The sequence below is a fragment of the Nelumbo nucifera genome, chromosome 5 (assembly GCF_055504915.1).
Source record: "Nelumbo nucifera cultivar China Antique chromosome 5, China Antique-T2T, whole genome shotgun sequence".
Classification (NCBI taxonomy): Eukaryota; Viridiplantae; Streptophyta; class Magnoliopsida; order Proteales; family Nelumbonaceae; genus Nelumbo; species Nelumbo nucifera.
Genome location: NC_142653.1, coordinates 78,716,475 through 78,860,653, shown reverse-complemented (window position 1 = coordinate 78,860,653; position 144,179 = coordinate 78,716,475). Strand labels below are relative to the sequence as shown.

At 41.0% G+C, this 144,179-nt stretch overlaps 6 protein-coding genes across 12 annotated transcripts; 1 reads left to right on the top strand and 5 right to left on the bottom strand.

The window, feature by feature from the left end:
• Window positions 1–5,816: 5,816 nt before the first annotated feature.
• Window positions 5,817–6,908, bottom strand: LOC148791919 (uncharacterized). Its single transcript, XM_088888329.1, has 2 exons — window positions 6,645–6,908; window positions 5,817–6,542 (listed from the first exon to the last, which is right to left on the bottom strand). The coding sequence occupies exons 1-2, from the start codon at window positions 6,906–6,908 to the stop codon at window positions 5,817–5,819; spliced, it is 990 nt and encodes a 329-aa protein (XP_088744455.1).
• Window positions 6,909–14,572: 7,664 nt separating this feature from the next.
• Window positions 14,573–17,410, bottom strand: LOC104593888 (Polyketide cyclase/dehydrase and lipid transport superfamily protein). Its single transcript, XM_010253954.3, has 5 exons — window positions 16,256–17,410; window positions 15,908–16,163; window positions 15,179–15,337; window positions 14,892–15,038; window positions 14,573–14,772 (listed from the first exon to the last, which is right to left on the bottom strand). Exons 1-5 carry the CDS (start codon window positions 16,294–16,296, stop codon window positions 14,653–14,655), a joined length of 723 nt encoding a protein of 240 aa, XP_010252256.1. The 5' UTR covers window positions 16,297–17,410; the 3' UTR covers window positions 14,573–14,652.
• A 148-nt stretch (window positions 17,411–17,558) lies between these two features.
• LOC104593889 (NAD(P)-binding Rossmann-fold superfamily protein) lies at window positions 17,559–34,009 on the bottom strand. Its single transcript, XM_010253955.3, has 3 exons — window positions 33,339–34,009; window positions 23,460–23,809; window positions 17,559–17,926 (listed from the first exon to the last, which is right to left on the bottom strand). The coding sequence occupies exons 1-3, from the start codon at window positions 33,825–33,827 to the stop codon at window positions 17,782–17,784; spliced, it is 984 nt and encodes a 327-aa protein (XP_010252257.1). The 5' UTR covers window positions 33,828–34,009; the 3' UTR covers window positions 17,559–17,781.
• An 8,155-nt stretch (window positions 34,010–42,164) lies between these two features.
• LOC148791918 (uncharacterized) lies at window positions 42,165–42,743 on the bottom strand. The gene has a single exon (XM_088888328.1). It carries the CDS (start codon window positions 42,741–42,743, stop codon window positions 42,165–42,167), a length of 579 nt encoding a protein of 192 aa, XP_088744454.1.
• A 618-nt stretch (window positions 42,744–43,361) lies between these two features.
• LOC104594015 (uncharacterized) lies at window positions 43,362–44,186 on the bottom strand. The gene has a single exon (XM_010254133.1). The coding sequence runs from the start codon at window positions 44,184–44,186 to the stop codon at window positions 43,362–43,364; it is 825 nt and encodes a 274-aa protein (XP_010252435.1).
• Window positions 44,187–48,043: 3,857 nt separating this feature from the next.
• On the top strand, window positions 48,044–135,760 carry LOC104593890 (yacP-like NYN domain protein). 7 transcript variants are annotated; one of them, XM_019197160.2, is made up of 11 exons: window positions 49,014–49,429; window positions 49,696–50,030; window positions 59,560–59,657; window positions 59,727–59,851; window positions 59,966–60,126; window positions 71,915–71,984; window positions 94,517–94,571; window positions 110,569–110,652; window positions 111,317–111,355; window positions 129,896–129,942; window positions 135,416–135,760. In XM_019197160.2, exons 3-11 carry the CDS (start codon window positions 59,613–59,615, stop codon window positions 135,522–135,524), a joined length of 735 nt encoding a protein of 244 aa, XP_019052705.1. In that variant the 5' UTR covers window positions 49,014–49,429; window positions 49,696–50,030; window positions 59,560–59,612; the 3' UTR covers window positions 135,525–135,760. The 7 variants fall into 7 exon arrangements, with proteins under 7 accessions (XP_010252259.1, XP_088743972.1, XP_088743974.1 ...); XM_010253958.3 differs by having other exon boundaries at window positions 49,016–49,429; window positions 49,881–50,030; window positions 59,586–59,657; XM_088887847.1 differs by having other exon boundaries at window positions 49,016–49,429; window positions 59,586–59,657.
• Window positions 135,761–144,179: the final 8,419 nt, after the last annotated feature.

Genomic DNA, 144,179 nt, shown 5'->3' with positions numbered 1-144,179 from the left:
GAACAGAAAACAATGGTTCTTTCCCGTGATTATCTCTCCTTTACACCCCAATGTTTTGGTCATTGGTTCTCGGATCAAACAGTCCAACCATCGGGTTCAATGTCGGATCAGACATTTTTGGGACCTAAAACCGAATCCAAGTTCATGACCGATTCTCAAGTCAATCGATCCAATCATCTAATCATTCCGTCCAGTCTGGTTTTCAAATGCTTTGCATTAAATTCTTCATTTGTAAAAGGGAAAATTCTTGATCAGTACCCTGTATTTTGGCTCGAGTGATAATTTGGTCCACAGACTTTAAAATGCGACAATCCAGTACCCGAACTTTCAAAATGTGACAATTCAGTATCCGAACTTTCAAAATGTGACAATTCAGTATCCGAACTTTCAAAATGTGACAATTCAGTACCTGCCATTAACCAGTCCATTAATCAGCCGTTAAGTTACATTTGAAAACTCAAAAATACCCTACGAGTGCCATCAAATTCTCTTTATCAACCATCCAAACGTTGACAAAAAACTGAATAGTCCCAAATCCTAGCCTCTTCTATTCAAAAAAATTGGTGACTGTTTAGAAGAATCTAGAATTTGCGACTGTTCATTTTATTGTCAATGTTTGGGGGGTTGATAAAGAGAATTAGATGCCAATCTAAGGGTGATGAGGGCGGATTTGGCCCTCCAATGACATTGTGACACCTGGCACCTCATGCTAACTAAGTGCAGCCCCTTGACAGCTAGACAGCTCGAGCTCGCCACAAGCAGCTCGCCATCATGCATCACTTCACAGGCAGCTTGCCACTAGGTAGCTCGCCACCATGTAGCACTTCACAGGCAGCTCGCCACAGGTAGCCCACCATCTTGTAGCCTGGCAACTCAGAACAACTAGGTGACACCCGGGACCACTTTGGCAACAACTTGCCTTTGCTAAGATGATGGTGTCCCACAGGCACGACTTGGCATAGGCGTGACCTAGTGGCCTAGCTCTGGCCGGACCTAGCGGCCGGGCACAGGCACGAGCTGGCAGCCTGGCCTTGACACGAGCTGGCAGCCTGGCCTTGGGACAAGTTGGCAGCCTGGCCTTGACACGAGCTGGCAGCCTAGCCTTGGCACGAGCTGACAGTCTGACCCTGGCGTGACCTGGCCCTGGCACGAGCTGGCGGCCTGGCCCAGGCACCAACCTGGTGGCCTAACATAGGCGCCAACCTGACAACCTTGAGGAGCTCACCACTGTACCCTGCATTTTACGGGATTGTGACTTGTAATGGCTATATTAACTCACCCACTCCCTGGTTCTGACGAGAAGGGATAGTTTTACCGTTTGAAGGCATTTCATCCACCTAATACACAAGCCAGTCCCATCACAGCTGGGATCCAGGAACTGCTCCACCTAACCCACAAGGACTCCAGTATATAAAGACCTCACCCCCCAGGGGCAAAGGTATGCGAAAAGAGGCTGAAGGAAGAGGTGGTAACCCCTACTCTCTAGCTCTCTCATGCTCTAATATCATCTTCAAGCTCTCTCTACTACTAGTGTGCTCTAACTTAGCCATCGGAGTATCCTCGCCAGGTGAGCCACCCCGGGATCTCTGACTCATCTCTTTCAAGAACCTAGTTCTCATCGTTGCTGGCAGCCAGATCATATCCAGCAGGGAGCAGCCGGATTACGCCACACCATTTGGCGCCGTCTATGGGAACACGCTACAAAAAGCTAAGTTCTCATCCCACAAAATCTAAGTTCTTATCTTACAAAAAGCTAAGTCCTCTTCTCCCAGAAAGCTAAGTCCTCACCTTTTTAGAAACTAAAGCTCCCACTTTATAGTTTCCTTTTTTTTATGAACTCAAAGAAACTGAAGCTCTCGCTTCATAGCTCTAAGGCGCCCCCCCCTCGGGCGACCTGGCAACCTGGCACATGTGCCGACCTAGCGCGACCTGGCACGGGCGCCGACATGGCGGCTTGACCCAGGCACAAACTTACGAACTAAAAAGGCACCAGCCTCAGAAACAAGTAAGCAAATTCTAGCTCTGAGACTGTGATCTCTAACTCGCGGTCTACTATGAGAGTACTAATTTAGCCATCGGAGTGACCTCGCTGGGTTAGCCACCCCGGGTCCTCTGATATTTAGTTCCTTGCAGGTCTCTAAGGAGCAACGAAATTCAGGAGTGAACTACGGGTCCCTCCCAAAGCCTAAGGGCCACAGAAAGACCCAGTCACCTCTCCGGCATGGGCAAAGTACAAGAGTGGACTACGAGTCCCTCCCAAAGCCTAAGGGCCACAATACTGCTGAAAGACCCAATCGCCTCTCCGGCATGGGCAAAGTACGAGAGTGGACTATGGGTCCCACCCAAAGCCTAAGGGCCACAATACTGTTGAAAGACCCACTCGCCTCTCCGACATGGGCAAAGTACAAGAGTGGACTACGGGTCCCTCCCAAAGCCTAAGGGCCACAATACTACTGAAAGACCCAGTCGCCTCTCCGACATGGGCAAAGTACAAGAGTGGACTACGGGTCCCTCCCAAAGCCTAAGGGCCACAATACTGCTGAAAGACCCAGCCGCCTCTACGGCATGGGCTAACACAAAAGAGCAGAAATTGATTAAGGGAAGTACTAATACTTGGAGAATAAACTAAATATCTTTTTATTGAAGCACACTCAAAATACATTAGACTGTTGAAATTTATAGATTTAAACATAACAACTTTTCCTAAAAACAATCAACTACTTAGCATAAAAATCTATCATAGCAGAGTAACTACTCTGTTATTTGACAGCTCATACTGACTTAGTCTATGCCTAAGAAATAGCAACAGAAACAGCTCATACTGACTTAGTCTATGCCTAAGAAATAGCAACAGAAATTTGACTAAGTAAGATGCACTAATTTGTAACACTCCCCCTTAGTGCATGCTTATGATCAACAACTCCAAGTGCAGCTCTAAAGTTTTCAAATTTTGCTTTTTCTAAAGCCTTTGTAAATATATCTGCCACTTGATTGTAATGGGGAATTCCTTGCAGCTCAATTTCTTGATTCAACACCTTTTAACGAACAAAGTGGTGATGGACTTTAATATGCTTTGTTCGCCCATGAAAAACTGGATTCGAAGCAAGTCTGATAGCACTCTCATTGTCACAATAGATTTGCACAGCATAATCAACCTTAGAGAAAATATCTTCCATCAAACACTTCAACCAAATGCATTCTTGTGCAGCCATTGTTGCAGCCATATATTCAGCTTCAGCACTAGACAAGGCAGCAGTTCATTGTTTCTTACTACACCATGAAACAACAGCTGAACCAAGACTGAAGCAATACCCTGAAGTTGAACGACGATCGACTGCATCACCTGCCCAATCTGCATCAGTGAATCCTCTTAAGACAAAGTCACCTCCTTTCTTGTACATAAGACCATAAGCAGGCGAGCCCTTTACATATCGCAAAATCCTTTTGGCAGCATCTAAATGATGAGTTCTTGGATTTTGCATAAACTGAGAAATAACACCTATAGAATATGAAATTTCTAGTCTTGTGATAGTTAAGTAGATTAAACTACCAACAAGTTGTCGAAAGCGTCTAGCATTCTTCAATAGCTCTCCTTCCTCTTTCTTGAGCTTGAGGTATGGCTCCATGGGAGTAGCCATTTCTCTTGACTCCCCCATTCCAAAATGCTCCAAGAGACTCTTTGCATATCATCTTTGAGATATAAAATATTCCTGATCTGATTTCTCCACTTCTAGCCCAAGAAAGCATCCAATCTCACCCAAATTTTTCATTTCAAATCGAGTTGACAAATTGTTCCTCAATTGAGAAATTTCAACTTCATCATCTCCGGTGATTATCATGTCATCCACGTATAGTAAAACCAGCAAATGCATCTTTGATTCTAATTTTACAAAAAAACTAGAATCTGAATTAGCAACTTTAAATCCACAAAAGATGAAGTATTGAGAAACTTTACCATACCAAGCACGTGGTGCTTGTTTAAGGCCATACAATGCCTTTTTCAACTGGCATACATGTTGAGGAAATTGCTTGGAGACGAATCCTTTGGGTTGTTCCATGAACACCTCACGGTCTAATTCACTATAAAGAAATGTGTTTTTTGCATCAAGTTGCCATAACCTCCAATTTCTAAAAGCAGCAAGTGAAACAATTGACCTCACAGTCACCATTTTTGCCACGGGACTGAAGGTCTCCTCATAATCCAACTCATAGCTTTGAAAAAAGCCACGAGCAACTAGACGAGCTTTGAATTTGTCAATTGTGCTATCTGGTTTCTTCTTCACCCGATAAACCCATTTGCAGGTGATCGGAGTGCAATTTTCTAGCTTAGGTACAAGCTCCCATGTCTCATTTTTCTTTAAGGCTCCAATTTCTTCTTGCATTGTCGCTTCCCATTCTGGGCAGCCTTTTGCTTCTTCATAACATGTTGGTTCTTCTTCTGTTAATGCTCCTATAAACAAGCAAGTTGTCACAGTACACTGATTGAGCTGCACATAATCTTTGAGGTAGGTTGGTTGTCTTTTCTCCCTTGTTGATCTTCTAGTTGCTTGCTCACCGTTGTTTGAACTTGAAGAAGCTGAAGACTCATCACTTCTTTGTTGATTAGGATCACCGTTATCAGATGTTTGTGTGTTAGTTTCAGGAAACAGCTCCATATTATCTTGATCATGATCAGAATCTATATTTTGAACAATTAATTTTTGAGCTGGATACCAAGATGACACCTCCTCAAATACGACATCTCTAGATGTGACAAATTTCTTCGTCATTGGATCCATGCACCTCCATCCTTTCCTGCATGAGTCATAGCCAACAAAAATACACTTCTTTGCTTTTGGATCAAGTTTGGTTTGGTTAGTTTTAGGAATATAAACATAACAAATAGAACCAAACACCCGAAAGTAATTTACATTTGGTTTCACATTACACATTATCTCAAATGGAGCCTTTTCTTTACCTGGCCAAGGAGGTAGCCTATTTATCACATGACATGCACATTGAACTGCTTCTGCCCAAAGCTCTCTAGGAAGATTTTTCTCATGTAGCCATGAAAGACTGATTGATGTAAGATGTGCCAACTTCCTTTCTACAACCCCATTTTGCTGAGGGGTGTTCGAACACGTCATTTGTCGTTGAATACCATTGCTGTCACAATATTGAAAGAAATCAGCTAACATGAATTCACCGCCATTATCGCTCCTCAAACATTTGATTTTCTGTCCAAATTCCTTTTCTACAGCCTTATTGAATTCAACAAACTTAGATAATGCTTCTCTCTTCACTTTTAAGAAATATATCCAGGTATACCTAGAATGATCGTCTACCAACACCATGACGAAAAGATAACCGCTGTAACTTGGTGTTCTAGTTGGCCCCATCAGATCAGTATGAACTAATTCAAACAAAGTGGATCTGCAATTTGACGAGCTTTTGAAAGGAAGTCGATGTGATTTTCCATATTGGCAGCCTTGACAAATCATATTTTCTTGTATATTTTGAAGATCTGGTATGCCATCTAACAACATCTACGAAGAAATTTGTTGCAGCATTTGATAACCTACATGTCCCAACCTAGCATGCCAGATTGCTGCACTATTAGCTTGGCTCGTCTTCTTCACATATGCCTCCCCCACCGACATGACAAATAAAGAGTCTTTCTTTTCACTAGAGAGAACAACATCAGCCCCAATATTTTTCACATTATCAAGTACTTTCACATTGTTTGGGCCAAACAAAACATATTTTCCATAATCAGTAATTTGAGAAACTGAAACTAAGTTTTTCTTCAAACCTGGTACATGGTAGACATCATTCAACTAAATACTTGCGTTATCGGCACCAATCTTCACAACACCTTCTTGTACCACCGGATAGGTTGAGTTGTCAGCTGTAACAATGACTCGTTCTCCATTATGTTTATGCAACTCTAAGAATAGTGAATCATTTCCGGTCACATGATGTGAGCAACCAGAATCAATGATCCATTCATCTTTGACGTAGTTGACTGCAGTTTTATTTGGTGCTGATTTGCGAGCAATGTTATTTCTTCCTTCAATCACCTCAGTAGTGAAGCATTGCTCCCAGTTGAGTTGGTCATCTTCATCTTCATCACAAGCAATATTTGCTTTGGAGAGCTTTACACGACAAATTCTCTTAATATGCCCAAGCTTCCCAAACCTGTAACACTTAAAAGATTTATTACCTTGTGGGCTATTTCCATTGCCCTTCTTCTCATTCATGCTGCCTTCAGAAAACTTTGCTTTGGAAAAGAGAACATCATCACGTTCTGAATTGAAATTCTTAGCCATTTGCTTAGCTAAGGCCTCCTGGTTAGAGAGCAAGCTCTCTAATTCTTCAACAGATGGTTGTTTTTCCCATCCTTGAATGGATGTAATGAAGGGCGTGTATTTCGTCTTCAATCCACGAATGAGAAACCGTCGTAGACGAGCATCACTAATCTTTTCTTTGGGATCTAGCTCAGAAATTTCAACGCAAATATTCTTGACGCGAAGGAAATATTCTGAGATTGACATACCTTCTTGCTTCAACATAGCCAACTCATTTTCCAAGAACTATAGTCTTGCTGTATTCTTCTTAGAGAACAGTCTCTCAAGAGTATCCCAAACTTCCTTTGGTGAACTAACATCACGAACATGATCAATGAACTCCTTGCTGATTGATGTTCTTAGAGCAAATAATGCCTTACCACATTTGATCTTCCATTTCCTTCGTGACTCAGCATTTTCAGGAGTGTCAGCTGGAATTTCATCAACACCGAAAACTAGTTCCCAAAGATCTTGACCTTGAAGAAAGGCCTCCATGCACATTCTCCAATACCTGTAGTTTGTGCCTACAAGTTTCTCCACACCATATTGTGTGTTAGAACTGCTTCCCCCATTGAATTCCATTTTGAGTTTCAATCTTCTCCAACAAGATGAACTTGATAGACAAGAAGAGTGAAATAAACAAGAATCTCAACGTGGCTCTGATACCATAACACAAAAGAGCATAAATTGATTAAGGGAAGTACTGATATTTGGAGAATAAACTGAATATCTTTTTATTGAAGCACACTCAAAATACATTAGACTGCTGAAATTTATAGATTTAAACATAACAACTTTTCCTTAAAACAATCAACTACTTAGCATAAAAATCTATTATAGCAGAGTAACTACTCTGTTATTTGATAGCTCATACTGACTTAGTCTATGCCTAAGAAATAGCAATAGAAACAGCTCATACTGACTTAGTCTATGCCTAAGAAATAGCAACAGAAGTTTGACTAAGTAAGATGCACTAATTTGTAACATGGGCAACACTACTGCTCAAGACCCAGTCGACCTGTCGACATGGGCAAAGTCAAGGAGAGTAGACTACAAGTCGCTCCTAGAATCTAAGGGCTAAAGTACCGAACTGGCAGAGACCTCGACGCCCCACGGGCAACTCACTTCCAAGCAGCTCCCAGAGCCTAAGAATCTGAATCAGCGCTTATGAGCTCGTCAAATTACAGGCCAAAAGGAGAAATCTACTCCCTTCGCCGAGTTACTTTCAGCTCGGAAGTGGGGGGCAAATGATGAGGGCGTATTTGGCCCTCCAATGACATTGTGACACCTGGCACCTCATGCCAACTAAGTGCAGCCCCTTGATAGCTAGATAGCTCGAGCTCGCCACAAGTAGCTCGCCATCATGTAGCACTTCACAGGCAACTCACCACTAGGCAGCTTGCCACCATGCAACACTTCCCAGGCAGCTTGCTGTTATGGTCCCGCACGTAAGATCCCGTCACGGGTCGGTCCACGGTGCGAAAGTCCTGCTTCCCCTTGCGCCTTCCCTTGCTTGTAGACCCGATTACGGAAACTGAATGGGTGATTTGTCCAAGAGACCACCCAAACTCTCCCTTGGGGTGATTTGTCCAAGAGACCACCCGAACTCTCCTCACTCTTTTCTTGGCTGAAAAACTGGATGCTTTATTTCAATTCGTGGCTCCTTAAATAGGAGCTTACAGAAGGAAATTCCTAATTAAACTCAAACTCCAACTTGAACTCAAACTCCTAATTACCTACTCCTATTGGTAACTCACTCTTACTTAAGATAAGATAAAGATGAGATTAAGATAAAGCTAAGGGATAAGGGATAAGATAAGGATAAGGTAAGCTGGCGGCGAGTTGGCTTGATGTATCCAGATAAGGGTGGGCCCACCCCTATGAGTTGTCGTGTGGGCCCCGCTCTACTGCTGCTGCTGGCTGCCGCGCGATGCGTGCGTGCAGATCGTACGCGCGCCTCAGGGTGCCGCTACCGTGCGCGCGCCTCATGGTGCTGCTACCATGCGGTACCGGGTGTGTGCGCGGTGCGTGCTGGCGTGTAGTGCGTGCAGTGCGCGCTGCTACCTGGCGGTGCGTGTTGCGCGCCATGGTGCCGCTGCCGTGCGGTGCCGGGCGTGTGCATGGTGCGTGCTAGTGTGCAGTGCGTGCGGTGCGCGCTGTTACCTGGCGGTGCGTGCTGCGCGCCGTGGTGCCAGGTGTGTGCATGGTGCGTGCTGCCGTGCGGTGTGCGCTGTTGTCTGGCGATGCGTGCTGCGCGCTATCGACAGTGCATGCTGCAGTGCTGCCAAGCGGTGCCCACTGTTGTGCGGCCTGTTGTCCGGGCTGCTGCCTATGACTGCGCCGCGGTGCCTTGCCGGATGGTGTGACCATAACATTACACCCCTCCCGGACTACGAGCTTGTCCTCAAGCTCGTGTCCTGGATACATGGCTTGGGATTCTGCGAATGGATCCAACGACTGCACACAATTTCTCAGTCCAGCAACAGTTTGAACAACAGGGACTGCCCCGTCTCTCCCTGCGTCACGCTGGATTATTTGGTGCCGATCCCAGCCACTTTCTTTTGTTTCCCGCTCCCAGGCATAGCCATGGCTTATAGTGACTACACGCTCTGCTGCACTCAGGCCAGCCGCAAGGACATTGAAGTGTTCCCTACCTCCTGGGTCATATAGTTTGAAATAGTTTTGTGGAAGGTCCACATAACAGAAATCACGTACTGGACCATGACCCCGTTGTGCTCTGTTGTGGATCATAAGAATGTTGTACCGGGTATGCTTACAGAAGAGGACCTCAAGAGTGTCCTTACCGAAGAGGACCATGCGTTTTAAAATATCCTCTCGGCCTTCCCCAAATATTTTTTCCTCAATATTACAAAACATAGGGCTGTCCATGAACACAAAATCTATGTCATCAATATAAGCTTGGAAAAAAATTACCTCTATATCCTGCCCCTCCACCTTACATCTCTTGCGCACTCCTATTTCTTGGATTTCTGTATAGTTACCATACGGTGGTGCCGCAACCATAACTTTATGTCCACACTGAGCCAAGGCCTTCGGCAAAGCCCCAGCAACATTGCCAAGCCCACCTGCCTTCGTCAAAGGAGCGCATTCAGTAGGTTCTACTATAATGTTCGTGTCATCGTCCCTGGCCAAAAGAGGAGACTTTACAGTTTCATCCTCCGTGCGCTCATCCTTGGAATTAACTACGGCTGTAGGGGCAGCGATCTGTTGTTCGCTGCATGCCTCTGCCCAGTCCGGACGGCGTCTGTTTGTGTTGGCGATTCCCTCCGGACTCATTTCTTTATTGGAGAGGAATGCTTCCAGCAGGCGTCGCATCTCCCGGACGTCTTCCCTGACTTCACGAACCTCCATGCTGGTTTCTGCAAGTTGGTGTTCCAGTTCGTAGACCTTGGAAGACAACTTCTCCATATCGCCCATGACGTTTGGCTCTGATACCAATATGTTATGGTCCCGCACGTAGGATCCCGTCACGGGTCGGTCCACGGTGCGAAAGCCCTGCTTCCCCTTGCGCCTTCCCTTGCTTGCAGACCCGATTACGGAAACTGAATGGGTGATTTGTCCAAGAGACCACCCGAACTCTCCTCACTCTTTTCTTGGCTGGAAAACTGGATGCTTTATTTCAATTCGTGGCTCCTTAAATAGGAGCTTACAGAAGGAAATTCCTAATTAAACTCAAACTCCAACTTGAACTCAAACTCCTAATTACCTATTCCTATTGGTAACTCACTCTTACTTAAGATAAGATAAAGATGAGATTAAGATAAAGCTAAGGGATAAGGGATAAGATAAGGATAAGGTAAGCTGGCGGCGAGTTGGCTTGATGTGTCCAGATAAGGGTGGGCCCACCCCTATGAGCTGTCGTGTGGGCCCCGCTCTACTGCTGCTACTGGCTGCCGCGCGATGCGTGCGCGCAGAGCGTACGCGCTGCCGTGCGTGCGCCTCATGGTGCTGCTACCGTGCGGTACCGGGTGTGTGCGCGGTGCGTGCTGGCGTGCAGTGCGTGCGGTGCGCGCTGCTACCTAGCGGTGCGTGCTGCGCGCCATGGTGCCGGGCGTGTGCATGGTGAGTGCTGGCGTGCAGTGCGTGCGGTGCGCGCTGCTACCTGGCGGTGCGTGCTGCGCGCCGTGGTGCCGCTGCCGTGCGGTGCCGAGTGTGTGCATGGTGCGTGCTGCCGTGCGGTGTGCGCTGCTGCCTGGCGATGCGTGCTGCGCGCTATCGGCGGTGCATGCTGCAGTGCTGCCAGGCGGTGCCCACTGTTGTGCGGCCTATTGTGCGGGCTGCTGCCTATGACTGCGCCGCGGTGCCTTGCCGGATGTTGTGACCATAACACTTGCCACAGGAAGCTCGCCACTAGGCAGCTCGCCACAGGCAGCTCGCCACAGGTACCCACCATCTTGTAGCCTGGCAACTCAGAACAACTAGGTGACACCCGGGACCACTTTGGCAACAACTTGCCTTTGCTAAGATGATGGTGTCCCACAGACACGACCTGGCACAGGCGCGGCCTGGCACAGGCACGAGCTGGTAGCCTGGCCTTGACACGAGCTGGCAGCCTGGCCTTGACATGAGCTGGCAGCCTGGCCTTGGCACAAGCTGGCAGCCTGACCCTGGCGCGACCTGGCCCTAGCACGAGCTGGCGGCTTGGCCCAGGCACCGACCTGGTGGCCTAACAAAGGCGCCAACCTGACAACCTCGAGGAGCTCACCACTGTACCCCGCATTTTACGGGATTGTGACTTGTAACGGCTATATTAGCTCACCCACTCCTCGTTCTGACGAGAAGGGACAGTTTTACCGTTTGATGGCATTTCATCCACCTAACACGCAAGCCAGTCCCATCACAGCTAGGATCCAGGAACTGCTCCACCTAACCCACGAGGACTTCAGTATATAAAGACCTCACCCCCCAGGGGCAAAGGTATGTGAAAAGAGGCTGAAGGAAGAGGTGGTAACCCCTGCTCTCTAGCTCTCTCATGCTCTAATATCATCTTCAAGCTCTCTCTACTACTACTGTGCTCTAACTTAGCCATCGGAGTATCCTCGCCGGGTAAGCCACCCCAAGATCTCTGACTCATCTCTTTTAGGAACCTAGTTCTCATCGTTGCTGGCAGCCAGATCATATCCAGCAAGGAGCAACCGGATTACGCCACATCAAAGGACATTTTGGACTTTTCAAATGTCACTTAACAGTTGATTAACATACTGGTTAACAGCAGGTACTGGATTGTCACATTTTGAAAATTCAGGTATTGAATTGTCACATTTTGAAAGTTTGAATATTGAATTGTCACATTTTAAAGTTCGGGGACCAAATTGTCACTCGAGCCATAATACAGGGTACTGATCGGGAATGAGGCCCATTAAGACTATATTTTACAGTGATACCTTAACCTTTGGTTTAATTCTAGGCTTCGGATACACAAGACCCATAATTGAGTCTAACCCCAAAACCTTGTTGTATCCCATGTTTTGGACATAATGACCTACCAAGGACTGCAAACCGATTGAATCAAATCAAATGATCTTGATGCCAAATTGATTTGTTAATATTAAGGCTGCCAACGGTATCTGATTGTTCAAATTTGAATTTGAATTCGATCCAATTAAAGGTAATCCAAATTCAATTTGTTTATATTTGAATCAGTACGGATTCACCCCATCCGATCTGATATAATCCAACTGAATTCGATTCCAACTGTTTAGTTGGGTGGAATTGGAATCTCGTTCACATTCTCGGTGGATTGACATTCTCCTATTTGAGGGAATGGTCATTCCCTCTTTCTCCCTTGGGAATGAAATCTCATTTCAATTGATTTCAATCTTCATTTCGATTCTTGTCTGAACCAAACAGACTATAGAAATAAACCATTTCGATTCCAATTCTGAGTGATTTTAATTCCAATTCCAAATCTGATTAAAAACCAAACGGATTCTAAATTTTGTATTTTACCAAATTGTCATAGGTTCAAATTTCATACAAATAATTTTCAATTCATTTTGTTTTTGAATTACAATGTCAAAGTCATTTAGCTCAATATATTAATAATATATAATATTTTATCATTTTCAGTTTGATTTGTTTATACATTTAATATCCTATTACAATCCAAATTTGATTTGAATCCAATATAAATCCATGGTAAGATCCCATACGGATTTGAATACAAATGAATCAATTTTGGATCTACCTATATCCTATTTAATTCGACCTGTTCGCTGCCCTAGTTAATATTCAGATTGAATATCATTTAAAGTTGAAGTAAAAATTTACAAAATCAAAATCAACTAAGATGACTTTGATGTTTCATGTCATGAATAAATTGCATTAATATCCTCCATGAAACTTTAACTTAATATAAAATATACAAAATTTAAAGGAATTTTAATAATATATAAAAGATAAATTGTATATAGATATAAGCATATTTTTAAACATTATTGGAGTGGATCCATATTTAATCCAATTATAAAGAGATAGAATGTAAATCACCGACTGGTTTGGATTTGGATTTGAATTGAAAAAGACCTTAGCCATCTGATTGTAATGCAATGGCAAGGAAAAGTACTTCTTTAGGTTCTCTTTGTTCTCTAGACTGCGTTTGGTTGCAATGCAAACGTAAATATGTACACTGCATATTTATCCTTTTTCGGTTCATGAATGCAAGCATGGTTCACATTTTAATTTATTTTTACTCTCGTCTTGTTTGTTTGAAATTTGTGCAAAATGTAGGCCCATCATTAAATGCTCCAACTATCTTATGCTCCAATGCCTTAACTTTGGTCAAAAAGTTAATTATCAAAACAACACAAAATTGTATACAAAAAATAAGTACAGTAATACTCTCTTTTCAGAGTACAAAAGTGTCGAAAAATACATTTTTGATCTGGCAATCATTACTTTTTTACATATCAAACAAACACTCGCAAACACGAATCAGGTACATAAATATCTCGTTCGGCGTTTGTATCGCAAACAAACGGAGCCCTACGAAAATTTTGAATAGAATATTTTAATTACTATTTCTACCTTTTTACAGCAAAAACTTTGTTTTCACCCTTCTAATTGTTTCTGATGCAAAAAGTGACAAGTTATAAGTCCATCTTTTACAAGCCAAGATAAAAGGAGTAGGGTTGTATCAGATCGGTAGTAACACCAAAACTTTTGTCAAATTTTTCTTGATAAATCTTGATTTCTCTTTTCATGACATTAAAAAGAATGGAATGGCGAAACATGATTTATACAGGGGACCCCATGTAACTGGGATAAGGCTTGTATGAGGATGATGATGACAAAATGTGACAAATAATGAAAATCAGAGAGAGAGAGAGATCTCTTAGCTGGTTTGAGCTGGTTTGGGCGTTTTCTATACGCCAAAAGGCTGGTTGGTCAAGTAGAACTTAATTTTTGTTCTCTCTCAAGGAAAAGAAAAAAGACCCAGTTATTCAGATTGGCAATAGACAATTTGACTCCCAAGGTCGAAATCAATTCGGTTCAACTGACACAATAATGGCCTCTTAAGACTTGACTAGTGGTCGTTGCATCCGCACTTGCCCCAACTGAGGGGTCATTTATACAGGCTCATGGAAACGCCAGGCTTGTCTTATCTTTCCTTAATGTTGTACTGGTTTATATAGCAGGGTCATCTCAAATTCAAATGGATGATGGGCCCATCCTACCATTCTTGAATTTACACTGAAAGTTTTAATGAATCAATACATGATTTAAAAAAAATATATTAAAAAACCATACTGATGAACTGAAAATTAACCAGTTGCAGATTGATGTAATTCAAAGGGGCAATATGCATAGATAGAAATTGTTTTAGGTTTCAAACTTTGAATCAGACCATTTATAGGAAATCATTCTAGATCTCCTGTCCACCAGAACTCTGCCCATATTTACCCACAACACACTATCCCCGTAAATTGAGATGAGATGTTCTCCATGTATAATACTGCAATGTTATATGGGTAAACGGGGCAGAGTTTGTGTGGGCAAGAAATCCGGACTCTATTTTATAACTGGTGTGGAGCCTTATTATTGGTTCCACAGCATATTGATTCAGTTAATCCCATCAATATGTACCAATACATTGGGATATGGTTGTAGGCCCATGATTGTGTACCGTATGTATATCTATCAATATATCCGTTTGAACCTTGTGAACAGCTTTATTCAAGGGACCAACTATGAGATACTAATTAAAACCATTTAGGAGAGAGAGAGAGAGTAAACTGTAAGTTATTACTATATATATTGTATATTTTATATACTGCTATTTCTTTAGAAACTTTTTAACAACCCATCAGATGCCACCATTAGTGGGACAAGCTTGCGCTAGTTTCTTAAGGTTGTCGATGATCATGACCAACTTGGTGTTAAGTCGATTCACAAAGCACTTGGGAAGCCAACCTGCTGGATCCAACTGGAAGCAAGAAAGAACCCAGAAAATAATTAAATGTATGGACCATATGGAGAGCAAGAGCCAACACATAAACAATTCACAGTTGTTCAATTAACAAATAAACGAACAAAAAAAATTACCTGAACCACGTAAGTTACCACACAAGAATCGTTTTCAAGCTTCTCTACAACCCATCCTGACTGAAGCAGCAGTCCTCGGATGGAATTATTTTGTTTTGGCTGCAACCCAGCAGCTATCTCTTTTGGCAGAGACGCAACAGCAACCACCTATACATATTATATGAACCCCATTAAAGCTGCTGTCGTAGTCTGAACTCTCAACTTACACTGCAGCCTAAGGAGTTGAAGAAATTAATTGACTGGAATTTAAGACTAAAAGGGTTCGTGTAAATTCTAGTTTTACATACCAAGGTTCCATCATCCATGGTCTCTCGTCGCTCATAGACGATGAATTCTCTGTTCTTAAATAGGGGTTTTGAGCTGTCTCCAAACCTTAGACGGATGATGCTCAGGTTTTCATCAAGATCTTTTATGTATTTGGCCTCCACCAGATCAGGGTCCCATTGCTGCAGCCTCAAAAAAAAACAATGAAAAAAAAGAACAAAAAGGAATTGGTATTAATATAGTGTGATCTATAATACATGAAGATTGATGAGCCATTAGTTGCAGGAAAAAAAAACATACAAAAAAAGAAATATGTGAAGCTGTACATGATGAAGAGCCAGTTCTTGCAGGAGAGAGAGAGAGAGAGAGAGAAGAAGAAGAAGAAGAAAAGTTATGGTTTTCCAGAAGTTGAGTCTTTCTAACAGACACCAGAAAGCAATGGTTTTTTAATTTCCATTTTTATATAAAACAAAAAACTGAAACAATTAAGTATTAAAAAAGAAAGTTGCCTTTTTATTAAGCAATGAAAAACTGGCCGGCCAAACCTTTTATGAACTCAATGAATCGGTGTGTTGTTGGAAATCTTGTGAAATGATAAATCAAAACTTTAGATAAAAGTTTTGCATGCAATGAGAAGTAGAAACAATTCATTCACAACTTTATCATTGGGTCTTCTCAGGGCTGAAGCTAGAAAATATAAAGATATATCCTGCTAACCAGCTGCAAGGCAAGGGGAGACTGATGAATCTCACCTTTGCTGCATCGATGGCATTGGCTACAGTGATAAATTGTTGTGGAGAGACTGATCTGAGAAGCCAACGGCTACGAAAGATGTGAAGAGAACCAGAGCGCCGCTTTGATATCTCCACACCGTTGTCAAGTGCTAGAACCTTCCAGCCATCATTGCCGTTTCCCACCCTGTTTGAGACTGACGCTGATAGCAGCTCCTGAATGCAGCTCTCACTCGCGAAATAGACGTATCTCCTCAGTGAATCTTCACTAATGGACCTTCACAGACTCAAAAACACAATCAACCAAACAACCCACTTAAAATTAAAAGGGAAAGAGTTCTTTGGGTTGTCAAATGAAATTATACTTACCAGGATCTAGTGCAAGCTGCTGCTGCTGAACCAGTACTCATCTCTCTCAGTACATGGATTAATGCTGTTGGGTAGTCTCTTCTGTCTTCTCTCTGGGTATGGATGAATGGAGAAAGATATAGAGAAAAGAGAGAAAGGAGGAGGGACGGAATGCAATACAACTTTAAGATTAGTTTGATATGTGGGTTAGAAAGAGAAGGAAAGGAAGAATAATATTATGAGGTGGTTGTGGTTGTGGTGATTGACGCACATGAAGTGGCAGAAGAAGTTGTATGATTTGGAACTGCACGTGCCTCTCTCTCTCTCTCTACCCACATACACACACATTCACGTATTCATATTAAAGAAAGATTCTTTCCTGGTAAAGGAGCAAAAGGGTTAAAGGATGGGGAAGCTCAAGCACATGGAGTGTTTGTTGGCATTGCAAGAGAGGGAAAGGCTAAAGAGGAAGGAAAGCTGAAATTTAACCAAAAGGGGGATTCCAATTCCCAACATATTTTTAAATGATTTCTATTTCTATGTATTATTACCTTCTCCATTGCCTGATGGGATTGTGGGTGGCAAGAATGTGAGAAGACCCTTCTCCTAGTACGAGTGTGGTGGAGTGAGGAGGAGAACCCCCTTGAGGCCTAATCACAGCACACGCAAAGCCAGCCAAGATGGGTCCCACCAAGAATGAAAATATCATGGTCCTCAAGCCTTTTATTCATCATCAATCCCCATCTCCACTTGATTAAAAAAATGTGTATGTGTATGGTTTATGATTCTCTTAATGAGGGAAAAGTACATTTCCATCTTGATAATGATGAAAAGAAAAATATGGGCATATACTTGAGACCATAGTGATATCTGCAGTCCTGCCTGGAACCTGTCCTCCTGTTTCTTGTTTGTTGGATGTAGCGTATTGAAGGACAACCACTCAACCAGGTTTCTAATTTCTTGCAGAAACCAACATCATCCATCTACCACACCATGACCGTGCCGCATCAAAGATCAAGGCAACTCCTTGCTAAAAGTTGGAAAGTAACAATAAAATATAAGAGAAAATGTGAGTCGCCTGTTCAGGAATCTGAATACAGACGGTCAATGTATGTATGCTTGATGGATAAGGGTGATTCCAGTAGCAGTTCTCCTTTATTAAATTGAAAATGGAAGGGGTAAACTTGAACTTGTTCAGAAAGCTGAATGCAGCACCGTCAAGATTGCTTGATGTATAAGGGAGATATCAGTAGCAGCTTTCCCTTATTAAAATTCATCAAGACACAGAGGCACATGAAAGTAATAGGTTAATTCCTCAAAGGTGTGGTGAAACAGTAACCCAAAATCCATTGGTTAAAGATGTGTAATCAAACGTTTATAACGAGTCAAGGACCACACTTCCTCAAAAGCTATTAAAAGAGAACCAAAACAAATGATTGACGACATAAGAATACTTTCCATTGAGGATAATTTTTCAAGTCATCATTAGCTAAAGAAAATATTTAATTGAAAGTATTGCAGTAAAAGGTCTACGATAATAGATTTTCCTATCTCAGGAAGCCTTTTGCTTTGAGGCTTTCAACCGTGTCTCGAATAGCATCTTCAATAGGTGTAAAGACCAGTCCTAACTCGATCAATCTCTTTGCTGCATCTTTGCATCCCATCATACCAGGATGGGTTTCCTCGGTAAACCTGTTTATTTCATGCATTAGGACCTCTCATTCATTTGAAACCAGATGAAAGATTTAATCGAAAAGGAAAAACAGGATAATAGACAAAAGGTTAAAAATTGTTTAGGGCAATTAGCATCAATCAAGGCCTTCAATGGAAAAGAAAGCCTAAAAGCAATATAAACCATAATGTTTCCTGAGAAAGAATAATAAAAACAATAAAGTATCCTAGTTGTTGGTTGTACCTTTCAGAAAGCATAGAGAAAGCAAAAGAAACGGAATTAATGATATCTTCAGTACCAAGTGACATCAGACCTACCAAAATGGACCATCAACTTTATATTCATGCTTGGGACCTTCAGTTTCCATAAGTGGAACCAAGAGTAATAACGTTATGGGAATTAAATAAATGGAACGGAAAAATGAGAATAGCATAGAATAGCTAAAGTTAGGAATCAAGGTTCTAGGAACCACAAAATGCCAAAGCCAGAGCAAGTACCCAATCTTATCAATTTCAACTAACTTTGTCAAATTCTGAGACCATTCTTATCAGAATTTGAGTTACAACCGAGAAAGAAAAGTAGGTTTGAGGCATATCGGCCTTACAAATTTAATCCTGCCAATAAATCTAAGAAACAATTCATGTGATTCAAAAATCAGTTATATGTTTAATCCCTTTCCCATATGTGTATCTGACAAAGACAGAAAGATCACCAAGCCCAGGACATATAGATAACATTTGAACTGAAAGTATGACCAATAAGACTCCAAGAGTGTCCAAATCAAAAGACATAACCATGGGACACCAGAAATTGACCACTAAGGCTTAAAGGAATCTCTTTCTCCAGTAACCATATTAACTGGCATACAGAAATCAGTGGGACCAAACTGAAGACAGGGGCTTGAGGACAGTTGATGGACCACAATGATAATGTTTAGCTCTCAACAAATGTGGACACAATCTAATAATAGCAAAATGGCTGAATTTACTGAACCAAATAGACAATGGGCCTACAGAAAAGCAAGAATACTTGCATCTGACATATAGTTTTCCTAGAACTAGGACAATAAGAAGATAGATGGAACTCCAACAAGTGAAGCTGCGGAGCTGCCACCTTTTTGAGGCAATCCACCACATTAACATCCACAAAGAAGATAAGACCATAGCTAGGCATTATGAATCTTCAAAAGCTGAAGAGAAGAATTAATTGCATGTGCACCTGTACAACAGTTCTCAATTATTGATTATTCTGCCACTATCCTATTGCTCCCACTATCATGTCTTAACCACCCCACCCCCAAAACACAACATGGAATAAGGAAAAGACAAAAACATTGAGGCATGATGCATAAATGTCATTCGAGGGATGCATCAATTTGATCATATCTTTGATTTTCTAGTACAGTAAACGATGACAAGGCCAGTCGGTGGTCAGATCATTAAAAAATAAATTGTCTGAGGAAGAGACAACAAAGCCATTATTTCCTCTTCACTCCTTAGGAATGAAGTCCATCTGAAAGCCTATTAGTTAAAGTTACATTATACTCATTAGGTGCAGCCAAAGAAGGAAAGGTGTTATTCAAGTTCAAGATGCTATTTCTTTGTCATGTAACAGGTAAGGAGGCCTGATGTTCAAGTATCAAGCCAAAATGGTGAAGTGGTAGAGCCGCTAGAGCAGGGTATTATGGGGGTGCAGTGGGGTGTGGCGGGAGTGCAATAAGGCACACAGTATGGTGCTCAAGTGGTGCAGTGAGGGTTTCAGTACCTTGGGGTGCTAGGTGGAGTGTAGGGGGAGCACTACAAGTGCTGTGGGAATGGGGTGGATATTGATGTGGGGAGATACAATGAGAGTGTTGATGAGGGTTTGGGTGCCCCAGGGTGCTAGGTGGGGGGGGGGGGGGGGTGCAAGGGGGTGATGGGGATGATGTGGAGATGCAATAGGGTGGAGTGGGGTTGCTTTGGGAAAAGATAAGAAAGAGAAACAGTGGGCCAATCATTTAATATGTACATTGTAATATACATGCAGGGCCAGGTTTTTGAGGCCTAAACTTGTAAGCACCAGGCAACATTATATGTGGGCTTGATGCAAGTCAAAGCCAAGCAGGACCTGGATGTAAAACTTATCTATGGGCCCAGAAGTTTCCAGTCTGGAAGACCAGAAAAAGCAGGCCAGGTTGGATTTGATCATCACTAGTCTCTGCCCCCTTTCTATCATTGTTCATGTAGAGTCAGAATGAAAAGGCAAATCTATCTTCTTTACTATGCCAGTTAAATATTATGCTGAGTAATTTTAGAATTTACTAACACTGAAAGCTTCATGGGATCTGTTAAATGTTCAAACAATTTAATTAAACATATAACGAGCTTTAGAAGTCCAACCAAGAGAATAGACTATTTTGAACAATTGGACCAGTTAACCAGGCAGATAAACTATGGGAGAACCTAGTTGTATTCTATTGTGTATATAGGCATGGACTCTTGACACTGACACTTGATCTCATAAAATGGAAGTCAAGATCTATTTTCTGCAGCCTCCAGGAACACTATACTAGATTGTAACAAGCCATGGGGACACTAGACTAGACTCTTGATGGATCAGATAATGATCCAGATGTGGTTGATTTTATTTCTTTTATTTGTGTTGTTGAAATCCTTTTCAACACCAGCCAGATATGAACTTCAATAACATGTCTCTTTATAAGAGTTGAGAGAACACTCTCACCTCATGTGTGCCCTCTTTGTCTTTAGAGTGGAGAGAGCACTAACCATCTCCTTCCATCATGCCACTTTGAAGCCATTTCCTTTCCATCTTTGGTGGAGAATGGAAAGCACCATTGAATGCCTTAAACCTATTCTCCACCAACATGCTGCTACACCACACAAAAAGACAAAAAAAAAAATCTTATGGCATTGTAAGGGATGCAATTTTATGGGGAATGTGGGGAGAAAGGAATGCCAGGATTCGTGGAGAGAGCATTAACCATCTCCTTCCATCATGTTCATGCCACTTTGAATCCATTTCCTTTCCATCTTTGGTGGAGAATGGAAAACACCATTGAATGCCTTAGACCTATGCTTCACCAACATGCTGCTACACCACACAAAAGGACAAAAAAAATCTTATGTCATTGTAAAAGGGCTGCAATTTTATGGGGAATATGGGGAGAAAGGAATGCTAGGATTAGTGAAGACAAAGAATTGGACGCCAACTAGTTCATTGACCTTTCAAAAGTGAGAATAGCCCATTGGGCATTAGCATTTGAGGAATTTAAAGGTGTTTTCACCGATGAGCTTTTGAGAAGTTGGCAGATAGTGGCAGCTCACCAGCCTAGAATCCATGACAGACTAGAGGAATGGAGAGCACCTAACGAGGGGAAGATAATATTAAATTTTGACGGCTGCAGTCTTGGTAACCCAGGGGCATCTAGCATTTGAGGCTTTATAAGAGATCATGGAGGTAACACTTTTCTCAGCTATTCAGGACCAATAGGGCACAAAAATTCTTTGAAGGCTGAGATTCTGGCAGTAAGAGAAGGATTAAAGCTAATGATCTCTCAAGGGTGGACAAGTTATCATTGAAGGGGATTGCAAAGTTCTTCCAAGTTAGATGAAGCAAGAAGACATTACTAGAGATACAGACCCTTAACTAGACAAGTGCAGAAACTAATTCACAATCTAAAGAGCGCATTCAGATGGGTCCATAAGTCTGAAAATGCTTTGTCTGGTTCTCTTGCCAAGTAGGGAGTAAACAGAGAACATTTTGTATGGAGAAAACCTATGAGGTGGATCTTGTTGTAAAGTCCTTTGTGAGACTATTTGATATTTTGTACCAACACATTGTATATCCTGTACTTATCCATGCTACCCAGCTCTTGGGAGTTTTTCAGATGAACAATTGCATGCTGTTACTTATCAATAAATAAATAAATTGGATTACAGATCTAGAACATTGTGATCTGATTAAGATCAGATTTGATGGTGCTACTATGTACACTAAGATGTGTACACATAACAAACATGTAATTATTAGTAAAATAGGTTCAAATAGTGTTTCTAACAAAAAAAAAAGTACAAGTTCAAGTGATGTGGGAGCTAAAATTGATTAAAAAAGTCACGGAAGTGATTGTACAGTTAAGTTTCAATCTTCCAGAAATTTACTATTCTTAGTAAAATGTGAAAATTACTATAAATAAGTTTTTGTTTTTTTATTTATAGTAAAATTACAATTATTTTCAGTAATATTGGTTTGATTTAGATTAAGTTAATGGTTCTTACTTGCTTTAAAGAGTTTATGTGAGATGAAAATTTCTGGGGTGTCAAGTAATCCTTTCCTTGATCATTTATTTGAGTTTATTTAGGAAAAATTATGTCTAGCCCTCATGGAGCTTTATAGACATATCTTAAGAGTTTACTTAAGAGATGGAATGAATATGAATTTGATTTGAAGTTCTGTATTCTTGTATCTTTCAAGGTGCACTATCCTCAATCTCTGTCTCCATTTCCCTCATTTTTTGTTCTGTGATAATGAACACCATGTGCTTCTCTGTGCTGTACCTAATGGCTTATATAGCTATTCCAAGTTGCACCTTCTGCTGCTAAAGGTTGCACTTATAACTAGTTTCCAGTTCTACCTAAACACCTTTAAAACTTCAGCTTTCTCATTCTAAACTACATCCGCCAATCTCTTCCCTAGACATATTATAACCATTCTAAGTTAATTCTCAAGCATTAACTAGAGTAGCCTATTTTCATTTATAATCTACATATTTCATCATTTCTCTTTCTTTAGTAACCATGTGTGTGTATCTGTGTTTTGATCAGTACTTTCTTTACTAACCATGTTTTTTTGGTAGTAGATAAAAATAAAATTTTGTTGAAGAGAGAGGAAAGCAAGAGAGTACAACAGATTACAATATAAGAAAAAGAAAAAAATAAAAGGTGATGAGAAATCACCAACATAGTAAAGACAGATTACTTCATTTTTACATCAAAACAGAACAAGCTACCCCGAGACCCTGCCCCATCCAACTGTTTCCCAAAAGTTTGTCTCAAAGGAGCTTCTTGAATCATCTCTGAATTCTGGTAAAATTAGAACCCAATCCATTAGTCTTGAACCAATCCACGCACAAGTCTTCATCCTGTTACATGCTTTTCCTTCAAAAATCCTTTTATTCCTCTCTTTCCATATTTCACTTGGTGAACCCAGCTCCAAAAAATTTTACCAACCATATTCGCCCCACTAAAACTGCTCCTAAGCACTTGGTGAACCCAGCTGGGACCAACATCGGATGATGGCCTTGTAAGAAACCTATATTAGACTGCTCCAAAGTCCCAAGCAATCTTGTCACGGTCTCTAATGCCCTTCATTATTTGACAACAAGTTTGATACATAAACATAAGCAATTTTCATGTATCAATCATTAATTAACAATTTGCAACAGCATATTGGTGAGAGTCTATCATGTTAATACTATATAAGATCCATCATCCATACAATAAATTAAAAGAGCCACTAAAGATAGTTTTTACTTTTTACAGAGCACATGCCATGTACCTGTCAATGGGAAAGTCAGGATAGATTTTGGAGACGGTTTCAGCAAAATCACGAAACTGATAGATTCCATTGGTGCACAGGTACCTTCCTGAAGAAGATGGGTTCTCAAAGAGCAGAACCTGTGCATTGGCCACGTCCTTCACATGTACTGCACCCAACCAGTGGTACTCCTGTGTTTCTTTTGATCCTTGCAAAAGCTGTTGCAATACAGCACAACTTGCATTCAAACTAGATTGTAGAAGTGGTCCCAAACACGTGGCTGGATGGATTGCCACCACGTCCATCCCATGCCTCGTTGCATAGTCCCAGGCTTCTTTCTCCGCCAATGTCTTTGACACCGGATACCATTTCTGTAATTCAAAACAGATCCCTACATTTTGAATTCAGTTCATTGCTAGGTACTGTACAATCACAATAAAAAATCATATTTTGGGTCTTAATATATCAAGTAAATATATCACTTTGTTCTAGGTTTATGTCCTTTTCACAAAACAATACAATGATTAGATGGTTAAAGATCATACATCTTTGCAGTTACAATATTTCCACTTTCAAAAAGAGGAAAAGCTTGCTTGGGGAATAATCCCTGTCATGATATATTGGAATATATCAGAGAGAATATAGGGGCAACCATGTTTTTCTAGGAAACAAAAGGCATGCCATATGTTTTTATTCAATTATGCTTCAATTTTCAAGTAATTAGAAGGATATAAGTCCATTGTCTTTTTCATTTAGTAAAGATACCATACTTCTTGGCAATGATTTGTCTTTTTTTTTTGAGAGAGAGAGAGAAAGTTGTAGACTTCTTCTAGCTATAACTTCTTATGATACCAAGATACATGCATAGCATACCAGTGTCAGATATCATACCAGATATTGCATGGATACTTTTAGATATAATTTATATCGTTACACTTCGAAAATATGTAAAATGGTATGTTTTAAAAAATAATACCATAAAAAGATTTGCACATATTAGAAACTTAATTATATTTGGCAAGATACAAGTCTTGAAAATGGCATTTAGCTTCACAAACTAGATAGAAACACACGACACAAAACATATTAAATGGGATACCCATATTTGTGTCCAGGATGCTAGGAAATGGAGAGTCATATCTCCATTCCCTGTATATGTCTGTGTCCATATCCGTATCTCGGCATCATAGATAGCTACCATGCACCTTTTCCTTTAAACTTTTTTATCAGAAAAAGGAGAATTTTATTTAATTAAGATAAACAGTTACATGATTTGAGCAAATACAAAGCAGACATTGTACCACAGAGGGTAACAATAAAGCCCGAAACAGCTACTGCTTATGAACTCCTGTTTGGCTAATGAATCATCCATCCCATTTTCAGTTCTCCTGATCCATGTGAACGAGGCATTGAGTTCCCTTGCTAGGCTTTCAATCTCCCTAAGAGGATGTCTATAAATCCAAGGCACATTACCCCTTGAATTGGTCCATGATATCACCATTTTTGAGTCCCCTTCCACCTCCAAGTTCTTAAGATCTGTTTGCTTGGCAAGTTTTAACCCCTGTAGCAGAGCCAAAAGTTCAGCCTTTAAAGAATCACCTTCCCCTAAAGGTCCTGAATACATAGCTAATACTTTGCTTTAGGAGTCTCTGATCACACCGCCAGTTCTTTTAATTTTTGTTTTGTTTTTCTTTTCTGCACAAATATTTTCTTAATTTGATCACCTCCTTAATCTTCTCAATAGAATAACTCTCCAACCCCCATCCCACCCAAAAAAAGAACAAAGAAAAGTAAATAATGATTAATCAAAGATTGGCTTAAGACAATTAGTAGTGTCCTGCTTTCTTGAGGACTATTTTTCCTAACCTGTTTGGTATTTTGCATTTGATTCCCCGTCTAAATCTGGAACTTCAATTTTGCCCCAAGTAAATGGTATATTAAATACCAGAACTACCATGCCATTTAATAGTATTATGATTAATACTTTTCTTAAATTTATCCTTTAAGTAAATAGCAAATTAATTTCTCTTATTTGTAAAATACTCACATTGTTAACAGGTGTATTATATGTACTGAACACAGGCTTAGTACCTGCAGGGGTATTTTCGTAATTCTGTATACATATTGTTATGTACGGCCAGAACAGTATAAATAGAAAGCTTCACTCAACTGAAGCTAAGTTTGGTTGAGGCCTTAACTCAGTTGCCTCTTATTCTTCTTCCTTTTCTCCTTCTTTCTTCTTTTCTCCTTCTTCTTTTCTTCTTCTTCTTGGTCTCCTGCTCAACATGGTATCAGAGCAGGTTCGTCCAGACCTAGAAAACAACTAGCTGAGGTCTCTCTCCTCTGCTGCAAAGGAGCTATAGTACTGATGCTCGAAGACAAGGAAGAGGAAGCTTTTCTAGTGCTGCGGTTAGTCTCCAGTGCCGAGTAGAGCTCTGCTACAAGTATGCTGACTGTTCAACTTCCTAGCACAGAAAAAGGGTTCAGCTACATGTATTTTTGCTGGTAACTGGGTTGCTTCGGCTAAGAGGACTGTAGAAATCCATCCCAGATGTTCGAAGGAAGGCTCTGACCTAAAGGGGAGTTCGAGTTCATGACTGAACTGCCTATTGCAATCTGACCTGAAGGGAAGTTCGAGTTCATGACTGATGACTGTGCTGCCTATGACTGAGATTTTTTTTTTCTCTCTTCCTGTTTATGGCTTCTTGCACGACTGTTAATGTTCCAGAATCTGAGTAGGGACTGTTCCCCTTCCACTGATTGTATGTTGCCCTAGTCTGCACTCTAAGGGGCTGTTGATGAACCCTAGAACTTGAGTGACTGTTCGGCTGCCGTGGAAAGTGGATATCAGCCGATTAGGTGTGGTGAATCACCACTCGTATTGCTGCTCCTACTGTGCCTTTTTTTTGGGGCTGAGAAGCTGTATCAAAGTTGTGAACTGTAGGTCTTTCAGACCTGGTTACACTGCATGTGCAGTTCGTATAGTGTTTTGTGGACTCCTACACAGTGTAGGTGATAAACCCTAGTACTGCAGTTGCAGTGTTTGTGCTTGGTTCTCTGTGGGGCCGAAAATCAACAAGTGTCTTGTTGTGGACTGTTGCAGCTCTGTAAGACTGTGCTTTGGTTTTGTGTATTTCTGAACTGAGAATCATGAGTAGTAAAGATTCAGCTACATCCGGAATCTCCACAATGCTGAATGGAATGAGTGGGAACAGTGATCTATCCTTCCCTATGGCTGTTGTTCCTCTTGACGGGTTAAACTACCTAGAGTGGTCAAGGGGGATCAAACTATACATAACTGCAAGGGGAAAAGTAGGCTACATAAATGGAAGAATCAAATAACCACCTTCTGGAAATGCAGAACATGATAAATGGGATCAGGAGAACAGTATGGTTATGTCATGGCTTTTGATCACCATGCAACCTCAAATAAGGAAGAACTTCATATGGGCTGAAACTGCAAATGAGATATGGGATCAGGCAAAGTCCACATATTCTGAACTCCGACACTATGCCAAAATTTATCAACTACAAGCAGCTTCATCTACTTGTAAACAGGGGGAGAGGAGTTTATCAGTTTATTACTCTGACCTGACAACTGTTTGGAAGGAGCTGGACCATTACTAGAACATTGAGTGGAAATGTGAGGAAGATGCAAAATTGTATAAGAAACTTGTCTCATAGCAAAGGGTGTTTGCCTTTTTACATGGTCTCAATCCTATCTATGAACCCATCAGAGTACAAATTCTAAGTTCTAAGGATCTTCCTTCAATTCAGGAGGTCTATGCTCTTGTCCAGTCCGAAGAGAGCAAAACGAACTTGATGAACAGCACCGGAGGGGATGCAATTGTGTTGGCGGCAAAGGGGGGTACCTCTACTAGTGGTGGACCTTCTTTCAAGAGAGGGGATCTCCAGAAGAAAGTAGAAGATAAGGAAAAATTGTGGTGCACTAATTGTCAGAAGCCCCGGCACACCAAAGATACTTGTTGGGATCTCCATGGGAAACTGAAGTGGGCTCAGGATTTACCTAAGAAGCAAGGATCAGATGGTATTAGAAGACCCGAGCAGCAAGGTACCAAGAAATACCACATGGCCAATATGGTTACTCGGGAGAATTAGCCCTCCACCTCCACTGTGACTCAACCACCACATGGCCAACATAACTACTCTGGATCCGACCCAAGAGAGGATATTGTCAACTCCTTCCGTGACCATTTGGAGCTTTATGGTAGAACAATTCGCCAGATGGATGCTCCTCCCACCACCTCTTTTGCATCCACATCAGGTAATCCTGCCACAGCTTTCCATGTTGCTTCTCACGACCTTGACTCTCCATGGATCATTGATTCTGGAGCATCAAAACACATGACTGGTATGTCCTCTTTCTTCCAAACTTATCACCCCCTTTCCGGAAGAGATAAAGTAAGACTAGCTGATGGATCATACTCTCCCATAACTGGTCAAGGAACTCTCTTTCTTCCCCTTGGCCTTACTCTTTCTAATGTTCTTCATGTTCCAAAATTTCCTATGAATTTGTTTTCAGTCAGTAGTGTTACAAATTCCTTAAACTGTTCCGTGACTTTTTTCCCTTCCTATTGTGTGATTCAGGATCTGGCCTCGGGGAGGACGATTGGTAGGGATCGTATGGTTGATGGACTCTACATGCTGGAGAATACAGCTGGCCTTCTTGTTACAGAGTCTATGAGTCAGTTCAGAAAGAGTAAAATGTATTTATGGCATTGTCGTTTGGGTCACTTGTCTTTTGAGTCGTTGAAAGTTGTTTTCCCAGAACTGTGTAAGTCTGTGTCTGTTTCCAATTTTTCTTGTCAAACGTGTCAATTAAGCAAGCATTGTAGAACTCAATTTCCTCAAAGAAATAGTAAATCTGAGTTTCCTTTTCACATTGTGCATTCGAATGTGTGGGGCCCTGTTACTTTACCTTCTGAGAGTGGCTACAAGTACTTTATTACCTTCATTGACGATTATTCCAGATACACTTGGGTATATCCAATGCGAACCCGTGAGGAAATACCAAAAATTATCCAAGATTTTCAGTGGATGGTCTTCACCCAATTTCAAACCGAAATTCAAATATTTCAATCAAACAATGCAAAAGAGTTTTTTCATAGTGACCTCACGGAGTTCTTTGCTTCACATGGCTCACTTCACCAGAGCTCTTGTGCCCGCACGCCACAACAAAATGGTGTGGCTGAACGGAAGAACCATCACCTTCTTGAAGTGGCACGAGGTTTACTATTCCACATGAATGTTCCCAAACATTTTCGGCTTGAGGTCGTCCTTTGTTCTACATACCTCATTAACCAAATGCCCTCTCATTGGTTAGAGTACAAAGCTCCACATCAGCCTCTCTTTCCTAAGGCCCCTCTTCTTTCTATTCCTCCCCGTGTTTTTGGTTGTCAGTGTTTTGTCCAAAACCTTTCCCCCACCCGGGGAAAATTGGACTCTCATGCTATCCCATGCATATTTCTTGGCTACTCATTCTCTCAAAAAGGGTATCGTTGCTTTGATCCTGTTTCACGGAAATTCTATGTCTCCATGGATGTTACCTTCTTTGAGGATGAGCCCTTCTTTCCTGTTTCTCCTCAGGGGGAGTGTAGGTATGAGGAGAAACTGGTTCAACTTCCTCCTCTTCCTACTCCTTCTCCTTCTCCCCTTCCTCCTTCTGATCCTCCACCTTTCCGTGTTTTTTCTCGTCGTCGTAAAGGCCAATCAGGTTCAAGAGCTGAGGAGAATCCAGAAGTCGTACCTCAAATGCCATCAGATTCCTTGGGGGAAGATCATACTCACTCAGGTAACTTGACTCCCAACCTCCCTATTGCTAATGATCTTGACCTTCCCATTGCCCACAAGAAAGGTGTTAGGTCGTGCACCACCAAATACCCCATTTCCAACTTTGTTTCCTATGAGAACATCTCACCTTCATTTCGTGCTTTTCTTACCTCCATTGACAGTATCCCTATTCCCAAGAATGTGGCAGAAGCTCTCTCAATACCAGAATGGATGAAGGCCATGAAGGAAGAAATTGATGCTCTTCATAAGAATGGCACATGGGAACTTGTTGATCTCCCTAAGGGAAAGGATCCAGTTGGATGTAAATGGGTGTTCACTGTTAAGCATGGGGCTGATGGAACCGTGGAGAGGTATAAAGCTTGTTTAGTGGCAAAGGGTTTCACTCAAGTATATGGGGTTGATTATGTAGAAACCTTCACACCTGTTGCCAAAATGAACTCTATTAGAGTCCTCTTCTCTCTTGCTGCCAATCTGAATTGGGATCTACATCAGCTCGACATCAAGAATGCCTTCTTGAATGGTGACCTTGAAGAGGAAGTTTATATGATTCAACCTCCCGGTTTTTTGGCTCAAGGAAGTGAACAAAGGTGTACAAGTTGAAGAAGTCTTTATATGGGCTGAAGCAATCACTAAGGGCTTGGTTCAGCAGATTTCATACTGCAGTCCAAAAGAGGGGATACAAGCAATGTCAGTCAGATCACACACTGTTTGTAAAAAGAGTAGAAGGTAAAATGGCTACCCTAATAGTATACGTGGATGACATAATTGTTACTGGTGACTGGAATGATGAAATTCAAAGTTTGAAGGGCTTCCTTGCCACTCAGTTTGAGGTGAAAGATCTAGGTCCCACCAAATACTTCCTTGGGATTGAGGTTGCCCGATCAAAAAGGGATATCTTCATCTCTCAAAGGAAATATGTCCTAGATTTGCTTAAGGACACTAGAAAGATTGGGGTTAAACCAACTGACTCTCCCATTGATCCCAACCACAAGTTAAGTGACAGTCAAGGTGGACCACTTAAAGATGTGAAGCAATTTCAAAAGCTTGTAGGGAGATTGTTGTACCTCTCTATGATTCGTCCAGACATAGCATATGCTGTTGGTGTCCTCAATCAATTCATGCATGCACCTAGGTCCACCCACCTTGAAGCAGCAGAGAGAGTACTACGGTATCTTAAGAAGTTCCCGGGTGCTAGTTTATTATTCCAGAAACATAGACACTTGAGGGTTGAAATTTACACAGATGCGGATTGGGCTGGATCTCAAAGTGATAGAAAGTCTACTAGTGGTTACTGCACCTTTGTAGGAGGGAACCTTGTTCATTGGAGGAGTAAGAAGCAAACCGTGGTAGCTAGATCCAGTGCTGAAGCTGAGTACTGTGCAATGGCACACGGAGTAGCCGAAGGTATGTGGATAAAAAATCTATTGGAATAGTTGGGCTTTCCAGTTGGTAAACCCATGACTCTACTCTGTGACAACAAGGCAGCTATCAGTATTGCTGCCAACCCGGGTACTACATGATAGAACAAAGCACATTGAAGTTGACAAGCATTTTATCAAAGAGAAAATCATCACAAGCGAAATATGCACTCCATACATCAGCTCTAAAAACCAACTTGCAGACTTATTTACAAAAGGGCTAAACTATTCCAAACATCAAGGTCTCTGTGACAAGTTGGGCATGATTGATATCTATGCCCCAACTTGAGGGGGAGTGTTAACAAGTGTATTATATGTACTGTACACAGGCTTAGTACCCGTAGGGGTATTTTCATAATTCTGTATATATATTGTTATGTACAGCCATAACAGTATAAATAGAAAGCTTCACTCGACTAAAGCTAAGTTTGGTTGAGGCCTTAACTCAGTTGCCTCTTATTCTTCTTCCTTTTCTCCTTCTTCTTTCTTCTTCTTTTCTCCTTCTTTTCTTCTTCTTCTTGGTCTCCTGCTCAACACACATCTTCCATTAGATGTTGCCACGTTGATACTGTTCAATGAGCTTTTGCATGGTTAGGCTCGAGTTTTGGGGCTTCAGACTAGGCCTGACCTAAATCAGGTTGGGCTTAGATTAAGACCCTGGGTAGCCTGAGATCGGCCCAACCCAAGTCAAGCCTACCCAATACTGCATGGTATACACATCTAAATATGTGTATATTGTGTTGTATATTTGTAACATATATTTGTATATATTACCTATTTGTACTACCTTATACACTCTAAACTTATTAGGTTATTTACTGTATGTATATGATTAGCTTAAACTCACACCCATGCACAAATAGGTGCAAACACACACATGTTATGCATTTTATTTATATAAAAACATTTTTTGTAATTATATATATAAACATTTTGTTTATACAAAAACATGTTATGTATAAAGGGAAAACTTATGATACCAGAAGAGCTTTGACCAATCAAGCCCCCAATGAATTTTGATAAATACAACCTGATTGGTTACCACTTTTATGATACCGGTTGATTGGTTACAAGTTTTTCCAGTATCATAGTTGAACCCATGTATAAAATATGTATATATGCATTCATTAACGATATGCATATTTTCAATCCATTCTACTCCCAAATTGGCCAACAAAGCCCAATAAAAGATGAATGTATAAAACATATTCAAAATTACCTTCAAACCTGACCAGCCTGCCTGAGTGTGGCCTGAGTTGTTGTAAGGTTATGGCCGGGTTGACCTGGGTTGGTAAACTTGAGCTTGACCTCAAGCTGACCCTACCTGCCCAAGTTGCACCCCTATCCTCCATTATGTGGCCTTCTACTAGTGGATAACTTTGATTTAGAAGCTAAATCTTCAATACAATAGTTTCTTTTTCTTTTTACAAAATTGAAAAGGTGATAAAGGGAGTACATGATGAAAGAAAAAAAGAAAGTAATATCATAAGCAATTTAAAATCCTTAAAACTAGAGAGCAATACTGATTACATAGATAACAACTACAGAATTAGAATTAGAATTTGAGCAAAAAAACTATAGAATTAGAATATCTAAAAAAGACTTTTCACTTAAATATATCATATTAAGGAAATTGTAACAAAAACAGAAAAGACATTTACAGTATAAACCATGGTACTATATATCCATATCACAACTTTTATTTTTGATAGACCATCTACAGCATAACTTACAAATCATAATTTCTTACATATAAGAGAGAAAAACACGATACAATGATTATGTAAACAGATATCTTCATGTTTTATTTTATTTATTTATTTGTTTTTTTTTTTTTTGGGGGGGGGGGGTATTGAAATAGATAACTTCAGGTTGGGTAGTGGTGGTTAACCCAACATAAAGGACTTAAGCATTCTGTTCATATAATTTTTTTCAATATTAATAAAGTTCCAACAGTTAACAATAAAAAATGATTATGCAAGCTTTCATATAGGATATCATTTTCAATTGAAGGCATTATCATAGATTGACTTCATCATATTATTAAACTGAACAACATTTTGTTATGTAAAATAATAAGAGAGAGAGAGAGAGAGAATAAAAGAAACCTAACCTTTCCTACTAAAAGTATGTAGCAATCATGCATACCTTTCCCAAACAAATTAAAGCAAAAGTTATGGGTGAGCTAATATATTTTATCTAATTGTAATTAGTCAAAATGAACATGATAAGTATAGAAGGAGATTCGGCTTACTGTTCAAGTTCAATATTGGAAATTAGAAGCTGTAAGTTGAAAGCCCTTCACATGAGGAGGTGCCCGTGCCTCTAATAACTAGACTCGTTTCAGATGTGATTTATGAAATTAAATCAACAGAGAAGCATCAGCAATGTGAATGGTCCCACGTTATTCAAAATCATAACAGACAGTGTTAGTATAGATCATCGTTTTATAGTCAACTGGATCGAATTATTCTGCCACATTACAGCCAGAATTCTGTAAAAACAAGAAAGCAATCAAAGCATTGAATTTGGGTTCTTCTAAAATGCGCATATGGCTGCAATTATGGATGTAGATAGCCCTCTGGCTTTAGATTTCAATCCAGTGCATTCATCACTTCCATTATATTCCACTAAAAAGAATTGAGAGAGAGAGAGAGAGAGAGAGAGAGACCTGGCGAGACTTGCAGTAATCGAGGTCGGTCCAGGAGGACTCGTCGAAGGGCTTGGTGCTGGGCCAGGAGGGATTGGGGACGATGGCGGAGATGGACGACGTGATGACCACTCGCCTCACCTTGAACTTCCTAGACGCCTCCAGAACGTTGAGGGTTCCCTGTACGGCCGGGCGCAGCAGCTCCAGCTCAGGGTTCTTGGGGTCCTCTAGGGTGCATGGTGAAGCCACATGGAAAACACCAGAGCAACCATCGACGGCCCTGGAAACAGCGTCAGCGTCGAGGATGTCGGCCTCGTAGATAGAAAGGCGGCCGTCGGTGGTGGCGCCGCCTGGGAAGGAACGGAGGTGGGAATCATCAGAGCCCGGGAAAATTGAGGCGTGGATGGCGTAGCCTTTGTCGAGTAGGGTCCGGACCAACCAGGAACCGATGAACCCATTGGCTCCTGTGACGCACACCACCTCCTTTGCCGCTGCTACTGATGCAGCCATTGTTGCTTATTCAATCTAGGATTAGAAACCGGGGAGAGATGTCAAGTCAATATCCTCTGTAACAATATTTCAAGAAATTGAGATAAGATTAATGCAAGGGGACTCTTCAAAACGAAACTGTACGTCCAAATTAATTAATCTTTGTATGGGAGCCACGTATGGCTGGTATCATAAAGTGGTGCCAAACGGTGGGGCAACAAACGGATAGGATCGAACTGGAGATTCTGGATCTCCTGCCCACGTCTACTGACAACACACTATTCAGTGTATTACGAACATCTCTCCCCGCTAATATTATATAGGAGGATGAAATGTTATGCATATGTAACTGCAAGCAGAATTTGTGTGGACAGGTCTAGACTTTCAATTGGACATAAAATACGGAGATATATGACACTTTACCATTCAGACTGCGTGAGTTATAGTTACAGTTACAGTTCAATTCAAACATTATTTTTGTTTGAGTTTACATGATGCTGCACAACACATCCCAACTGTGTATTAAGAACATCTCTTAATAACAAATAATACGGAGATATTCCATCTACATGGCCGCGTGGAGCTCTGATGTGATCTTGTTTTGTTCTCCCTTATTTCTGGTTAATTGACTTGAACATACCTGAGTTTTGTGAAAGGGATTAAATATACGTTGTGGATTGACCATTTGAGCCCATTCTATCAAAAAACGTTAAAAATCATAAATACGAGTTTATGTTACCTATTCAATTTTTTGGAAAACCCCATTTTATCCTTTTATGTCCTATTAATAACCAACATGTCTACAAACCGATTTGGATTGGAAAAAAAATAGAGATCCTATATGTTGTGTTTTTGGATATTATCTTATCATTATGGAAAATATTTCTAGATTGAGCTTTGGCTTTTGGAGAATTATCTGGTTTAAAATGAAAAACCATTGCGAAAAAAAAATAGATAGATATATAATTGAGAACATTTAGGAATTTTATAGAAAAAAGTATAATGATTTTTTAAGTAAATTACTGTAGAATTATTGTACCATTTATAACTGCAAGCATGGTATGAGAGTTTTATGTCCGTATGAGTTAGATGAATGCATTCTTCTTAAATCTCGACATGACAAGCCTAAGAACAATGGATGAAATTTTTTTGCATGCTCATATAAGGTATAAAGTAATATGTTCGTCATTGTTTTAATTACTTAATCAAGTTGTGTTTACATATAGATAACATTTTCTCCTATTCCCGATTAGTATCCTGTATTTTGGGCCTAGTGCCACTTTGGTACTTAAACTTTAAAATGCAATAAGTCAGTATCCAAACTTTCAAAGCGTGGCAGTCCAGTACCCATCGTTAACCAGACGTTAAGTGACATTTGAAAAAGACACAAATGCCCTTTGAGTGCCATCTAATTTTCTTTATCAACCATCCAAATGTTAACAAAAAATAACAGTCCCAAATCCTTGCATCTTCCATTCAAGAAAATTAGATGACAAAAAATTAACACCCCAATTTTCTTGAATGGGGGCTACTTAACACCCCAATTTGAAAATTAGATGGCAAGGATTTGGGACTGTTAACTTTTTATCAACGTTTAAATGGTTGATAAAGAAAATTAGATGACACTCGAAGGGCATTTGTGCCTTTTTCAAATGCTACTTAACGGCTGGTTAACAGTAAATTAACAGCAGGTACTGGACTGTCACGCTTTGAAAGTTCGGATACTGAATTGTCATATTTTAAAGTTCAGGGACCAAAATGGCTTCAGGCCCAAAGTACAGGGTACTAATTGGGAATTTTCCTATCTTTTTATTGTCCTATGAAAAGTCAAGATGGTGTAATCATTTCTTGTGGCAAGATCAGTTGAAGTTTTGCCTTTACAAAGTTGGTGTTTGTAGAGTATTTTTATCAAAGCGAGATGAATTCTATGGAAAATGCTTGGGTCTAATGCACTTATAAGATAATTTTGCATAAAAAACAATAGTTGTGCATTATATCAACTTGTTACCTAATTACTAATTTGTCATGTACTTTTACTCTAGAAAAAAGGTGGGTGATTTCAAGAGAAAGGTCAAGTAGGAAGCAATGGACCCTCGAAGAGACTTTAGAACATATTGAGAAAGTAGTGAAAATTGAGAAGGATGAATTAAATAGGATGCATGAGCTCATTTTAATTGTAATAAAAAATGCATGCATCAAAGATGAGTATTAAAGGGCCAAATTTATGTATTGGTGGAAGATGATGGGCTATCTAGGCTTTCCTTTGTTTTTCAGTTTCTATTGTTAACTTATTACTTGAATTCATCAATTCAGCTATGAAGTTTGAACTCAAAAAACAAACCATTGAAGGATAGATATTTGGGCTTACGTGACTTCTTTTTTTACCAGAACCCGAGTAACTGGTTGGGTTTTTCTCTCACGCCACACCTAAGCATCAATGAAGGATTTGGAGGAGACGAAGGGGTCTCCTCTCACTTACCTATTATGCCATTGCATTCCGATGGTTATCTATATGTCATGGATCCCTTCAGATGGTCACATGGAGGAAGTACTCATGAACAAGAGTCTTCTTTGGTGTCTGTCTCTTTCTTCTATCTTTCTCTTTTTCTCTGTTTTTATTTTCTATATAATTCTCAGTATCTACAAACTTCATCCTTGCCATTTTTCTTCATTCATTGATACGTTTTTATAGTTGTAGATCCATAGTTTCGGAACATATATTTTATTTATTTAACCATTGTTCTTTTTCCTTCAATCCACCTCCCCCCTCTTTCTTCTCTAGTATGTATTAGAGAGAGGTGAGGGACATAGAGGGGAAAAAATGAATAGAAAAAAAAAAGGAAATGACAGGAAGAAAGGTTGAAACTTATTAATTCAAATAATATTTAAATTAAAAAAATAGTATATTCAAAAATTGATGATCAATATATATATATATATAATATATATATATATACAAAAAAAAACTTCATACGAGGTCATTCACTAGTTCTCTAGTAAATTAGAAATAAGTTAGGAAATAAATAGGTGATGTTGCTCAATCTGAGGTGGTGCATGAACTAAGTAGAGCAACCAGATAGTCCTTGCTGACAGGGCAAGGCCGCGCTTCAAGACCTGTGATCAAGAAAGAAGTTAGAGGCCCGAGGAGTTATCCCCGGATAAGTACTCCGACGCTCAAGTCAGTAAGAGGTGGTGGTTGGTCGGGCCGAGCTATGAGGATGCTGATCCGAGCTAAGTAGCAGTACTAGTCTCAGAAGTTGGATCCCTTACCTCGAACATGGAGTGCATTTTTATAGCCGAAGATCCGTGTCCTGGCCGGATTGGGCTTTCGGGGTTGTCGGTATGAGGTTAGCCACCGAGGTACTCGGGATAGAGTCCCATTCCCTAGCAGAGTCAGCTTTCCTTACTCCTCCTTATCTGTAGTTGTGCTCATCCGCATGACATGTAGTTGACATGTAGTTGTGCTCATCCGAGCTAGGGTAACGTGGCAGGGCGATAGCTGGGCGGCCACGTGTCTCACAGGACCAGCTCAGCCATAACCCGAACACCATTCCCCCAGTTCTGAAGTCGAGGGATGAAGTAGTCCAATTTGTTCTTCAACTGAAGAACTTCAAGTTGATGTCTGGATGGGCATCTGGCCCTCTTGGTGTTCCTCGGTGACTGTCGCAATCTTGAGAACCGGACAATATGGGGAATGGCCGAGGAATCTTCCCATTGTCGGCTACAGAACTCTAAAAGCTCTGACTTCGGAATTCAAACCACTCCCTAGTCCTACAACTGAGGATGGGGAGTGTCTGGCCCGAAGTGTTGCGCGGTGGTGTAGCTTGGCAGAGAGCCAAGGTGTCGAACTGAGCTTCCAAGTCCGTCCTGGTGGGGTCGAGGAAGGGATGTGATTCCAAGTGGAAGTCGAGCTTTGGTGTCGTGGTGATTCTCGGCCATGGTGCATCGAGCTCCGGAATTGAGGTTGTGATGTTCGGCCATTGGACGCCGAGCTGCAGAGACGGGTTCCTTCGGAGTTGCCAAGCAGTGAAACTGAGGTCATTGCGATTCGTCCGTGCCATGTCAATCATTGCCGAGGAGTCTTCCGCTCGTCGGCTGCAGAACTTAAATGATAACCGAAGTTTCGGTTCCCGAACCACTCCCCCAATTATGTTGTCGAGGAGGGGGTTGCTCGACCAGACTACTGTGCAGCCTTGTAGCCTTAAGCGACCTAGCCTAGGACTTGAGTGGCCTAGCCAAGGGTCCATGTCGAAGGTTGGACCAATACTGTGGGTCTTCGCGTCGATGATTGGACTGGTACTGTAGTCGAACCGATGCAATTAATAGGCGTAACCGCTGCCTATAGAGGATGTCGTTTCGGTTTCCAAGGCTTCCCGTCGTACGCTATTGGTCGCGTTGATAGGTCTTCTGAGGCATTTTCAAAGGTGCTTCATCTGCACCGTTGATGTCTCCTCGGTCTGTGCCCCTAATGGTTATAAAAGGGAAGATGTGGGGGACCCACTATCCTTAGTATTGCTTGCAAGAAGGTGTTGGCACTCACTGCTCGGGAGGTTGTTCGGCAGATAGCTCGGCAACTAGCACGGAAGATAGCTCAGTGGCCTTCACTCCTCAGTTCTTATAAATTACCCAGTATATCCTTTTCATCTCATCAGTCATCTTCCTCTTTCGGGTCCTCTAGTAGTTCCGGTTCCAGCTCTTCTCACGGCTCGAACTATGAACCTGAGCTGAGAGATTTTGTGGTTGTCAAAGTTGAGGTGGATGAGGCTGGTCCCTCCGGGATAGAGGCGGAGCTTCCTCTACAGGAAGGTCACCGGTTTGGCACCACGCCCTGCGTCTTGGCGCCCGGGGATATGGCTCGGATCCTAGCTACGTATGCCATTCCCGTAGAATACCAAATGAGGTGTCTGCTTCCCGGGCAGATGGCAACTGATGCTCAGCCTAGTGAACTATGCGCTTATGAGCACAGCTTGGAGGCAGGGCTGAGGTTCCCGTTGAGCGAGGGGTTCACCAAGGTGCTAAACTAGTACAGGGTGTTGCTGGTGCAGCTAATGCTGAACTCCTTTAGGTTCTTGCTCGACCTTATGTCCTACTGTGTTGTCTGCGATATCGAGCTGACCCTGGGGATGGTGAACTTTATGCTCTAGCTGAAACACCACCAGTAGGGGTACTATTACTTCTCCACTCGGTGGAATATTCGGTCATTGGTCGGGGCCCCTTCCTCCGTGAAGCATTGAAAGGAGTCATTCTTCTTCGTGCGCATTCCCGGGGGTTCCCCTTTTCTTGCCGAGCTGCAGGAGCCGAGGACGACTCTGCCGCAAACCCAATGGTCGGCACTCACTTGGGAGGAGAGGTCAGCCTTGAGCATGATCAATGAAATCGACGTTATCGCGTACACATGCTCGAAGATGCTAATGCTCGTCGGGCTAATGGAGAGGGTGGCTGGTCTGTTTCCTTTACTTCTTCGTTCGTAGAGTTAAATTTATCTTGTTAGCCTTTTACTTACCTTGGGTATCTTGTGTTACAAGTATAAGTATGGCCAGCGAGGAAGAGATTGTTCGCCGGATGAAGGCACTTCGGCAAAGGCAGGAGCGAGCCAGTGTGCAACCGGAAGCTCGTCCCGAGACAGGAGAGAGGCCACGTTCCGGGGACAGGGTAGCTCATTGGCAAAGGAGAGTCCGGTAGCGGGAGGCTGAGGAGGACGACGTTGTCGTGGTCGACCCTCAAGGGATTCGTCGTCCCGTAGGCGTGTCGGTAATTGAGGTAGGCAGTAGCTTGGTTCTGCGGGGAATCATGACAATGTCAATAGCTCGGGAATCAATCAGGGTCGGCAGCGGAGCCCTGGAGTGTGCGCTGCTACGGTCTGCAGCCCAAGTAAGTCCCCTCTCCTTATTCCTTGTGTTTCGTTCTCTTTCTTAGTATACTTACCGTGTTCGTCTGTAGAATGCTTGTGCGGCGGTTGCACTGGTTAATCATCTTCGAGACCTTCGATCATTGTACGAACAGGAACACTCCGAGTATCCGCGGCAGAAGGCCTAGTTGGCCGAGCTGCAGGCTGCTGGGGAGAGATCTACCGCTCTTGAGAGGGAGGTGGCCGAGCTAAAGGTACAGCTGGCCGAATAGGCCAGCCTTGTCTGGGATCTGAAGTGAGAGATTGTCGAGTTTAAGGCAGAGCGAGACAGGTTGAGGCAGGAGGCTGTCGATGAGGCAGTCAACCAGTACAAGGCGTCGGAGGAGATGCAGTTGCAAATGGAGAATACGCCGAAGCTTCCTTTGCGACTAGGTTCAATCTCTTCCGTTGAAGGATCCTTCGCCGCCATCCGGAGTTGGCTGATGAGTCGCAGGGCTGGGGTGCTTTCGATCCGGATTCTCCGCAAGGATCCGCCGAGGGAGCTGATGTTGAGGTCGAAGCCGTTGATGGTGCTGTTGACTCTACTGCTGAGGATTGAGCGGCTACCTTCTCTCTCATTTTTTTTCTATTTTTTTTCTCTTAGGCTCTGTATGTCGAGCCTTAAGTGATGTAATGAACGATTTTGAGTTGAATATTTAGTGTTTCTTATGTCTGCCCATATGTTGCTATCCTAGTGCCTTTTTCTTTTCCCAACCGAGGCATGTTTGGGCGGACTATTGTATGTGCCGGGCTAGGCTATGCCTTGGCATCTTATTGTATAGTTTTCTGTTGGCCTTATTGTACCATTTTCTGTTGGCCTTGTGCGACTTCTTTGTACTTCTGCGATATTAGTTCGTTGGCCGAGGCATAGCTGGCTGGGCTACACTTCGGTGTCCCCAGTCTTGTGCCGACCGAGATGTAGTTGTTCGAAGCATAGCCGGTCAGGTTATGCCTCGGCATCCCCGGTTTTGTCCCGACCGAGGTGTAATTGGCCAAGGCAAAGCCGACCGGTTTATGCCTCGGTATCCCCGATCTTGTCCCGAATGAGGTATAGTTAGCCGAGGCATAGCTGGCCAGGTTATGCCTCGGCATCCCCGGTCTTGTGCCGACTGAGGTGTTGCCCGAGATCTTTCGATTCCCGAGTTCTCAGCCATGGGACCCTCAATTTCCGATCTCGGGAGCCTTTGGGGCCCTTCTAGGGCTAGTCGTTTCCCAGCCAGCTCAACTGTTAAGCCGACAGTTGTGCGGAGTTCCTCGACCGCCCTCAGGCCTTGGTGGGTGGGGGCGTTCTTCCTCCACATTTAGGCTCAGCCATTGTTAGCTAAGTCAAGTAGCTTAGTCAACGATACCCTGCCGAACTGGGCGTAATGGGCTCAGTCGTTCGGGGATCGACGGAGACAACTCAGTTGGCAGTGCGGCTCAGCATGTGTGTGCGGTGGGCATGTGCGCGTCTTGGGGTCAAAGATGTAGCTTGAAAGAAATGAAACTTTTATTGCTTACAAGTCTACTAGTAGTACATCCTGAGATTTCCCGAGTTCCAACTCCTCAATATTGGTCAGCCATCCAGGTCTTCAAGCCTGTAGGTACCTAGGCCAAGGACCTTGGTGACTTTATATGACTCTTCCTAGTTCGGTCCGAGCTCTCCTTCTTTGGACGTGGGTACTATGACTTTATGGAGGACGAGGTCGCCAGTCTTGAATTCGCGTCTTCTAACTTTAGTGTCATAGTACTTCGCCATCCTTTGCTATTGTGCTACCATCCTAACATATGCTCGATTCTGGGCTTCCTCGATCAGGTCTAACTCTGTGCGGAGGTCCTCATCATTCTGGTCCTCATCGAAGAGCTTAGTCCGGAGGGTTGGGGAGCCAATCTTTATAGGAACCATAGCCTCGGTTCCGTAGGTCAGGCTAAAGGGGTCTCACCGGTTGCTGCCCGTGGAGTAGTCCTGTATGCCCAAAGTATGCTCGGCAGTTCCTCGGCCCACCCCCCCTTGGCCTGGTCCAGTCGAGTCTTCAGGCCATGCAACAAGGTTCGGTTGGTCACCTCGGTCTGCCCATTGCTTTGGGGTCGATGTACAACTGTGGTTCGATGGTCGATCTTCAGGTCAAAGCAGAGGGCTTCGTGGATTACCCTGAGGGCGTAGTTTGCCTCAGATGAGGAGAGACATTTCAAGTAGGGGAGAGTATGTGAGCGGCGATAGAGTTGACCTTGGATAAGACAGTACCAGGCTGATCTATGCTAGAGTTTCTTTGCTTCTATCCGATCTTCTGGAAGTGTGCCTTCACAGAGGTACTATGTTATAGGGTCCATCCAGGATGAGTCGTGTTGTACCGGGAGGACAAGGAGAGCTGTCTGCTAATGCTCGGCTAGGGCAAGGTGTCCAACCGTGCTGTTTTTCCAAGGTTGGTTCTCGGGGAGCTAGCCAACTTGGATATTGCGTCGGCTCTTATGTTCTCGGCTCGAGGAATTTACTAGATGTTGAAGTGCTCAAGTCGCTGGATAAGCTCATACACCTTCTGTAGGTTCCTTGCCATCGTGGGCATTCTCGTCTCAAATTGTCCGTGGTGGTTGACTACCAGCTGAGAGTCACTGAAAGATTCTATTCTCTGAGCTCCCAGGTCTAGGGCGAGGCGTAGCCCGGCGATCAAAGCCTCATACTCAGCCTCATTGTTGGACGCTTTAAACTCGAACCTGAGGGCATGCTCTAACACCGTGTCATTCGGGCCAAGCAGAATAAGACCAGCTCCGTTGCCTTGCTGATTGGATGAGCCGTCCATCTGTAGGGTCCATATTTGCGGCGGCGGGGCAGGACCCTCGGTGGTGAACGTGCACTCGGCAATGAAGTTGGCTAGGGACAGAGCTTTGATCGTAGGTCGGGGTGCATACTCGATGTCGAACTCACTTAACTCCATTCTCCATTTGATCAAGTGGTCAGATGCTTCCGGCCTTTGGAGGAGTTGCCTAAATGGCTGGTTGGTGAGCACTCGAATAGTGTGGGCCTGAAAGTACGACCTGAGCTTTCTGGCCGAGGTGACCAAAGCCAGAGCCATTTTCTCCAAGTTGGAGTACCGGGTTTCTACGCCGCCAAGGACTTTACTAGTATAATAAATCGGCCTCTGTACCCGGTCTTCCTCCTTGACTAGTACCGAACTAACGACCTCATCCCTGCCTGAGAGGTAAAGCAATAACTCATCCCCTGGGCTCGGCTTGGTGAGGAGAGGCGGCGAACTTAGGTACCGCTTTAGTTCTTTAAAGGACCGTTCACATTCCTTGGTCCATTCGATGTCCTTCGGTCGTTTAAGGGCTTTGAAGAAGGGCAGACACCAGTCCGCGGATTTGGACATGAACCTGCTAAGGGTGGCTATTCTACCAACGAGTCGTTGTACATCTTTGTGGGTTCGGGGGGATTGCATATCAAGGATGGCCTATATTTTCTCTGGGTTTGCCTCAATCCCCCTTTGCGTCACCATGAACCCCAGGAATTTACCCAAGCCGACCCCGAAAGCACATTTGGTCGAGTTCAGCTTCATCTTATACTTCCTAAGGGTATTGAAGACTTCCTTTAGGTCGGCAAGGTGTTGCTCGGCTTTCTTGCTCTTCACTAGCATGTCATTGACGTATGCCTCTACGTTTCGGCCGAGCTGATCTTTGAACACCTCATTCACCAGTCATTGGTCAGTGGCGCCGATGTTCTTGAGGCCAAAGGGCATGACCTTGTAGCAATACAAGCCGCGGTCGGTGATGAAGGCTGTTTTCTCCTGATCATCGGGATGCATTCGGATCTGATTGTACCCTGAGAAGGCATCCATAAAGCTCAAGAGTTCATGGCTCGCCTTTGCATCGATAAGTTGGTCGATCCTTGGTAGAGGAAAGTTGTCTTTTGGGGTAGGCCTTGTTTTGTTCAGCCAGTCAGGATACTTGACCTCCCGAATGAAGTCGATGTCGAGTAGCTTTTGTACTTCATCTGCAATCACCAGCCACCATTCTGTTGCGAAACTCCTCTTCCTCTGCTCAACAGGTCGATAGCGGGGGTCGGCGTTCAAATGGTGTGTGAGGACTTCGGGGTCGATCCCCGACATATCTGTTGTCGACCAGGCAAATACATCAGCGTGGTCTCTCAATAACTGTACAAGCTTTTTTCGAATGTGGTCATTTAAGAGAGAGCCAACCTGGACTATCCTCTCGGGGTCTCCTTCGTTAAGAGGTACTTGGATGAGGTCTTCGACAGGTTGGCCGCGTTTTGTCCTCACCTCATCTCGGAAGTCATAAGCTTCTATCATTAGTGTTTTTGCGGCCAACCGTGGTCCTTGGCAGGAGAGCAGGTAGCATTGCCACGTAGTTTTTTGATCTCCACGTGCTACCCCTATACCATATTTGGGGAACTTCATAGCGAGATGGAATGTGGAGACTGCAGCTTGAAGAGCATTAAGGGTCGGCCTACCAAGGATGGCGTTGTACGAAGAGGGGCAACGAACCACAGTGAAGTCCACCATGGTCGTCGCAGTAACGTCACCGTCTCCAATCAGTAGGGGAAGAGTTATTCTCCCAGTGGGTAGGAGGGACTCCCCAAAGAAGCCCATTAGGGGAGTGTTGAGGGGGTGAGGCGCTCTTTGTCGATGCCGAGCTTTTCAAACGCATCCTCGAAGAGTACATCGGCGGAGCTACCCGTGTCAACAAGGATTCGTTTTATCTCGTGGTTGGCCACCTCGGACGTGATGCTCAAGGCGTTGTCATGCGGGGTCTGAACCCCCCGGAGGTCATCGTCGGTGAACATGATGGTCTGGCCACGCTTCTTCTTGTGCCCCTGGTTGTCAATCTCGCATAGTCGCACATACTTCTTGCGCCTCGAGCTACTCTCCCCTCTTGCAACGATTCCACCTGATATGACATGGATCACACCAGCAGAGGGAGCTCAGGGCGGTGGTCGAGCATCCTTCGTGCTCTGTTCTTCCAGTGTCAGCTTCTCGCTCTTGATGAATCCGCCGTGGTATCTGTGCTTGATTAGGTCTTCAATGTGGTTGCATAGGTCGAAGCAGTTCTCTGTGTCGTGGCCATGATCTCTATGGAACTCACAATATTTGTCGTGATTCCTCTTGTTGCTTTGTGTTTTCATCTTCTCAGGCCAATGAACGTAGTTGCGGTTGCAGATTTGCATCAGAACTTTAGACCACGACACATTGAGCAACGTGAAGTTCCAATAGGTCGGTGTGGGTGTCCGTGGTCTGTGGTCGGGTCGGCGGTCTTGCCTGTTATGGTCTCGGTCTGATCTTTTTGACTTTCGCTCCTCGGTATCTCTCCTCCTCTTGTCGGGCCTCTCTTCCTCATCCCGTAGTTGTGTTTGCACTTCTTCTGCATTGATATACTTCTACGCAAGGCTCATCAACGCAGCCAAGGTTTGCGAAGGGTTTTTGGAGATGGAAAAGTTGAATGGGGATGGGCGGAGGCCATGCTGGATAGTATTGACAGCCACAGACTAGTTCAGGTTCCTGACCTGTAGTGCTTCCTTGTTGAATCTGGCCAGGTAGTCCCTAACAGACTCATTTTTCTTCTATCGCACCTACATGAGACTGGCCAAGGTCTTCCAATGATTTTGACTCATTGTGAACTAAATGCGGAACTGGGTCTCCAGCTGCTCCCACGACGCTATTGAGCGTGGGGGCAGGGAGGAATACCAAGTTTTGGTTGGACCTGCGAGAATGGCCACTAAGGTTTTGCACATCAAGCCCTTGGAGGATCCGTGCAACATTAACTGAGCCCTTAATGCTTCGATATGGTCAGCGGGATCAGTGTTTCCATTGTACTTGTCAAGGCCCGCCATCCTGTGGGAGGTACCTCATCCACAATTTCCTGGGTGAAGGGTGGCTCCTTGGCCATGGGCACGAGTGGTGGCGTAGGCCGATCTTCAGCTGGCGCCGTGATTCTCTGGCTGTTCTCTAACTCCTCTAAGCGCTAGCAGAGTTCTCGAATCTCGTCATCCCTTTGGTTCGGAGCCGCAGTGTGCATCACCCTTTCCTTCTTGGGGCACGCTGCCCGGGCCTTCACGGAGCTAGACTCGGCGGTGGAGACCACATGAGGTGGCGTCTGTCTGTCGAGCCTCTCTTTGGTCAGGATCTACATGGTTTGGTGTGTCCTGCTATGAGAGCGGACGAAGGAGGCCAACCTTCTTGTCGTATCTAGCTTTTCTTGGTTGGATCGTGCTATGCCCTTGTTTGCTTGGCGCGCTTTGGGGTCCTCGGGACGAAGATCATCCTTCGTGCGCGTTGGTATGTAAGGGGGGACGGTCTTGCTAGGTGGTGCTGCGGATCCTAGGTTCTGCATCATTTTGAAGATCTTGTCGACTTTTTTTGCATTGCTTAGAATTGCTCAGGATCGACTACAGCTGGGGGTTACGGAATTTCTTGATGCGGAGAACTGCGATGAAGAGACTCTCGAGACGGGGATTGGCCTGTTGAACGCTCAGACTGGTTCGTGGGCATCTTGATCGCTTTCTTGATTGCGCGCTAAGGAAAGATTTTTGGGGTGGCTTTTTGTGCGTTCCCACAGATGGCGCCAATCTGATGATGCTCAATCCGAGGTGGTGCATGAACTGAGGAGAGCAACCAAATAGTCCTTGCTGACAGGGCGACGCCGAGCTACAAGGACGTGGCCACATTTCAAGACCTGTAATCAAGAAATAAATCAGAGGCTCGAGGAGTTATCCCTGGGTAAGTACTCCGATGTAAGAGGTGGTGGGTAGTTGGGCCGAGCTATGAGGATGTTGGTCGAGCTAAGTAGCTGTACTGGTCTCAGAAGTTGGATCCCTTACCTCGAGCATGGAGTGCCTTTTTATAGCCGAAGATCCATGTCGGGGTGAGGTTAGCTGTCGAGGTACTCGAGATAGAGTCCCATTCCCTAGCGGAGTCGTCTTTCCTTACTCCTTATTTGTAACTGTGCTCATTCGCATGACGTGTAGTTGACGTGGTTGGAAGGATAAGATGGGGGGCCACAGTAATAGTATAGCTCGGCTGAGCTAGGGTGACATGGCAGAGCGATAGCTGGGCGGCCACGTGTCTCGCAGGACCAACTCAGTCATGACCCGAATAATAGGAATTGGAGATCATTTAGAAGAATATGAGGGATGTAGTTTAGGAGAAATTTTAGGAAAGGAGATTGTTGGGAATGTGTGGGTGAGAGAGGGAGAGAGAGAGATTTTAGATAATTTTTAGGATAAAATACAAAAACCTCCCTTACAGTTTCTAACAATCATAAAAACTTCCCTTATAGTTTACTTTAACAAAACACTCCCTTAAACTTTTAAAGAATTTGATAAAAACCTCTCTTCATCACTAGCCCAAACGGAAAATGTTAAACCAATTCATCAATTTATTTCAAATACCCATTTTACCCTTTTGCAAATTGCATATACTTGTATTGAAAAACCCTTATATGAAAATTGACAAAAAAATCTCCTTGTCAACACCTCAATCCCGCCACTTGTGACCAAAATGGACGCTTCCGATTCACGAATCTCATAAAGACAAAACATAGATTGCTCCAATTGTCATAGTGTTGGTCAGTAATTGTTGCTTTATAATGGTTTTCACTTTCAGAAGAAGGTAAACAGTATGAACTATAATTTCAACCAGATTCCCATGTAGAGAGTAAACAGTATGAACTATAATTTTGGATCAAGATGCCCAAATGAAAAGTTGAAAAAAAGAAACCCATCCACGGATATCTACATTCTACTTAAAACTCAAAAAAGGAGGATTTCTGATATGATTTCACCTCTCATTCGTAGTAAGTATTTCGAATCCATTGAAGCCCCTGGTTTTCACCCTTTTGAATTTCCATTAAATTAAATTTGGGATTCCACTTTTGTCTTTAATGGTGGCAAATAGAAAATAAGGAATTTGAACTTCTTTATTAAGTAAAAATTCTCACTTTTCCACCTGGCTTATCCTAAACATTTGATTAATCCAATCGATGCGATGACAAGTTTATGAACTTGATGAGATTTTTCTCTTGCTTTACCACAACCTTTTTTTTTCTATCGTCTAGGTAATGAATGTGGGTGCTTGTTTTACACGAAGCAGCAAGCAGGTAATGGACCATATACCACATGTGTAATGAATCGAATTGCATGAGAAAATCAGTTCTCTCCCTTACTTGTTTTCTCTATAATTCTAATTTTACTACCTTGTAATCAGTTCCAGCAAGGTGGAATTTTTGATGGAAATGAATTGAGTTGGTCCCAATTTGATAGACAATTCCTTCTATTCCAGACAAAGCGTAAAGTAGCCTTAGATATTTTTGAGCTGAAATGTGGAAGAGAGGGGGAAAGAGACGAAGATAGAGAGGTTTGTCAAAGCATTGGGAGTGTCGCATGGACATCGAGTATGAATATAAGGCCACAAGTGATGATTCCTACATAAGTTGCAATCGTCAATCGCACTCCCTCAACTCCCGTTCCCAGGTTTCAACCTTTTCTTTTTCTTATTCTTCCACTATAGGAGATTGAGTCAATTATACGTGGGTATAAGAGATTTGAACAAAACAAGTTGTTAATGAACATGAAAGGAGGAATTCTAGTTCGAGAAGGTTTCTGCTATCAAGAGGAAACCTAGCTTACAGTTTTCAAGACATCTCTTTCCTTTCTTTGTCTACGATTCCAAAGCCAAGCTTCTCTTCTGTGTTTACTCTTATAGAAGAGAACCAAACGACTTACGATAGATTAGTAGAGGGTGGATCGAGGGGGACATCATTAATGCCAAATCCCTAGGGCGATTGTTGCTCTGCCAAATGTAAAGAGATTTTTTTGTTGAGTTTCAAACACGGGTATTTCAATAAAAATATATGTAAATTAATTTGTAAAAGAGTAAAATAGGTACTTGAAAGAAATTGATGCAACAATTTAACACTTTCCGTCTAGGCCAGTGATAGAAGAGAGGTTTTTGTTGAATTCTTTAAGTTCAAGGGAGGTTTTTGTTAAAATGAAACTATAGGGAAAGTTTTTATGATTGTTAATAATTTTAGGAAAGGTTTTTGATTTTATCCTAATTTTTATGAAAAAGGAGAATATCTCATTATTTTTTTTTAAATGTCATGGAATGAAAAAAAATTCAAAAAAAAAGAATTCCTAAACTTCCTTATTTTAGTATATATATAGTTGTATAAATAATTAATTTAAATAAGTATTTACTTATTTATTTGAGTAGCACCTGCAAAATCACGTGATCTTCTCTAAGAGAGTCTTCATCTCTGGGTTTCCAAAGGTTTTCCCTCTTTTTTCTTTGAGAAAGTCTCAATCTCAGGATTGTCCTCGGGTTATTTTCTTCTTTCCATTTTAGTTGTTCATTTTCTTCCCACTCTCTCCCTTTTTTCTTACTTTTCTTCTTCTCTTATCTCTTTCTCTCACTCTCTCTTCTTTTTTATTAATTCGGTCTAATCCTCCACTCTCTTTCGTTTTTTCTCTTTTTCTTTTTTTTTCTTTTACCTTGTTTTTTCTTTTGTTTCTTTTTGCAGCGATTTTAGTACAAGAGACGAAGTATTTGGCGGTGGCCTTAATCGCTACTTTGATTTACCGTTGGTGATTGTTTCCTTATTTTCCTTCACTGGCACTTACAATTCTGGGTGGATCGAGTTCCAATGATAACAAATCCGGCTGGTTAACATTCCAATTGGTTCTAGTTTTGGCAACAACGGTTCCAAGAGTTTTAGTTCATCCAGTTGATTCCACTTCGCGATAATAATTTTGGTACTCACCGTTCCGGATAATAACAGTTTTGCCGGTTACTTTTTTCGGGTGGTTAACTTTTAGTTAGTTTAAGTTTGGGCGATAACAATTTCAGCGATTATGATTCTAGAATTTTAAAATTATAGTTAATTAAAATTGTATCTAGTTTTTCATTTTATTCTTTTTTCACTTGAATATTTTATTCTTTTATAAACTGACTTTCTTTTTGGTACTTGAGTAAGTAAATATGATGTTTTGCCTTAAAATAATCACGCCCTTCTGCTAAGAGTTAAAAAATCTAACGGTCGAGAGACGAGTAACAGTTATCCGTCCATCTCCGGTGACGAACTGACGATGGACGCACTCCAAAGCCCAAACAAGCACACATTTACTGTCGTAGCGAAAGTGAACTCCACACATAATGATTAATGATGGAAGACTAGAGTTATAAACACGCAGTTTTGGAGTGCAGAGACAAGCAAAGGGGGTTGATGGGGTTGAAAAGGAAGAAACTATGAAATCGGCCTTGGTGTTTTCGTCTGCATGTCGTTCATGTTCGTCTGCTTATACGCATTCCAGGGTCATAGCGAGAAGTAAGAAGCCTGATTCTTCTTTTGATAAGGTTAGTTGATGGTGCTGCTTCTGCTGCCTCTTCTTGTTATTCTTTTTCCAATCTTCTCTGAAATAAAGTGTTAGAGTACTGAGGTGTTTTTCACCCCTGTAAACGATTAGATATGGAAGAAGGACAAAATGGATTGTGTTGTAAGTACCATAATAATAATTATGAACAAAAATAGGAAATAGTCTCACTGGTTCGTCGTCAATTCCTTTAACTATGCTCGCTTATGACTTTGTGAGGAAAACATCAATTAATAAGGAAATTAGGAAATTGGAAACCCTTGTCATCTTTTTTTTTTCCTATGCGGGAGAGTTTTCCTTTCTAACGGAGAACAATGCTCATCCCCTCCAATTAGAGATGCGTTTCCCATTTATTTGACTCTAAATTCCAGCAAACTAAAAATATCCAAAAAGCAAAAAGAAATGAGTTTCCGATTTATTTGACTGTAACTTCAACCAATTTTAAGATATGGCTGAGTTCATCTGACGTTTGGTGATCTTTATTCCCAATAAACCAAAACTGTTTATTTTTGAGCTCGTTTTCTATGTTTTCCAGAGGACAGAGAAAAGAACTGGGGTATTTATGTGCTCCAATATTATCAGGTGAAATGTGGTTCACCTTGGAGAAAAATCACATAGAAATAAGACCAACTTGATTGGCCAAGATCAATTCCTCTATCTTATTGCAAAATCTAGGAAAACCTGATTGGCTACTCTTGAATTGTACTAAAAGGTCACCTACTTAATTTTTATTGAAAATTTAACCAGTTTTGATAACCTGAATAAGTGAATAGACTATCCCAAGGTCAAGTATTCTTATGGTTTAAGAGGTTAACTGCTGGCTGAGATTTTTAATTGAATCCTAAGCTTAAACATGCATCTCAATTGCTCAAGATTACATTTTCATGGGATGAAACCAAAATAGTCTCACATCCAATTGAAAACCCATTTACAATACTCTGGAAACCAGCCTTTACATCTCAATAGGACCCATAAGTACTCATCGTTATTTGTGAGACTCCACACTCCAGGAAACCCAATCAGTGTATCCAATTTAAGTGCATGGTAAACACCTCCAAACTAAAGAACCCGTGTAGAGAATTACTCATATTGATCACCTAGTATCTATGAACTGTATTCTTTATCAACCATGACAATAATAAGATTGTCCTCCATGTCTGCACTAGTAAATATTCACTTGGTTTCTCTTCTGCCAAAGGTTATAGATGGTAGATCAAAGGGAGTCTTCTTGACTTTTTGCAGAAGGTACAATCCCAACTTGCCAAGATTGAATAAACCTCCTTGTTTAGTTTGCCAGGCAACCAAACCAAACCCTGCTTGTCTATGAACAATGAAAGAAAAGGTGGTGCACAGAATTGTACCTTTCAAGATGCCTTTTGCAGAAAACATAACAAGACATCATGATAAATTCTCTTGCGTATAGTTTATTGAGCAAGTGGAGCTCTTAAAATAATCATCTGAGTGATAAAAAAAGCTGGGGAATCACATCCTCATACCAGACTTAACTTATATATCAAACAATGGATAACAGAAGAAGAAGGGAGAATGTCTAAGATATTTTACCCCACAAGTGAAAGTGGGCAGAATAGGTTTTAGCAAGGTATAGAGAGAAGTATCGAATTGGAGGTGTATTCAGGGATGAGAATGGGGTTGTTTCTGCCATGTTCTCAGGCCCAATTGGAGTGGGTGACTCTCTCAGAGCGGAGATCCAAGCAGCTACGGTTGGAGTTCAGAAAGCTAGGGAGATGGATATCAGGAAACTCATAATTGAAGGGGATTCGGAGATAGTGGTAGGTTGGCTGAATAAAGATGACAGTGGTTTATGGAGTTATAGCAATGTGAGGAGGAAATTCAGATGGTTGACTCGAGAAATGAAAGTTAAAGTCAGATGGATTAAAAGATCAACTAACTCTTTTGCTGATGGGTTAGCTAAACAAGGGGTGGACAGGGTTTCAATGTTCTGGGCACAGATGTAATTTAATTTTTCTCTTTTCCTTTTTTTCCTTTGTTGGGGCTCAAGCTATTTTTGGAAGATAAGAGAGTTTGTCTTCCTCTTTGTAATTTTATTGTTATAATTAATGAATTGTTATTGACACTTGTATGTTAATGCCAAGAGTAGAAATCTGCTGAATTAAAAAAATATGAAAGAAAGTAGTTTCTTGACGAGAGAAGGAAGAGAGAAGGAGAAGAAGAGAAGAAGAGAAGTTGAAAGAAAAGAGAGCAATAATTCTGGCCGCCCCTTCACTTATTATATATACTAAAATAATAGAACAATACAAAGACACTATGCCCTTATAGGGCGGCAAAACATAAAACAACATATATAACACTCAGAAAAACATAATAAAATTTGGACTCACATAACTACTGTGGTCCCCACCTCCTATCTAACAACTATCATAAACATCTACTCAGAAAAACATCATAAAACTAATTAATCTTCAACACTCCCCCTCAAGTTGGAGTAAATGTCACACATTCCCAACTTGTGTAGATCATGTTCAAGCTTGTTCCTTGTCACCCCTTTAGTGAGAATATCAGCCAACTGCAACTCTGAAGAGACATAAGGCAAACAAACTTCTCCGGTTGTTACCCTTTCTCTTATAAAGTGTCTATCAACTTCAATGTGTTTTGTCCTATCATGTTGAATTGGATCGTGGGCAATATTGATTGCAGCCTGATTGTCACAGTATAACATCATAGGTTCCTCTGCTTTCACCCCAATCTCACTCAAAAGAGATCTAACCCAAAGAAGTTCTGAGACACCACGAGCCATGGATCTATACTCAGCCTCTGCACTTGACCTTGCCACAACCGCTTGCTTCTTATTCTTCTAGGAGATCAAGTTTCCACCTACAAAGGTGCACACTCCTGATGTAGACCTCCTATCATCTAAGCATCCTGCCCAGTCTGCATCTGTATAGGATTCTAACTTCAGATTCTCATGATTTGAGAAAGAATACCTCTGCCAGGGTGTTTTTTCATATATGCAAGTATTCTCTCAATAGCTTCCCAGTGCTGAACCCGAGGTGCATGCATGTACTGACTCATAACACTGACAGCATAAGAAATATCTGGACATGTCATACACAGATACAGCAGTCGGCCCACCATTCTTTGATATCTCCTCACATCCTTTACCAATTCACCATGCACACTATTAATTCTGTGATTTGGATCAATAGGAGTGTCTGCTGGTTTGGTCCCCAGCTTCCCAGTCTCTCGTAGTAGGTCAAGTACATACTTTCTCTGTGAAATGCTTGGACCTTGCAACTTCAATCCCTAAGAAGTATTTGAACTCACCAAGATCTTTGATCTCAAATTCTTGCTACAATGATTTTTTGAGATCATCAATCTCCTCTAGATCATTTCCTGTCACCACTATATCATCCACATATACAATCAGAATTGACACCAAAGCATCTTTCCTCTTCACAAAGAGGGTGTGATCAGACTGTGTCTGTGTGTATCCAAAATGGATGAGTGCCCCTCTGAACCTATCAAACCAAGCCCTAGGTGACTGTTTCAGTCCATACAGAGATTTTATGAGTTTGCACACCTTTCCTTTATCAACATTTTCATAAAAGCCTACTGGAATGTCCATATATACCTCTTCCTGTAAGTCACCATTGAGGAAAGCATTTTTGACATCAAGCTGGAACAAGGGCCATGAATAAGTGGTTGCTAGAGATAAAAGAATACGAACTGAACTCATCTTAGCTACTGGTGCAAAGGTTTCCAGATAATCAACACCATAGGTCTGAGTATACCCTTTTTCTACCAACCTTGCCTTGTACCTCTCTATCTTGCCATCGGCCTTATACTTCACAGTGAATACCCATCGACATCCGATTCTCTCCTTGTCTAGGAGAAGATCAACTATTTCCCAAGTTTGGTTTTTGACCAAAGCATCAATTTCATCTTGCATGGCTGTTTTCCACTCAGGTTTGGAGAGAGCCTCAGTAACATTCCTGGGTATAGACACAGAATCTAGGGAAGAAAGAAAAGCACAATAGGAGGGTGATAAGGCACTGTAGGAAAGATGGTGTGAAATGCAGTGGGCTGTACACTTTCTCTTCCCCTTACGAAGTGCAATGGGAAGATCAAGGTCAGTGGGATCAGCTGCAACAGTGGTGTTAGGGACAGAAACATTATCATCAGAAAACATAACAGGCTCAAGAGGAATACCTGGAACTGTATATGCCGAATCTGGAGTTTCAGAAGGATTGACAGAGAGTGGTGTGGGTCGAAGATGTGTGGAGTCAACCATCATCTGCCGGCGCTGATATTGCTGTGAGGCTGCCCGTAGTGGCTCAGGTAATGAAACTAGAGGTGCAGGTGTTGGCTGAACTGATGGTGCAGGTGGTGGCTGAACCGATGGAGGCACCACAGAAACAGGAAGAGGAACAGATTGTGAGTTCTCCTCCCCAAAACTCTCCCCCTGAGGAGAACCACTCGAGAAGAAGAATGTGGATTCAAAAAAGGTAACATCCATTGTGACAAATCTGCTCATCGACACTGGGTCGTAATAGCAATACCCTTTTTGGTTCTGAGCATACCCAAGAAAATCACATTTCTTGGCCTTAGGATCAAATTTCTTGCGATGAGGGCCAAGAATGTGAACAAAAGAAACACAGCCAAAAACCCTCAGAGGTATATGAAATATCTCTCTATCTGGAAAAAGGAGGCAAAATGGCACCTTAAACCCCAAAGCCCGTGAAGGAACACGGTTAATCACATGTACGACTGTAAGAACTGCATCTCCCCAGAACTGCACAGGGACTAAAGCGCCCACCATAAGACTCCTTGCCACCTCCACAATGTGTTTGTTTTTCCTCTTAGCAACTCCATTCTGTTGCGGTGTATATGCACAACTGCTCTGATGAACTACACCATGTTCTAAGAGATACGTGGTTAGATCTTCTCAAAATACTCTCTGGCATTATCTGATCTAAAAACCTTAGTTCTCACTCCAAATTGTGTGAGAACCATCTAGTGGAATTGCCGTACTAAGTTAGGAACCTCATAACGTGATTTCATCAAATATAGCCATGAATATTGTGTATAATCATCCACAAACAAGAGAAAGTAACGGAATCCTCCCATGGAAGGGATTTGATATGGCCCCCATACATCAGTGTGGACAATATTAAAAGCAAAAGTACTTCTTTTATTACTTGGTTTAAAAGACTGTCTACAATGCTTTCCTAATTGACAATTCTCACACTCCAAAGTAGATAATTGAACAGACTCAAACAACTTTGGGAAAAGACATTTCAAAGAATTAAAAGAAAGATGTCCCAAGCGATTGTGCCAAAGCATAATCTGGTTTACTAACTCTGACCAACTACTACTGCTACTGCTAACATGATGTCCCTGATGTCTCGGAATCTCATCCAAAAGGTAGACTCCATTCACTTCACGGCCACTCACAATCATCTTCTTTGACTCCAGATCCTGCAAAACACAATTACTAGGAAGAAAGGTTACAAAACAATTCAAATTTTTTGTCAAACTAACAAACAGTAGGTTGGTATGAAGTCTAGGGACATGTAAAACAGATGACAAAGTTATATCATTGGTCATTCTAACTATCCCCTTCCCAACAATAGGCATGTGTGAACCATCTACTGTAGAGACTCTGTCTCTACCAGAGCACAACTGATAGGAATTGAAAATGGTAGTGGCATTAGTCATATGCTCAGATGCTACTGAGTCTATAATCTAGGGAGGTCCCTCCTTACCTGAAGTGTATGCAAGATTCGCAGTTGCATATGGACTACCTGTATGTGCAAAGGAAGTGGTGTAGTTGGCTCCTGCATGTTGCTGTCTATCTGGAAGGCTAGGGCTAGGTGAATCTTTCTTACTCATAAGTTGTCCAAACCTCTCTAGTTCTGTTCTCACTGCTGCTACTGCAATGGATTCTCAATCAGTTTGGGAGAGAGGGGCTGAAGAGTCTCCTGTAGTGGCTACATTTGCATTTCCCTTCTTGTTTTTTATCCGAGCAGGCATAAGATTTGGATGAAACTTCCAACAAGTGTCCCTGGTATGCTTAGGCCTCTTGCAATAATTACACACCAAGTCTTTCTTATCTTCCCTTCTAGTCTCACTACTCCCCCTGTCTCCATTCGGCTTAGGTTTTGTTGTACCAACCATAGTCGATTGGTCAATCTCAGGCTATCTCAGCATTACATTCCTCCTACTCTCCTCTCCAGAGACAAAAGCATAGGCCTGAGAGAGTGTCACACCCTCCCTAGAAAGAATATGCTACCTAGCAATGTCAAATTCAGGGTTCAACCCTGCCAAGAACTCAAAAACCCTATTCCTCTCTACCAGTTTGTGATAAATTGCTGTATCATTTACACTTTTTCATACCACAGTTTCTAAGTGATCTATTTCTTGCCATAGGGTTTTCAGCATGGAGAAATACACAGCAAGAGGTTTTGCTCCCTGTTTCGTACTTATAACCTGATTTCTTAACTGATAGGCTCTGACTTCATTTTGCTTCTGAGAGTAGGTTTCAGTCACTCCTTCCCAAATCTCCTTGGCAGTATTAGCCCATAGGAAATTTTTGCAATATGAAGTAACATAGAATTACACTGCCAAGACATTACCATGTAATTCTCTTGCACCCATCGGGAAGAGTCTGTATCAGGTTTCTTCTCCTCCCCAGTGAGAGACCCTAATTTTCCACGGGCACCAATAGCCATCTTAGCTGATTATGCCCACTCCAAATAATTTGTGCCATCAAGTTTTACTGTAATAATGATCCCAGACCAAAAAATATCACTACTACCTCCAACACCCAGTCCCATAGTACCGGTAGATTTCATCTCGGTATTCCAACTCTCTATTTTACTTCAAATAGTTCAACATAAGAAAAAATAGATTGGAGACATTCAAAAAATAATTTAATACCACACACACAGAAATCAACCCTTCCGGAAGAAGGAAACCCTAGCTGGAGGGAAATCTCTCTCCTCCCCATTCCTCCCAATAGAGAGAAAAGTGAATTGATCACTCTGGGAGGCCTAGAAAATTTTAGAAACCAAATCGCCCTCTTCAGAAAATCGAAAGAAAACTAACAATACCTGGGCGCCCAAGATCAAATCAAAAACAAAGAGTCCAACTTTTCTGGGACTCTTCCCCGTACTCCAGTTCTTCCTGATTTTGATGCCGAACAGTAGATCACCTTCCTGATGTCTAGATCCCACCAAAAACTCGAAGAACTGGGCAATCTATAGCAGATCGATCAGCCCTTTACTTCTTCATGCAATCGGCTGATCTATGGCTGCATGAGAATGCTTCAAGAAACCCTAGCCGATGCTCTGATACCAAGTAGAAATCTGCTGAATTAAAAAAATATGAAAGAAAGTAGTTTCTTGAAGAGAGAAGGAAGAGAGAAGGAGAAGAAGAGAAGAAGAGAAGAAGAGAAGTTGAAAGAAAAGAGAGCAATAATTCTGGCCGCCCCCTTCACTTATTATTTATACTAAAATAATAGAACAGTACAAAGACAACTATGCCCTTATAGGGCGGCAAAACATAAAACAACATATATAACACTCGGAAAAACATAATAAAATTTGGACTCACATAACTACTGTGGTCCCCACCTCCTATCTAACAACTAACATAAACATCTACTCAGAAAAACATCATAAAACTAATTAATCTTCAACACCAAGAAAATTACAATAATGCCCTTGTAAACCAGGCCACCTTGACTAAAAGACTATCAAACTTAGGTTTAACAATGCCTTTTCTAAGCACATAGACAAGCTGGCATTCAGTCGATCAACTTGAATATACTTTGTGCAATCATGCTGAATTGGATTATATGCTATATTGCTTATAATTTTGACAGTGCAATTACATAGGTTCTTCAGACATGATTCCCAGATCACCTAGAGAAGTTTTTAACAAAAGTTGCTGAGAAAGTCTATGTGGAATGGCTATATTCAGATTCAGCACTTGTTGTACTCACAACTAGTTACTTCTTGCTCATGGTTTACTTTTTCGAAAAAAAAAAGAAAAAAGAAAAAAGAAAAAAGAAAAAAGAAAAAAGAAAAAAGAAAAAAGAAAAAAGAAAAAAGAAAAAAGAAAAAAGAAAAAAGAAAAAAGAAAAAAGAAAAAAGAAAAAAGAAAAAAACCTAGTTACTTCTTTCTCTACTAGGAAATCAAATTACCACCAGCAAATGTGTATGTTGTAGAATGTATATCATCATTTAAGTTTCTTATTTCATATACCCATGGTGTAGGCCTCAACAAAAGAATACAGGGCTAAACAACCGAGCAAATCTAGAGGAGTCCATCTGCATCTAAACAAGGAAAAAGAGTCCCAAATACTTGCTGCAAAACAATAGGAGATTAGCAGGTGAAAGTTTTAAGATTTAGAGTTTTGTTGAGAGAGAAAAGAGAAGAGAAGAGAAGAGGAAGAGGAAGAGCCAGTTACGAATGAGAGGAGTGTGTTACTGTTCACACCCTCAACCTTGATATTTATATCATGAGAAAACATTAGAAGAAATCCCTCACTTGAGTGCTCAAATACAAATAGATAAGAAAAAGACCAAAAGCCCCTTGTCCTTTATATTCTCAAAACTCCCTCTCAAGCTAAGTATATATGTGAATCATGCCTAGCTTGTCTAGGCTTTTAAGAAATTGTGGATTGTAAACACATTTAGTGAAACAATCAACTACTTGGTCTTCCAACCTTACAAAGGGTAGGCATATCTCACCACTAGCTATCTTCTCTCTAATAAAATGTTTGTACGGTCATGTTGAACTGGGTTATGGGCAATGTTTATAGCTGCTACCTGCTGGGTTGTCAAAATAGGGTCTCATTAGAGTATCTGCTTGGATGCCCAACTTAGTGAACAAGGTCTTCGACCAAAGTAATTCAGACACTCCATGAGCCGTTGCTTTGTATTTTGCCTTGATACTAGAACATACAACTATTGATTGTTTCTTGCTTCTCCATAGAATCACATTACCTCCAACTAAGGCACAGTAACCAAATGTAGATCTTCTACCATCCATAGACACTACCCAGTCTGCATTTGTGTAAGTCTCAAAATTTAAATGTCCATGGTCGGAGTATAACATCCCCCTAACAAGGCATGTTTTCAAATAGGTAAGGATGCTGTTAATAGCTTGAATGTGAGAAGTCCTGGGGTCATGAATATATTGGCTCATCACTCCTATTGCATAAGATATGTTAGGTCTAGTCAAACAAAGATATGGAACCCACTGAATGCTGGGTCCTGACCTCTCAATTTATGGGCAATCATGGGGCCCCAGATTGTTGTATGGTGTTGTGGTACCAACTAAAAGGTCATGCACTTGGTTATACTTGGTTATCTTGTTTTTATCTCTTTGAAGAAGGTAATGTTAAGATCTCTGTTTTTGTTTTATTCCGAAATAAGAATTATTATATCTGTCAAAGGATTCTTTGAAGGTGATGAATTTTTTTACTTATCAAAAAAAGGATTCTTTGAAATTTTTGTTGGATTCAGAGTGTTGACAAGCTATGTTCTGCTAGGGTTCTGATAAAAACCCACCAAGGATTATGTCAAATGTCAAGCAGAATTTGCAGTTCTTAAAGTTATGGAAGGTAGGTTAGTATCCAAACACTGAATTTAGTTTATTTGGGATCTTCATTTATATGATATAATTCTTGTAGGAATTCCAAAAAAGAAAATCCAGTACACCTAAGCCTGCTACTAGTTACCGCAGAAAGAAGGTGCAGAAAGAAGAACTTCCTGAAGACACAGATCTATATCGAGATCCTACGATGACCCTTTACTAGTAACTATCCAAATTTTGTCTATTTCTAATGAAGTAGATATACTTTTAATTTTGTCCAATTACTTTCTGTATTTCTTTCTGGCCAATTAAAGCTTCACTTTTGCTCACTTTCAGTACAAACCAGGGTGTGGACACTGCAGTCCCTGTCTTACTTGTTGATGGGTACAATATCTGTGGCTATTGGGCAAAGCTGAAGAAGCATTTTATAAATGGCAGACTTGATATTGCTCGGCAAAAGCTTATCGATGAACTGATAACATTCAGTGAACTGAGAGGTTTGCACTTCATATGCTTGCTTACTTCGACTTGATAAAGAGCTTTGTAAAATGTCAATATGGTGTTATGTCATCTTTGTTCCTGACTGGATAAGGGCCTTGTTCCATGATTCATGGAAAACCAATTGTATATTTCGGTGTATGGAAATCTGACATGCAAGGGAAAACTAGTCACCCACCTAATAATTAAAGACAACCTATCAGGACTGGCTTTTGCATTATGTTGATTTCTCTTATTTCTTTTGGTTGGTTATAAGTGCTCCTTTCAGCATTTAGAGTTATCATGTTATGATGCATGTTGTTTTCGTTTTTTGTGTTCCATCTGAAAGAAATAACTTTAACTAGGGCTGGAAAGGCAGATTGAAGACCATAGGCTCATGGCTAGTAGATTGGTTGATGGTGGTCTAAGAGAGGAGAATGGTGGTGTTACTAGGCTATGATACCTGTATACCTATACAAGGGTGCTGTATCATGTTGTATACTTCAATTTCTAGAGTGAATTCCATATCATACACTGTCTCTAGCCATATCTGGTTAACATTGCATGGTAGTGATGGGGTTTCGTCATGTCTTCATATGTTTTTATTCTTAGAAAATTTTCTAGGTTGGTGAAACCTAGAAAATCTCTTATAGTGATGGTGAAACCTAGAAAAGTGCTTCCTTTGGGGGAGGGGGGGGGGAGGTGTTTTATATTGTGATGGATGGGAATGGGGATGAGAGGAAAAGATCCAACCTTGACCATTGCTTGGTGGGCAGGTTTGAGGGCGATATGCAGTTTTCCATCTTGGAGCTAGGAAGGCAACTGAAAGAGATTTGGGGATTGTTGTTTCATGGATGGTGAGCTTGAAGAGGTTGCAACTCTGTTGTCTACTCTTGAGAAAGTTTGTTTGGACCCCTCTAAACCAAATAAGGGATTTGGGTCCCACATCTCAAAGGTTTTTCTCTTTTGCTTATTTTTTCAATTCTTTTTGTTTGTCATTGCAACCTCAGTTCTTCCCGTTTGGGTCCCACATCTCAAAGGCTTGTTTTGGGTAATTTGCAAAATAGAAGGCCTTTTCATTGTGTACCCCCCTAATTGGTGCATTCTATGCAAATATGCAAAACAGTGAGAGTTATTACCACCTACTAATCTCTTGTCCATTTGTTGCAGACATTTGGCAATGTTTTTTTTTTACCTTGTTTGGTTGTAGGTGTAACTTGCTGACAGAGATCGACAATTTGTTAACCCAAATACTTTTTTATGGCCTAGAAAATGGGGTAAAATCTTGTGGAGATGCACTCGGGCAGCTTTTCTGTGGTTGGTGAATTTGAGAATTTTTCCAGAAAAAGACAGAAGCACAAAAGTGGTGAAAGAATGAGTGATGACTAAGTTGATGTATTGGGTCAAAACGATGGGCTTCTTTGCACCTTTTTCCTGTGATGATATGTCGAGAAACTAGGCAGTGTTAGCAAATAGCTCTTCAAAAAGTGGACCCGTTTTTGTCTGTTTGGGTACTGTTTTCTTTCTAGAAGAGAGAGAGAGGAGAGAGAGGGGAGGAGGGAAGAGAGAAGAGTAGAGAAGAGGAAGAAAAGTGTGTCACCCAATGCATCATTGCATCTCTTTTTTCTCATTGGATCTCTTTGTAGAGACATTGGATCAGTTTGAAACTTTAGATCTGGTGTCGCCCAGAGCAGATCTATTGATTCCTTTTGGTTTGGTTTGGATCGGCTTTGTTTTAGAAGGGTTTTGATCTACTTTTGAGTTCAGTAGACTATTACAGTTTCCTTTTCTGGACATCGACTAAAAGGTACTTCTCTGTACCTTCTGATTTGAGTTCTATCCTTTGTTTGGAAGTGTGCACTGCTGTTCCTTGTTCTTCAATGGTGTTAGAAAGGATGGATGTTCTCCCTCAATGGTACGAACTATGCATTGTGGAAGTTTAACTTTCAATTCCATGTTGAAGAAAAGGGTCTTTGGGGATATCTGGATGGATCTGTGGTTAAACCTGACGATTTAAACATCAAGGCTCTTAATTAATGGAAGATTGATAATGCAAAAATTGCATCAAGGATCCTAGGGTTAGTTGAAACTGACATCGCAATTCCTACGAGAGGATATAGGACTACTTATGAGATGTACGAGTATCTTGTGAAAGTGTATCAACAGTCAAACACCTCTAGACAATATCAATTAGAAGTTGATATCTTTTCGTTCTATCAGGGAGAAAGGAAAGTCTAGGAATACTATGCAGGGTTTATTAAACCCCATCTTCCCAATAAACATATTATTAAGGCAAATGATGAAAAGTTAGATATACTCAGTTGTGATGATTTGTATTTATCTATCTCTAAGTCCTCTTCTTTTCATTTACCCAAAACTTTATTTGTACCCAAGCTAACCACCAATTTGATTTCTGTTGGCCAACTTGTAGAGGAAGGTAACACTGTTTCATTTTCTTCTGATGGTTGTTTGATACAGGACCGACAAACTAGGGAGGTGAGGGGGAAGGGGCTTAGACTGGGATGACTATTTGCTCTGGAGTTTGAGAAGAATAAGGCTGATCCCGTTTCTACTTCGTGTTTGCTTTGTACTATTTCTAGTTTTGAGTCTTTTAATTGTAATAATGATTGGCATTTGTGGCATAAACGCCTTAACCATCATTTTTCTAGGAAACTTGATTAGTTGTTTGCTTCCGGTAGTTTATCGGTTTGTGCTACTTCTTTTAAGAATGTTAATAAAGATTACATTACTCATGGTTTATGTAAGAGTCACATTTTACACTTTCCTTCTCATTCTAAGCATGCTATAGTTCCTTTTTATTTAATACATAGTGATGTTTGGTCGTTCCCTGTTATTGCTCGATTGGGTTAAATTACTTTGTAACTTTTATTGATGACTGCACTTGGTTTACTTGGGTTTACTTTCTTTGAAAGAAATCTAAAGTTTATTATGTGTTCATGCACTTTCATGCTTATGTTGCTACCCAACTTGATGCCAAAATATGTGTGCTACGATTGGACTCAGGGGAGAGTACTTTGATGGGGATTTTCAAACCTACTTGAAATAACATGGAATTCAATCCCAAAATTCTTGTCCAGGTACCCCACAACAAAATGGGGTAGCAGAAAGAAAGAATGGGCATATTTTGAGTGTAGTTAGAACCCTACTACAAGATTCCCATGTACCCTCTTGGTTTTGGGTGGAGGCGGCCAGCACTGCTGTGTATCTCATAAATCGTCTTCCTTTTATCTGTCATAAACAATTCTTCTCCCTTCCAATCTCTCTTTCACAAACATCTAGATCTAACTATGCTTAGGGTCTTTTGTTGTGCTTGTTTTGTTCACCTCCCACCTCATGAACACACAAAGCTAACTGCACAAGCTGCTTTGTGTGCCTTTATGGGCTACAATTTTGAACACAAGAGATTCCTTTGCTATGATCCTTCGGTCCGTCGTATTCAAATTTCTTATAATGTAATCTTCCTAGAGAGTGCGTTTTTCTTTGAAAATATTGTGAAAAGTTTCCAACTCCCACCTCTTTGTTGCACAGTTTTGATTCTATAGGTACTTCAAGCACACCAACATCACATCTATAACAACTTCAGGCTTACTTCAGGAGGCAACGGTCTACATCAGTCTTAATGCCCCCCTCCTCTCTACCATCAACTGTTGATCTAGTCACTTCATTTGCCATAGTAAGTGTACTTGATCCTCCCCTTGAACCTATTGCACCTACCTTGCGTTGTTCTTCTAGAATTTCTCGCCCACCTAACTGCTATGTTTTTTCACTGGATAATAGCTCATTTTCTGCTGTTTTATCTACCATAGACATTCCCAGATCTTACCAGTAGGCTGTAGCAATACCACATTGGAAAGATGCCATGGACTATGAGATTCGAGCCCTTCTTGAGAATGACACTTGGGACTTGGTTAAAGCTCCACCTGAGGGATCTCTCATAGGAAGCCGATGGGTCTACTATGTGAAACTGATATCTAATGGAAGCTTGGACAGATACAAGGCTAGGCTGGTTGTACAAGGCTAGGCTGGTTGTACAAGGCTATAAACAGGAATATGGGATAGGTTATGAGGAAACTTTTGCTCCAGTATAAAAAATGATCATTGTACGACTTCTGATGGCTATATTTGTAGCCAAATAGTGGACTATTCATTAGATGGATGTAAAGAATGCATTCCTCCATCGGGAGTTGAAGGAGATGGTGTATATGAAGCCCCCTCCTAGTTATTGCACAGACCCATAGTTTGTTTGCTGCCTGAAGAAGCCCCTCTATGGCCTGAAACAAGCTCCTAGAGCATGGTTTGAGAAATTCAGATCTGTTATCACTGATGCTGGTTTTATTCAGAGTTCTTCAGACCATTCTCTATTCACCTTAAGGAGGAAGTAGGGAGTGACAATCTTACTTCTTTATGTTGATGATATACTCATTACAGGGGATGATGTAGAAGGAGTTGCTGACTTGCAATGATTGCTCAGTGAATCCTTTCAGATGAAGGACTTGGGTCCTTTGACTTACTTGAAAGAAGAAGAAGAACTGTTTACTGTATTATAGGTTTGAAGAGAAGAAAAGAGAGAAAGAGAGCGAGAGAGAAAAAGAGTGAAGAGAGGAGAAAAGAAAGAAGGGGTTCAGTGGTGAATGATCTACTGCCCCATACACTCCTTTATTTATAGCTTTTAGGATCCTTACTAGAATAGGAAATAAACAAAAAATAGAAACAATAAGGCCAACCAACCCAATTTAACAGGAAATTAGAAACTTCTAATAACAGAAATTAGAAACTACTAAAGAGAAATTAGAAACTTCTAATAAAAGAAATTAGAAACAACTAGGTGTGGGTATGAAACCACACACACTAGAGCCTGAGTGTGGGTATGGAACCCCACACTCGTGGCTAACCAACTATTTCTTCACTCGCCCTCAAGTTGGGAGTAGATACTTGTCATGCCCAACTTGCGTGGATCTGTCTCCAATTTGCCTTTTGTGACTACTTTGGTGAAGAGATCAGCTAACTGCATGTCTGAGGCAATGTAAGGAAGGCATACTTCTTGAGATGCGACTCGCTCTCGGATAAAATGTCTGTCAACCTCGATATGCTTAGTCATGCCATGCTGTATTGGGTTGTGGGCAATATTAATTGCAACTTGATTATCACATTATAGCATCAGAGGCTTCTCATAATCAACCTCCAACTCATTAAGCAAGGAGCTCAGCCATAACACTTCTGCAACACCATTGGCCATGGGATTTGTATTCCGCTTCTGCACTGGAGCGAGCAACAACATTTTGTTTCTTGCTTCTCCAGGAAACAAGATTTCCCCCCACAAATGCACAATATCCTGAGGTGGACCTCCTATCATCAACACATCTAGCCCAATCCGCATCTGTATACACTTGTATTTTCATATGACCATTATTCTTGAAGAGTATACCTCTCCCTGAACATCTCTTTAAGTAGGCAAGGATCCTTTCTACTGCAAGGAGATGGGTGGTTCTAGGAGAATGCATGTATTGACTGACAACACTGACGGCATAAGAAATATTTGGTTGGGTTAGACAGAGATAAAGAAGTTTCCCAACCAGCCTTTGGTACATAGCCCTGTCCTCAAGGAGTTCTCCACTTTTTGCACTTATCTTATAGTTAGGCTCAATGGGAGTATCAACAGGTTTCACTCCTAACTTGCCAGTTTCTTCCAATAAGTCCAGAACATATTTCCTTTGGGAGATAAAAATGCCATCCTTAGATCGAGCTACCTCAATTCCTAGGAAATAGTGTAACTTTCCTAGGTCTTTCACTTTAAATTCCTTGTGAAGGTGTTGTTTAAGGGTTTCAATTTAACTAGTGTTACTTCCTGTTATCACAATGTCTACATAGACTGCAAGTAGAGTCAGGGAATGACTTGTCTTCTTAAAGAAGAGGGTGTGATCTGACTGAGCCTGTATGTATCCGAATTTTTCCAAAGCTAGTGTAAACCTATCAAACCAAACTCTCGGGGATTGTTTCAGCCCGTACAAGGCCTTCAAAAGGCAAACTTTCTTTCCTGCTTCTGTACTATAAAAACCAGGGGGTAACTCCATGTATACTTCCTCTTGCAAGTCTCTGTTGAGGAAGGCATTTTTAACATCCAACTGAAATAGTGGCTATGAGAAGTTTGCAGCAATGGATAGAAGAACTCTGAGAGTGTTCATTTTTGCAACAGGTGCAAAGGTTTCTGTATAGTCTATGCCATAAGTTTGTGTGAATCCCTTTGCAACCAATTTGGCCTTATATCTCTCTACAGTACCATCAACATTATATTTCACAGTAAAAACCCATCTGCATCCAACAGGTTTCTTCCCTTTAGGTTGGTTAACTAGTTCCCATGTGTTGTTCTTGACAAGAGCATCCATTTCTACTTGCATTGCTTCCTTCCATTCGGGTATCAAAAGAGCTTCTTGCACTTTTTTGGGTATAGGAATAGAAGAAATATGCCAAGTAAGATCTGTAGGATTCTGAGAGACAATTATAGGAAAGGAACTTGGAGATGCAATGGGCCGTGGATGAGGTGCAGTAGCGCTTCCCTTTACGAATAGCAATTGGAAGATCAAGGTCATTTGTCGGTGAAGGCTGAACCTCTGTAACATTGGGAGCAGTAGTAGTGTCTGGATCTGGAGCTGTAGAAGATGTTGGAACTGGCCTGGATTGCTGTTGAGTACGAGAATCAACCTGCCTCCACCACTTTCTATGATACACCCTCAACTCCCTGCATTTTTGACAACCTTCTTCGCAACTACCCCCAGTAACCAAGACAAGTAAAGGAACTCTTGGTGCTGGAACTGAAAACCCTTCCTCACTATTCTTCCCCTGAGGAGAAGCCTTATGATAGTAGGGCATATCCTCAAAGAAGGTGACATCTATGGACACAAAGCGCTTCCCTGAAACTGGTTCATAACGGCAATATCCCTTTTGATTTTGTGCATACCCAAGGAAAATACACTGAGTGGCTTTGGATCAAACTTGGAGCGATGAAGTCCAAGGATTTGAACAAAACAAGTACACCCAAAAGTTTCGAAGGGAATAGTGAATAGGTCCTTATTTGGATGTAGAAGACTGAACGGGGTTTGCATGTTTAGGACCCATGAAGGAACCCTATTAATGAGGTATATGGCTGTATGGATTGCATCTCCCCAGAAGCGTATGGGAACATTGGAGTTGAGCATGATGCTTCTAGCTACCTCTAAAATATGTCTGTTTTTTCTCTCAGCAACCCCATTTTGCTGAGGTGTGTGAGGATAGGTGCTCTGATGAATGATCCCATGATCAAGGAGATAGGATGCCAAGGGTTTTGCAAAGTATTCCTTTGCATTATCAGATCTAAGAATCGTGATCTTGGTTTCAAATTGAGTTAAGATCATCTAATGGAAAGCTTGGGTTAGAGAGGGGACCTCATCTCGAGAGTGCATAAGATAGACCCATGAAAAACGGGTATAGTCATCAACAAATAATAAGAAATATCTGTACCCGCCCATGGTGGGAGTATGGTAGGGCCCCTAAACATCGGTATGCATAATCTCAAAAGGAAGGTTGCTTCTTTTATTACTTAAAGAATAAGATGATCTACTATGTTTTGCAAGTTCACAACTTTCACATTTTGGAAAAAAGACTAAGAAGAAGAATAACTGTTTACTGTATTACAGGTTTGAAGAGAAGAAAAGAGAAAGAGAGAGTGAGAGAAAAAGAGTGAAGAGAGGAGAAAAGAAAGAAGGGGTTTAGTGGTGAATGATCTGCTGCCCCATAACTCCTTTATTTATAGCTTTTAGGATCCTACAAGAATAGGAAATAAACAAAAAATAGAAACAATAAGGCCAGCCAGCCCAACTTAACAGAAATTAGAAACTTCTAATAACAGAAATTAGAAACTACTAAAAAGAAATTAGAAACTACTAATAAAAGAAATTAGAAACAACTAGGTGTGGGTATGAAACCTCACACACTAAAGCCTGAGTGTGGGTATGGAACCCTACACTCGTGGCTAACCAACTATTTCTTTAGACTTATTTTTTGGGGCTTAGAAACTACTAATAAAAGAAATTAGAAACAACTAGGTGTGGGTATGAAACCTCACTCACTAGAGCCTGAGTGTGGGTATGGAACCCTACACTCGTGGCTAACCAACTATTTCTTTAGACTTATTTTTTGGGCCTTGAAGTAAGCCAAAATTCTCGGGGCTATTTTGTTAACCAACAAAAATATGATGCTGATCTTGTTAAACTGGCCAATCTCAGCGATTCCAAGATTGTGGATACTCCATTGGAACTAAATTTGAAACTTAGTATGGATGATGGTTCTCCCCTTGAAGACCCTACCCTACTCTTTATCGTCAACTAGTGGACAATCTAATCTATTTCGCCATGACTCAACTGGATATATCATATGCAATCCAATTGGTGAGCCAGTTTGTGTCTTCCCCAAGACAATCACATTTATCTGCAGTTCATCAAATTATTAGATATGTGCGGGGAACTTTATCACATGGAATATTCTTCTCCTCTTCATCTCCCCCATTAGCCTTATTGCCTATGTAGATGTTGATTGGGCTGGATGCCCCGACACCTGACGATCCACTACTGGCTGGTGTGTATTCTTAGGCAACTCTCTTATTTCGTGGAAGTGCTAGAAACAACCTACTGTATCAACATCTTCCACTGAAGCTTAATATAGAGCATTGTCCTTAGTGTGCAGTGAAATTATATGGCTCCGAGCTCTCCTACTTGACATCCTTAATGAGCCATCACTGTTAGTTCCTCTCTATGCAAACAATGGTAGTGCAATCAAAATTGCCTCCAACCCAATCTTCCATGAGCGCACCAAACATATAGAAGTTGATTGCCACTTTATCCGCAATCTCTTTCTTGAGGGTACCATTTCTCTTCCTCATGTCTCTTCCGTCCTCCAACTAGCAAACCTGTTGACAAAAGCAATGACTCAGGCCCCACACTTATTTCTCATGGACAAATTGATGCTCATTCCTAGGCATTAGTTTGAAGGGGAGTGTAGAGATAGAAGAACTAGCCGCATGGCTATTTTTGTACTTATTTTTTGTAGATCTATTTTATCTATACACTATCTCTTGTACACTAAGGGCAGATTTGTCCTTTTACTTTCTTTAATATAAATATTTCTCTTAGGGTGTCGATGGTCACTAAGTGACACACCCACCAAACTGTTGTGTTCTCTGTTCTCTCTCTCTTTGTCCTTTTCGATCTGACTCTGACAGGTAGACTCGGGCTGTATTTTTTTCTTGAGAGTACGTGGTTGTAGCATGATCCCAAATATCCTTGGTAGTGGAGAGGAACATGTAGTTGCGAGCAATATGTGGCTGCATTGAACACACTAACCATGACATAACCAAAGAGTTATCTTGTTCCCATTTAGCAAGTTTGGGGTCATTAGATTTTGGCTTTCCTTCTTTCTTTACCAGTAATAAATGCCAACTTACCCCTACCTATAGTAAGCTTGGATGATTGAGACCACTCTAGGAAGATGGTTCCATCAGTTTCAATGTGGTTATCATACCACTAGAGACATCGACATTGCCTAGGAGCACTCCAGAAACAGTCTGTAACTCCTTAGGCGTGCCCATTTGAGTTGGATAGGCTTCTTAACATTTCTACAACACTCCAACAACCAACCGACACACACAAGACCCACCAAAAATGGAAAACACTTGGAGGCCAATAGGAGGCCCAAAACTGAACTGGCGGCAATATATGGAGGGAAAAAAGCCTGCCGAATAAAGATTAGAGCTTATAAAATTGTGGAACCATCCCATACCTCCAAGGACGTTAAACGAACCAAACACAAGTTTCAAGGAAGCGTCAAACTCAGACAAGGAGGAAAAAATCCAAACATCGAACTAGTAATTTTCTGTAATTTCTAATTGTAAAATCTGGGGAAAATCGTAGGAACATCAGATGAAGATAAGGTCCATACCAAAAAACCCTAAAATCAGGGCGCATCGAAGTAAACCTGTTTTAAGGGTTGCCGCTGGTACCTGTATGGATTGTTGATGCCATCAGGTGGCGGTCTGATGTTAGTAGGTCTTCTGGAGTTTGGGAGTTGACAAAGAAATGTAATCCAAGATTTCTTCCCGCTTTTATACCAAGTTGAAGAGTGTGAGAAGAAGAAGAAGAAGAGTTTATAGGAGAAGAAGGTGTGCTACTGTTCACGCCCAAAACATTCCATTTTATATTGGAGATATAAATTACAATTATGTCCCTATAAGGGCACCCAAAATACAAATAACAGAAATAACTACAATACCCCTAAGCCAAATACATATTCTCAATAGGTTGTGTATGGTTGGTTGCCTAAAGGTGTTTTTGATCTAGTTCAAATAATAGTGTTGCAGTGAGTGATGATGCCAAGGCTTTAGCTGAATCCATTTGAAAGATTTAAGAAAATGTTTGACGGAAGTTGAAAGATAGCAAGAAAAGCTAAGGATAAGCATCGTTGTATTGAAAGAGTTTCATGAGGGTGATCTAGTCAAGTGTTGAGATGGCTTGGGACAATGCATATGAAATTGAACTACCAACTGATTTGTCTGTTTCGCCCATTTTTAATGTTGTAGACTTCTTTGATTGTCATGGAGGTCTAGACCAACAACAAAGGTTGATCAAGGACAAGCACAAAAGGCCAATAGTTTTAATGAGTTTGAACAAATAGAAGGTGTAGAAGATGTTCGAGTCACCAACACTTGAAATGAGGCCTATTTTAGATTCTTGGTGAAGTGGAAAGGGAAACCAACAATTGAGAACTCTTGGATAGTGAAGAAGAATTTATGTAGCTATATGGAGACATGTGCAAGGCTTCTATAGTTGTTGCTCACATGGGGTCGAGTTCTTTTTAGCCTGACGGGAATGATGAGCCCAAAAAAAAAGGAAAAAGGAAAACAGGAGGGAAATTTGAATGTATTTTATATTTGTATGTTTTTTTGTAGTAGGATCGCAAATTGTTGTTTTTGAGTAGCTTTGTTGATAGTTTGGGTCAGGGGTATTTTCGTCATTTTATAATTCAGATTCTGGTCAGGGGCAGTTGGGTTTTGGTCTCTTGGGTATTTTTGTAGCAAAAGTTATTTTTGGGGGTTTGTTTGAAGTTAGTTTTATTCTTAAGGAGTTCTTTATGAAAGGGAAATATTTTATGGGCTTATGTATAAATATTTTAATTGGCTTCTCAAGCAAGCCATTGAGTTTTATAAAAAAGAAGAGGGCTGTTTCTCTATGTGTCTTTTTGGTTCCTCTTTCTTGTTTGAGTTGTAGCTCAGTCCCAACTAGAGTTAAGTATTGCGAGCTTGGGTTTGGAGGAGCCAACCCATTTCGGCACCTTCCAATCCCTCTATCGCTGTGTGTCCGCGCGAGAGGCCAGCTTCATGCCATTGTTACTGTAGCAGAACTGTTCCAAGAGGAGTTCTACTTCAGGTTCAGGTCTGAAATCCCTAAAAATCTTGTTTTGTTGTTTCAGCTTGGTATTTTTGTTCTTATAGCCGTACACTTGAAGTGTTTTATATTTTTTAAGCCATTAAGCCATAGGAAACAATTTTTCTGCACAGGTCCCAAATCTTTTTTCACATTTCATAGATTATGTGAATTTCAATGCCGCTTAGTTTTTTTGGGTTGTCCCCAATAAACTTTTCTCCATTTTTTTCCTAATAATTTAGAATGATTACTTCATAATTGAAAAGGTTATTATTAAATACTTAGTTTATTAACAACTTGTTAGTATAGCCACCTCATATTGTCATTGAAAAATTTACAGAGGTAAAAGTGGTGGTCGTCTTTGATGCTATGATGTCTGGACTCCCTACTCATAAGGAAAATTTTGCTGGGTACTGCCTTGATCCTATTATTAATTGGATAGCTGTTGAACAACTCCATCTTTATTTCTTGTATTAATATTATCATGAAGTTATACTCATTTTGTCAAGTTGTCCATTTTTTTCCTTTCTAATGGGGGATTTTCAATCTCATTTTCTTTAATTGGTATCTAAAAACTAGCATTTCTTACATTATCAAAAGAATTTGGGAAAGAATGAGCAGTTACTAATGGATATTTTAGCAAGGATTCTACAGCTTGCATCATATAGGATTGAGAAATAATATCCTTCTAATATGCAAAAAGAAAAAATTGTAAAGGATAAACAAAACCATAAAATCAATGGTGCACATACAGAAAATCGAGCTTAAGGTATGGTCATAGAGCATTCCACAAAGGTGTATTGCTTGAAAAGAATTTTGGGGAGAAAACTAGTGAAAAGAGAGTAGTCTAAGGGGCTTTGAGTGAATCCAACATCAGTAATAACAGATCTAAATCTCTCAAACTAGGCCCGGGGAGCCTGTTTGAGACCATAAAGGGACTTCTTGAGTCAGCAAACAAGATGTGGATCATCAGGGTTTCATATAAATTGTCTCCTTTAAATCTCCATGTAGGAAAGTATTTTTGACATCCGTCGGATGGATAACCCAACCTTTCACAGAAGAAATAGCAAGGAGAAGACGAACTGTGGTCATCTTGATAACTGGAGCAAATGTCTCTTCATAGTCAATTCCATACTCTTGCTTGTACCCTTGTGCAACCAATCTAGCCTTGTATCTGTCCAGGTTACCATCAGACTTCAATTTAACTGAATACACCTACCGACTTCCAATGACTGAAGAATTAGGAGAAGAGACTAGCACCCAAGTATCATTTTCTAAGAGAGCATCAATCTTAGAGTCCATGGTATCTCTCTAGTGTGTGTGAGCAATGGCTTGCTGGTAGGATTTGGGAATATCTATGACAGACGACACAACAGAGAAAGAACTATGGTCTGAAGGAGAACCATAGTGATCAGGAGGTCTGGAAACTTTAGTAGAATGATGTAAGGTCAAGAGGTCTGGTAATATAAGGAGATGGAATACTTACAAGGCTTGGAGTGGATGAAGAACCATGCTTTGGAAGAGACAAAAAGGTTGGGAGCATAGGAACTAGAGCAGCTACCCACTTTCGGAAATATGTTTGGTGTAACAACTGAAGAAGAGACGGTGCTTCTAAAGGACCTGAAGGCTCAAAGTATTGCAAAATGAACATTGAAGGAGCAGGAGATTTGATAATATGCTGAAAGAAAGAGATATTTTCAAGAAAAATTACCTTTCAAGAGATTCTAGTCTGATGGGATTTAGGATCATAGCAGATGAATCCTTTATGACCAGAACTATGTACTAGAAATGCACATAACATAGGCTGAGCAGATAGCTTAGTATGCTCATGAGGATGGGGGCATAGAAAGCAAATACATCCGAACACACGAAGCATAGAAAGGTCAGGAGGTGTTTTAGAAAGGGACTGATGTGGGGATAGGTTACCGAGAACAGAGGATGGAAGAAGGTTGATAAGATGTACAATAGTGTTGGTCGCCTGCACCCGAAATGTGGGGGGAGCATGGGAATCCAGAGGGTTGGTTCTCACAACACTCATGATGTGGCCATTCTTGCACTCAGCAATTTCATTTTGTTGAGGAGTGCCAGGACAGGATCTCTGGGTCTGTATTCTATGATGCTGCAAATGGGTAAGAAACTCCCCATCCATGTACTCTCCCCCTGAATCCGAATGTAAAGTACAGATTATAGCATTGAACTACGTGGTAACCTTAGCATGAAAAAGTTTAAACACAGAAAAGGCATATGACTTTTTGTGGAGAAAATATATCCCAAGTATACCAAGTATGATCATCAATGAATTGTCATCTAGAATTGGGGAAGTATTTAGAAACACTGAGGACCAGATTGTAGCTCTATTTTCTGGTCCTATAGGGGTGGGGGATTCAGTTAATGCAGAAGTCCAAGCTGTACTACAAGGAGCAGAAATTGCAAAGGAGTTGGCAGTGGAGCAATTAATGATTGAAGGTGACTCCAAATTGGTTATTGGATGACTAAAAGAACTGGAGATGGCAGCCTGGCCCTACAGGGGGGCATTGAGAAGATTTAAGTGGCTAATATCAAATATCTCAGTCATAGTTCAATGGGAAAGAAGATCGGCAAATGGGCTGGCAGATTTCCTAGCCAAACAAGGAGTACATAGGAATCAGCTTTTTTGGGCTCACTTGTAAGCTTTATGATATAGTTTAGAGGCTGCACCTAATGCCTCTTTGTGGAGAGTTCTATGATGTATATGTGTTTTTATTTTAATTAATAAAATTACCATTATCTATCAAAAAAAAAAAGAATACAATGGGTGGGGAGATCAGCAAATGCTATGGCAGATTGTCTAGCCAAGCAAGGGGCAGCTAGGGAATTTTTGTATTGGGCACAACTGTAACTTATTGTTTTTGTTTTCTTCTTTAGTGGAGAGATCGCAGCTCGTGCCTCTCCATGGGCTGCTTGTACATACTAATATTTCTAAATTAATAAAGGGTTCTATTTATCTATCATAAAAAATGAAAGTAATGAAATATCTAAATTGCATTATGGATATAACAGGAGATGACCAAATATCACTATGTAATAATTGAAAAGGTGTAGGAGCATGAAAAGTGGAGATAGCAAATGGTAGAACATGATTTTTACTTAAACAACACTACATATAATTTTTATCAACTTTATTAGAAGCAGAAGTTGATAAAGGCAAACAACCAGATGATATAAGAGAATCAAGTTTTAATGCAAAAGGATGGCCTAAACGTCGGTGGCAGATATTTTAGTCATTATTAAAAGACAAAATAACAGTAGAAAATAAACAAGAACTAGTAGCTGAAGAGGCTGGCATCTTCCCAAATTCCAAATCAAACAACCATCCCAGTCTATCCTCCTTCCCCTTCACCTCCTCAGTGCGCTGGTCCTATTATCAAACCACCATCATGTGAGAAAGTGACACTGTGACAGTATGACAATGTTCAACAAGTTGATCAACAGATATTAAACTTGTAGTAAGCTGAGGTACAAACAAAGTTTGAAGCAGTTTCAAAGGGGTAGGTTGAGAGGTAGACACAGACAGATCATTACAACCCATAATATTAAGCTTATTGTTAGAATTCGGGTCTGCCTTAGAGTTCTGCCTGAGATCAGTTATGTAGAAGAAGAAAGGTGAAAGAGAGAAGAGAGAATTCTGGTTCGAATTGAAAGAGTCAACATGTCTTCTCCCAGTCGGCCAGGAAGTATTTATATTATTATTAAAACATAACTGAAAAGACCTATGTGCCCTTACTTAAGTTAAGAGCACTTGTTCCAACACAACATTACAGATCAGCAACATTAATCTAGGTATAAAGACAGAAATACCCCTACTCTGACACTCCCCCTCAAGCTGGTGAGTATATATCCCAGCTTGTTACATATGTAGTCCACTCTTCCCCGACTCAAGCCTTTTGTAAATAAGTCAGCCCACTGATTTCCTGTATTAACATGTGTAGTGTCTAGCTCTCCATTCAGCACCTTCTCCCTCACAAAGTGACAGTCAACCTCAATGTGCTTGGTTCTTTCATGAAACACTGGATTAGAGGAGATATGAACTGCAGCCTGATTATCACAATAGAGCTTTATTGGAGTGTTAATGTTGTACCCTAGTTCCTGTAGAAGGTTCCTTAGCCACATTAATTCACAAGCGGTGTGCGCCATAGCCCTATATTCTGCTTCTGCACTGCTTCTTGCCACAACCGTTTGCTTCTTACTTTTCCATGTCACTAGGTTACCTCCTAGAAACGTGCAATAGCCTGTAGTAGACCGCCTATCAGACATAGAACCGGCCCAGTCAGCATCAGAATACCCTTCTATTTCAAGTTTTCCCCCACTCATGTATATCAGACCGCGACCCGGAGCCCCTTTTAGATACTTCACAATTCTCAGAACTGCATTCCAATGAGGAATCAGAGGTTTTTGCATGAACTGGCTTACCACACTAACCGCAAATGAGATGTCTGGTCTGGTAATGGTTAGGTAGTTCAGTTTGCCCACAAGTCGTCGGCATCTGCCAGGGTCTTCAAACACTTCACCCATATCACTGCTTAGCTTGGTATTTGTGTCCATGGGTGTTTCAGCTGGTTTGGCACCCAACAAGCCTGTTTCTTCCAACAAATCAAGCACATACTTCCTCTAGCACAGGTTAATACCATACTTGGATCTCACTACCTCTATCCCCAAGAAGTATTTCAGCTTACCCAGATCCTTTGTCTGAAAGTGATCTTGCAGATAAGTCTTCAGCCTGTCAATACCAATGTTATCATTCTCAGTAATAACAATATCATCTACATACACCACCAACAATATTTTTCCTCCCGGAGAGTCATGACTAAATACAGAATGGTCAACTTTGCACTGTTTCATACCAAACTTCTTTACCACCTCACTGAACCTACCAAACCATGCTCGAGGAGACTGTTTAAGCCCATATATAGCCTTCCTTAGTCTGCACACCTTACCATCCTCCCCCTGAGCAACAAACCCTGGAGGTTGCTCTATGTAGACCTCTTCGAGTAAGTCACCATGCAAAAAGGCATTCTTGATATCAAGCTGATATAGTGGCCACTCATACATGGCTGCAAGAGAGATCACAACACGAACTGACCCTATCTTAGCAACCGGTGAGAAGGTCTCTGTGTAGTCAATACCATAGGTTTGGGAGTACCCTTTTGCAACTAATTGCGCTTTCAGGCGTTCAACACTACCATCAGGCAGATACTTAACCGTATAAACCCATTTACAACCAACAGCTTGCTTCCCAGGAGGAAGAGCAGTGAGGTCCCAAGTATGATTATGATGAAGGGCTGAGAGTTCTTCCATGGCACGACACCACCCTGGAGAGGCAAGGGCTTCCTGGACATTTTTAGGGACAACAGCTGATGATAACAGGGTAACAAACTGGCGATGGGAAGCGGAAAGGTGAGTAAGAGAAACATAATTAGAAATGGGATGAAGGGTGCAAGTACGTTTACCTTTCCGCAAAGCAATGGGTAGATCAAGCTCAAATGCTAAGTGCGGGTCTGGTGCCGGATCCGTCGACGGAGATGTAGCCGGAGGAGTAGTAGCTGGTGCGCGTGGGTGAAGTGTATACACATGACGGATAGGTGGGCGTTCAACAGGTGGTGGCACCGGAGGCAAGGATTTGGTCACGACTGGAACAAAGGAAGGAGGATCGACAACGGGAAGTGGAAGAGGAGGAGGTGATGAGGAGGAAGAAGCATCACCGGACCCCAAAAAGAACGGAGTAGACTCAAAGAAGCTGACATCAGCACACACAAAGGACCGTCTAGAACCAGGATGGTAACACCTATACCCTTTCTGGGTCCGAGAATAGCCAAGGAAGATGCACTTGAGAGAACGGGCATCGAACTTGTCATTCTCGGGACCTAGATTATGGACGAAGCAGACACACCAAAAAACTCTCGGCATAAGAGGGAACAGAGACAAAGTGGGAAACAAGACCTGAAATGGAGAATGACCATCAAGGATGAACGTGGGCATCCGATTAATCAGAAAGCAAGAGGTAAGCACTGCATCACTCCAAAAAGGTTTGGGAACATGCATGTGATGCATGAGGGATCTTGCTGTTTCAAGGAGATGGCGATTCGTTCTCTCAGCCACCCCGTTTTGTTGTGGGGTGTAGGTACACGAGGTTTGATGTATAATGCCGTGTTGGTCCAGGTATTCCTGAAATGATGAGGATAAATATTCGCGGCCATTATCAGAACGGAAAACTTTGATGTGGGTACCAAATTGGTTACGAATCTCAGCATAAAATATCTAAAAAATGGTAAACAATTCACTTCTTTTTTTCATTAAATAGAGCCACATCATCCTTGAAAAATCATCCACAAAAATGACAAAATATCTGTATCCATTATATGACATCACTTTATAAGGACCCCAAACATCTGAATGAAAAGAAAAAGGACTCGACACACGGTTATCAACCCTAAAACAAAAGAGAACACGAAGGTGTTTCCCAAACTGACATGACTCACAATCCAAAACAGAAAGCTGACTCAAGGACGGAACCAAGGACTTCAAGACTTTTAGCGACGGATGACCAAATCGGCAGTGCCACTGGAGAGGAGAAAGAGATGACTAGAGAGCTGTTGAAGTTCTACCACCACCACCGTCAAGATAATACAGTCCACCTGCTTCATGCCCTCCACCAATCTTCATCCCCGTCTTGAGATCCTGAAAAACACACATAGAAGGATAAAAGGTAATGGAGCAGTTAAGTGATTTGGTCAGCTTACTAATAGACATAAGGTTAAAAGGCAGTTTAGGAACCATTACCAACACCACAAATTGAGGATGTGGAACCATTAGCAAGGGTGATAGATTGTGATGTTGAGCAATGAGATAAGGAGGAAAACACACCTGGAGTTCCAGTCATGTGATCGGAGGCTCCAGAGTCAATGATCCAGGGATTGGGTGTAGATGCCAGACAAGCCATACCTGAGTGAGCGAAAGTCGCCGTGTTCTGCCATGATTGGATAAACCTCTCATATTCATCATGGGGAACACTCACCATCTCCTTCATGGGACCACCTGTGGATGTAGGAGGCATCTGATCAGATGAATGATTCTCCTCTCTAAAGCTGGAACTTGAGTCACCGGTCGCGGCATGATTGGCCCAGGTTGAGGGAGGACCATGTAGATCATAACAATAGTTGATGGTATGTCCATCCATACCACAATGAGTGCACTTCCTCGGGCCTGAGCTACGTCCTCTACCACGGGCTCCCCCTGAATCTCTGCCCCTAGTACGACCACCACCATGATTATGAGTAGACCCACCATTGCCACTTCGGCCATACGCAGAACAACTACCACCACCACGGCCAGACGCTCCCCTAGCTCCACCTCTAACACCATGGCCTCTCGATACAGCAAAGGAAGATCTATCTGAGATATTAGAGTTCTCAGTTTGGCCCTCTATTCTTCCTCTACTAGGAGAGGGTGATCTCAGAAATCACAGCAACCGACCACATACAACCTGACTGGAGGCATAGAAACCTCCAAGGGAAGAGGGCGATCACTCCTTTTCAGCCCTTTCCCTTATCTCCAATCGAACACAGAATAAAAAAGGAAAAAGCCTAGATAGGGTGCACAGAGAATAGAACCCTAGGCAAGCAGAAATCTAGGCAGATTCAAGTGGCTCTGATACCATGTTAGAATTCGGGTCTGCCTTAGAGTTCTGCCTGTCTGAGATCAGTTATGTAGAAGAAGAAAGGTGAAAGAGAAAAGAGAGAATTCTGGTTTGAACCGAAAGAGTCAACATGTCTTTTCCCAGTCGGCCAGGAAGTATTTATATTATTATTAAAACATAACTGAAAAGACCTATGTGCCCTTACTTAAGTTAAGAGCACTTGTTCCAACACAACATTACAGATCAGCAACATTAATCTAGGTATAAAGACAGAAATACCCCTACTCTAACACTTCTCACCATTAGCAGTAACAATATGTCTACTAGAGGGAAGAGGGTAAGAAGATTGGCCACAAGTAGCCCCCGTCATGTGATTGGAGGCAACGAAATTTATGATCTAGGGATGACTAGGGGAAGCACAATAATAGGTATACTCACCAGACAAGCCAAAAACAGAAAAATCTGAGGAGATTACCAAAGAAGTCAGTTGCTGAATTTTCTCTTCAGTCATCATAACACCAGCTGTGTCGCTCTTCGTTTGTGCACTAGAGGATAAAGCATCGTCTGATCCCTCAATAGTAGTCTGATAGGCCTTATGTTGACTTTTCTTACCTCCGGATTGATTTCCCTTAGGTGGCCTAATAGGACACTTTGTAATAGTGTCCATGCTTCTTGTAGTATGTATAGGTGTTTTTTCTCTTGCAATGGGATGCCACACATGTCTGTATTCCTTATATTCATAACACTGTACTCTAGATAAGTCCTTTGGTTTTGACTTTCTGAGGCCAAGAAAATAGTCTCTACTCCATCGATCCTTGCATTCATTACCAACTGAGTAATCATCCTGGTTTCTTCTCTAAATAACTTACCAAGAATGGTATCAAGGTTAGGTACTATATCTCTACAAGGGATATTAGATCTTATCACCTCATACTTGGGGCGAAGATGCATTTGGAAATGCATCACTTTGCTCCTATCGAAGTGTTCCTTCAAATCCTTGATACAACAAGCTGAAGAAACTTCACCAATGTGAACAAGTTCTTAGTCAGTCCAGAGGTTAACAAAACCTGCATAGTATTCTTGAATTTTTCTTTCCCCTTGTTTGTAAGAAAATATCTTTGTTTCAATCTGATACTGTTTCGAGATGGTGGATTGCTGATAAACTTTTTCTAGGAAATCATACATCTTTTCCGTCTTGAGCCCCCTCATTGGGACATCCACATCTGTTGTAATTGAGCTGAGAATCCAAGAAGCAATCTGAGCATTGTTAATCCTCCAGGTTTGCAGTCCTTTCACATCAGTCTCTTCAGGTTTGGTGGTAGTTTCATCAACATTACCCCTGCAGCCCCTTCCCTTCAACATAGAACTGGAAATGAAATTGCCACAGGGTGTAGTTAGTGCCATCGAACTTAATGGGAAGAATATGACCTCTTTCGGAAGCCACTGGAACCAATATGATGTAGAGAACTGTCACAGGAGAGCTGAAACTGAGTGTAGAGTTGCTGACAGTCCAGAAAAGGAAAGTTTCAGATGTATCGTACCAGAGAAGGGATGAAAACCTTAAAAATACAGATCGGATTTTACCAAAATTTAGAGTCTAAAAGAACAGCCTAGGGTGACACAAGATCTAAAATCTTGGCCCAAACGGATCACTCACTGAGAAGAAATCTGAGATTTACTGATCTGAATGGTGTTCCGGTCTAGAAAAAACAGTTTTCCTTGTTCTGATCGAAACAGAACAAGGTGACAGGTTGAATTAGTGTAAACAGATAAAAAGAGGGACCAAAACACGCCTAACATCAGAGAAAAGAGTCTGAAATCAAAGGCAAAAGGATTGAACTTGAATAGTAACCATAGACCTCTCGTGAACAGTAACCGTGAATAGTACCCATGAACAGTACTCGATTGTTAGTCTTCCTTTGTTCACCAAACTAATTTCCACACTAAACCTGCTCTGATACCATGTCAGTGCAGTTCCAAATAGAAAAACTGAACAGATTTGTGGTGTGTCTAAGTGAATCAACCACACCAAGAGAAAGATATTTATATTTGTGAATAGATTGATTAGCCCTAGATCAGTTCTAAGTAAGAAGAAGAAGACAAGTAGAAGGAGAAAGAGAGAAAGAGAAGAAGATAGGGTTCAGTCTAGAGAAGAAAAGTTACCTCCCCTAGCTGACCCACTTGTATTTATATTGTATATAAGCTGAATTAGAAAAGACTATATTGTCCCTCATTAAATATGGGACACATAACTTAAACTTAATATAGAATCCCATTTCTTGTAACAAATTCTTCAGCTAGACTAATTCACATGTAGTATGAACCCATAGCCCTGTACTCAGCTTCTGCACTGCTCCTTGCCACTATTGCTTGTTTCTTGCTCTTCTAAGTTACTAGATTGCCACCAAGGAAGGTACAATAACCTGTAGTTGATCTTCTGTCTGACACAGATCCGATCCAATCAACATTTGTATATCCTTCTATCTCAAGAGTTCCTCCACTTTTGTATAATAGACCATGACTTGGAGCTCCTTTCGAATACCTAACTATCCTTAGAACTGCTTCCCAATGTGGAACCCGAAGCTGTTGCATAAACTGAGTCACCATACTTACAACAAATGATATATCTGGCCGTGTGATAGTTAGATAGTTTAATTTTTCCACCAGCCTCCTATACCTACCAGGATCATCAAACTCTTCACCTGCATCAATACTCAACTTAGCATTCGGTTCCATGGGTGTTTTGGCTGGTTTGGCACCTAACAACCCTGTTTCTTCAAGTAGGTCAAGGACATATTTCCTTTGACCTGTAGTTGAAATTTGAAATTTGTTGAGGACCAACCCTACCTTGGCCCGGGTTAAGAATGAGCAAACCAATCGGACCAATTATCTTTACTGAGAACTACTCCCTTAGCCGAGCTAACATCGGCTCGAGAGTGGGGGGCAATTGATGAGGGGTGATTTGGTCCTCCCAATCATATATCGACACGTGGCCTTTGGGTGACATCTCAGCGTTGAGTAAGCAAACTAGCTCGGCAAGTTAGCTTGGAGTACCTCGTCCAGGCTGACTTCCATCTCGGCAAGGCCAAACTAGTAGACCCCGTAAGATTACAGTGACCTGTCCTAGAAGCTGGCTGAGCTGTAGGAATCCAAGGTGACTTGCGAGGAAGAGCCCGCTAACCCATTCCAGTAGTGCGCTACCAAGCTGAGATCCTCGGAGCGCTAATATCTCAACTGTTAGATTGGCCTACTGCATCATACGCCTCAGAGTTACTCGGGTAGATCATAACCTTCGCACAGATCTTGTAACCGACACATTAATGTGCCCAACAAAGCAGAAACGGTTCCGTGAGAATCTCAAGCCCGTTACAAGAGGGCTCTGACCACTAGAACCTATAAAAGGGACTCATTTCTACCTGAAAAGGTACGCACAACTAAATACTCTCTAGCTCTCTCAAACTATCAAAGAATTCACAAACATCTTATGACTTAAGCATTGGAGTGCCCTCCCCGGGTAAAAGACACCTGGGCACTCTAATCCTCTCTTTTGTAGTATATATCAGCTCGGCCACCTCTTAGCTTGGCCTAGCACAGCTTGGCCCTGAGCAGGAGATATCCGAATCAGAGTCTGAGTCACCTGACATGAGGGAGCTTCTAGATCGTGCAACATCAGAAAGCAAAGAAGTGGTTTGATAAAGTCTCTCATATTCTTCATGGGTGATGGAACTAGCTTACTGTTCTTACCCATGTGGTAGGCAACTTATCAACAACATCATTCATACTTGTGCCATCCTTAAGTACTAGGGGTGGATTCGAGCCGAGCCGAGCCGAATAGCTAGCTATTCGAGCTCGGCTCACCAAGGTAGTATGAGGCTCGAGTTAGAACCTTGAGCTCGAGCTCGACTCGAGTCAAAAGCTTGTAAGCTCGAGCTCGACTTGAGAAAAATGTTTTGTAAAAGTAAAAATAATTATATATAAAAATAATTTTATTTGATATTTAAAAAATTAAGAATTATAATAATTAGTTATTATCTATAAAAATAAAAATGTTATATATAATATTTTTATTATATATATTATTTTTCATACTTCTATATTTTATTATTATTATTATTATTATTATATGAATGTATGTATTTATGTATTTATTAGGCTTGAGCTCGACTTTATTAATAAACGAGCCTGTAAATTGGGCTCGAGATTGGCTTGAAGCTCGGTTGATACTGAGCCGAGCCGAGCTCAAGTAGCTCGTGAAGAGCTCGGCTCGTGGCCACCCCTATTAAGTACGACATGATTAGCCTAGGAAAGTGGGGGACCATGCAAATCATAACAAAAAGCAATTGTGTGTCCCTCACAGCCACGATGTGTGCACTCTTTCATAGTACCACATCCTTCATTGTTTCTTCCACCACCTCTTCCTCCCTCACTTCATCATGACCAACTCTAAAACTACGTCCGACACCTCTAAATGTACCTCCCCCCCTAACACCCCTTCCACCACCATCTCTGGTTGCCACTAAGGTAGACTTCTCTAAAGTAGTAGAATGATCATTGTGTGGTTGGCATGTGCTACAGATATGAGAAAACACCTTGTAAAGGGAAGCAAGATCACTACTTCCCATAATTTGATCTCTCATAGGTTCAAACTTCGATCTTAGTCATGACAAGAACCTTGCAACATCTAAATGTTCCCTTTGAGCCTGTTGTACCTTCTGTTGGAAGATTTCTATAATTATGTATTATATCTGATTATGTGCTATTTTAGGTAGTTGAGAGATTTGTGAGCTGTACAAATTTTTAGGAATCAACTTTATCTTTCCTTTAATTAGGGAGATTTGTTACCTAGTTTGTATCCTTTAATTAGGGAGATTTGTTACCTAGTTTGTATCCTTTAATTAGGGAGATTTGTTACCTAGTTTGTATCCTAGAGAGAGCTATAAATTTCGATGTACAGAAGCATAAATGATCATCCCATTCTTCATATCTTTCTGTCTCTTCTTTATGGTATTAGAGCAGAAAAGACCTAGTGTTTGTTTCTGCATTTCTGTCCCTAAAAATGTCCGAAGTCACGTCCAGCTCTCAGCCTTCTCAGCCTGAGCCCCAGGTTGTCCGGAATCTGCCTGAAAATCACCCTATTCAGATCACTACAATCCGACTAAATGGTGACAACTTTCTCCGGTGGTCACAATTTGTTCGCATGTATCTCAGAGGGATAGGGAAAATTGGCTATATCTCAAGAGACACGAAGAGGCCTGATGTGAAGGATCCAGCCTATGCTGTTTGGGATGCTGAAAATTCCATGGTAATGACATGGTTGGTTAACTCCATGACTAAAGAGATAGGTGCAAATTATCTCTGCTATTCTACAACCAAGGAATTATGGGACAATGTCTCACAGATGTACTCTGATTTAGGGAATCAATCCCAAGTGTACGAATTAACTCTACAACTCGGAGATATTCGCCAAGGTGAGAACTCTGTGACTAAGTATTTTAATTCCCTTAAGAGAATTTGGCAGGACTTGGACTTATTCAACGATTACGAGTGGAAGTCACCCGATGACTGCAATTATTACAAGAAGATGGTGAATGTTGGCCGAGTCTTCAAGTTTCTTGCAGGTTTAAACGTTGAATTTGATGAGGTTCGTGGCAGAATTATTGGAAGAAACACTCTGCCCCCAATCGGTGAGGTATTTGCAGAAGTACGTAGAGAAGAAAGCCGGAGACAAGTGATGCTTGGAAAGAAGGCTGCAGGTACAACCGGTCCTGTGGAAGGGTCAGCCCTGATTATTTCCGAGGCCCAAGTCAGTCGAAAGTCAGCCCAAAATCAGCGGGTTGGAGACAAGAATAACCTACGTTGTGATTACTGTGGGAAATCTCGCCATACCCGAGAGAATTGCTACAAACTACACGGGAGACCATCAAATTGGAGGGCGAACAAACCTGGTGAACAGAATATACCTACAGCAAACGAGGCTGAATCATCCCCATTCAGTAAAGAGCAAATAGATCATTTTCTTAAACTTCTAAAATCCTATTCGTCACCTAATACTCCTGTCGGGTCTATGGCACAAACAGGTAGCAATTCTTTGCCACTCTCAATTCTAGGAAAATCCGGTCCTTGGATCATAGATTCAGGGGCCTCCGATCATATGACAAGTTGCTCTAACCTATTTAGTTCCTATTATCCTTGTTCTGGTATTGAAAAAGTGAGAATAGCTGATGGTAGTCTTTCATCTATTGCAGGCAAAGGAAACATTAAAATTTCAGAAAAAATTACTCTGAAATCTATTTTATATGTTCCGAAACTTGCCTGCAATCTTCTTTCTGTCAGCAGATTGTCGAAAGATACTAATTGCTCCATTCTTTTTCTTCCTTCCACTTGTATTTTTTAATCCCTGTCTGTGATCAAGTTATATTAAGGCATAGAAGATTTGGGCATCCTAGTTTTCCATATCTCAAACATTTGTTTCCTAAATTGTTTAAAGGAGTTGATTTGTCAAAACTTCATTGTGAGGCTTGTCATTTGGCTAAAGATCATCGTGTTTTATTTCCAATAAAACCTTATTTTGCTTCAAAACCATTTTATTTGTTACATAGTGATGTTTGGGGCCCATCTAAGGTTAACACACTTTCTGGAAAAAAATGGTTTGCGACTTTTATTGATGACCATACAAGGTTATGTTGGGTTTACTTGTTGGAAAGGAAATCAGAGGTTGAACAAAGATTTAAAGAATTTTTCCTAATGATTGAAAATCAATTTCAAACCAAAATTGGTATTCTAAGATCAGATAATGGGACTGAATACTTTAACAAATACTTAGGAGCATTTCTAACCAAAAAAGGTATTATCCATCAATCAACTTGTTGTGACACACCACAACAGAATGGAATTGCTAAAAGAAAAAATAGGCACCTTCTTGAGGTAGCTAGAGCCATCATGTTTTCTATGAATGTACCTAAATATCTCTGGGAAATGCTCTCCTAACTGCATGTTACCTGATAAATAGAATGCCATCTCGAGTTTTAAAATATGAAACTCCTTTACAGAATCAGAAAAATTGTTTTCTCACATCTCGAATAACTACGGATCTTCCTTTAAAAGTGTTTGGTTGTGTCTGTTATGTGTATATACCAAATGTTTTTCGATCAAAACTGGATCCAAAAGCTGAAAAATGTGTGTTTCTTGGTTATGCATCTAATAAAAAAGGGTACAAATGCTTTAATCCAGCTACAAAGAAATTGTTTGAGAGTATGGATGTACACTTTGTTGAGGACCAACCTTTCTTTCAAAAAAATTCTCTTCAAAGGGAGAACATAAGTAAGGAAGATAATTTTTGGGAAACTTTACCTATTCTAAAAGAATTTATACCTTTGATTAATTCTGATAAGCAAGTTTCGGAAACAATTGTTGAAAGAATGGAACCTAGTGATAGTACTCTTAATCTAAATTTGCCAGATACTACGTTATCAGAGATAGGGGGAGAAGTACTTCAAACGGATCACAATCCTCATCCCGAGCTTCAGTTTTATACCAGGAAGAGGTTTCACAAAAGTACTACTGTTCCAGTTATTCCTACAGCAGAAGTCCAATCCAATTTGCCGAGTGAAGGTCTTACAACTCAAAGTAATCCTTCTACCCCTATTCCGTCTTTATCTAATGATTTGCCTAATTTGTCCTCTTCAGATCTTGACATTCCAATTGCATTAAGAAAAGGTACCCAAGCTTGCACAAAACATCCTATTGCAAAATACTTGTCATATGAGAAATTATCACATACTCATAAAGCATTTGTGTCTAGGATTTCTAATCTGTATGTGCCAAGAATTGTTCAGGAAGCATTAGATGATCCGAAATGGAGGTTAGCTGTGATGGAAGAGATGAATGCTCTTAGAAAAAGTAATACGTGGAGTATTACTGATCTACCCCATGACAAGAAGACAGTCGGGTGCAAATGGGTGTTTACAGTGAAGTGCAAGGCTGACGAATGTGTGGAGAGATACAAAGCAAGACTTGTAGCAAAAGGATTTACCCAAACTCATGGTATAGACTACCAAGAGACTTTTGCTCCTGTTGCTAAAATTAACTCTATCAGAATACTTCTTTCTCTTGCAGTTAATTTTAGCTGGCCACTTCGTCAGTTCGATGTCAAGAATACATTCTTGAATGGAGACCTAAAGGAAGAAGTATATATGGACCTACCACCAGGATTTGAAGAAAGTCTTGGAAGAGGCAAAGTTTGCAGGTTAAAAAAATCCCTATATGGGCTAAAGCAATCACCAAGAGCTTGGTTTGAACGATTTGGGGATGTAGTAAGGCGGCACGACTTCTCACAAAGTCAAGCTGATCATACTTTATTTTTCAAGCACTCCACTGATGGTAAAATAGCTATTTTGATAGTGTATGTAGACGATATTATCATGACTGGGGATGATTTATTTGAAATCAACAAGTTGAAGAATAAGCTTGAGGCTGAATTTGACATTAAAGACCTGGGAAAACTTAAATATTTTCTCGGAATGGAGTTTGCAAGGTCCAAGGAGGGAATCTTTATCAACCAACGCAAATACATTCTTGATTTGCTCAAGGAGACAGGGATGACAGGTTGTAAAGCCGTAGAAACTCCAATGGACCCAAATATGAAGTTAAAAGCAGTAACAACAAATGAGGTGGTTGATCGAGAACATTATCAAAGATTAGTTGGAAGACTAATCTATTTGTCACACACAAGACCTGACATAGCCTTTGCAGTAAGTGTAGTAAGTCAGTTTATGCATTCACCTGGACCTACTCACTTTGAAGCTGTGTTTAGGATTTTGAGATATCTGAAAGGAACTCTGGGGAAAGGACTCTTGTTCAAAAATAGGGGTCATCTCCAAGTCGAAGCCTACACAGATGCAGATTGGGCAGGTAATGTAAATGATAGAAGATCTACTTCAGGTTACTGCACTTTGGTAGGAGGAAATTTGGTCACCTGGAGAAGCAAAAAACAGAGTGTTGTAGCAAGGAGTAGTGCATAGGCAGAATTCCGCTCTGTTGCACATGGCTTTTGTGAAGTGTTATGGATCAAAAGGCTCCTAGAAGAGTTGAAGGTTCCTACACCAACACCTATTAAAGTCTATTGTGATAACAAGCCAACTATTTCCATAGCTCATAATCCAGTTCTACATGACAGAACAAAGCATGTAGAAGTGGATAAACATTTCATCAAGGAGAAGATAGACAGTGGTGTGATATGCATGTCCTACATACCCACCACAAGCCAAGTAGCAGACATTCTCACCAAAGGGCTTCTTAGGGCGCAGTATGAGAACTTAGTTAGCAAGCTTGCCATGAGTGATATATTCATGCCAGCTTGAGGGGGAGTGTTGGAAGATTTTTGTAATTATGTATTATATCTGATTATGTGCTATTTTAGGTAGTTGAGAGATTTGTGAGCTGTACAAATTTTTAGGAATCAGCTTTATCTTTCCTTTAATTAGGGAGATTTGTTACCTAGTTTGTATCCTTTAATCAGGGAGATTTGTTACCTAGTTTGTATCCTTTAATTAGGGAGATTTGTTACCTAGTTTGTATCCTAGAGAGAGCTATAAATTTCGATGTACAGAAGCATAAATGATCATCCCATTCTTCATATCTTTTTGTCTCTTCTTTACCTTCAAATCAGAGGAGAGAGGTTGGTAAACATTCAACTCATTCTGTAAACTTTTCAGAGTAGCATGATACTCCTCTACACTCTTATCACCCTGTTGGAGAGAAAAATACTACTGATATAGCTAATAGATCCTTGTCACATTATCCTATCCCAAGTATAATACTGATATAGCTAATAGATTAATACTAATGTTGTTTTCCATACTATTCCATAAGGCAGTCATAAATCTGAGCATTTTCTTGCACCCATTCACTGTACCCCTCAGACCCACTCTTGGGTTGATCTTCCTTAACATATTTCAACTTCCCTCTAGTAGTCAAAGAAACTTCCACGGATTTAACCTGTAGTTTCTTGTGATGATTGAGAGAGAGAGAGAGAGAGAGAGAGAGAGAGAGAACCCTAATCGAGTTCATCTTAGCCACCGGGGCAAAAGTCTCATCATAGTCAACTCCATATACCTGTGTGTACCCTTTGGCTACTAGTCTTGCTTTGTACCTTTCAACTGTTCCATCTGCCTTGTGCTTAACTGTGAACACCCATCTGCACCCCACGGGTTCTTTCCCCTCTAGAGGATCCACCAATTCCCAAGTCTGATTTTTGTGAAGGGCATCAAGCTCCTCCTTCATGGCATCTATCCACTCAGGGAATTTTAAGGCTTCTGCAACATTCTTGGGAATAGGGATGCAGTCAACTGCCGATAGGAAGGCTTGGTACAAGGGAGAGATGTGGTCATAGGAAACAAAGTGGGTAATGGGGTGTTTGGTAGTGCACGACCTGACTCCCTTTCGTTGAGCAATAGGGATGTCTAGGTCGTCCACAGTGGGAGAAGGGTTAGGGGTTGGACTTACCTCCTGGGATTCTGATGATGTCAGTGGTTGGCTGCTCCACATTTCTATCACACTGCTGATCTCTTCGACGAGTACGCTGGAAGACACGGAAGGGAGTGAGGTCCAGAATAGAAGGAAGGGACACCTGAACATGCTTCTCCTCTTCCACACTACGGCTCTTCCCTTGAGGAGAAGGAGGGAAGAATGGCTCGGACTCAAAGAAGGACACATCCATAGACACAAAATATTTACGACTGACTGGATCAAAACACCGATACCCCTTTTGAGAGGATGGGTACCCCAGGAAGACACAAGGAATGGACCGAGGGTCTAACTTACCTTTGGATGGAGACAAATTGTGGACAAAGGCCTGACAACCAAAGACTCTCATGGGGATGGAAAATAAAGGTGACTGAGGGTACAGTAACTGATGAGGGGCCATGTAATTTAACACTCTGGGGGGCATGCGGTTGATGACATACGTAGCTGTAAGTATAGCATCCACCCAAAACCTTTTTGGGACATTCATGTGGAACATCATCCCGCGGGCTATCTCAAGGAGGTGCCTGTTTTTTCTTTCTGCAACCCCATTTTGCTGTGGTGTTCTGGCGCATGAGCTTCTATGAATAGACCCATGGGAGGCGGAGAACTCATTTAGCTTCCCATGGAAGTATTCCTTCGCATTGTCGGATTGGAAGATCTGTATTTCAACATGGAACTGTGTAAACACCATCCTCTGGAAGTCTTGCACTATCTTTGGAACCTCGTCTCTGCTACGCATAGGGATTACCCATTTATAGCGAGAGTAATCATCAATCAGTGTAATAAAATAGCGATATCCACCCTCAGAGGTTACATTTGTAGGCCCCCATACATCAGAATACACAATATGAAAAGGAACATTTGATCTTTTATTGCTGGAATGAAAAGTTGTTCTACATTGTTTACTCAACTGACACGTTTGACACATGAACTCTGACACTGAACACGACTTAAATAAAAGTGGAAACAAACATTTTATTACTTCAAAAGAAACATGACCTAAACGACTGTGCCACAACAAAATTTGACTCTTATTTGACTGACTATGTGACTCTGAGGATGACACAGAAAGACCATCTTTGTTGTCGAGAATGTAGAGACTGTCCACCAAGCTTCCTCTACCAATCGTCCTCCCAGAAGTTAGGTCCTGAAAAACACATGAATCAGCAAAAAAAGTTACACTACAGTTTAAAGAACTTGTAATGCTACTAATTGAAAGCAAATTTATGGGAAGTTGAGAGACATGCAAAACACAATTCAGGTTAAGGCCTTGGGGAAGGGATATCGATCCTTGACCTGCAATGGAAGAGAAGGAACCATCTGCAAGTCTCACTCTATCCCTTCCTGACAAAAGGCTATAAGAATGGAATAGGTTAGGCTTACCGGTCATGTGATTTGAGGCCCTGAGTCAATAATCCATGGGGAATCTGTGGGAGTGACATGGAATGCAGAAGCCACATTACCTGAAGTGGATGCAAAGGAGGTAGAGGGAGTACCAGTGACTGAGCTATCCAATTGCCGCAATGCCCTACCATAAGATTCCAGATGCTCCCTGAATGAATTCATTATATCCTCCTTGGGGTCAGGTTTATTAGGAGAGTCCTGGGTACTACCGGCAACCTGAGTGTCTTGGGTTGCCACATGTGCTGCACTCATTCTTTTCACGTGACCTTTACCCTGTTCTTGATTCTTTGCTGCCCACTTGGGTTTCCCGTGGATGTCCCAACAGGTGTCACGTGTATGTCGTGACCTTCTACAGTGGGTACAAAAGAGTTTATCTTTATCATCTGCCTTCTTAGGATCACCTTTCTTCCTTGTTGGACTGTTATTCACCGCAGCCAAGGCAACCTGTTGCTCCCCCTCGGTTGTAACCATCACACTCCGCCTGCTTTCTTCAGATTGGACGAGGGAGTATACTTCGTGTACTGTAGGCAATTCTTTGCTTCCTAGAATCTGCACCCTTAATGGTTCATATACAGGGTTCAGCCCTAACAAGAAAGCAAACACTCATTGCTGAGAGATCAGCTTCCTGTAGGCTTTAGCATCATCATCGTGCTTCCACTCTATGGCCTGATAATGGTCCAACTCCTTCCATATGGAGGTAAGAGCCGAATAATATGAGGACAAGCTACGGTTTCCTTGTTTATAGGTAGAGGACTCAGCTTGTAGTTGGTAAATCTTGGCATAATGCCTTTGCTCAGAGTAGGTACTTCTGGCCTGTTCCCAGATCTCACTGTCGGTGTCTGCCCACATAAAATTCTTCTTCACATCAGGTTCCATAGCTGCAAGGAGCCAAGACATCACCATACTGTTTTCTTGGTCCCACCTATCATGTTCAGCTGTATCACCCTTAGGTTCTTTCACCCTTCCATTGATGTAACCGGCCTTACCCCTTGCTGTTACATAGAGTTTTACACTCTTAGCCCACTCCAGGTAGTTCAGACCATTCAAGGGGGTGATTGGCATGGGAAAGACCATGGTTTCACCTCCCATACCTGCTGTGTTGCGGGTTGAAGTGTTTCCTAGTGAGGCCAGTTCCTGACTTGCCATTGAAAATTACAACCAACCAGTCCAAATGCCACCTAACAGCACAGCCGCCACAACTGGAATGTGGCAACTCAGGGTTTACTCCTAGGATGTGAGCAACAAGCTATTCAATATTGCTGAGAGCACAAGAACTATTGCTGAGAATGAGAGATCAGTCACTACAACGTCCAAACAGAACAATAAAGAGTCCAGTCATCGGTTCAGCACCACCAATACAGACATTACTGTCAGTCCGAATGTGGTTCCCCCACTCTAACCATCCAATTATTCAAACTAGTAATCATGTAATCAAGGCCTAAGCCCTACGCACCATTGGATAAAGGAGACTGAGAGAAACTGAAACAAAACCATACCTGTTCAACACTAGATCAGAACCTGCTAGGGTTTCATTGCACCATCAACACCCTCCTTCGATTAGGGTTTCAGCAGACCAGCACCATCCCACGGCCAGACACAGCTAGGGTTTTCAGTAACTGTCGCATGGAGCCACTAGGGTTTCAGCAGAAGTACAGCTGCAGGACTGACTAGGGTTTTTGCAAGCACTGTCGCTAGAGAGAATTAAAAAACACAAGCCGCCGCTAGGTTTTTTTCCTCCTTTTCCTTCTGAAACAAAAGTAGTCACGTCCAATCCCCTTCAGAAAGACTGATGCTAGGATCGTAGGTCTTCTCCAGCCCAGAAATTTGGCTCTGATACCATGTAGTTTCTTGTGATGATTGAGAGAGAGAGAGAGAGAGAGAGGTACGGATGATAGAAAGGAAAGGCAAAAACTTAGTACTGGCAGCCGCCAGTTTTTTATTTATATTAATCTTTATAAAAAAGGCAAAATTACAAGTATGCCTCTGGTGGCATATCCTAGAATAAGAATACGAACTATTATATCCTTGCTCTCAACCTACACTGTAGGTCTTTTCATTAAACATGCAAAAATTACAAAAGTGCCCCTATTTGCAAACATTTCAATAGATCACAGGATTAAAACCATTTGCAAACTCTTTATCAAAAAAAAAAAACTATTTATAAGTATAAATGCATTTTGCCAAACGATTTCAGAACATGTTGAAATCCACTATGGTAGTTTTAGGTTTCTAATATAGAAGTGTTATTGGGATATTCTTTTTGTCTGGCATAGTATTTGATCCTATCACAATGATCGCTCACTAAAGTATCTTTCCAATCTGGTCCAACATACCCATGTATTTGACCCCAAATGATCTCAATGTTTGGCATATCAAAAGCAGATCAATTCAACACCTAGTGTCGTATCATTATCAAGTTAGGCGATTAAATGCAACTTTCCAGTTTTACCCATCCATCTCCAAGGTCTAGGGTTAAACTGGAAATGGTCCCATTCAGTGTTTCTCAAACACCCTTTCATTGTACCTTAGGTCCAAGTTGAGTAGTTGAGACAAACTACTCCATCATTTCAGCAGCATAAGAGTGTCAGCCTTGGCATGATAAACTCCCCATGTTTGTCATTCGGTTGAGAACATTTTAAGCTAACATAAGTCTCATAATGTTCACCTTAAGGGGTATTACATTAAAACATAACATATACACATGAAATAATAATGAACTGAATTTATTCAATAACAAATATTAGTTTACATCACTTCTGTTGGAGCTGAGGGCATACATTGTCTAACATCTATGGGAGGAGAAAAGAAAAGAGAAGAGTGGAACCCCCGATCAGATCAGTACAGTATCCTTTTGCAGTCCCACAAACAGAAGAGGTAAAAGATAAAAAAAAAAGAAGCTTAAACCTGGTCTGATCAGATCTCTTGCTCTGATATCATGAAGGGAATCGAGCAGTCCAAGAGGAAGACAGGAAGAAAACAGAGAACTGAAAGCCAGAAAAGATAGTGTGGAAGGCAGCCCCATGCATTATTATATTAGGGCCACCATAAAAGAGGGTAAAAGGACATATTTACCCCTGATTATAAAAGAAGCATATAAACATCATAAACACCACATTACATAAAGTATAAAAGATGGTAACCCTATGGAGAACCCCACAATCTCTTCTTCCTAGTGTCTCTTCTCTTATCTCTACTTCTCTACTTGTTCCGCAACTATTTCTTTCTGATTTAATTACATAAAACAATCAAGACTGAAGTGTGCTTAGATTGAAAACTTGGAATGGATTAGATTTAATATTTCCATGAGTAATGATATCTCCTTCCTGTTTTTTAATGTCACAGGATTGATATCATCTTCTCAGCTGAGACATGTGCTGATTCTTGGATTGAGAAAGAGGTAAGGTTTGAATAAAAGCACAAGCAATACTGTATTTGATGAATACTTCCACTTTCACATTATTTGGACTATTGTATATGATCAAGGACTAAAACATTATTAGTTGATCAGACATATCTGTTAATAAGTCTCAACTTCAGGCGCTATTAATAGGACAATGAAATCACAAAAAATCCTGAGGTTTTGTTGCATATCCTGTGTTTCTCAATTCAGTACAACACATTGATGTTGTACAATATAGTTGATATTCTTTTGTGAAAAATATTTAATAATCTATTTTGGTTTTGTATAATATCTAAATATAAATTCGGTTTCATTTCTTGAGCACATCATGGGTTTAAGGTACAGTTCTTGTTTGCAGAAAGTCACCATATTCATATATCTTTGAATTACTATTTTGATGAATGTATTTTAAATTCCAAAAATTTATAATATTAATAATTATTGATGGATATTTGGGTTTATTAACAGGGTATTTGAATTGGCTGAAATATTAAATTCTTGTAAAAAGTAAAATTTGTATGCATTTCTTGGTGTTTGAAGAGATTGAAGCAAAAACCTTTGTGTTTGAGGAGGCAGTGAGCAGATTCAAGAAAGCATGAAGATAATGTGAAGTTGGGAAAGGATCTGTAATACTTGATGGGAAGATAGTTGTGTAGTTCATTGGTTTAGTTGATAGGGCATTGCTTGCATTTCAGAGGTGGGGTGTCAAAATGAGTTATAGGGCCCTGGTAAAAAATATATGAAAGAAAGGAGGTAGAACAACAGAAGGAGCTACCTCTCCCTAACAGAACTTTTTTGCAAGGAAAAAAGGTAACTAGTATATGCATACCCTGTGGGAGGAAAGCCTAGGTGGAGAAACATGGCAGATGTTTTGCAGGCAATAATTGTTAAGAAAGAACAATATAATGCCAAAGCTTTGGAGTTAAAAGGATGGAAGTTATGGAAAAATGCCATAGGAGATGAAACAGGGAGAAGAGATATCAACGCGAGCATGGTACTGATGGTAACAAATGTGGATAGGCAAAGAGGTATGTGGTAACAACAAAGATGGAGGTTGAGGATTGGGTGACAGTAGAAACTATAGTCAAGGAGAAATAGGAGATCAAAATAGAGAAACTGCTACATCTTTTTGATAAAATGAATGCAATGTAGGACACAAATAACAACTCGCAGGGTATTCAATGCAAAAGTTGTAAGCTCTGCATTGGGTCCAGTATTGATCTCTAGATTGTGTCTGACATGTAACTTGAACCCTCTATATGGTTTGTAGAGTGTCAATATCATAGTTCTTGGCCTGCCCTTTCATTGTTGATGGAAGACGTCTTTCAAAATTGGATGCCTCTATGGAGGTTTAATAGAGATCAAAGATGAAATTGCAACACTTCAGCTGTTATGCAAGATTGATGCTAATGGGGGGTCAAACTAGAAGCTGCAAGTTTTGGGTGGTTACTGTGGTAGAGGTGTTAATAGTTCTGTTAGCATTGGTTCAGTTCTAGGTCAAAAACAAGAGAAAAGAGTAGAGAAGGAGAGAAAGAGAAGAGGACGAGAATAGAGAGAAACGACTGGAGAGAAAAAGCACCCTCTCTGAGTTGACAACCTTCTTATTTATATGTTATGGACTTTGTGTACAAAGACTCTTTGTCCCTAATTAATTATCTTGATAGTGTGGCCGGCCAGAAATAAGAGGAAGAGAAGAGAAGAGAAGAGAAGAAGAGAGAAGGGAGAAGAGAAAAGAAGGGATTGGCAATGTAAAAGTGCTGGCGGCGCCAGCTTTTTTTATAATATATATAGGGCGGCAGAAATAAGAAGGGAAAAGACCCTTGTGCCCATGCTATAAGTGAGTACAATAACAAACATAGCAGAAGTAAAAAAATAGAAATAAAAAACGCTTTAACTAGACAAACAGACCCTAACACCAACAACTAAATTATTTCAACACTCCCCCTCAAGTTGGAGCATAGATGTCAATCATGCCCAACTTGTCACACAAATCTTTGTGCCGCACATGATGAAGACCTTTGGTGAAAATATCTGCAAGTTGTTCTTCTAAGCTGACATATGGAGTACACACTTCTCCATTTACAAGTTTCTCTCTAATAAAATGCTTGTCCACTTCAATGTGTTTCGTCCTATCATGCAGGACTGGATTAACAACAATATTGATGGCAGCTTTATTGTCACAATAGGGTGACATAGGATTGCTCACTGCAAAACCCAGTTCACCTAACAGATTTCTTATCCACATGATTTCAGCAACCCCATGAGACATTGCTCTATACTCTGCTTCAGCACTAGATCTAGCCACCACACTTTGTTTTTTACTTCTCCATGTGAGCAGGCTTCCTCCTACAAAGGCACAATACCCACTGGTAGACTTTCGGCCATTGACCGCTACTGCCCAATCTGCATCAATATATACTTCCACCTTTAAGTGACCATGTTTCTGGAACAACAAACCAGCTCCGGGGAACTTCTTGAGGTATCTCAGGATCCTCTCTGCAGCTTCAAAGTGAGTTGTCCTAGGATTGTGCATGAACTGACTAAGGACACCCACTACATAAGCAATATTAGGCCTGGTCATAGACATACAAAAGTCTCCCTACGAGTCTCTGGAACTTCTTCACATCTTTCAAAAACTCTCCCTGACTGTCTCCTAGATGATGATTAGATTCAATTGGTGAGTCAATTGGTTTTACCCCCAACTTGCTTGTATCTTCTAGTAGATCTAGTACATATTTCCGTTGGGAAATAAAGATGCCCTTGTGAGAGCGGGCAACTTCAATTCCAAGGAAATAACGTAAGGGGCCTAGATCTTTCACCTCAAATTGAGTGGCTAAGAATTTTTTTAGTCTCCGTATTTCAGCCTCCCAATCTCTCGTGACCACTATGTCATCCACATACACAATAAGAGCTGCAATTTTCCCTTCACCTCTTTTCACAAATAGAGTGTGATTTGACTGGCATTGTTTGAACCCCATCTGTTGAACTGCTAAATGGAACTTACTAAACCAAGCCCGAGGTGATTGTTTCAACCCATATAAAGATTTTTATAACCTGCACAGCTTTTGTTCCCTGCCTTTGGCATAGAATCCTGGAGGTTGGGTCATGTACACTTCCTCTTCCAAGTCACCATTCAAGAAAGCATTTTTGATGTCCAATTGGTGAAGTTCCCAGTCAAGATTTGCTGCCAATGAAAGAAAGATCCTGATAGAGTTTATCTTGGCTTCTGGAGCAAAAGTCTCTGCATAGTCCACTCCATATACCTGTGTAAAGTCTCTTGCCTCCAGTCTAGCCTTGTACCTTTCAACAGTTCCATCAGCCTTGTGTTTCACTGTGAACACCCACTTGCAACCCACTGGTTCCTTCCCTTCAGGAAGGTCCACCAACTCCCAAGTGCTATTTTTGTGTAAAGCATCAATTTCTTCCTGCATTGCATCTGTCCATTCAGGTTTAGAGAAAGCTTCTGCCACATTCTTAGGAACGGGGACACCGTCCACAGAAGAGAGGAATGCACGGAATGAAGGTGAAACATGATCATAGGACACAAAATTAGAGATAGGATGATTAGTGGTACAAGACCTAACACCCTTTCTCTTAGCAATAGGAATATCAAGATCATTGATGACAGGTGAATCAACATTTAAAGGAACAGACATATCAATAGGAGCAAGTGTACCTGGCTGATGAGACGGATCTGCCTATAGTGAATCTGATGATGTTGGTTGCATAGTGTCAAGTTCCACGGCTCTTGAACTCTGCTGGCTTTTATGGCGACGATGAAAAACCCGGAATGGAGGAGGATCGGGTAAAGGAGCTAGTTGAGTTTGAGTCGCCTGTTTCTCCTCAACCCTACTCTGCCCCTGAGGAGAAACCGAGAAAAAAGGTTGATTCTCAAAGAAGGATACATCAATGGAGACATTACTTGCGAGAGGTAGGATCATAGCAGCGATACCCCTTTTGAGATAAAGGGTAACCAAGAAAAACACAGGGAATAGCCCGAGGATCAAGCTTACCTCGAGTAGGGGACAGGTTATGGATAAAGCAACGACACCCAAAAACACGCATCGGAATGGTGGACAACGGAGCTGTAGGAAACAAAAGCTGATGTGGGGCCTTATACTCTAGTAACCGAGAGGGCATGCGGTTGATGATGTATGTAGCACACAAGACTGCATCCATCCAAAAACGTTTTGGCACATTCATATGAATTAATAAGCCATGAGCTACTTCAAGAAGGTGATGGTTCTTTCGTTCAGCAACACCATTTTGTTGGGGTGTCCTGGCACAAGAGCTTCGCTGAAGTGACCCACTCGAAGCAAAAAACTCCGTGAGATAACTATGTAAGTATTCCTTCGCATTGTCCGACTGGAAGATATGGATTTCCGTTTGGAACTGAGTGAACACCATGCGTTGAAAGTCTTTCACAATTTTTGGCACTTCATCTCGAGATCGCATAGGGTAAACAAAGGTGTATCTCTCGTGTGTCGTGTCTTCTGGCAGTGAGTACACCAAAGTTTACTCTTATCATCTGTTTTTTTTTCTGAGAGTCACCTTTTTTAAAAACACCTCCGACATTTGTATCTGAATTTCCCTGGACAGCTAGGGCAACTGACTCCCCTTCTACACAATTCATCACACTTCTTCTACTCTCTTCTGACTGCACTAAGGAATACACCTCCTGAACTGATGGCAAGTCTTTACTACCCAAGATCTACACCCTGATGGACTCATATGAAGGATTCAGCCCTAGGAGAAAGGCAAAGACCCGTTGCTGAGATACAAGTGACTTATACGCCTTTGCATCTTCATCACACTTCCAATTCACATTTTGATAGTGATCAAGTTCTTTCCATATTGATGTCAAATCAGAATATTACATCGAGAGACTGCTCTCCCCCTGCTTGCAAGTAGAGGATTCAGCTTGTAGTTGATATATCTTGGCATAGTGTCTCTGCTCTGAATAGGTGGACTTCGCTTGTTCCCATATCTCACAAGCAGTTTCAGCCCACATAAAAGTCTTCCTTACCTGTGGTAGCATGGAAACCAAGAGCCAAGACATCACCATACTATTCTCTTGGTTCCACCTATCATATTCAGCACTTCCGTACTTCGGTTCCTTCACTCTCCCATTGATGTATCCTATTTTCCCCCTAGCAGTGATGTAGAGTTTTATTCCCCTAGACCACTCAAGGTAGTTCAGACCATCAAAGGGAATAACAGCCATGGGGAAACTCATATCCATTCCCCCACTCACTCTATTGTGGCTCCCTGAAATCTCTGAAGTAGCAGAATTCTCAGACGACATGGTCAAAACAGACAATCAGTCCCAAACACAGGACTTAGGACCCCTCCTTACTCCACAAAAAAATGCTCCACTCAGTCCACACCCACACACTTGGGTTTGAAAACAGTCTGAGCACAAACAGTACCAATTTCAGGACAAAAAAAAGGCAATATTCGGCAGATTTCAGACCTGTACGGTTTAACAGTCCCAACCTACCAGCCTTCCAGAATGTCTAAGAACATTAATCAGCAGGAGAGATCCTTAACACTTATAATCAAGCCAAATAATTGAGATAACAGCTCTTCCTTGACCTACAGTCGCCTTAACATAGGAATAGGATCACATGATCCCAAAAAACAGAGGTATAAAGATCTGACAGCATTCAACAGCCCAGATTCATTTGGTTCTTTCACTTGGTACACGACCAAGGAGGGTAAGGAAGAGAAAAAAAGGACTGTACCAGTTGTAGATCTGTTTTCCTCAGTCCAGATTCAGATCTCTGTTCCGCCCAGATTCAACAAGTTGGGAGAGTGAAGTCTGTTCGATCTGTTCTCTCAGTGAAGTTTGTTCGATCTGTTCTCTCAGTCAGTATTCCCGCTCTGATACCATCTTGACAGTGTGGCGGCCAGAAATAAGAGGAAGAGAAGAGAAGAGAAGAAGAAGAGAGAAGGGAGAAGCGAAGAGAAGGGATTGGCAATGTAACAGTGTTGGCGGTGCCAGCTTTTATTATAATATATATAGGGTGGCAGAAATAAGAAGGGAAAAGACCCTTGTGCCCTTGCTATAAGTGAGTACAATAATAGACATAATGGAAGTAAAAAAATAGAAATAAAAAACGCTTTAACTAGCCAAATAGACCCTAACACCAACAACTAAATTATTTCAACAAATTATAGGACACCTAACTTAAACAAAGATAAAAAAACAATGCAACTTTTAATAACAGAGTATAAAGGCTATGTTGTAAAGCTTATTTAATTGTTACTTTATAGTTGTTGTTAGTAGGTTGTCCTCTTAAGATATTGTCAGTTAGTTATTTTTCCTTCTTTTTTATTAGTTTGCTTCTAGGGTGTGCCGCCAGGGGCATACTTGTAATTTCTATTCTTTTTATTAAGTTAATATAAATAATGAACTAGCGGCAGCCAGAAAGGTTTTTTTCCTTTTTTCTCTCAATCGTATCTTCCTCTCCTTCCCTTTCTCTCTCTCGTCTCCCACTCTCCATGAATGATTACAGGCTAAAATACCCTCTTGACTGTCAATGCTAACACTCCCCCTCAAGATGGTGAGTGTATGTCATATAATCCCAGCTTGTTACATATGTAATCCACTCTTCCTCGACTCAACCCTTTTTTAAACAAATCTGCCCACTGATTCCCTAAATTCACACGTGTTGTACTTATCACTCCACTAAGCACCTTTTCTCTTACAGAGTGGCAATCAACTTTTCTCTTACTGTAGCTTGGTTGTCACAGTACAACTTCATAAGGCTGTCAATTGAGTATCCCATTTCTTGTAAAAGAGTCTTCAACCAATCAGCATGTAGTGTATGCCATGGTTCTACCCTGTAGTGGATCTTTTGTTAGAGAAGGGGCCAACCCAATCAACATCTGTGTAACCTTCTATCTTAAGAATTCCTCCAATCTTGTATAAGAAATGGTTGGAGAGGTAACATGGCCCCAAGTGGAGACTGAAGACTTTGTTGAAGAGGAAATAAGGAAGGCAGTTTTCTCAATTAATAGATCAAAAGCCTCGGGGCCAGATGGATTTGCGAGGTCTTCAGTGAATTTGCGGAGAGGTTTATCGTGAGCCGAGGGGTGAATGCAACCTTTCTTGTCCTTATTCCAAAGAGGACTGATGCTAGCCATCCAAAGGACTTTAGACCCATTAGCCTAGTAACAAGCATCTATAAGATTTTGCTAATGAATGTGTGGAGGATATGGAAAGATCGAGGAAGAAAGGTTTCATATGCAAATTGGATATGGAGGAAGCCTATGGAGACAAATAACTGATCAAATTCTTTTTGCTAACGAATGTGTGGAGGATATGAAAAGATCGAGGAAGAAAGGTTTCATATGCAAATTGGATATGGGGGAAGCCTATGATTTGGTAGACTGGAATTTCCTTGATGATATAAGGAAGAATTGTGGGTTTGGGTAGAGATGGTGCAATTGGATTTTTGGTTGCATTAATTCATGTCACTACTCTCTTCTATTAATGGGGCTATGAGGGGCTATGAGAGGCTTCTTTCCAGCTTGTTGAGGTGTAAGGCAAGGTGATCCTCTTTCACCTTTTTTGTTCACCCTAGTAGCTGATGTGTTTAGTAGAATGATTTCAAAGGCTGATAGGAGAATGTAATAGAAAGGTGGAAGATTGGAAGGGATTTGGTCTCAGCGACACATTTGCAGTTTGTAGATGATATCATAATTTTCTGTGAAGGGGGTGAGCAAGGTGTGGTGAGGAATTTGAAGGAAGTGGTGAGGAAATTTGAGTTACCTTCTAATCTGAAAATTAATCTTGAAAAGAGTTGTTTAGCGGGAATCAACTTGGAGGAAGGGGAACTAAACTCTGTTGCCTACACCTTAGATTGTCCCATAGCTAGCTGGTTCTTGACCTACCTTGGCCTCCCTTTAGGAGCAAACCCTAGAGAAAGCAGATTTTGAAATCCAATTATTTAGAGGTGTGCAAAAAAGTTGGCAGCTTGGAAGAGAAGTTATGTGTCTTTGGGAGGAAGAATTACTTTGAATAAATCAACTCTTGCCAATCTACCAATTTATTTTCTGTCAGTATTTAGGATTCCCCAAAAGGAGGCTAAAAAAAATTGAGAAGGTAATAAGAGATTTCCTATGGGAGCCGGGTGATGGAAAGAAAGATCATTTGACTAAATGGGAGGTTGTGTGTAGAAGTCTACAAGAGGGTGGCTTAGGCATTATAAAAAGAACTCGGCTCCCAACCAAGCATACATGGGAGGTTGGGATGTAGGAGTATCTAACAGGGCCACATTGGCCTCTCCGTGGAAAGCCATTCATCGCACTTTACCTTTTCTACTTTGGTTTGTCAGGTATGATGTTTGCTCTGGGGCTTCTATTAAATTTTGGGAGGATACTTGGGTTGGCTGTAGTGTGCTGAAGGATCTCTTTCCTACCTTATATTTGGTATCCCTGTATAAAAATGAATGTGCCTAAATTTATTGTTCCTCCCTTACTCCCTGTGGGCCCCAATTGGGACTTTGGCTTTTGTAGAGGTCTAAGAGACAGTGAAGTTTCAGCTTGTTCGGACCTTTTACAAATACTTCAAAATGTCAATATAAACCCTGATAAACTTGATAAGTGTATTTGGGCCCCCATCCTAAGGGTTTGTTCTCTTGTGCCTCTATGTTTAAGACTTTGTGCATCTCTTCAGACCCTCCGTCCTTTCCCTTTAAAGAATTCTGGTGTAGACCCATTCCTTACAAAGTAAGAGCTTTTTGTTGGGAAGTAGTGCATGGGAAGATTAGTACTCTAGATATGTTACAAAAGAAAAGGCCTAATTCTTGTCTCTCTCCTAATTGGTGCTTACTGTGTAAACCTAATAATGAGAGTTGCTATCACCTACTGATCTCTTGTCCTCTTGTTGTAGAGATTTGGATTTGTTTTTTCTCTTTGTTTGGGTGCAGGTGGACTTCACCATTGGAGGTCAATATGCTATTCAACCCTTCTTTGTTTTCGTGGCCCCAAAAAAGGGGAAGAATAATGTGGAGATGTGTTAGAGCAGCTATGGTGTGGACTATATGGGAAGAAAGGAATGCTAGGATCTTCTCAAGTAAAGAGAGAAGCAAAGAAGCTGTTAGGGATTGTGCAATGGTCAGGGTGGTCCATTGGGTGAGGACTTTGGAGTTGTTCTCCCAATTCTCCGTTGATGATATTTGGAGGAATTGGGAAGTAATTTTGAAAAGCTCTTCAAGAAAGGAACATGTGGAGATGCAATGGTCACCTCCAATGGAAGGCTTCGTTAAACTGAATTTTGATGGGAGCAGCCAAGGAAATCCAGGCTCCTCGGGTATAGGAGGGGTATTGAGAAAATCAGAAGGTAAACTTATAGCCTTGTTTTCAGCCCCATGGGCTTGGGTGACTCTCTCAAAGCAGAGTTACTGGCAGCACTACAAGGGGTGCAGATTGCCAATGAGTTACAGTTAGCAAATTTGGTGATAGAAGGGGATTAAAAGTGGCGGTGGGCTGGCTAAAGGTTCCGGACTCTATAACCTGGTGCTACAGAAATGAAATGAAGAAGTTTAAGTGGCTTACTAGGAATATGAATCTCAGGATACAGTGGGTGAGGAGATCTGCAAATGGGACGGCTGATGCTTTGGCTAAGCAAGGGGTGAATAGGGATGTATTGTTTTGGTCTCCATTATATTTTCTTTGCTCTTTGCTTTTTATAGAGAGGTAGCATCTAATGCCTCTCTAAGGGATGCTTGTAAAGTCTTATCTTAAAGTCTAGTCTTGTTTATCAAAAAAATAAGTAAATCAAATTTCTTTGCAAATGGATGGCCTAAATGACGATGCTAAATATTCTAATCATTATTATAAGACAAAAAAAGTAGTAGAAAGAAAACAAGAAGAACTAGTTATTGGAGTAGGGTTCTTCTCAAATTCCAAAGCGAATAGTTGTCGCAGTCTACACCCCTTCCCCTTCACGTCCCCATTGCATTGGCCCTGTACCAAATGACCATCATGTGAGAAGCTGACCGTATGACCATGTTCAACAAATTGACCAACAGATATTAAATTAGTGGTAAGTGGTAAGTCTAGGAACAAATAAGGTTTGCGGTAACTTGAATGGGAAGAGAAAGAGGTAGATAAGGTGAGAGCATTACAACCTACAAGTAGCTCCCATCATATGATTGGAAGAACTAGAATCTATGATCCTGAGATAACTAGGAGAGGCACAATAATAGGTACACTTACCAGACAAGCTGAAAGCAAAGAATGCAGAGGTGATTGCTGAGGACATCAGATGCTGAATTTTCTCTTCAGTCAACATTTGCAATGTCATTCTTGATCTGAGATGTAGAAGATGAAGTATCATCTGATGCAGAATGGATCCTCGATAATGGTCCATGGAAAATGGGGAGAAATCGTCTTCTTAATTGGTGGGGAGCCAGCGCAGGTTGCTTCTATCCGGAATCAAGTGAGGATATTGATTGCTCGGAATCTATCTGGGTTAGGGTGTTTGGTCTTCCTCTGATTCTTTGGTGTCTTAGTGTGATCAAAACAATTGGGGAATGCATGTGGTGACTTTTTGGAAATAGACAATTCTCCAGAGGAGCTGGCTACAGGATGGCATAGATTCCTGAGAAGGTGAGATTGTGGCTGAGAAGGTGAGAAAGAAAGACACATTCCTGAGAAGGTCGAGATTGTGGCTGGGGAGTCTCTCTTCTCAATTTGCATTTGGCCTGAAACTTTGCCGTCAGTCCAAAGATGGAAGATTGACAGTCGAACGAACAAACATGTTCAAAAAGAGAGGACAGGTTCGGAGATCTCAAAGACGGTGGTTTTTGTAGCCTTGTTTCCAGCAGAATTGTAAATTTCTCAATCTCTTTAATTATGAAGTTACAGGATGGCATAGTTATCCAAGTTACTAATGTTTATGGGCCATCAGATTCAAATCTTAGGGCGGCTTTCTGGGAGGAGTTATCAGATATGAGAGATTCACTGAATCATCCTTGGGTCATTGGCGGTGATTTTAATGCGACTGTATCGGTGGAAGAGAAAAATACAAGGGGTAGAAGAACAGGGTTGATGAATTTGTTTGCTGACTTTATCAACAATATGGAGCTAATGGATGTCCCTATTCAGGGTAACAGATCCACCTGGACCAATAATCAAGTAAACCCCACCCTGGTGAGTCTGGATAGATTTTTGGTTTCCTCAAATTGGGATGATTTCTTTCTTGATTTTAGGCAGGTCACCCTCCCTAGACCGGTTTCTGACCACAGTCCTATTCAGCTTGTTTGTGGTCATTGTGAGAAAATCAATGCGCCTTTTGAACTTGAAAAATGCCTGGTTTAAGGAGGACAAGCTTATTCCCTTGATCAATTCTGTGTGGAATGAGTTTCAGGTGGAGGGTTCTAGCTCTTTTATTTTCGGAAAAAAATTAAGTGCCATCAAGGGAAAGTTAAAAATTTGGAATTTGGAGAATAAAATGAAATTGGGTACTGAAAAGAAAGCTTTATTGAGCACCATTGATGAGATTGACAGAGCTGAAGAGGTGGGTCCCTTAACTGAAGAGTTGAGATTAAAAAGAACTAATGCAAAAATCAGTTATGACAAGTTGGCTGTAAAGGAAGAGATGAAGTGGAGACAAAGAGCCAAAACCACTTGGCTAAAGGAGAGTGATAAAAATACGAAGTTTTTCCACAAAATGGCAAATGCCCGTGCAAGAGCTTCTTCAATCAACAAGTTGGTGTGGGAGGATAGGAGTGGAGAATCATGTTCAGAGATTAAGTCAGTAGCAGCCTTCTTCTATAAAAAACTCTATAAAGAGAGCTGGACGCATAGGCCATTTCCCTCTGATCTTCCTTTCAAGCAGTTGAATGAAGATCAGAAACTTTGGCTTGAGAAACCCTTTACAGAAGAGGAAATAAAGGCAGCAGTCAAGAAGTTAGAATGTGATAAATCGCCTGGGCTGAATGGGGTTACAAACCTTTTTTATTTAAAATGCTGGGATATTGTGAAGAAAGACCTGTTGAAGGTGTTCCAGGCATTTCATACAATTGCATCACTGCAAAGAAGTTTGAATGCTACATTTATTACGGCAGTTTCTACAAAAATCTTGGCTAAAGTCTTGGCAGAAAGAATGAGAGGTGTGTTAGGCAGTGTTATTTCTAGTAACCAAAGTGCATTTGTTCCAGGAAGACAAATGGTTGATTCAATACTCATTGCAAATGAACTGCTAGACTCTAGAAGAAGAGAGGGAAGCCCAGGTTTAATTTGTAAACTTGATATTGAGAAATCATATGATCATGTTAACTGGCATTGCCTGGACCTGGTATTGGAGAAAATGAATTTTAGGCAGAAATGGAGAAACCGAATCAGAGTATGCGTTAAGACCCCAAAATTTTCTATCCTAATTGATGGCCAATCGACAGGGTTTTTCGGTAGTTCTAGATGTTTGAGGCAGGGAGACCCACTTTCCCCCTAATCTGTGTATAGATTATTTCCTTTTATGTGCCAAAATGGTTGGATATGGTATAGCAAATTCAAAAGAAAGTCACGACCCTCTCGAGAGAAAAAAACTTGCCATGCAAGGCTTCTCAGACTCCCAGTATCAGTCGAAGTCTCAAGCCCCAGCTCCCACGTTCTTCTTGGATCAACAAGTCCAGGCCATCTCTCAATCGATCAGCCACCTTCGACATTCTATCAGAGGCCATCTCTTAGTCGGACGACCAACAAGCTTTCAGCAATCAGCATCAGGTATTTCAGTATTTGTTTCTTCTTTTTTTACACTGAAAACAGGGGTTCCGCCCGCCCCCTTCTTCTTCTTCTCCTTCTTCTTCTTCTTCTTCTCCTCCTTCAGTTCTTCTTGTTCACAGAAAAACAGGGGCTCCGCCCACTCTTGTTTTTTCGTTGTCTTTTTTCTAAAAACATTTTTACAGTAAAACAGGGGCTCCGCCCCCTTCTTCTTCTTGTGAAATGTTTTTACAGTAAAACAGGGGCTCCGGCCCCTTCTTCTTCTTCTTCTTCTTCTTCTTCTTCTTCTTCTCTTTTTACACTGAAAACAGGGGTTCCGCCCACCCCCTTCTTCTTCTTCTTTTCTTCTCCTTCTTCTTCTTCTCCTCCTCCTTCTTCAGTTCTTCTTCTTGTTCACAGAAAAACAGGGGCTCCGCCCACTCTTGTTACTTGTTTTTTTATTTCATTGTCTTTCTTCTGAAATGGTTTTACAGTAAAACAGGGGCTCTGCCCCCTTCTCTTCTGAAATATTTTTACAGTAAAACAGGGGCTCCGCCCCCTTCTTCTTCTTCTTCTTACACAGAAAACAGGGGTTCCGCCCGCCCCCTTCTTCTTCTTTTCTTCTTCTTCTCCATCTCCTTCTTCTTCTCCTCCTCCTTCAGTTCTTCTTCTTGTTCACAGAAAAATAGGAGCTAATAATTAAGTAATTAATTTGTTTTTTGATATTTTCCTGATTTTTTTTAGAATTTCTACATGTTTTTTTTTTCTATTTTTTTAGTTTTTTTTTTAAATTTTGTGCGCCTTTTTTAAAAAGGCGTGCGCCTCGCCTTGTGTCTTGCGCCTCAGGCGCATTTGGAACCTATCGTTTTTTGTGCGCCTTTCGCTTTTAAAACACTGGATCATCCTAGTGGGTCTTGTTCCAAACTTAGAAGAATGTGCAGAAGTGATGGCTTGCCAAACTGCTTTCTCCTGGTCAATTATTTGGGGCTACCTCTTGGGGCTAAATATTCTTCTTCTGCGACTTGGGTTTCAATTATTGAGAGAATGGAGAGAAAATTGGCTTTTTGGAAGGCAAAATATCTCTCTTTTGGGGGCAGAGTGACACTGATAACTGATTAAGAGTACTCTTTCCAATCTTCCTATTTACTTCCTCTCTCTATTTCCCATCCCAATCAAGCGGGTATTCCCTTAAATACCATTTGCTTGAAAAGCTTTGAAGCTATGGTGGAAGCAATTGAGCAATTTGGGAGGTGAAAGAGTATGCTGCTCTGTTGGGTTTGCTTCAAAATCAGATGATTGATTTAAGTCTGGAGGACGAATGGAGCTGGAAATGGAATGCAGATGGTTATTTCTCTGTTAAATCTATGTTTCTCAAGTTGGTTAGTTCAGGTCAGGAGAATTTTCCTGCCAGGCAGATTTGGAATTCAACTAGCCCCTCAAAGGTTAATTTTCTGGTTTGGACAATGGTTCTAGACAAATGTCTAACTAGAGTTAATCTGGAGAGACGTGGAATTCAGATTCTGGATATTTTGTGTGGCTTGTGTGGTACTCTTGCAGAAACTACTGAGCACTTGTGTATCCATTGCCCAATTTCTTCTTATGTCTGGGGGCACTTTCTTAAGGCCTTGGAAATTAGTTGGGTAATGCCAAATTCAGTGAAGGAGCTGCTGAACTGTTGGAGTATTGAGGGCCTCAGCAAGAAAGGAAAGTTGGTTTGGAACACCACTCCGGCAGCTGTGCTTTGGTCTATTTGGACTGAGAGAAATAACAGAATTTTCTGTCATAAAGCTAAAAGCCCAGATGAAATAGTGTAGAGAGCTGTGGGCAAGTTATTGTCTTGGGTGTCGGTGACGGAGGAATTTAAACATAAGAATTTGCGTCTTTTATTTTGTTCTCAGTCTTGGATGAGATTGTAGTCTGAGGTGGTCCCGGGCAGCCTTTAATAGCCTGGGCTTTATTGTAAAATTTTCTTTGATGAATAAATTACCTTACCTTTTACCAAAAAAAAAAAAAAATACCTACCTGGGAGATTGACATTGTCCAAGTGCCACTGGAGAGTAGAGTCAACTGTTAGAGATGGTGGGGGAAAGAAGGAGATTAACAAACAATCAGTCTAGGGTTTTGATCAGTAGACCCTAAACAGTTTAACGGATCATTAATATAGTCATTTTCATAATGAAAATGAAAAAAGTGAAAAATAAAATGCATACCTGAGAGTTATACTGTCGTCCAAGTGGTTCAAGAGTAGACTTAGCCGTAGTAGAGGGTGGGGGGAAGAAATGAGGAAAAAATGATGGGTCTTTGGGGTTTTGATCAATAGATGTTTTGTTTGTGTAAATTTACTATTTCACCCCTGCTCTCACGTGTAAATATGACGTATGTGTTTGGTTTTTAAAGGGAGGACATAGCGAGAATTAGCACTCCAATGAATCTCAATTGTTTGGAGCAAAATTTTTTCACTCTTGAGAAACGCCTACTCTGCCCATATTTTCACTTCAGATTGGAAATAAAAACGAATTGAAAGTTGCCAAGTGCATTTCTCATCTGGAAGACCGATAGAATCAGAAAGAATCGATCCTCCAGAGTGATGCCAAACAGGGCCTTACAAATTTGATGTAGTAATCTCACACTTTTTTAAAGATTATATTTGCTTTCAGTGAGAGAATCATCTGACTCGTAAGGCAGAACTAAGTCATAATGCATATGTTCTCTTTGCATTAACACCTTTGTATGATTTAATACTGTAGAGAACACTGGTGTGGGCCCCACAGCTGTGGTCCCACTCTGTCCGTAGGGTAGAATGTGCCCTAGTCATCCTAGGGTTAGCTGATGGTCAATCTGTTATTCCAGTTGTTATTTATATTTCAGTTTTATATTGTTTTATGTGTTATGTAAATACCAAGGGCAGATTTGTCCTTTCATGTAACTAGCATAACCTATAAATACTAAATAGAAGTGGCGGCAGCAGAATATTCAGATTCTGTCATTCCTTTCAATTCTTGTGTTCTACTGCTCTCTCTCTCTACTCTTTCTCCTCTCTCCTCTATACCTTTTTCTCCTTTTTCGAACCTGAAATCTATTAGGGTTCAAGGCTGATAGCAGTCTTGAACATCTACCTTTTTTGATTCAAATCACTAGGTAGGTAGTAACTGACAACTTAAGTTTGATCTTGTTTATAGTCAATAACTGCAGTGGTTTTATTGTTATATCTTTTCATATGTGGTTTCATTCCCAATTTCCAAGATTGTTGATTGATCCTACTCTGCCTTCTACATTGGTCCAGGTTGTAGCCTTGAAAGAGGATGGTTGCCCAAAAGTATGGGTTGCGACATCTGATCATTGTCATCAGCAAGCAGCTCATGGAGCAGTATGCATTTACTTTTCTATTTTAGATGCTTTTCCTTTTTCCTTTTTTTTTCCTCTGGAGTGTATCATCAGAAATATTTTATATTCTTGCCATCCATTTCTTTCTATAAATGAACTTGGATTGTTATAAATGATAATACCATACTAGGGAGATGAAGAAGAGAAAATTGTATGGAGTGAAAAAAATTGTGCTTTGCTGTCTACCCTCGTGTCACTACTTAATATGATTAAATATGAACTTATGAAAATATTTCGGAGGCAAATGGATATAGTACTCAACCTTCTCTTCCCCAAGTAAAGCTGCATAGGTATTGATCATGTGCAGCTTGCCAAAGGAAATTATGATACCCTTAAGACCTATGCTTATATAAGAGAAGAAAAGTATGGTATTCATGGAATCAAATGTTAAATGTTCCTTTTGCAGTACAGATGCCCCTAGTAAACTTATACTGTAACTCATTAAAATCATACCCTTGGGATTGAACTTCATTAAGCATACCAAGAAGTGGAAAATAGAAAGTAGTAATGGTCTAATGGATTCATAGCCTTTGCACAAGTAACCTACATAAGATTCTCATCAAAATAGTTACCCACATAAGGCTTAACACTAGTTGAATGTGCTTTATTCTAGGTTTGGTTACTAACTCTTAAATGATAATTTCCAGGGGGCCTTTGTTTGGAGCTGCAAGGCATTTGTTTCAGAGGTGAGACTTATTTATCAAGTTTTCTCCTAGTACTAATGAGTAAGATAGGGATATGATCTTCTTTACTCCTGCAGCTACTACAAATACACCTTCCACCACACATCCAGAATTCTTACATGGAACCTAGTAGATTAAAACAAAATTAATAACTCACTGGCCCAGCAGAGTTTTCTGGATGTGTGGATATAAGAAATACTTTCTCAAAGCACTAGCTTTTCTCAAGCATCAGATCTGCTACCTATGGTATGCAACCAACACAGCTTCCAACATGATCTATGGCCACACATCTCAAACATGATTGCCATCTCAAAGGTACAACCCTATCAATGGCAACATACAAGTACAAAACATGTTTGAAATGGGCGGCTGTAGATCATGTTGGAAGCTGTATTGGTAGCATCTTGTTGGTGGCAGATCTAGGCTATATTTCTCATAGTCACACATTTTACTTTTCTATTTAAGGAAAATCCATATCGTGTTTATGAATTTTAAGTCTACAATTGAATGATTTTTGCATTCATCTTTGAGCATTAATCAGTCTTTAGTTTTAGTTATATTAGTTGTCAATATCTTGCCTTAACCTTAAATTGGTGTCTAATGTTGCCATTAAGTTTTCTTCCCCCTCCTCTCTTTTCTTTTCAGTAATCACCATAATTTTTTCTAAAAGACCAATTGCAAGATATTAAATTCAACTTGTGCTTTTAGATAATTATGGATCTAGTTCATTTAAAACTAAGTAAATAACATTAGGTATATCTTACTTCATTGTTTTACTATACATAAATACATACATACATACATACATATTCCTCTGGTCCAAAAATTAAGGGGCAGGGATTGTTTCATTTGGCATATTCCTGGGCACACAGCTCCAAATCACCTTGCTTTTTTGTTTCCTCTTATCTTTGGCGATGAAGAAAAAATCTCTGCAGTTGAACTTGGTTGAAAGTCTCTTACTCCAAACAATGCAGTAAACAACCTCCACACACACAAAAAAAAAAAAAAAATCTTGCAAGAGAAGAATAAATGGCTAGCAATGCTCTTTGCACACGAAGCACATATTAGCCATATTAATCCCTTGGATTTCAAATGGTCAACAATCAAGATGCTATCCATAGCCACAAGCCATGCAAAGGCTTCAACCCTGGGAGGGCTCAGATTTCCCCACACACCAACAGTTTGATTTGAATCTGTATGGTCCGTACTGAGAGCAAGATAGCAAGACTTCACGGATAATTTCCCATTTGAGCATTCTTTCCACCATAGTTCATCCCTTGGCTGAGCTGAAACTTTCACCCCCTCCAATTTCTCCAGCAATGTAATGCATTTATCAACCTCTGTATCCAATAAAGGTCTTTGAACTTTGGGCACCAAACCAGTTGTTCCCCCCTTCTTTCATAACAGTGACTAACATTTACTTCAGACTCAGCCAGCCTATACAGCCTGGGATACAACTCACTCAACTTGCCTGCCCCACACCAATCACCCTCCCAAAACCTAATTCTTGCTCCATCCCCTATTGAAAAGCATGTTAGAGTCTGAATTCCTGATTGAACTTCATGATCCATTTCTCCCTTGGCTCCCACCCAAACCTCACCACCACTCTCCTCCATAGTGAATTTTCCTCGCTCTCCAAACCAAATCTCGATAACCACTTCCCAACTAAAGCCTTATTGAAAACCCTCACCCTTCTCAGACCCAAACCTCCCCTCTCCTTTGGTCTACATACTCTTTCCCAATTTACCAAGTGAAATTTCTTGCCCCCTCCTCCCCCTCCCAATGTTATGGGCCCACTGAATAGGATCTCGTCACGGGTTAGTCCACGGGGAAAACCTCCTGTTTTCCCTTGTTCCTCCCTTTTCTTGAGGGACCTATCTTGGCGCCTTAATGGCGATTTGTTCAAGAGATCACCAAACTCTCCTCTGCTCTCTTTCTTGACTGAAACTTTCCATGATCTTATTCAATATTCTCAGCTCCTTAAATAGGAGATTACAAGAGATAAGAGTCCTACTTTTAGGAAGACTCCTTGCTAATTAGGAAGACTCCCTACTAATCTATCCTACTAAACTGATAAGATAAGATAAGATAAGACTCCCTTAATCTATCCTACTGAACTGATAAGATAAGACTCCCTACTAATCCATACTACTGAACTGATAAGATAAGAACACTGAATAGATAAGACTCCTACTAATCCCTACTACTGAAAGCAGATAAGGCAAGAATACTGAATAGATAAGATAGGATGAGAACACTAAATTGCTGCTGCTGAGAACACTAAATTACTGCTGCTGTTTCCGGCGTCCACATCATTACTCCCCTCCTGGACTACGAGCTTGTCCTCAAGCTCGAATTCAGGATGGGTGTCTTGAAACATAGTCAAAGGAATCCCGGATAGGTGGAATGATTTTGCCCTCCTGGATCGGGTTCCAATGAAGAGGGTTCATCCTCAAACAGCTGCAGTGAGATACCAAGATTTGACCATGCGTAGCTGCATTCTTTGTCGCGGGCAACTGCAGCCTTAAGGTACTTCTGAGATGTCTTGAACTGTAGAGTACAAAGATTGTGAACGCCAGGCTGGTGCCACTGAACTGCATCATCTGGATCCTCTTCTACTGCTTGTTTTAGTGTGTACAGAGCTCGCTCTTCCACTTCCGTCAAATCATTATGTCCAGTTTCAAACGTTGCTGCAATTTCATGCTGAGCCTTGTGAACCATGGCAAGTCCTGCCCATGCTATCCGAAGCTCAATTGTTGCAGAGTCCCCTTCTCTGAGTATTGAAGCCATTTCATTCGTAGCCCATGAAAGTTGTTCAGTGGGATCTTGAGACCTTTCTGCATCCTTGATACGGTGAAGCGCAACAGCATATCGAGTTGACATGCAATTAGGCTCCAGTTTTGCTGCCTTCTCCAGGCACTTTCCAGCACTTCTATGATCACCAGCCAAATAGTATGCATTAGAAAGATTCACCCAGATATGTGCAGCCCTAGGATCTGATCTGACTGCAGCTAACAAACACTCTTTTGCAACATTTGCAGCCGCAACATGAGGCATACAAGCTCCTTCACCAGCGATGACGACCTTGGAGTAGTTGCTCTTATTCTTCTTTGAACTCTTGTCAATGGAATCCTCGACGACACCGGATTCCTGCTTAATCGGAACATTCTGGGTGTTGCTAACCTATGCTAGGGCAACGACCTGTTGCTTGCCGGACGATTCTGCCATGTTTGGCCGGCGACTGGTTGTGGTTGCAGCCCCTTCCGGGTTCCTTTCCTTGCTGGAAAAGTACAACTCCATCAAGCGCCTTAATTCTCGGACGTCATCCTTGATCTCGCGGACCCCCTTGCTGTTTTCCACGAGTTTGTGCTCCAGATCATGAACCCTAGACGTCAATTGCTCAAAGTCACCCATGACTTCTTGCTCTGATACCAAAATGTTACGGGCCCGGGCGTAGGATCTCGTCACGGGTCGGTCCACGGGGAGAACCTCCTGTTTTCCCTTGTTCCTCCCTTTTCTTGAGGGACCTATCTTGGTGCCTTAATGGTGATTTGTTCAAGAGATCACCAAACTCTCCTCTGCTCTCTTTCTTGACTGAAATTTTCCATGATCTTATTCAATATTCTCAGCTCCTTAAATAGGAGATTACAAGAGATAAGAGTCCTACTTTTAGGAAGACTCCTTGCTAATTAGGAAGACTTCCTACTAATCTATCCTACTGGACTGATAAGATAAGATAAGATAAGACTCCCTTAATCTATCCTACTGAACTGATAAGATAAGATAAGACTCCCTACTAATCCATACTACTGAACTGATAAGATAAGAACACTGAATAGATAAGACTCCCACTAATCCCTACTACTGAAAGCAGATAAGGCAAGAATACTGAATAGATAAGATAGGATGAGAACACTAAATTGCTGCTGCTGAGAACACTAAATTACTGCTGCTGCTGCTTCCGGCGTCCACATCACCCACACCCTCCCATAAAAATCCCTCTGAAGCTTCTCGACTCTTTCAGCCACCTGTGATTCAATAAGGACATATAATAAGTGGGTAAACCCCCCAAGGAAAGATATTTTGCTTTCCAGCCATCCCGCCTTCTTTCAACCCTCTCCAAAATCGGTTTCCACAAAACACCTGAATTTGAAGCTTCCCACAATCGACATTCCATATGAGTAAATGGGAGCACTCCAATTCTACATTCAAAAGCTTCAGCACATTCAAATAATACTTCCACACTCCATTTTAACTTCCTCCACTCCAATCAACACACTCTTGGAGAGATTCACTTTCAAACCTTCAAAGTTGGTCAAAGTTTCTCTCAAATTTAAAACGTACTCAACCGAAGCATCCAGAAAAATCAAACTGTCATTTGCATACCGAAGATGAGAGATACAAGGACCATCTCTACCCACCTTGAAACCTTCAATCAGACCCAACACCCATTGGTGGAGTGATGGGAATCAGGAAATCATGCCCAATCAGCATCAGAGTAGGCATAAAGTAGAGAAGTGGATGAAGAGGAGGGAAAAAAATCCATACTCCCTTTGAGGTAATGGATAATGCGTTGAACAACTGAAAGATGAGGATGACACGGGGAAAATACAAACTGACTGACAACTTTAACAGCATGGGCAATGCCAAGACAAGTTAGTGTAAGATAGATAAGGCTTCTAACAAGTTGACGATACAAAGAAGGATAGGCTAAGAGTTTTCCATCATCCTTAGAGTATATAACATTCAATTCCATAGGAGTAAAGACTTACTTGCTGTTCGTAAGATGAGCCAATTTGATCAGATTTAGCATATACTTATGTTAGGTTACAAGGTGTCTCCTAGATGAGGTTTAAATCTCCAAGCCAAAAAAAAATATGTAATGAGACAAGGATCCTTCATATGGGAGGAGCGTTGAAGTAATTGTATAAGCTGCTAAATGCCCTTGGTATCATCACCAATACTGAGAATGTCATCAACATAGACAAGAAGAAGACGATGCGGTGAGCATGATAATGAAGAAAGGAGAAATGAACCATGTGCACTGTTGTTAGTCAATATCGACAAGAACAGTGTGAAGATGCTCAAATCAAGCATGAGGCGCCTGCTTAAATGCATATAAGGACATTTTGAGGCGATGAACTAGAGATTGTTTAGAATGATAACCAGGTGGAGACTTCATATAGACAATTTCTTTCAACTAACCACTAAGGTAATTATTCGTGACGTTCATTCTAAAGATTGTTCATTCGCGAAGAGTTGATTGAGCAATTATGAGTCGGATAATTGTCATCTTAACAATAAGGGTAAATATCTCTTCACAATCAAGATCATATTCTTATGTATATCCTTGGGCAAATAGATATGCCTTGTATCACTCAATGCTACCATCAAACTTCGATTTCGTAGAGTAGACCCATTTGTTACCAAAAAGAGGAAGTTGAGAAACAACACAAGGACGAGGAACCAAATCCCAAGTAGACCTATTCATGGGCCGGGTAGCCTGACGGGCTGGCCCAACCCGACCCGTTATTAAGTCAAGCTTGGTCATAATTTAAGGCCCGCGGGCTTAGGCCTAAAGCACTGGGCCCAACTTTTTTTCGGGCCGGGCTCGGGCTTTCTCAAAAAAGCCCAGCTTGAGCCTGAGCCTGAGCCCGAGCCTGACATGATACTATATATTAAATAATAAAAAAATATTTTATTTAATAAAAAATATATATACAATATTTTTTGTTTGTTCTTCTCTTTTTTTCCAAGTAATAGTGAGATGTTTATTATTTTTGAGTTTTGAAGGTTTTTAATATAAATAAAACACTTTTTTATTGAATAAAAAAAGAAAAAAATCTGTTTTCAAATTTCTGGCTGGGCTCAGGCTCGTGCCCGGGCTTCGGGCTTTATATGAGGGCCAGGCTCGGGCTCAAGAGTTAGGACCGATGGTTGGGCCGGGCTCGGGTTCAGGCCTGAGTGTATTCTGTTGATACATATACAAAGCCCGACCCAAACCCAACCCGACCCGGCCCATGAACAAGTCTAATCCCAAGTGTCATTATCTAGTAAGGCACACATCATAGTATCCATGGCATCAAAAACAACAAAGAACAAACTAATGGAACTAGCACACCCATGGTGGTCAAGAGGATGAGAAACATGGAGGAATGACGTAAAGAAGTAGATGAGGAAGAGATGATAAGGTCATCATCATCATCATCTAATCCTTGCCCCAACTATATGAGGTCAACTACATGAGTCCTATTTTGCCATTCCATTCTATTCAGAGCCATATCCATTATTAAATTATGGGTATTTAAATCATTTCTTATTATTTACACCGAAGTTCTTTTTGGTTTTGTTGTAGCTCTTCTATCCCCTTCAACTTGTAAGAGGTCATTTTTTCTACAGGTGTTGTTTATGGTTTTCTATGCATATGAGCAAACCATCTCAGTGTACTTTCTTTCATTTTATTTCCTATTGGAGCTATTCCTAGGTTCCTTCATATGGCTTCAATTTTAACCCTTTCCCTTCCAGTTTTTCCACTCATCCATCTAAGCATTTGCATGTTTGCCACTCATTTTTGGGACATGTTAACCCTCTTGATTGAAATGGAGAAAGAGATTAAAACAAATTCAGGGGTGTCCAGAATAAATTAACCCCCACCCCGAAGATACTCCTTTATATTAAAAGATATGTACAATTACAAGAATGCCCTTATAGGGGTGAAAAAGGAAAAAGAATAATGAAACAAGTAATGTACATAGTACAATAGGGATTATACTAATAAAATACATCAGGTCACATAATCTCCACCTTCCCCCTTAGACTGATGTCATAGCCTTTGTGAAGATGTTAGCAATCTACATTTCTGAGGCCACATGAGGAAGAGATATAGATCCAATAACAAATAGGTCTCGGATAGTGAGAGTCCACCTCAATATGCTATGTCCTCTCATGAAAGACAGGATTAGATGCATTCTTGATATCACTAGTATTATTAGCATATAGAGGAGTAGAAGTAGGAATGAGCACCAAGATCTGTAAGGAGAATTTGTAGCCAGACAATCTCACTGCAAACAGAAGACATTGCCTATACTTCGCTTTAGTGGAAGACTTGGAAATCATTTATTGGTTTTTGCACTTCCAGGAGATGAGAGAGTCACCCATAAAGACACATCACCTAGTAGTGGGGAAGAGGTGAAGAAGAGTCCCTAAGAAATTATGCCCCAAACATAAAGAATAATGTGATGAATAGTAGTCATATGAGGTTGACCAGGAGCAGAAAGAAACTGACTAACAACCCGAACAACATGTGAAATATTAAATTGAGTCATAGTGAGATATATGAAAGACATCACAAGTTGGTGATACAAGGTGGCATCATACTTAGACAACTTGACATTCAGCTCCAGAGGAGTATCAACATGTTTATCATTAGTGATGTTGGCTAGTTTAGCAAGGTGGAAGGAATATTTTTGTTGACAATGAAATTCCCCTGATAACTACGTTGAATTTCTAGGCCCAAGAAATAAGTGAGAGAATCCTAGTCCTTTATGTGAAAGGAATTATGTAGCAAGTACTTCAATTCGTGAATTCCTTCATCATCATTCCCACCTAATCAACAAGATATCATCAACATACAACAGGAGAATAATAATACCCCGAGGCTTTTTATAGACAAAGAGAGAGTGATCCAAAGAGCTCTGATTATACCCAACAACAACAACAACAACAACATCACAAAATTGTTCAAACCAAGCCCGGGGGGGGCTGTTTCAACACATATAAAGATTTATTTTTAGTTCACAAACTAAAGAAGGATCACTATAGTATCTAGAGGAGGCTTCATATAGGTTGTCTCCTTCAACTGACCATAACGGAAGCATTCTTCACACCCAACTGACAAATGGACCAAGAATAGACTATAGACAAAGTTTAGAGAACATGGACTATGGTGATCTTAGCAATTGGAGCAAATGTATATTCCTAATCAATACTGTACTCTTGATTATATCCCTGGCCAACTAATTGAGCCTTATACTAGTAAAGAGATCCATCAAATTTCAGCTTAATAGTATAAACTCAACAACTCCCTACGGTGGAGGCATCTTGAGGAGTAGGCACAAGATTCTTAAGTGTCATTCTCATGTAAAGCATGAATTTCTGTATCCATGGCCTCTTTTCAGTGTGGATTGCTAATGGCTTACTAGTATGAATGAGGAATTATGTTGAATATAAGACTAGAGAATTGCTATGGTTTGAAGGAAAACCATTCAGTCAGGAGGCCGGGAAATGTGTGTAGAAGGAAGAAGAAGATTTGAAGAACTAGCATCTGAAGTAGAAGTGTCTAAGGAAGGGATATCACTTTCAAGTGGAGTAGAAAGGCGATGTTCTAGACTGGAGGAAGGGGCTTGCAACCTACCTCCAGCGACCTGGCAACCTGCCTCTGGAGACCTACCTCTACTGACCTGGCAACCTAACTTTGGAGACCTATTGGAGACCTGACGACCTACCTCTGGAGACCTACTGGAGACCTAGCGACCTACCTCCAGAGACCTATTGGAGACCTGGCGACCTACCTTTGGAGACCTACTAGAGACCTGGCGACCTACCTTTGCCAACTTGGTGACCTACCTCTGTTGACCTGGTGACCTACCTCTAGAGACCTACTAGAAACCTGGCGACCTACCTTTGCCGACTTGGCGACCTACCTCTGCCGACCTAACAACCTACCTCCAGAGACCTACTAGAGACCTGGCGGCCAACCTTTGAATAACAACATGACACGTGGCATCCAAATGACACCTTGGCATTGAGTAAGCATATCACCCCAGCAGGTCGGCTAGAGCACCTTGCCTATGGCTGACCTAAAGTACCTTGGCCTGGCCGACCTAAAGGACCTCCACTTAAGGAGCGACCTCCTTTGGAGATTGGCCGAGCTAAGTAGGGTATAAGTGATGACCTATAAGGCGTGCTCGCCGACCTATTACATAGATCTATTATCTGGACCATGTTCTTGTAGAGAAGATGGGCCGAATGGCCCATAGGTTGTTTATTCTTTCTTACTATTTATGTTCTTTTCTGTAATGGGCCTTATTCCGGGCCCATCCTTTCTATGTTATGTTCTTTGTAATTTCTTGCCCAACTAAGGGCCTCCTTGTAATTATTCAAATTTATCTTAATAAAATAGTGTCAAGGTGCTGAGACGGTGTAATGTTCGAAACTCTCACTCTCAAAACCCTCATTGCCGAACTCTCAAGGTCTGTTTTCTTCAGTTTTCTTCATGGTATCAGAGCAGGCCTGAACTTCAGTATTCTAGGGCTGGAAACTTCAGCTCGTGTTGCCTGATTCTTGGAGGTCATTGGAAGGTGCCCAAGACTCAAATCTCTTGGAGAAGGGGTTCGGTGGCCTGGAAGAATCAGAGAAAAAAAGGGAAACAGCTTGGTTTCTGATTTGAAGCTTAAATATTGTAAGTTGTGCTCAGATTTTTGGGTTATTTTTCTGTGTTTGGACTGTCGAAGTGTCTGAAATTTCTGGGTTGTTTCTATACAGCTATTCGGCCGTCTTTTAATCTAGTTTAACCCAGAGATTTCTGGGTTGTTTTCACTCCTTTTTGGACTGTCAAAACTGCCGAAACATCCTTGGATTCGGTGCTGCAAATTGTTGCTTCTTTTTGGCTGTGTTTTGGGGGCCTGTACGGATTGTTCTTGAGACTTTTTTCACCTTTGATAGTGGGGTCTTCTCTATTGCCCACACTGTGTTTGTAAAAAGGTCTCTTCATCAATACAGACTGGTATTTACTCTTCTTGGCTATTTTTTGGTGATTACCTTGAAGTCCCTGATTAGAAAAGGAACTTCGATTGAGTGCACAATGCTTAGAAGTTTTCTGACTACTTCTTGAAGGCCGAACCAAGGTTCTACTTCAGTCTTGGTTCTTGCAACTTTAGGGTGTAGTTTGGCCTTGTGTATTGCTGTCTTGAGGTTGGTTGAACTCAGTCCTTGCTCATCCTCATTCGGTACACTTGTAGAAACCATCTGAAATCATATTTGAAGTGTTTACATGATGAACTCCTCAGAATTTGAAAACAAGATTGGTACTGAATATGGACCGGTTTAGGGGACTCCAGGTGATTCTTTATTGACTGTGACCACAGTTAAACTAGATGGAACTAATTATCTTGCATGGTCACAATCCGTAAAGATTTATATATGTAGTAGAGGAAAGTGGGGGTTTATTTCCGGGAGCAAGAAGGCTCCCCCAGAAGATGATCCATCCTACGAGAAGTGGATGCAAGAAATTACAAAGAATATAACATAGAAAGGATGGGCCCGGAATAAGGTCCATTACAGAAAAGAACATAAACAGTAAGAAAGAATAAATAGCCTGCCTACAAGGTTTTGGGGTGATGTCGTTCTCACAGCCACTTACCTTATAAACCGTATGCCATCCAGGGTTTTAGGGTTTAAGTTTCCCTTCAATCTCCTTCATCCGGACAAGGATCTTTTTCCTATTCCTCTTCGTGTCTTTGGCAGCTCCTGTTATGTACATGTTCCAAGTGTCCAAAGGCATAAATTTGAACCCAAAGCCCACAAGTGTATCTTCCTTGGTTATTCCCCCAAATAGAAGGGTTACCGTTGTTTTGATCCAAAGACTGGCTCTCGGTATGTCTCAATGGATGTCACCTTTAATGATCTTTCTCCCTTTTATGGTTCCTCTCCGGATGGACATTGTCCACAGGGGGAGGATTTGTCACAAGTGTTTGCTCTTCCTCTTCCTGTCCCAGTTGAATCTTTTGATGAGCCTGCTTCTCCTTCAAATGAATCAAGGGCGGGTCAGTCGTTCCATTCTCCTTGTCCCAGTGTTCTTCCACCTTTACCGCCTCGTCCTATCCTCAATCCCAAGGTGTATCAAAGGCAAAGATTCAGAAATGATCAGGTTGTTTCTCCTACAACACATGAGCCTCATACACTTCCAGTCACAGATGAGACAATAGGTACAGTTTCAACACCATTGAAGTCATCCTTCCCTGACCTTGATATTCCCATTGCTGTTAGGAAAGGAAAACGAAAGTGCACTGCTCACTGCATTTCCAAGCACCTTTCTTATAGGTTGCTTTTTCCTTCATACTTTGCCTATCTATCTTCTGTTGCTTCTAACCCTATTCCCAGGTCTGTGTCAGAAGCTCTTAATATTCCAGAATGGAGGGATGCTATGAGGTCTGAAATTGATGCCCTACACAAGAATGACACATGGGAAGTGGTTGATTTGCCTGAAGGGAAGGATCCAGTCGGTTGCAAGTGGGTCTTTACTATCAAATATCGAGCTGATGGCACCATTGAAAGGTATAAGGCCAGGCTATACACAGACATATGGGATTGATTATCTAGAGACCTTTGCACTTGTTGCCAAGATGACATCTGTGAGGGTTCTTCTATCTTTAGCTGCTCACTTTGACTGGCTCCTTTATCAATTGGATGTGAAGAATGCATTTCTGAATGGTGAATTACATGAGGAGGTTTATATGTCTCTTCCTCCACGGATGTACGAAACTGATATGAAAGGAAAGGTATGCAGGCTGAAGAAATCCCTTTATGGACTAAAACAGTCCCCTAGAGCATGGTTTGAGAGATTTAGAACAACACTTGTTAACTTTGGTTATGTGCAGACACAGTCTGATCATACTCTTTTTGTGAAGAGGAGTGGACCTCTGGCAGTATACCTCATTGTATATGTAGATGATATTGTAGTGACTGGTAGTTATGTTTCAGGAATTCATGATCTAAAATCTTTCTTCCATACAGAGTTTGAGATTAAAGATTTGGGGGAACTTAGATACTTCCTCGGCATAGAAGTTGCTCGATCCAAGGATGGGATTCTTATCTCCCAAAGGAAGTATGTTCTTGACTTGCTCTCTGAAACTGAAAAGATGGGTGCTAAACCAGTTGCTACTCCTATTGATATGAGTCATAAACTCTCTGCCTCAGATGGGACATTGTTAGAAGACAAAGGAATCTTTTAGAGACTACTTGGGAAACTTCTGTACCTATGCATGACTCGGCCAGATATTGCATATGCAGTTAGTTGCATTAGCCAATTCATGCATGCTCCCCGAGACACTCATATGGCTGTAGCAGAGCGAATCCTATGTTATTTGAAGGGCTCCCCAGGAAAGGGAATTCTGTTTGCCAAGCATGGTCATATGAAACTTGAAGCCTACACCGATGCTGATTGGGCTGGAAACATTGATGACAGAAGATCTATTTCTGGGTATTGCAGCTTGGTGGCTGGTAATGTTGTTTCTCAGAGAAGCAAGAAACAATCGGTTGTTGCTCGGTCTTCTGCTGAAGCAGAATACAAGGCCATGGCACATGGAGTTTCTGAACTATTATGGCTAAAATCATTGATGAAGGAACTTGGGGTTGAACATGACAAGCCAATGATGTTGTACTGTGATAATCAGGCTGCCATCAACATTGCTCACAATCCAGTGCAACATGATAGAACTAAGCATATTGAAGTTGATCGACACTTCATTAGAGAAAGGGTCTCTTCGGGTGAAGTATGTCTTCCTTTCATCTCATCTGAAGGAGAGTTGGCAGATTTTCTCACCAAAGGCATTCCTAAGGCAAAACTTTAGCATGATACTAGGAAGCTTGGCATGATTGACATCTATGCTCAGCTTGAGGGGGAGTGTAGAGAAGATGGGCCGAATGGCCCATAGGCTGTTTATTCTTTCTTACTGTTTATGTTCTTTTCTGTAATGGGCCTTATTCCGGGCCCATCCCTTCTATGTTATGTTCTTTGTAATTTCTTGCCCAACTAAGGGCCTCCTTGTGATTACTCAAATTTATCTTAATAAAATAGTGTTAGGGTGCTGAGAGGGTGTAATGTTCGAAACTCTCACTCTCAAAACCCTCATTGCCAAACTCTCAAGGTCTGTTTTCTTCAGTTTTCTAGAGTAATAATGCTTGACCGCTAGGCCACCCTACCCGCATCAAAGTCGATCGGATGGACCTCAGCTCTTTGCGCAGATTGTGTAACCGATGCAGATATTCTCTCCTAACTTAGCAGAAATGGCTCTTTGGGAATCTAGGTCCTATTATAGGAGGTCTCTAATCCCTCACACCTATATAAAGGCACCATTTTCCTGAGAGAAGGTATGCGCAATTTAGTTCTTGCAGCTCTCTAGCTCTCTTACTTTTAGCTCTCTCAAAAATCTCCAATATTGTTTCCCACCCCGTGTAAAGAAACCCGGGCCCTCTAATATTGTTTCCCTATAGGTCTCCCAAAAAATTACATAGCTCTCCATTATATAGCTCGACATCCAAGCTATCTTCTAGATCGGCCTTACTTTGCTCAGCATCCAAGTCATCTTCTAGCAAGGAATTCTCTATCTCGGCTTCTGAGTCATCAGCTAGTAGGGAGCTGCCAGATCGTGCATCATCACATCCCATGTCTATGCTCTAGCTCGGGAGCACTGGTTTTGGCCACTGTGAGTTGTGTGGCTCCTCCCTGAAGAAATGATCATCTTCAGAAATGCAACAAGAACTTTGCACCTCTGATTCTGATCTAGAGCCATTAAACAGGAAGATCATGGTCATTCCAATGGCTTCCTTCAACTGCTACCTCAACCCCGACGGTGCGGGCTGCACCAATTCTTTCTTGCCCTTGAACACACACTCTTCGGCGGACACCAAGTCTGCAGTCGGGGTGATGCCATCTACCGTTCCATTGTTACCATACTCGTCACCGCCAAAATCTTGCTTAATCTTACAGATGGACACACTCTTTTCTTGTGGACTCTCCACCGGTGCAACTCTGCACTAAACCCTTTGTCCAAAAATAACAATTTTCCACCACCTTCCCTACAGAAACCACAATTTCTTAATCGATCACAATCTTTCCCCAATCCACACCCATTGGGAAAGAGCAACATTAATTCTATTGCCATGTCATCATCACCTGCAGCACAATCGCCGGTGGCAACTGCTTTGGACAGGATTCATTCTTTTTCTAGCTCATCCGATACACCAAAGGCACCCAGGGAAATGGAGATGTTGCCACCTTGTCTTTTCTTCCTCATCTGGTTCCGTCCACCATTCCCTCTGTAGTTCATGAGGCGACCAAGAGAAATGGCGCATGATGAGGGCAAATTTGGCCCTCCACCAACATCATGACACATGGCATCTCAAAATAGTTGGATGACACCCTGGAACCACGTAGTTAATGACTTGCCTTAGCCAAAATGATGGAGACTTGGCGACCTACCTTTGGAGGCCTGAAGACCTACCTCCGCCGACCTGACAGCTTAACTCCAAAGACCTACTGGAGACCTGGAGACCTACCTCCGACGACTTGGCAACCTACCTCTAGAGACCTACTGGAGACCTGGAGACCTACCTCTGCCGACCTGGCAACCTACCTTGGGAGACCTATTGGAGACCTGCTGACCTACCTCTGGAGACCTACTGGAGACCTGGTGACCTACCTCCGGAGACCTACTGGAGACCCGGCGACCTACCTCCGAAGACCTACTAGAGACCTGGCGACCTAGCTCTACTGACCCGGTGACCTACCTTTGGAGACCTACTAGAGACCTGGTGACATAACTTTGCCAACCTGGCGACCTACCTTTGCCGACCTGGCGACCTATCTCCAGAGACCTACTAGAGACCTGGTGACCAACCTTTGAATAACAGCATGACACATGGCATCCAAGTCACACCTCGGCATTGAGTAAGTAGATCACCCCAGTAGGCCGCCCTACCCGCATCAAAGTTGATCCGACGGACCTCATTTCTTTGCGCAAATTGCGTAATCGACGGAGATATTCTCTCCTAACTTAGCAGAAACGGCTCTTCAGGAATCTAGGTCCCGTTACAGGAGGTCTCTAATTGCTCACATCTATATAAAAGCACCATTTTCCTGAGAGAAGGTATGCAATTTAGTTCTCGCAGCTCTTTAGCTCTCTCAAAAATCTCCAATTCTCTGACTTAAGCATCGAAGTGCCCACCCTGGGTAAAGAAACCCAGGCACTCTAATATTGTTTCCCTGTAGGTCTCCCAAAAAATTACACAACTCTCCGTTATATAGCTCGGCATCCGAGTCACCTTCCAGCAAGGAATTCTCCAGCTCGGCTTCTGAGTCATCAGTTAGCAGGGAGCTGCCGGGTCGTGCATCATCACATTCCATGTCTATGCTCCAGCTCGAGAGCATTGGTTTTGGCCACTATGAGTTATGTGGCTCCTCCTTGAAGAAACGATCATCTTCGGATCTGCAACAAGAACTCTGCACCTTTGATTCCGATCTAGAGCCATTAAACAAGAAGATCATGGTTGATCCAATGGCCTCCTTCAACTACTACCTCAACCCTGACGGTGTGGGCCACACCAATTCTTTCTTTCCCTTGAACACACACTCTTCGGCGAACACTGAGTCCGCAGTCGGGACGATGTCATCTACCATTCCATTGTTTCCATACTCGTCACCGCCAAAACCTCGCTCGGTCGTACAGATGGTCTCATCTCCTATCCCCACAAGCACTATTCTTGGCTCTTCCTTGTGGACTCTCCGCCGGTGCAACTCTGCGCCGAACCCTCTGTCTGAAAATAACAATTTTCCACCACCTTCCCCACAGAAAGAGCAATTTCTTGATTGATGACAATCTTTCCCCAACCCACACCCGTTGGAAAAGAGCAACATTAATTCTAATGCCACGCCATCATCACTTGCAGCACAACTGTCGGTGTCGATTGCTTTGGACAGGCTTCATTCTTTTTCTAGCTCATCCGACACTCCAAAGACACCCATGGAAACGGAGATGTTGCCACCTTGTCCACCTTTTCTTCCTTATCTGGTTCCATCCACCATTCCCTCTGTAGTTCATGAGGCAGCCAAGAAAAATGGTGCCTAATGAGGGTAGATTTGGCCCTCCACTGACATCATGACACATGGCATCTCAAAATAGCTAGATGACACCCTGGCGCCATGTAGGCGATGACTTGCATTAGCCAAAATGAAGGAGGCCTGGCGACCTACCTCTGGAGACCTGGAGATCTACCTCCGCCAACCTGGCGACCTACCTCCAGAGACCTACTGGAGACTTGGAGACCTACCTCCGGCGACCTAAACAATGTAGCAACTCCAACAAAGAGAGATATACTAAAAAGCACAACATTTCATGAAATACAAATATGACGAACAAAAGGATCATAACATAGAAAGCCTTTGTGGTCAGGATTGTACCTTACAAAGGCACACATAGCAGATGGAGAAAACAATTTAGGACATTCACGAGAAGATGCACAAAACACAAGCATCATTTGATCATTCAACTGAAATATGATAAGCCTTGTGTTGATTCCTTTTCTCACCAGGTTAATTTCCTTTAGGTGGTATTGTGGGGCATTCAGTGATGATATGTCCAAACTTCTTGCAGTAAGTACAGGTAGTCTTCTTCCTATAATGGGATACAACGTGATAAAACTCTTTGCACTCGTACCAAGAGATGGTACAGTGTCTCTACATAGAATGTCTGCTCTTATTACCTCATATTCAGGATGGAGGTGGACAAAGAAATGCACTACTTCTTTCTGTCTAAATGTTCCTTCAGTGTCTTGATATAGCAAGAAAAGGACATCTCCCCAATGTGAGTAAGCTCATACTCAGTCCAAAGATTGACAAAGCCCACATAATACTCCTAATCTTTCTTTTCACCCTGACTGTAGGAAAATATCTCAGTTTCAATCTGATATTGTCGTGAGTTGTTAGACTGTTTATTAACCTTTTCCAGATATTTGTACATCTCTTTGTCTGTCCAAAGACCCCTCATAGGGATAGCAAGTTAGCAACATCTATGGTGACTGAACTAAGGATCCAGGATGCAATCTGGGCAATATTAATCTTCCAGGTCTGCAGCCCTTTTGCATCAGTTGCTTTAGGTATGGTGGTGGTTCCATAGAAATAGACCCAGGTAGTCGATCAAGACTACAATCAGTCTTGAATCCGAAAGTAAAAGAAAGATTTCAGATGGGGAAAAGAAGAAAAGAGGGAGAAAGCAGAAGCACACGAAGGGTTTTAGAAAAGGAGGGTCGAATAGAATCAATCTGCCGACCCACTCTTAATATTTATATGTTTACTAATTGTAAAAAAGGCTGAATTGCCCTTAATGCTTACATGGCAAATAAACTAATAATAAAGCTAAAATAACAAGCTGTAACAACAAAACTGAAATAACTACCAACTAACACTGACATAACTAACAAAGAATACATGCTGTGCTGCCATACGAACACAGTGGGGACCACAGCTGTGGGGTCCACATCAGTGTTCTCTACAACCCACAACCCCTTTCCCTCAACATAAAACTGAAAATGGAACTGCCATAAGGCATAGTTGGTTCCATCTAACTTGATAGGAAGAACATCACCCCTTTCAGATGCCATTGTAAGAAATAAGGAGGAAACAACCTCTAACAGGCTGAAAACAGCAGAAATTCTGTTCACAGTCCAAAAAGGAGAAGGGATCAAAACCCTAGCAAAATAAATCCAATCTTTACCAAGTTTTTAGGGCTGAAGGAACAGCCTAGGGTGACACCAGATCTAGAATTTTAGAGCAAACAGATCACCCACTTGAGAGAAAACCCCAATATACTAACTTGAGTAGCATCCCAGTTCAGGAAAAACAGATTTTCATGTCTTGATCAGAACAGTCCAGAAAGGAACATCTACCAGTCTGAAAAAAGGGAGAAGGATCCAAACTGATGCTGAATATAGGAGAATAAAAGCTGAAATCAAAACGAAGAGAATCGAACTTGCTCTAATACCCTGTCAGTGCAGTTCGAACATGGGAAAAACAGCAGATTTGGGGTGTGTCTAATGAATCGACAACACCAAGAAAGTAATATTTATTTTAATTAAAGGTAAAAGGACAATTCCATCCTTGTAGTACAACAAGTAATGTACAGACTAAAATAATAGAGAATGAATGGTACAACAAGAAGTAAAGTTACAGTTTTAGCCCTCACTATACCTGTCTCTACAAGATGAAGGGATTCTGTAAATGACTGAGATCCTCCACTTAATGCTTATTGTTTTACCAAAGGATGACAAATGGTCAAATGTGTAAGAAAATCCATTCTGTTTTGTCTAGAAAATTTAACCGAAGGATGACAATGACTTTACATATCAATAGTGGTATAATAATTGAGAAAGGCCAATCAATCTCTAAATTAAAGTGAATAACGAAGTAAGAAAATGTCCATTCAATTTGTTACATATCAGTAAATAAAAAAATAGGATTTGTATGGGTTGTTTGACATACCAACTGTATTTTAACAATATTACCATTTTTCAAACTCTTTTTGTCTTTTTTTTTCTGATAATTGTTCAAACTTATTTTTGTCAAACACATAAAAAATGTTTTGCATAATTATTAGCTATGATTTTTACTTTTTAGTAGTTTTCCATCTCAGTTTTCCTTCATCATTATTATGTAATTATTGCACAATGAGAAATATCTTTGGAAAATTTGACATTTTGATGCTATTGTAGATTAAAGCTTCAAAAAAGGAGTTTGAGAGGATGCTTCAAGAACAGAGGTCTGTTTCATTTCTGATATGTGGATTCCTTTATTGACGCCATTTGGGAAATTGGTTTTTTATATTCCAATCAACGAACTGAATTTGGAAAGGGGTAAAAGAGAGAACATAGAGACATCATCATTGATGCCATATCCATTGTTGAATTATGAGTGCTTAAATCATTTCTTACTAGTTCGACTGCCTGTAGCCTTTCTATCTCCATCAACTAGTTACCAAACACTTTTTCTTATGGATGCTTTAGGTGATCTTCTATACACATGACAGAAACATATAAGTGTGCTTTCTCTCATTTTATCACCTATTGGAGCTACTCCTAGGTTTCTATGAATGTCTTCATTTCTAACCTCATTCTTTCTACTATACTCATCCATCTCAGATATGAATTTTGGCCAAACCCTTTTTTGGACATGTTGTTTCTTTGACTTCTCAATACTCAGGTTTTGATTCTCCTAAAATTTACAGATCATTGTAAAGATTCATTTAGTTTTGCTTTGATTATTATGGGTGATCTCTCATCAACCCTCCCTTTGTACTCTTTTCTTTTCATCTAATAATATTTTGTTTTTTATGTACTATTGTTCTCAAAGCATTGATGAACCAATCATTCTCAAGGAATTCTCAAGATGAATTTTGTTTAATGAAAGTTAGCATTTTAGAAAAGCTAAGTCACAATGACGGAGGTGATTGTGAATCCGGATGGAGAGATTGGAGATCGACTTAGGCTCTTGGAGAGAAGCCTGGTTAGTCACTTTGCCAATTTTGATCCATATGTTGAGAAGATCGGAGAGTGGGATGCTATTGAATGGTGTCCATGGAAGCCCTTTCAGGTCAGAAAGCTGAATTCTAGCTTTTTCTTATTCACACTCAAAAGCAAAGAGGAGGCTAATAATGTCTTGAGGAGAGAACAAATTAACAAAATAAGTTTCGATCTCTAGATCTTATAATTAGAAGGAGGAATACTCTAATCGGGCTTCCTTTGCACGCATGGAGTTTTCAAACTTTTAAGGATGTGGGGGATGCTTGTGGAAGATTCAGATTTGTAGATCCTAGAACAAACTCTTGGAGATTATCTGATAGTTTTCAAACTACCAATGCTCTGGTGATTATGGAGGGAACGCAAACAATCAGTTCAAAGAGGAAGGGTGTGAGGTTGAAGATGAGGGTGTTTTTGGAATTGAAGAAATTAATGGTTCTTTTGGGGACGGTTCATTGGGCTACATCGAATATCATGGCCATAGTGTTCCAAAAGGCATTGAAAGTGGTGGGACCCACTTTAAGTTAAGTGGGGAAGTTATAAAGATGGGTTTTCTTTTATTAAAAGATAGTGGTGCTAGTGGGGGTTGATAAGGGAAGGGAGGTATTTGAAAAATCAGAAGACAAATAGGTGGTTTGGATTGGGAGTGTTGGAGGCTCGAGTGGGGCTTGTGCTTTGAATGTCAAGTTCACTAAAAGAGTTGGGGATTTCTATAAGATGCATCATGTTAAGTTGAGGGATTGAACAAGAAAATCATATACTAACTGACAACAAAGAGATGAGTTGTCTTGGGAGAGTGCATATTACTGACTGACAACTCTGACATCATAAGAAATGTCAGGGCGAGTCAGGCATAGATAAAGAAGCTTTCCCACAAGCCGTTGGTACATACTCTTATCTTTAAGAGGTTCACCATCTTCTGTGGTTATCTTATGATTTGGCTCAATGGGAGTATTTGCAGGTTTACCTCCCAATTTTCCTGTTTCTTATAGGAAATCAAGAACATACTTTCTTTGGGAAATAAAAATGTCATGCTTGGACCTTGCCACTTCAATCCTTAAAAAATACCTCAGCTCACCTAGATCATTTACTTCAAACTCTTGATTAAGCAATTGTTTAAGAGAATTCATCAATACCACTCCCTGTCACAACAATGTCATCAGCATACACAGTTAAAAGAGTCACAACAGAGCCTTCCTTCTTAATGAAAAGAGTGTGATCAGACTGGGGTTGAGCGTAGCCAAACTTTTCTAATGCAAGTCTGAATCTATCAAACCATTATCTTGGAGTTTGTTTCAAAGCTTTCTTCAACTTACAGACTTTCTTACCTACCTCTGCATCATAAAAGCTAGGAGGCAACTCTATATACACCTCCTTCTTCAAGTCACCATTTAGAAATGCATTCTTAACATCCATCTAAAATAATGATCATGAAAAGTTAGCAACAAGGGACAACAAAACTCTGATGGTGTTCATTTTGGCAACTGGTGCAAAGGTTTCTAAGTAATCAATACCATTAGTCTGTGTGTATCCCTTAGCAATTGGTCTAGCCTTATATCTTTCAATTGTACCATCGGCATTATACTTTACTATGAATACCCATCTACACCCCAACAAGTTTCTTTCCCCTTGGTTTATCCGTAAGATCCCAAGTATCATTTTTCACAAGGGCATCCATCTCAACCTTCATTGCTTCCTTCCATTCAAGCACTTGCTAGGAATTCTAGCACAGTTTTAGGAATAGGAATGGCAGCAATGGTGGCTAAAAAAAGACTTATATGATGATGAAAGGTGGTCATAAGAAAGGAAATGGAGATGCAATGGGCAGTAGATGAGGCACAATGATGCTTTCCCTTGCGTAATGCAATGGGGAGGTCAAGATCATTTGAGGGAGGCTAAGGTTCAGTAGAGGTAGTGGGTATGTCCTCTGTAGTAGAAGTGGGTAAGGAAGAGGTAATACCTGAATTTGGTGCCGCAGAAGAGATTGGAACTGGACTGGACTGTTCATTACTAGAGCCAACTTGCCTCCACCATCGTTTGTGAAACACCCTCAATTCTTTACACTTTTGACAACTCCCCTTCATTTACAAGAATAAGCAAAGGAACTTCTTGAGCAAAAATACACTGCTCGCCACTCTCACCCTGAGATGGAACTCTAGGATAATATGGAACATCCTCAAAGAAGGTAGCATCCATGGATACAAACCGGGTCCTTGAGACAGGATCATAATAGTAGTACCCCTTTTGACTTTATGCATACCCAAAGAAAATACACTTTGCAGCCTTAAGATCAAATTTAGAACAATTAGGTCCAAGTATTTGGACAAAATAGGTGCACTTAAAGATTTTGGGAAGAATAGAAAATTGCTCATTGTTAGAAATCAGAATACAAGTTAAAAAGAGCTTTCATGTCAAAGACTCATGAAGGAATCCTGTTAATTAGATAAATTGCAGTGAGAATCGCATTCCCCTAGAAACGTATAGGAACATTAGAGTTCAACATGATGCTTCTTGCAACTTCCAGGATGTGTCTATTTTTCCTCTCAACAACTCCATTTTGCTGAGGTTTATGAGGACAAGTACTCTAATGAATAACTCTATGCTCAAGGAGATAAGAGGCTAAGGGTTTTGTAAAATACTCCTTGGCATTATCAGATTTGAGATTATTTTAATCCCAAAATGAGTTAAGACCATTTGATGAAAAGCACAAGTTAAAGTGGGAACTTCATCTCGAGAATTCATAAGGTAAACTCATGAATACTGAGAGTAATCATCAACAAACAACAGAAAGTATTTGTACCCTCCCCTAGCAGCAATATGATAAGGTCTCCAAACATCAATGTGCATAGTTTCGAAAGGAGTAAAACTTCTTTTATTACTTTGTGAATAAGTTTATCTACAATGTTTTGCCAATTCACAACTCTTACACTTCAAATTGGACACTTGGACTGACTCATACAAAATAGGAAATAAACTCTTTAAAGACCCAAAAGAAAGATGACCCAACTGATTATGCCAGAGATGTTAAAGCAAGTAGACTCCATTCACCTTCCTAGTTTCTTTACTCCTCCCAGGTGGATGTTCAAGCAAGTAGACTCCATTCACCTTCCTAGCTTCTTCACTTCCTTCTCCTTATCACCTCTAGACTTCGGCTTTATGGCTTCTAAATCTAATTCCATAGATGGAATTTGTAACATAACCTTCCTCGTACACTATGTTCTAGAGAGTAGGCCTACGATAAAGAGACAATCTCTAGTGAAGTTGTTTTCTCACAATGTCATAGTCAGAGTTCAAATCAGCTAGGAATTCAAACACTATTTCTTTCAACCAGTTTTCTGAATGTGGTAACATCTTTCTGGCTCTCGCACTCAATTGTTTCAAGATGATCAATCTCATGCCATAATGATTTCAGGGTGGAGAAATAAACTGACACAGGTTTCTCCCCCTATTTAAGATTATTCACCTCATTTTTCAGTTCATAGGCTCTAACAACATTTAGGGGCTGAGAATATGTTTCATATTGTCCCAAATCTCCATTGCTATCTTAGCCCATAGAATTGCATAACAAAGTCATAACAAGATAATTTTCCTGGACCCATTTAGCAAGAGAAGGATCCTCTTGTGTTGGTTTCTTCTTGTCTCCCATCACATACCCCATATGCCCCATTCCTCCAATGGTCATCATGGCTGATTGAACCCATTGCAAATAGTTTGTTCCATCAACTTTATTGTATTAATCTGAAATGTATTGCTGTCAGCAGCATTTCCAGCTCCCACAAGCCCTTCCCCATATGATTTTGACTCATTTCCACTAATTTCCATGCTGGAAGATCAATGAAGAATCACAGGAAAAGGGAGAACCTGCTCTGATTAATCCTCCTTTTTACAAAAAAGCTGTCCCTTCAAGTGCTGTCCAGCAGAACCCAGAAGAATAAAAAAGGTTTATAGACCTCTCCACGAACCCAAGGAAGTGAAAACTGAAGAGGAAACTCCCTACCGCTCAGTCCAGAAGCACAGTTGAAGAGAAAACTTAAACTCAGCCCTAGAGAAGTCAGAGAACTGACAGCCGATCCTACCAGAGGATTCCAAACAAGTTCTTAGATATGCCAATCCAAAAAGGATCATGAAAAAAATACCCAGAAAAATCTGGGCGCCAAACTCAGTCACTGATTTAAGCCCTAAATCAGAAACTGACCTGTTTTTCTCTGATTTTTCCTGGTCACCGGGCAACTTCTCCAAGATTTCAGTACCTTGGGCACCTCCTACAATCTCCAATGACCTCCAAGAACTAGGCGATTCAAGCTGAAGCTTCCAGCCCTAAAAAGGTCTCGTGTAGTCAGCTGGATTACCCTACATGAGAAACCCTAGTCTGTTTTAGAACTGTTCTGATACTAAGTTGTCTGTAACTGAAGAGGTTCAGACCTGTTCTGTAAAGAAAAAGAAACCAGAAAAGAAGAAAAAAAAAGAGGAATAAGAGAAGAGAAGAAGAGAGCCGAGAAGAAGAGAAAAGAATAGGGAAAAGGGGTGCAGTCTTTCTAATCTGTTCTGCCGCCCCAGGTACTATTTATATTAGATACAAATAAAAAGTCTACAATGACAGGAATACCCCTGTCGACAGTAACAGCACAAGCACGAGCTAACAGCAACATAAAACATTAAATATATCATCAGCATCAAACATTTTCTCCCCAAATATCAAATGTGGTTAATTGGCAGGTCATATTCTGTACAAGGCAAATTGCTAAAGCACAATCTCTGTCCTGAAGTAGTAGATGCTCTCAAGGATCTCAGAAGGAAGCTTTCAGAAAATGAATCAACTCCTTAAGTCATTGTAATAGCCTCTGTCTCACTCAACTCCCTATAAATGAAAAATTCTTTCTTTTTATCTATTAATTTGTTAATTGATAAAAGAAATGTTTTTATTTGATCTTTTCTATTAGTTTTTCCCTGTTTCTTTCAATGTGCATGAGTTTTCTGTATTTGTATGATGAATAAAGATAACAACAAGCTTGCTTAGTTACGTCTCTGAATGTAGTGATCCACTAAAGTGATCCATGTGTACATATTTTACCCCTTTTTTTATATTTTTGCATGAACATCTATCAGTAAAATGATGCAAATCTAAATCATTATATATTCTTTATTATGTCTAATTACAGAAAACAGTAGGCAAATCTGGACTGTAATCAGTCCAATTCTTGATGCAAATTAAAAGAAAAAAATACTAGAGAAGAGAAGAAGAAGAAGAAAAGGAAGAAAGGAAAGAGAAGAGAAAGATGAGAGAAGAGTGATTGGCCTTAGCCGCCGCCCCACTCATTTATTTACAATAACATCAAAAAATAAGATGGCAATTACATTAAAGCCCCTACTACTTACATAAGCAAATAACTAAAAAACTAACATTGCTAACAACAGCCTAACAACAAATGTAAAGTGAACTAACTAACAGCAGTAGTGGGTGAAGGGATGGCAGATCCATCATATGGATGGCCGAACCCTGCAGGATGGTTGGGTGAAATTTCAAAAAATTTCTTTACTCCCATCCAGGAATCCTATTCCCAATTTAGAAAACTGCATTTTCAAGGTTCGTTCTTGTAACCAAACTGGACTAAATCTGAAACCAAATTAAGGGAGGGATATACCTGATATGGAATCCACGCAAGAATGCTCCTCCCAACATAGGTTTCATACCCAAAGAGAGTACCAAATCCTCCCTCCACTAAAGATGACACAACTTAGGATGAGGCAGGATCAGCAGGTAGTTCTTCACCAAGAACTAGAGATTCTTCAGCAAGAATCGAATGGGACAGTGAGCACAACTTCTAAATTGTTTCTTCTGGCAAGAAACAATATCAAGATCGAATCTTGATCCAATCCAAGAACTAGAAATCGAACAGGGTAGGGCGGCAAGAGCAAAAAGAAAAAGAGCAGAAGGCAAGATCAGTCTAACTGTGTTGTCTTCTCTCTGTATTCAGTGAGTCTTTTTGAAGGTTCGCCCTGCTCTCTTATTTATAGCCTTAAAGAGACAATTTCCTAATCTCATTAGGAGTTTCCTGATCCAAATCTTTTATTTGGATTTAGACTCTTTAAGTGATAAGGATAATCCCATATCTTATCTGCAGATAAAGATCAACCTTCCTAATCAAATTAGGAGTTCCTTTGATCCAAATCTTTTTTTGGATCTGGACTCTTTAAGTGGATAAGGATAATCCCTTATCTTATTTACTGATCCAAATCCCAGATCCGCCTCTATTTAATTAATCTAATTAACCCTGGTTCGAAATGGGCTTTTAGGCCCATTAAGCTTTCAGGATCACTTCCTCTTTAATGCTGGCTAGCTTGACTCTCTTTGTATGGCGTGGGACCCTATCATTGATCTACACATCAGCCACATGGGTTCAGCCTAGCCTCTGTTACAAGGCCTGGCCAAATTCACTGCTGAATGCAGTGAACCCCTGAGTCCATCACCATGGGCTCTTAATGGGCCCAACATTTACACTAAATGGTCCTTGGGTCTAGCCATCTTATGAAAGTCCAAGGACTATGGGTAGATGCAAGATTAACCCATCAAGTATAACCCTCAATGGTCTTACACTTAACCTCTTAGCCCATAATGATCAAACACTGCCCGACAAGAGAGGATCTCTCCCTCGACTGCAAGGTGCAGTGCTACACTCTACTCACATGGATCCCGAGAATTAAAACCCTTTGCAAACATTTTGAAACCATAGTAGGTCTCAACAGGCGAAAAGGTTTCCTCATAATCGATTCCTTCTTTCTGAGTGTACCCTTTCGCCACAAGACGAGCCTTGTAGGTCTCAACCTTACCATCGAGGCCCTTCTTCCTCTTATAGATCCATTTGCAACCAATTGCTTTTACCCCAAGGGGCAGATCTACTAGAGTCCATACTCCATTGGTCTCCATTGAGTCCATCTCAGCTCTCATGGCATCTACCCACTTCAAGGAATCTATGTCCAACATAGCTTCCGTATAAGTCACGGGATCCTCCTCACTGCTCGTGGCTTCTACCAAGTAACTTTCTTGGTCATAGCCGTAAAGAACTGGAAGCCTGGATTCCCGGGTAGATCTCCTAGGTTGGTTATTAACTGGAGCTTGTGGAACATCTCCCACTACTCTTGAGCTCTCCTCATCAAGAACAACTTCCTGACGATGATTGTTCAGGATGTAATCTTCCTCCAAGAAATGGGCATTTCGACTACAAAACACCTTCTGCTCTCTTGGGTCATAGAATAAATACCCTACAGAGCCTTTTGGGTAACCTACAAATAGACAACGACTGGTTTTAGATTCCAATTTGTGTCGGACAACCCCAAATCTTCAAGTGTCTCATACTTGGTTTCTTACTGGTCCAAAGCTCATAGGGAGTCTTCGGAACGGATTTGGTTGGATCCCGGTTCAGCACGTATATTGCAATCTCTAATGCGTAACCCCAAAAGGATGTGGGTAATTCCGAGTGTACGAGAAGTGATCGGACCACATCCAATAAAGTCTGGTTCCTCCTTTCTGACACATCGTTTAATTGTGGTGTAGCAGGAGGAGCTAGTTGTGATACTATCCCATTTTCTTTTAAGTAGTCCCTGAATTCGTCAGAGAGATATTCGCCTCCTCGATCTGATCAAAGGGCCTTAATGTGTCTCCCCAACTGTTTCTCGACCTCTTGCCTGAACTCTCTGAACTTTTTAAAGGATTCAGATTTGTGTCTCATTAGGTACACGTAACCATACCGAGAGTGATCATCGGTGAATGTTATAAAATAAACGTGCTGGTTACGTGTCTTAACATTCAGGGGACCACATACATCAGTATGTATAAGGTCAAGTGTGCCTGTTGATCTTTCAGGCTTACCGTTAAATGGCCGTTTCGTCATCTTACCTTGAAGGCAAAGTTCATAGGTTGGAAGATCTTCTACAGTTAGAAAATTCAAATGACCATTCTTTACCAACCTTGTGATACGATCTATGTTAATGTGGCCAACTCGGTAATGCCACAAGCATGTGGGATTAACTGTATCACGGGTTCTTTTCTTGAGATTATTATCCGATGTAGTTTTGGTTATATTTGTTTTCAGAGAAGGATGGAGAACATAGAGACCATTCTCAAGTTCTCCATATGCAAGGAATTTGTTATTCCTTTTAATAGTAATCACATTACTAAAGAGAACAGAATAACCATCCGCACACAGTTTTGAAATAGAAATTAAATTTCTTCTCAAATTGGGTACATAAAGACAATCTTTTAATGTAATTATTCATTCTCAAATTGGGTGCATCCCTGATCATTCACTTTGTCCAACAAAGGGGTTGATCCTGTCACTATGATCACCCACTCAGATGAATTTTTGGACTGTCCCAACATACCTAGGTTTTGACCCCCTATAAGGATCTCACTAATTGGCATGCCAAAGACAACCCAATCTGACACCTAGTGCAATATCATAATCGAGTCTAGGGGTCAGGTGTAACATTCCAGTTTTGCCCATCTATCTCCAAGTTCCAGGGCAATACTGGAATTTTGGTCCGGTTCAGGGTTTCAAGAAAACCCACACTGCATGTACCTCAGGTCTCACCCTGGCAGCTGAGACAAGCCACACCAACCAACTTGGTGGTACATCAGTGTCAGCCTTGGCAAGATAAATCTCCCCAGATCTATCCAACGACTGTGAAAATTCTAAACTAACACGATTCTCATATACGTCCAGTTTAAGGGTATTACACAGAAACACACCATAATAATATGAATCAAATATGTACTTTATTCATTTACAATAAATGTCATAATGTACATCATGCTGATTGGAGCTAAGGGCATACACTGTCTAACAGTGGGAGCACAATAAATAAAATAACAACAATAAAACAACATTAATTATTGCTATACATCTCTACACTCCCCCCTCAAGTTGGGAACATATATTTATCATTCCCAACTCGCGTAAATCTGTTTCCAACTTAGCTTTTGTTACCTTGTGAAGAGATCAGCAAGCTGCATATCAGAGGCAATATATGGAAGACACACTTCTTGAGAAACAACTCTCTCTCTGATAAAGTGTCAATCCACCTCAATATATTTAGTTCTGTCATTTTGTACTGGATTGTGGGCAATGTTAATAGCAGTCTGATTATCAAATATAGCATCAAAGGTTTCTCATAAGCAATTCCCAGTTCTCAAACAAGGACCTCAATCATAATACTTCAGCCACACCATGTGCCATAGATCTGTATTCTGCTTCAGCACTGGAACGTGCCACAACATCTTGTTTCTTACTCCACCAAGAGACAAGGTTGCCTCCTACAAAGGCACAATACCCAGAAGTAGACTTGCCATCAACACACCCCACTCAATCAGCATCTATGTAGACTTTTATCTTCATGTGACCATTATTTTTGAAGAGTATGCCTCTACCTGGACATCTCTTCAGGTAAGCAAGGATCCTCTCAACTACAAGAAGGTGAGTGGTTTTAGGAGAATGCATATACTGGCTAACTACACTGACTGTGGGATATGGTTTCCAAAGATTATATGCTCAAGTCCTTTGAGAAAAACAAGTGAATGTATTTGAAATTTAATATGAAGAGTAAGCATACTTCAATTTAAATTCAATTAATGTGAATAAAATAGAAACCTTAGATGATTTGTTCCAGTCCCATGGCAAAACTTGGTAAGTATTGGAAATTTGAATTAGGCATTGAATCTTAAAAATTCTACTAGGCGCCATTTTCAATTGATGGTATGGTAAGTTAATACAATCATATGTAGATGTAGTCACACTCTATGATTGACAAGCTTATTTTTTCAATACAGACAATAAGTTATATATTGGGCTTAAAGAACTTTATAAGAATATGAGAAGAATTGGTAATCATATGCTATAAGACCTTTCTTTGTATTGTAATCATGTTTGTTCAAATTTATATGCTAAGGGATGTGCTCTAATCGTAACTTTAAAAGGATTATGCTTTTATTTGAAGAATCATTCATCATATAAAAATGCCTGTAAATTGTAATTCTTTAAGAAATAAATTATGACAAATAAAAATAATTGTATTTCTAATGATCCTTCAAGTAGAAATTTCTTAATGCAAAAGAAAACCTCAAAAGGTGTAAAAACCGTAAGTATTTACATACTGAACATTCTATGGTATAGAAACATGTTTTTGTAGTACTGATACCATGAAAGCACTACTGTAGGCCATAAACTTTGCACTCTATTTACAAGATTTATGGCCTATGCATAAAGTAATCTCAAGGTGCAACATTTAAAGCCCAAGTAAGGAATATTTACAGCCCTATAATGCTTTCATGGTACCAATATAAAAAAAAAAATACATTTTTATACAATAGAACTTTTCTTATCACAAATGAGCACTAACTCATGGAAAACTTGACATATACACCTTTCAATATTTATAATATGGTCAAGACAAGGAGGAATTTTGTTATCTTAGGAGTGACAAATACTATTATTGACCACTTATTTAGCAAGATCATAGGCAGCAATATTATTATCATTTGTTTTTTTGGATCAGTAAAGGTTGATTTTATTGAGGTTCAGATTGAAGATTACTTCAATGTGGGACTATTACCCACCCCCAAGAATACATCAATGTAGCAATATTACACATCCCCAAGATACCAAAGGTTACATTTTTTCCCATAACATCTGTTGCCTATTAGCCCCTTGTTAGCTAAAGGATCTGCCATCCCATTTGATGTTCTTCTCACTCATTTAAAAATAATGATTAGCCCCCTGGTTAAGCTTTCAATTTCCCTAAGATTGTGTCTATAGATCCATGGGATTTGATTATTGCATTTTGTCCAAGAGATAACCATCTGGGAGTCCCCTTCCATTTCCAACAGCTAGAACCCAAAATGCTTTGCAAATTTTAATCCATTAAGTAATGCCAACAATTCTGCTGTCAATGAGAGCCACCTTGCTCTAAGGGGCCCAAGTATAATGCTAGCACCTTACCTTCTGAATCTTGAAACAGACCTAATTCAGTCCTTGATTTCCCAAAAGCTTCCATCAAAGTTCTTTCCTTGATGGCTATTCTTTCCTTTTCTTGAACTGATTGTACCACTTCCTTCCAAGTTCACAATATATCCTTCAATGAAAATGTTTGGAAGGTTCCCAATCACCCAATGTGCAACTTTTATTTGTATAGTGCCAATGATCTCCATCTTGGACCTACTCTTTTCATTGAAGATCCTCCCATTCCGTTCTGCCCATATAGTCTTATTAATGTTTTTGTGATATATTCTAAATTTCTAATGTAAGAAGCACTCTAAAGAAGTTTTTTTTGAAATCCAAGATGATGGAAGAAATTCTCCAAGGGGTTTCACCATTATCTCTACCAAGAGAAAAGTAATTATTTGTGCATACTTAAGAATAGCTCCAGTATTTCTGAATGCAATGGCTGAATACCCTCTTTGAAAGCTAAGGCCTTAACTTCTAGAGGTGAATATTTAGATAAACTCATAAAATTCATCCTTTGTTGAAATCTATTTATTTACCTTCTTAGTTTCTCACTACTAATCCTTTGCTAGAGCATAATGGGCAACATGGAATCATCATTGGGTTTCAAACCACACAATGTTTGTAAAACCACAGAAGTATCATATGGTCCAGGACCTTGATAAAGGAGTGGTACACCAGGAATAATATAGAACGGATTGAACTCTACTAGTCACTATGACTAACCCTTAGACTTGTAGAAATTCAACAATTCCTTCAATTAAATATGCCTTCTACCATGAGTGAAACCCCTCCAAAAGTCCTGGTATGGTTGTTAATAGCTTCACAGATGGGCTTAGGCATTCTTATTGTGCCCTGTGGTAAACTGATAGAGCTGTAAGAGTAGGTTTGATAAATTTTGTTTTACCCGCATGACATAAATATGTTGGCTTCCATGAACTGACATTGCTTTTATCTTTTCTAATACAAACTCTTCTTGCTTCTTGAGCGTTCAACAAAAAAGGGCCCTCTAGGTATTATTCCTTCATAAACATTAGTTGCAACCTCAAATGCATTGCTAGTAACTTATGATGATGGTGATGAGTGTTATTACTAAAATGGATGGAAAACATTTCTAGTTTCATCAGTTGTGATCTTTGCAATGATCTTATAAATCACGTTGCACAATCCAATGGACCTAAAATCTGTTGCTGATTCACATGCTTCTTCAGGATGAGCACTAGATTCATATCATTAACCCAACCAGAGAATTCATCCTTTCTAAGGATTTCTTAAATGAGCTTAATCAATTCTTCACCAAGGTTCAAAATATCAGAAACACAAGGTGTACCGGAAAGACAATTTTAAGAGACATATCGGGATACTGTTATGGGCCCGGGCATAGGATCTCGTCACGGGTCGGTCCACGGGGAGAAACCTCTAGTTTCCCCTTGCCCCTCCCTTTGCGTGCTGACCCTATCATGGCGACCTAAGGGGTGATTTATCCAAGAGATCACCCTAACTCTCCTTTACTCTTCTCTTTGACTGAAATTTTGGATGCCCTTATTCAATAATAGTGGCTCCTTAAATAGGAGATTACAAGAATCCTGCTCTTAGGGAGACTCCTTGCTAAATAGGGAGACCTCCAACTCTATCTTGATAAGATAAGACTGATAAGATAAGTCTCTCTTAATCCTAATCTAGTAAGATAATCTCTCTTAATCCTAATCTAATAAGATAAGTCTCTCTTAATCCTAATCTAATAAGATAAGATAATCTAATCTACTAACTTAATAATATAAGAATAACAAGATAATCTAATATAATCTGCTGAATGGATAAGACTGTTGCTGCCGAATTGGATAGGATGAGAACACCGGATCATTGTTGTTGCTTCTCCCAATACGCGTCCACATCATTACTCCCCTCTTGGACTACGAGCTTGTCTTCAAGCTCGAATTCAGGATGGGTGTCGGGAAACACTGTCAAAGGAATTCCGGATAGGTGGAATGACTTTGCCCTCCTGGATCGGGTTCCAATGAAGAGGGTTCATCTTCATCTTCCTCTTGTTCCACCAGGAGGTAGAAAAGTCTCTTGCACTCGTGCCCTACTGAGTAGAGTTCATCACAATTAAAACATTGTCCCCTCACCCTGCGTTCCGCCATCTCAGCCTTGGACAAATGCTTAATAGGGGGTGCAACGATGTTGCTCTCCACACTGGATGCTAATCTGGAATTGTTGCTCGTCTGTGGCTTCCGTTCTTGGCTGGCTGCTGAACATGGAGCCATTCCGAGTGGTTCCGGGGATGCCCATGCTAATGGAGGCCGCCCCATACTGAAGGTTCCGCGGCTGAGTTGTAGTTTGCGTTCGAAAGCGCGAGTTATATTCATGGCTGTAACCAGGTTGGGGGGATTCTGCATTTCCACGTCCACTCGCAAGGGTTTTGCTAACCCAGTAGTGAACATGTCTACCTGCTGGTCCGGTCACACTAAAGATGCCCTCGCAAG

Bases quoted from the DNA above. Each gene is read 5' to 3' on its own strand.
- LOC148791919 (XM_088888329.1), bottom strand. From the start codon at position 6,908: ATGGAATTCAATGGGGGAAGCAGTTCTAACACACAATATGGTGTGGAG. The intron at 6,543-6,644 runs GTTAGTTCACCA...GCTATGTTGAAG, and splicing joins TCATTGATCATGTTCGTGAT to CAAGAAGGTATGTCAATCTC.
- LOC104593888 (XM_010253954.3), bottom strand. From the start codon at position 16,296: ATGAGTACTGGTTCAGCAGCAGCAGCTTGCACTAGATCCTG. The intron at 16,164-16,255 runs GTAAGTATAATT...GAGTCTGTGAAG, and splicing joins GCAGCTTGCACTAGATCCTG to GTCCATTAGTGAAGATTCAC. The intron at 15,039-15,178 runs GTATGTAAAACT...TAATATGTATAG, and splicing joins CCATGGATGATGGAACCTTG to GTGGTTGCTGTTGCGTCTCT.
- LOC104593889 (XM_010253955.3), bottom strand. From the start codon at position 33,827: ATGGCTGCATCAGTAGCAGCGGCAAAGGAGGTGGTGTGCGTCACAGGA. The intron at 23,810-33,338 runs GTCTCTCTCTCT...TTTGAATTACAG, and splicing joins ATTACTGCAAGTCTCGCCAG to AAATGGTATCCGGTGTCAAA. The intron at 17,927-23,459 runs GTACATGGCATG...TGAAATAAACAG, and splicing joins CCTGACTTTCCCATTGACAG to GTTTACCGAGGAAACCCATC.
- LOC148791918 (XM_088888328.1), bottom strand. From the start codon at position 42,743: ATGGCTCTGGCTTTGGTCACCTCGGCCAGAAAGCTCAGGTCGTACTTT.
- LOC104594015 (XM_010254133.1), bottom strand. From the start codon at position 44,186: ATGGTGGACTTCACTGTGGTTCGTTGCCCCTCTTCGTACAACGCCATC.
- LOC104593890 (XM_010253957.3), top strand. From the start codon at position 48,059: ATGGACATCGAGTATGAATATAAGGCCACAAGTGATGATTCCTACATA. The intron at 50,031-59,726 runs GTTAGTTGATGG...TAATTCTTGTAG, and splicing joins CTGATTCTTCTTTTGATAAG to GAATTCCAAAAAAGAAAATC. The intron at 111,356-129,895 runs GTGAGACTTATT...ATGCTATTGTAG, and splicing joins GCAAGGCATTTGTTTCAGAG to ATTAAAGCTTCAAAAAAGGA.